Source organism: Spermophilus citellus, assembly GCF_964194105.1.
Source record: "Spermophilus citellus genome assembly, chromosome: 15".
NCBI classification, from domain to species: domain Eukaryota; kingdom Metazoa; phylum Chordata; class Mammalia; order Rodentia; family Sciuridae; genus Spermophilus; species Spermophilus citellus.
Window position 1 is genome coordinate 70,271,947 of NC_138195.1, and position 121,896 is coordinate 70,393,842.

General features: G+C 48.9%; 1 protein-coding gene across 10 annotated transcripts; it reads left to right on the forward strand.

Annotated features, from left to right (window-relative positions):
• Positions 1-41,568: 41,568 nt before the first annotated feature.
• PAX2 (paired box 2) lies at positions 41,569-119,485 on the forward strand (the record flags this gene model as incomplete). 10 transcript variants are annotated; one of them, XM_081268392.1, is made up of 11 exons in its annotated part: positions 41,569-41,626; positions 45,104-45,272; positions 46,018-46,215; positions 72,814-72,899; positions 74,445-74,564; positions 80,178-80,246; positions 99,446-99,621; positions 101,782-101,908; positions 116,543-116,644; positions 118,804-118,890; positions 119,364-119,485. In XM_081268392.1, the coding sequence occupies 11 exons, from the start codon at positions 41,584-41,586 to the stop codon at positions 119,483-119,485; spliced, it is 1,299 nt and encodes a 432-aa protein (XP_081124518.1). The 10 variants fall into 10 exon arrangements, with proteins under 10 accessions (XP_081124518.1, XP_081124519.1, XP_081124520.1 ...); XM_081268386.1 differs by having other exon boundaries at positions 41,584-41,626; positions 119,345-119,421; XM_081268388.1 differs by having other exon boundaries at positions 41,584-41,626; positions 45,107-45,272; positions 119,345-119,421.
• Positions 119,486-121,896: the final 2,411 nt, after the last annotated feature.

Consider the following 121,896-nt stretch of genomic DNA (forward strand, 5'->3'; position numbering starts at 1 on the left):
TGAGCCACATCCCCAGCCCGTCACACACACACTACCACTTCTTATATCCTTCTTTACTCAGCTTTCCAAGATGCATGAACACAAGTGGTTGCATGCAATATTTTTTCAGCATTATTTATTTTTTAAAAATTTGAGACAGGGTCTTCATAAATGGGCCCAGGTTGGCCTGAAACTTGCAATCCTCCTGCCTCAGCGTCCTGAATAACTAAGATTATAGGCATGCACCACCACTCCCAGCTATGGCACTGAATTTTAAGATGGCCCCATGATTTTCACCCCCAGTTATCACACCCATGTTCATGTCATATGGCAAAAGAGAGATGATCTGGAAGGTCAATGTAATAAGAGCCTCCTAAAAGAAGAATTTTCTCTGACTACTGGCAGATGAGGAGTTTAGAGCTATTCAGAGCACAGGAATGGCACACCATTACTACTTTTAAGATAGAGGAGCCATGCCAGGTGCCATGGTTCCCACTTGTAATCTCAACAACTCAGGAGGCTGAGGGAGGAAGATTGCAAATCCAAGGTCAGCCTGGGCAATTTAGCAAGACTTTTGGCAACTTAGCAAGAACCTGTCTCAAAATAAAAAATAAAAAAGCTGAAGATGCTCAGTGATAAGTTACCCCTAGGTTCAATCCCCAGCACCAAAAGAGAAAGAGAGAGAGAGAGAAAAGAATCACATGCAAGAACAGAGAGTAGTTTTTAGGAGCTGTGAGTGACTCCCCCACTGATAGCCAGCAAGGAAGCAGGGACCTTAGTCCACAATAGCAAAACACTGAATTCTGCCAACAACAGGAATAAATGCAGAAGTAGATTATTCCCCAGAGCTTCAGAGTAGATCCCAGACTGGATAATGCCTTGATTTTAACCTTGTGAGACAAAGAAATAAACAGTCATGTCTGCCTAGGCTTCTCACCTATGATAACTATGAAATTAAAAAGTGGGTGTTTTTGTTTTATTGTGCAGTACTGAGTATTGAACCCAAGGGTGCTTTACCATTGATCTATATCTCCAGCCCTTTTATTTTCTGTTTTGATACATGGTGTCTCTAAATTTCCCAGGCTGACCTCAAATTTGCAATCCTCCTGCCTCAGTCTCCCCACTCACTGGGGTTACAGGTGTGTGCCACTGCACCTAGCATGGGTATTGTTTTAAGCTACTAAATTTGTGGTAAATTGTAACAGCAACAATAGAAATACATGTCTTAAATTACGTCTATGCACAATGGCCTTCATATCCATCCCTTTCTTCCCATTTCTTTGCTTACACCTTGGCTCAGACCCCCTACCTCACACCCATTTGAAATATTAGCCACTAAGCCTGTCTTCCCAAACCCATCCATTCTGCTCACTGCCACCATGTTAATTTTCCAAAGATCATATCTGATCACAGACTTCCACTCAAAAAGTTTCCGTGGACGTGTAGCTTGATGGTCATACCCTGGAACCAGAATGCAGAGTGTAAAGACCAGCTTCACCTCTTAGTAGCAGGTGACCCAGAACAAGCTGCTTAACTCACCCACTAATTGGAAGTAACAGTACTAATCTCAATAAGATAGTTGCAAGGATTGAATGAGGTATGTGTGCAAAAAAAAAAAAAAAATTAGTTCTGCATGTCCTAGCACAGGTAAGCATTTCACTCTATGAATGGTGGTTTTGGGTAGGTATATCACTCACTATCAATGGCTCCAGGTGGCTGACTTCAGTTTTCAGCCTGGCCTTATGGACCCTCTCATAGTCTTACCTCACAGTCCCCCATACATATTTTTTGGGGGGTACCCGGGATTGAACTCAGGGGCACTCGACCACTATGCCACATCCCCAGCCCTATTTTGTATTGTTTTAGAGAGAGGGTCTCACTGAGTTGCTTAGCGCCTTGCTTTTGCTGAGGCTGGCTTTGAATCTGCAATCCTCCTGCCTGAGCCTCTGTTACCACTGGGATTATAGGTGGGATTATAGGTGTGTTACACCACTCATACATATCTTTTCAATCTTTTCTCCCTTTCTCTTTTGTTAGTACCATCCTTTTCCTTCCATCTTCATCACCATTCCCCTTGTTCACATTATCACCATCTATTTCCAGTGATCTCCTCAATGAGTCACATAGGTCCAGTCCTATAGACAACAGGGCCTCTAAAAACACAAGTCTAACCATGTCCCATATGCCCTTAAACGCTTCCATGGTTCTCAATGCTTTCAAGATGAAATTTAAAATCCTTCTCACAGTCCCCACAGGCCTGGACAGCCTGGTGAGCCAACAATTCCAGCCCTTTCCCTCATTCTTTACACTCACATCTCATGCCCACCAGGCTTACTCCTGCCCCTGGGCCATCACCCTTGCTGATCCCTCTTCCTGATACATGTCTCTCTTCCTTTCTTGGTTGGTTAGCACCTATTTGTCCTTCTAATTTTAGTCTGAGTAGAGAATCCCCCTGGGAAGCCTTCCCTTACCTCTCTGACTAAGGCCCTCAGAAGATTCAAACAGATTCAATGTAGACATTTCATAGAAGCAATTCACACATCTTCATGAACTTCTTCATCATAAGCTCCACAAGGCGTTGAGCCCTCAGGGCAGAGCATGGTGCCTGACCAGAACTGTGGAAAGAAAGAAAGAAAGAAAGAAAGAAAGAAAGAATGAATGAATGAATGAATGAATGAATGAATGAAATGAGCACAAAGACTCTGCTCTGGCCCATCTGGATCACCTTCCCCACAGATGCTTTCTCATCTCCACACTTTTGCTCACTTGTATCCCTCCACCTATTCTGCACATCTAACCCACCCCAGCAGTCTCTCACAAGAAATCTTCACCAAATATCTGGGCCTACAATGGCTTCTACCTTCACCTCATTTCCTACCCCACCAAAATAATCTAAAAAGTCTAAACTTTTTCTTTCTTATTGTGAAAATAACACAGGCACATTGTAGACATTTTAGATAACACAGACAATGCAAATATCTATGAGAAAAAAATAAGACATTTCAAAATGCAACTATCCAGAAATAATTGCTACATTTATTGTTGAATACATTCTGCCCATTTTTCCATACATAATCATGGAAAAAAAGTTTTAACCTCACAAGAAATGAACGAGGTTCATTTTGTACTCCCCACTTTATGAGAAAAAAAAAAAGGATAAGTTCAATAACTTCTGTAAAATCACAGGACTAGTAAAGAATAGAATCAAGATTATTATCCAAGCCTGCTTCCCCTGGCTCAGCCTCTCTTTGCTCTGTCTAGTTGGCCCACTCCTGCCTCCAGGTCCTTCTCCCTCTCCAACCCCCCTTACTCTGCTTGTATCACTGCTCTCTCTCCCTTTGAACCCAAAGCTGAAACTCCTTCTTAAACATTCCCTTTAGCCCATCAATTTTACTTCAAGGATAGTCACTCTGGAATTCTTTTCAGTAGGAGAAAACTGGTAGCAACCTACATGCACATCAATACTGGTTTAGTGAGAGACCAGGACATCTTCACAACAGAACACTACACTTTAATGAGAAGAACGAGGGAGCTCCTCACAGATTTCTCTGAGATGATCTCCAGAATAGTTTTTTTTTTTAATTTAAAAAGCCCAAGTCATAAAATAATATGTATAGTTTGCTATTCTCTATGAATATAGAATATTCCTATAAAGATATATATACACACATACACAAATGATACCAGTAGTTGCTTCTGGAAAAAGAACATTTGGACTGAAAATGAAGGGTGAAAGGAGCCTTAATTTCATTCATATATAATGTTTATGTTTTGCCATATCCATTCATTAAAAAAAAAAGAGAGAGGCTGGGGGGTAGCTCAGTGGCAGAGCACTTGCCCAGCATGTACAAAGCCCTAGGTTCATCCCCAGCACTGCCAAAATAAAAGGTAAGTCTCTCTCTCTCTCTCTCTCTCTCTCTCTCTCACACACACACACACACACACACACACACACACAGACACAGTGTCCAAGTTTTCTATTTCTCTGACCATCCTTCATGCCCATCTTTATTTCACTTATGTCCTTTGTGAGGACAGGAAACATAAGTTCATCAACCCAGCAGGGCCAGGCACATGATATGGACTCAGAAATTGTATGCTCCAGGCCAGGAGTAGACAGGTCACATCTCTCCTGTCCAGACCATATCCCACAGATTCTAGGGCTGGATGGACACTAGCAGGCTCACCTGGGTCACTCGTGAAAGACAGATGTCACTGGGAAACAGGCTTCTCCCTTTCTATTCTTAGCATCAGTCCCTCAGTCCACCTGAGACATGAGAGCCTGAGATCTTCCCATCATCACATCCACAGCCTCAAAGCAAGCTCCTGCCAGTTCTAGGCCAGTCTAGGCCTTTCCCTCAGGGCAGAACCCCACCCAGGCTATGGCCAGGTCCCAGACCCACTCCCCACCCCCAGCCCTGCCTGAGAACACCGTAGGCCAGCCCAGCCTAGCGGGCCTAGCCCATCAATCCTGCTCCCAGGGGTACAAACCAATTTCTCTTGCTTTCCTGAGCCCGTCTCCCTGGCGGAGCCTGGAGGAACCTTCAATCGCATTAATCCCAGCCTGGCGGCGGTGACGAAGACGAATTTCTCCACCAAAGGATCCATTTGTATCTCTCCCGCACTCACTTGTTTTTTTCTGTGTGGATGTTCAAAATATCATGAAAAAGGCGTTAGCTGGGTAGCTGTGGCGCAGCGAAATAATAGAGTGATCCGGCAATGCGCTCCTGACCTTGCAGGACAGCTAATCCATCCGCACATCTATCTTAATTATTCTCGGTTACAAAAGAGAAACTCCACCATCCATTCATTCCAGGCTGGCAATTCCATTTTCCACCCCCACTCACGCCCCATCCTTTCTCCACCATTCCCCTGGCCAGATAAACCCATTCACCACCACTACAATACTCTCCCCCATCCAGCCCAACACAGGCAGACCTGAGCCCACCTTTGGGCAGTACAGTATGGCCCAGCCCACTCACTTGAGATCTGGAGAAACACCAGGCTCTCTTCTCCAGAACTCCCACCAATGTCAAATGAAGAAGACCAGCTACATACAGAATTTATTCTCAAACGTACTTGCATGCACACATACACACATAAACACACACACACAACTTGACACCTTCCCATAAGCATCCATAGACACAATTTCGTCCAGACTTTAGCATTTTGGCCTCCTCTGTCACAGACATAGTAGACAGGCCCATTTACATTCTCACCCCAGCCTCACTATTTGTACTCTCCTGCCACCCTGGCAGTGACTGAAGATGGGCATTTGACTAAGGGAAAGACCACAGGGGTGTGTTGATCTATCTCCCACTCCCCAAGCCAACCCCCGGCTCCAACTGCATCCTGTCAGGCCTTCTCCTAATGCCATCCAGTGTTAGAAGACAAAGGTTGGAATGTGAGAGAGGAAGAAAGAGAAACAGGTGCAGGAAGTGTGCAGGAAAGTTTAAGCCTAGATCCTAGAAGAAGGAGAAAAAGGAAGAAAGTAAGGGAGGGTGAGTGGGTGGTAAGAAGGTCACTGGGAGAGTGTGCAAAGGTGCCTGTCTGCCCATACATTTCCATCATACCTGATTCACTTTGGGGATGCCTGTGCTAGTCTCGAAAGCCCTTTCTAATTCTACCCCTTAATGTACGACTTTCAGAGCCCTCATTCTAATGATTTTAATGCAATCAGCAAAACTAGGCATGTAATTGTCTTGGCTCTGTTTGGCCATGGAGGCTCCAGGGAACCCTAGCTTCCAGTTCCCATGCCCTTCTCTCCAATCCAGCCCTCTCTTCTCTGCTACCCCTCACTTTAGCCTCAGTCAACAAGTACATAATGAGACTTCTGCAGCTCTTGGGGCTGTGAGTGAAACAGAAGCAAGTGCAGTCCTGTCCTCATAAGACAAGACCGACTGGAGAAAGGACAGGAGGTGGCAATGGTCTGCTGGTCCAGTTTGGCTAGATTATCTGTGTTAGAGAAGGAGGGCTTCCTGGAAGGGCTGGATGTCCCCCTCCCCTCTTCCCAGAAGCAGCAGGCAGCCTGGGCTGGGCCTGCAGGGCGGTGTGCAGGGGAAAGGCCATTTGTCCCGAGACAATGGCAGAAAAGGAGTCTCCAAGCGGCTGTTGAGAGCCAATTTGTAGTGGTGACGGCGGAGCTTGCTCCAAAGGCTGGGAACAGCTGGAGCTCCGGGTGACTGATGGGTGGGCCCAGGAGAGGGGCCATTGGTCTGGCAGACACAAAGGCCCCGATGGTGCGCGGGTGGGGCCCGTCAAAATCATTAAGTGCTGAAGATAGGAACAGGCAGACTTCAGATGGGACCAGTAGGTTGGGGGAAGAGGTCAGGAACTTGCCCCTCCCTCCCGCCGCCCCTCCTCCATCCTCCATTCCTGCTCCGGAAACTCGGCCACCCACACCCCTATTATCATCTGATTTGTATAGACACCCCCTCTCCAACCGCGGGTCCCTCGCCTCACTCCGTAGAGTCCAGCCTCCAGTGACTCAGGGGCCTGGTGAAGCCATCCGGCCCCTCACTGGGGGACTTGCCCACCCTCAAGCATTCAAACTCCTGCGGTGACCTTATCCACTTTTCAGGGGAAAAGGCATACTCAAATCAGGAACATGAAAGGCCTCCCGCACCCAGTTTCCAAAGGGAAGAAACTGAGGCTCAGGGTGCTGATTTCTGCTGCTCCTGGGCGTCTCTTCCCTCTGGTGGGAAATGCTTCTCCCACTTGACCTTCCCCAAGGGATGGGAGCGGGTACTCCAGGAGGTGCCTGCGCCCTCCCCCGCTCCGCGGCACTCCCGGCAGGAGCCGGAAGCAGTGACCCGGCCAGGTGGTGATGATGCGGGCGGCCGCGCTGGTCACTCTTGGCCGCTCCCCGCGCGCAGCCCGACCCCCCTCGCATGGGTCACGGCGCCGGCAAAACTCCCTGACACAGAAACGCCGCGGGGCCTGCGCGTGTCGGGAACAATCCTCCGCCTGATGGGAAGCGACAGCTCCACCCCGCCTCCCTCCGAGACTTCCCTCCCGCGGCTCCTCCCGGCGCCGCGCCCCGCGCCCCGCTGCCGGCCCAGCCGGCCGGGGGCGCCCCAGCAGCGTGTCCCAGCCACCAGGTCGCCCCCCCACCCAGCCCTCCTGCGTGGCGTGGGGAGGGAGAGGAGACCTGGAGGAGCGGCTTCCTGGATGCGTGGCCTGGCAGCTGGGATGAGGAGCAGTGGGGAAGGAGGGGGACCCGGCGGCGAGGCACCCAGCGGGGGCAACTTGGGCGGCCCCAAGGTTCACATAGAAAAAAGACTGGAATGAAATAGAGCAACATGTAGAGGGGGCTTTTTCTGGGTGTGAGTTGACAAGTGGGTTTTCATTTCTTATTTTTGCTTGTCTAGCTCCTGGGCTTTCTTTGTCTTCTGTGTTTGATTGTAATAAATATACCTTGTGTGCTCTCCCTCCACCAAGGCCCCGCCGCCCCTATTTGTAAAAGCCAGGGCCCAAGAGCTGTTGGAAAGAGACCACACACAGGACAATAGGAATTATTCCTCCCGCCTCACTAGCCCTGGCCAGCAAGGAGGCTAGAACACTCTAGAAGGGCCCTGGGAGTTAGACCAGACCAGGGAGTGACCCTCACTGTCAGGGGACCTTGGTCCTCCTCCCACTTCATCTGTAGAGACCAAAGGGGTGTGGGGAGGGGCACTGGCTGTAGAGGAAAGGCCTAGATGTACTAAAGTAGCCTCTCTGCACACACATGGGACATCCTGGGGTCACACTGGCATGCTAGCACAAGTACATACACACACATGCATTCACACATCTATAAATGTATCATGGCCACCCACCCAAGAACACATGAACATTAGCAGCCCTCCTGTCCCTCACAATCCCTGCAAGTATATGATCACATGATCACTGCCTCCTATTCTCATCCTTACTCCAGGCTAGACCTTTCAGCAAGGAAGTACCTTCTTCACCATGAAGACCTGCTTAATCCTTCTTAAGCTTTTGTTCTGCTCACCTAGACCCAGTGTCATCCTCCATGTGGGCTTCACAGGAGGGGACTTGGTATGGAAAGAGCAGGGCCCAAGGAAGAAAATGAGGGATTCTCTCTTCTGCCCTACCAAACCCAAATGAGGGACCTATGTGGAATCCCTGTATACTATGGGCACCTTGAGCAAGGGGGAGCCCTTCCACCAGAGCAATACTGACTGCCCAGCTACTCCACAGAGCTGCTTCTGCCTCCACTCCTGCTAACTGCCATCCATCCTTTGAGGCCCAGATGCTTCAGGAAGCCTCCTTCCTAGTGCTGCCAGCTTACTCATATGTGGATTGTACCCCTCACTCTCCTGACATTCTTTCTGCACCTTCACCATGGACTCTCCATGTTTGAATCCTGTGAGCTCCTACTGAGCAGAGGCAGAGCTCTTCTTGCCTCCCTCCATCTCCACACATCAGCTGACTTCTTGATGAATGAATGAGAAAGTTAAGGGATACTTGTGAATGTGACTGTATCTCTGCTGCTATGGGTGACTGTGTGTGAGTGAAGAGGAGGGGGAGCAGAGGCAGCCAATGTGAAAATGTGAGCAATTTGCTCATTCCTCCCAGCTGCCCTGTGAGGGAGGTGTCCATTTGATAAAGACATGAGCTCTCAGAGAAGCTATGCTATTTCCCTAAAGTCACAAAGCTTGCCAGATTGTTAGACCCTAATGCTGAGGATATTTAATGCTCTGCCTCCCTCATGGCCCAGGACAGTGCAATGGTGAAGGAACTTTCTGGTAAACTTGTTGCTCCACCCCACCTCTTCAGACTGAAAGGTCCTCTGTTCCCCTCTCCTAAGGGACCTAGGTCTATCTTCCTCTTCCCAAGTCCTTTCTTCAGCCCTAATGTTCCTTGCTCCTTTCTCTCTCTCATCATCATCATCATCTCTGCCCAAGATCACTCTCCTCAGTGTTCTTTGACCTCAAACACTTTCCAGGAAGCTAGGATCAGAATCTTGGTTCTACCACTGACTAGCTGATGGCATTGGCCAAATCGCTAATCACAAATCCTCTCTGGCCTGGATTTCCCCAAATGTATGGTGGGATTAGAGTAGGTGATGTCTGAGTTCCCTGCCTTCTCCCAGTCTCAGCAATCTGGGCTCTAATCCTGGTGAGAGGAGGGCAGGAGCAAGCCAGCACCTCACTCAGTCCAGTCTGCCCCCCAGGGGTTCAAGCTCAAAGAGGGCTGGAAAATGCTGTGAATTAATTACCATCAGACCTCCAGCCGCTGTTCATCTCTGTAAACAAACATTTTAATATGCAGTAATTAATTACATCTGCCACACTGATCCTCCTCTCGTTCATCCTTCTTCAGCTTTTCTTCTGCTCACCCTAGACCAACCTCCTCTTCCCGGATGGGGCCTGGAATGGAGACAGGGCCCCTTCTGCCATCTCCCTGGCCTTCTCCCCTACCATCAGATGCAGGTGCTCACATCTGCCTTGCAACTGTGCAGCTTTTTATTGTTTTTTTTGACTTGCTATTGTCCTGTCTTTCTGACAGTCCTTTGTCTCTACTTCTTTCTGCCTAGATTTCCCTCCCAACAAAGTTTGATGTCAGGGACACATCCTGAAGGGAGGGGGAATTGAAGAAGCTAGTGAATCCACCCCAAGTGCCTGAGCACACTCCTCAGAGTCTAGGACCCAGCTAATTTGTAGGGATTATCCAAAAGCTAAGAGTCCAGTTCCGGGAACATTTCCCTCCATTCCCATTCTAAAAGCTCCTGGGTGTCCTTCTGAACCCATCCTTCTTCCTGTCCCAATCCCTTCCTCCACAGAAGCTTAGTGTGGGGAGGGGGAAAAAACAGGAGGAAAACAATTGCCCAGGTGAGCCCATCTGCCTGTGCCACAATTCCTTTTCTCCAAACCCAAGAGCACCACCTTCTGTGCCTCAGCTTTCATACTCTCTAGATGCAGCTGGTTTAGACGGTGGGCATGTAGATGGTGCCCCCAGCTTCTGGAATGGACCGTACCCCTTTTCTGGGGAGATTCACAGTGTGTAGTCTGGATGGGAGTGAGGAAATGACCACATCCCATCGGAGAAGGGAATCCTAGATGAGACCGGGACGAGGGGGACCAAGAGCTCAGGGTTCAGGCGGACCAGAAGGGTCAGAAGATGACTGGTGGCCTAAGGGGTCTGGGCCAGCCTGGCCGCGCAGGGGGAGCCGGGAGCTGGGTGGGCGGGGTAGGGCGGGCTCCACCAGGCGTGGCGCAGGGAACAGAGCAGAATGAAATGCAGATGCAAAACGTGCTCGTAAGAGTTTCCTCTCTCTCCCCATCTGCCAAAGCCGAGATTTTAATCTTTAATCCATGAGCAATCAGCGAGCAGCGGCGAATGGCACATTACAGATGTTTTACTGTCGCTGGCGCTCGCAGCTTCCGCGCTTCGCACAGGCGCGCCGGGCGTCCCCGCCCCTCCCCCATCCCTCTTTTCCTCCCCTCTCCAGATCCCGTTTAACAGTATCCTCTTCACCCGCACGTTCCGGGCCCGCAGTGGAGGTGGGAATGGGAAGCAAGTTCTTTAACCGTTTTCTACAGTAATTGGGACTCGGCTGGTAGGGGCACACGCAGCGGCACTGGCGCGGGTCGGGGTGGTAGGGGGATGTTACTCAGTATTGCTTTAAGGTAACTACCTGGCCAAGTTCAGGTTTAGAGGTGCAAAGACAGGGGCATTGTTCTCCTAATAGGAGAACTCTCCCGCATCCCATACCCTTCCTGAACCCTGAGTCCGGGGCTGCTAGTGGCTTCTGCTATTAGCGCTCCAGATGTTTGGCTGAGCTGGGGCTCTGTTTTCCAGATGTTAGCACCTCTGTTCTCACGTGTGGTACCGCCATCCCCTCTGCACTATAAAGGAGTAGAATGCTGTAGTGGTCAGATCTGGTCGTGGCTAGGAAAATCTGATGGGGTAGAGTCTTAAAGAGCAGCTGATAAAATTCCATTTCAGCTGGGGAATCCCACACTCTTTAAAAAAGGGAGAGGGGGTAAGCCTAGGAAGGAAGAGGAGAAGCCCAGGAATGTAACCCCAGAGCCTTATCAGGCCCTGAGACCAATTTAATCCATTAGCCACTATAGGATCCTGGAAAACCCCAGGGATGTATTCTCCAGCTCAGGAATCCTTAACAGTGATCCCAGTGTGTGAAGATATATTAAGATGATTGTTTGATTAATTTCTGTCACTTCCACCAGTCCATAGTTCCATGAGATTAAGAACTGTGTTTTCACTCATCATTGTGTTCCCTGGTTCTAGTACAGGATTTGGCACATAGTAATGCTCAATAAATACTTGACTGCATGAACTCCTGAGGTCTGCTATAGTCTTGGTTCATATTTTCCTGTGCCACTATCAATGAAGACAGGCCGTTCACCCCAGCACAAAAGCTGCACACCAGTCTCCTTCCATCAAGACTCATGCCTTCATCTTCTCAGGTTAACAGCTGGTTTTCTCCGTACCTTCTTCTAGGTGGGTTTTTACCAATATATAGGACAAGAATGTGTCTGGCACTAATCCAGGGCCCATTGGCCAGTTGCTTTCTCTTCCCACACCCCCGAAATTGGGCCTCCCTGACTTAGCCCTCACTTGTACAACCCTTGTACACAGCCCCTCTCCAGCTGATCTCTTCCCTTGGTATGGCCACAGACACTATAACCCTCTTTAAGTGGTTTCAAGTGTACTCAAGGTCAACCCAGCCCCAAACTGGTTCAAAGCTACATATATTTCACTAACCACGGTCAGTCTCTTCTCAGGGACTCACCACTCCTCATCCCAAATGGCTTCTGCTTTTCTGAGACTAAAAAAAAAAAAAAAAAGGTATGGGTCGGGGAGGATGGAGATTATAAATGCATAAGATAGAGGTAAAAAAGAGAAGACTGGAATGAAAGCCAGGCAGAAGAAAGAAGAGATCCACAATAGAAGCGGGAATGAAGGGAGCCCGAGAGGCAGACGTGGAGACAGAAGTGGGAAAGAGGGAGAAACAGTGATTGGCCGAGGCAGCAGCAGAGAGGGCTAGACAGTGGACACAGGCAGAAACAGGAGTCAGGGGGGGCGTCCGCTGGAGGCTGAAGACTGGGCAAGAGAGGTCGTCGGGGAGGGAGGCCGCCAAGGGGCGACAGTCCGAGACGCGGCGAAGAGCTCGCGGGAAACCAGTGCTGCCCCAGCCGCGGCCGGCCGCCGTCTGTTGGAAGCCGCCCCGGGCCTGGGCCGCAGGGCCCACGGGCGGCCCTGAGCGGCGGCAGCGGCGGTGAGGGAAGTTGGAGCGAGAGGCAGCAGAGCTGCGTGTGTGTTTTTATTATTATTATTTCTGATTAAAGAGGAATTCATCTCGTATCTGCCTCCTGCCAGGGGCCGAGGCGCCGCCATTGGGGTTAACGGTGCGGAAGAATACAAAAAAATTTCATTGAGGAGGATTATAAAAGTTACTAGCTGGAACATTAACAGAAGAGTAACTTGTAAAAAATGCAATATTACAATATTCACAAGGACGGCAGAGCGTGGTAAAGCCATAAAATTCAACATTAAAATCTTCCACAGCCTAGATAACCTAGTTAACAAACATGGTATTGGAACTACTTTTCTGTTGGGGCTGAGGGATACGAGCCGGGGGCTGATCACACCTCAGCGGAAGGAGGGGCGGGGCGGGGCGGCCCTGTGTTAGACCCGCCCTTCCCCTGCCTCAGTGTCCTCCCCAGGAAAATGGGCATAATTCAGACACAGTGTTGGGGAATGCTTGAGGAAGTGCTTCAAAACCTCCGAAAGGGCTAGACCCTAGTGGGGTTATTTTCTTAGGTGAAGTACTGATTAAAGCAGAGAATTCAGCATGGATTTAGACCTGCTGAATAAGATGCATTTCTATATTTGCAGGATGTGTTATAAAATGTATCAAGAAAGGATTTTGTGTGTATATTCAGAGTGGGACATGTGTGCAAGCAGGATGTGCATACTCAGGGTCTTCATATGTATGTGCATTGTACTTGAAAACGTGTGCAAATATGAATTAAATAGGGTATGCAAGGTATCATATTTTCAGGTGAAGGGTACATGTTCACAGATGGACATGTGACAGGTAAGTCTATGGGATATGTGTATTTTCACAGAATTTATGTGTAAAGCAGCATAGGTATTGCTGAATGTACATGTATGTGTGGTATATTCACGTATAGCATATGTATGTAGTTGCAGTGTGTGCCAATAGTATCAAAAGTGCATTATGTTTGCTTTGTGTGCACAGTATTTACTTATACATAGCCTTTCAGAGATAATATGCATCAATGTGTGTGTGTGTGTGTGTGTGTGCGCGCGCGCGCACACGTGCACAGGGCATGTGTACTTGTATATAGTATGAGCATACATGAGCAGAAGAGATATTTGTGGATGTATATATTCAGATATTTTATGTATATTCCTATTTTTGTTGTGCATTTTTGAGCAGAATACATACATAGGATAGACATGTGTATATGTATGAAACACACATAGACATGGTATGAGATACCATAGTATGCAAATTCAGACACAGTATTTGTTTCTCCAAGTACGTGGCAATTAAGAACTCAGACTCAGGAGACATATTTTGTGGGATTTAACTGTGGTTTTGACATGTACTAAGTGCATGACCTTGGGCGAATGGCTTAATCTCTGGCTATTTTAGTTTCTCTATTTGCAAAATGGTGACAGTAATAGTCTTACTTTATAGAATTGTCATTAGGGTTAGTTGGGTTAATACTGTAGTAAGTAGAATAATTGTTGGCCCCCTAAAAATGTCCAGAATCTCAGTCTCCAAAATTTATGAATATATTGCCTTCATGGCCAAAGGGGTTTTGCTGATGTGATTAAGGGTCTTGAGATGATTATCTTGGATTATGTGAATGAACCTAATGTCATCACAAAGATACCTATAGAAGGAAATAGGAGTATCAAAGTCAAAGGAGATGCAAGAACAGAAGGATAGATTGGAGCCAGGAGCCAATGTGGGTAGCTTCTAGAACCTTGGAAAGGCAAGGAAACAAATTCTTCCCTAGAACCTCCAAAAGGAATAAAGCCCTGCTTGACTCCTTTTAAACTTCTGAGCCCAAGAAATGTAAGATAACAAATATGTTGTTATTTCGATTTTGGTAATTTGTAATGACAATAATAAGAAACTAACACACTTGTACCTGGAACAGTGTTAAGTACATTGCTATTATAAGTATTTGTAAAATAAATTCCTTGGAGGTGGTACTTGAGGCCCTAGGGGAGGCCTAGTTAGTCAAGACAGGCGCCAGATTTGTCATCTCCATCTAAGACTGCCTCTGGCCACCCTGGGCACTCCAAAATTTTGGATCCTACCAGAGTCTGTGTTTTCCAACGTAATATATATATATATATATATATATATATATATATATATATATATATATATATACACACACACACATACATACACACACACACACATACTAGGAGGAGAGGGGGTGGAATGTGCCTTCAATATTTGCCTACTTATTCTCCCTTAGTGATGTACTGGGGTAGAGGTTAGTACCAGAGATCTAGGACTCTGGCTAAGGGGATCTGGGGCCAGGTTGAGAATCTTTGGACCTTCTGGTTCATTTTTTCTTTGGCTAGGATTGGCAGGAGGATGAGGTTGTTGTGAGTGAAGGGAAATCTGTGTGAACTTGTGTGGCACCTTGAGAGCCAGTGAATATATACATATCCTTGTGCACAGAAAGCTACATTAAACTTTAACTCATATGCAGTCATGATTTTAGCTGTAGAACTCCAGCCACTAATGAGATTTCTTTTTTTTTTTCTGCAGATTGAGCCCAGGGACTGGGTATGCCAGGCAAGAGCTCTACTACTGAGTTATACCCCTAGCCCTTTTTAATATTTTTATTTTGAGACAGGGTATCACTAAGTGTCTCAGGCTGGCCTCAAACTCGTAATCCTCCTGCCTCAGACTCCTAGTAGCTAGAATTGTAGGTATCGGCCATCATGCCTGGCTACCAATGTGATGAATTCTTGTTCAAAGACCATGGTTCTCCTATTACTTTTTTATTTGTTCTGGGGATTGAACTCAAGGGCATTATACCACAGAGCCACATAACTGGTCCATGTTATTTTTATTTTTATTTTGAGGCAGGGCTTCTCTAAGTTACTGAGGGCCTTTCTAAGTTTCTGAGGCTGGCCTCAAACTTGTGATCCTCTACCTCAGCCTCCCTAGTCACTGGGATTACAGATGTGCACCACTGTGCCTAGCTTACTTCTCTTCTTCTTTAAAGGGTGCCTTCTTCTATCTCCAGCTTGAGGTATTGTATTGTGTTTCCCCTAATGGTTCCTAGATGGGAACAGGAACTTGGAGGTATTGCCATGAAATAATGGAATGACTGGGTTGATTTGTACCACAATAAACTTTCAATTCTTTTTTTTAAATATTTATTTATTTTTGTTTTAGTTTTTGGCGGACACAACATCTTTGTTTGTATGTGGTGCTGAGGATTGAACCCGGGCCGCACGCATGCCAGGCGAGCGCGCTACAGCTTGAGCCACATCCCCAGCCCCAAACTTTCAATTCTTATGATATGTGTACACATGTGTATATGCATGTGTGTGCAATGTGATGTGTAAGCCTCAGTTTCCTTATCCACAAAAGAGGAGTACTAATTCTTTTTTGCCTTCCTTACAGATGTTAAGGGAATCCAAAGAGACTTTTCTTCACATTCACTTGGCATTATTAAAGCCCCAGAATCCTGGAGCCAATATTCACATATATTTGGAGAAAAGAAGTCATTCTTATTTCTCTCAGACATGGGACATGTCTGAGTGCAAGGGTGTAAGGAAGGGAAGGTCACAAGGAATCTGAAGGACCATTGATGGCAGTTAGATATCCATTTCTCCTCATCACAGAAGATGACCCAGGAAACCTGTCTCCAAAGGGCATCTATTCTTGGTTCACACAAATGAATTAGGACAAATATGTGAGTACGTATGTGTACATACACCCACACTAGAGAGATCAGTGTACCTCTTGGCAGACCCTAGAGAGGTATGATAGGGCATTTTAGAAATGAGTTCATAATTGGATACAAAAATAGATTATAGGGCTAGGGCTAGCTTAGTAGTAGAGCTCTTGCCTAGCATGGGTGAGAGCCCTGGGTTTGATCTCCAGCATTGAAAAAAAAAATTACAGAACTTTCTTAATGTATTGAAAGACCACTTTGGGGTTAGAATACCCAAGTAAGGCTCTCAACTCTACCACTCCCTGGGCAGTATAACACTGGGCAGCTTAATTAACCTCTCTGCCCCAGATTCCCCATCGGTAAAATGGGGTAATAATGGTCTCTGGTTCATAAGGCTGTTGTGAGAATTAAATGTTACCTGAAATATTTATCACATTGTGTGCCATTTAACAAGTTCTCAATAATGCTGTCATTGATCACCATGATGTTATGCTCATCATCATTCTTCCCCTCTCTGGGAAGAGGGAGTGAGGAGGGCCAGCCTCTGGGCCAAGACACCTGGTTAGCATGAAGGCTCCACCATTAACCAGTGATATAAGCTTGAACAACAGGGCAACTTTAATACAAATAAGATTCAGATTTCTCATCTCTGTGTTGTAGACAATAACAACCAAAGGACATCCCATGAGGATCAGAATTTGTAAACAGGTAGCCCCAAAGTCAAATCTGATCTTTAGCCAGGTTTGCTCAGCCTGCACTGTAAAGCATGCAGTTAATGTGAAAGTTAAAACACACTCAGTGTATACTGGAGAATAACAGTCATCCTTCTATTCCTGTCCCCTTCCTTGAGGCAACCATTATTTCCTGTTTTGTGTATATCATTCTGGAACCAGTCTATGCAGCACAAATGCTTATGTGCACTCTTTTCTTCTCACATGAATAGTGCCTTACACATTATTCCATGCCTTTTTTTTTTCCACTTAATTTACCTTGGAGCTCTTTCCATGTCTATATGTGAAGAGTCACTTCCCTCAAACTTAAAACTACCTAGAATTCCATTGAATGGTTGTATTTAAGTCATTTAATCAGGCTCCTGATAGTGGACATGTAGATTACCTCTAACCGGCAAACGACTATCCTGGCATGTTCATTATTTGCTCACCTGCCCAGTCATTTTTTATTTGTTTTTGTTTGTTTTGTGGTGCTGGGGATCCAACCCATGGCTTTGTGCATGCAAGGCAAGCACTCTACTAACTGAGTTATATCCTCAGCCCCAGTTTTAATTTTTTTAATTAAAAAAAAGTTTCCAAAGAATTTCAAATAAAAATATCTCTGGCTTTCTTTTAAAAAATTAGACAACTTGGCATTACTGGCTCCCACTTCTGCATGGCAGAAGAGGAGAGGAGGAACCATATCCTTTAAAAAGTCCTTCCTGTATTTCAGGTGGAGCTCAGTGATGGTAAAGAATAAGGCCTTGGGTTCCATTCTCCAGCACTGGAAAAAAAAAAAAAAAAGAAGCTCTCCTCTCTCCAGTTGTCTGAGAACCCCTTCCCTGTTGTCTGCATAACTCTTCCTGCCTTTACAGTCATCTGTGTGTGTGAGCCCCTTCTATGACAACAGAGCATATGCAAATAGTGTCTGGTACAAATAAATACTCAAAAAATGCTATTATTACTCTTTCATGGGCAATCATTCAACTACAGTTTTAGAATGACCCTGTTTTAGGGACTTAGGTTATTGTCTTCACACCTGGATGGGTGGTTGCAATTAGGTTTTTTAGCATAAAAGGGTGAGATTTATTTAAGTGAGAAGAAAAGAAACAAAGTTCCTGTAGAATAAGAGGGGACTGGGTAGGGGTTCCCTGGGTTGCATTCTGGTAGCAGACAGGAACTGGTAGGCCAAACAGGAAGAAGAACCAGTGCTCAGAAGCCCCTCTCTCATGTACATTTCATACATACACATTTCATGGTTCTGAAAGGAGAAATTCCTTCACATATGTCCTGCCCAATTTAACAAAATGAAGACTAACCTGCCTGCTATACCTTTGCTAGCCAATATAGTAGCCATTAGCCACAACTATATTAAATAAATCAATTTAATCAAATAAAGTTTAAATATCAGTTCCCCGGTCACACTTCAAGTATTCAATAGACACATATGGCTAGCGGTCACCATATTGAACAGTACAGATTTAGAAAATTAACACATCCCAGGGAGTTTGTTGGATGCGTTGCTCTGTACTATAACCTTCCTGGAGGCAGGGACTGGCTATCTCTCTTGTCTTGTCTATCACTATAATTTGCATGCCAAGCCCAGAACTGGCACAGAGAAGGCACTCAGTAATGTTTTTTGAACTAACAACTGAGGAATAAATGACTGACTGAATGAATCAATCAATCACCCAGTGGCCCACAGGAGACATAACTACAGGCTCCTCTGCAGCAGCCCACTGAGGCAGTCTTTTGAAGGAAAACTGAGAATGGGGCCCTCAGTATAATGCTGGAGATTGGCTGCTCCCCAGGTAGCCAGAGGATCACTCTCCAGGACTGAGATCTAGAAAGGAAGCAGTCATTCACAATGGCTGTTTGAGTCAGAAACCTGTGTTCTGAATATTCCTGCTGTCCCTCTCTGTGAGGCCTTCCCTCCTTAAAGTCTAAATAAAAGCCATTTTCAAAAGTCCAGTGTTTGTAGGTCTGACCTGGGGAAGCCTCATTATCTCCTGGGCATCAGAACAGAGCAAGTGGACCTCTTCCAAGAGCTGAATAGGAAGCTGAGATCTTGCTAGTTATAGGGAAACTTCAACTCTGAAGTTGTTCCAGGGACTGAAATAGTGCCTGACCTATTCCCATCTGAAGGGTGTGCATATGGAGGAGGTGAGGGAAAGGGACAGGGAGAGAGATGAAGAGGTGCACATGGGGAGGAAGAGAGGGAAGGGAAAGAAATGGAGGGGGAGAAAGGATAAGAAACTGGATAAGTCGACAGGAGAGGTGATGTGTAGATGTGCATGCCTGTGTGTTGGAATTCATGTATCTCTCTACATCTGTGTACTGGGGGACTATATGTATGGTAGGTAGCTGTGCATGTACTGGGGGCTGTGTGAAGTGTGTTGGGAGCTCTGTATATTTGAAGAGGGCTAAGTGAGTACATTTAGGGAGCTGGGGTGTGTGCATTGGGGACTGTGTGTGTACTGGGGTTGTGTGTGGTGTTAATGTAGCATAGGGAGGAAATGTGAATGTATTAGGGGTTGTGTACAGTGGTAGGAGGAGACTGTAATATGGGAGGGCTGAGTATAATGGGGTAGTGTGTGTGATGGGTGTGTGTGTGTGTGATATGTGTACTGAGCTGTAGTGGGTGGTGGCCCTGCTTCATTACCTCAGACTCCTGGATGTGGGCCCTGAGGTCACCCCTCCAATCAGCTGATGAGCCCCATTTTGGAAAACCTCCACAGTCCATGAGGGGATACTCAAGCTGTTCTGTCCCAAATGGCCTTTCTTGTTTCTGGCAAAATAGGAGATGAGATTTGGGGAGAGAGCAAAAGAACCAGAGAAACAAGCAGAGATGGAGTCAGAGACAGGGAAGACCCAAGCAGGCCTTGGAGAGCAGGTGGAGAGAGGGCTGGCTGGGGGTGGGGGAGAGAGAAAGAGACAGAAACACACACAGAGTGGTGTACTGGGGGAAGAGGGGCAGTGGCGAAGCAGAGCTTGAGGATCAAAGGCCAGCGAGGGGCCCCGCGACGTGGGGGAGGGGAGCGCGGCGAGGGCGGGGCTCGGCGGGGGACTTGCTGGGCGGGCGATCGGGCGCTCCGAGCCGCGCGGCTCCCCGGGGAGACGGCAGACACTTTGCGGAGATGTTACTCCGGAGTTGGAGACGATGATAAATATGATAATTTGTATAAAATCTGAATGGGTCTTGTTTTCAGGGAGAATGCCTCGGATGATGAATGGGCCCGGCTCTCAGATAGATGACTGATAAAAAGTGTATTGGATTGTTGAGAGCGATTTTAATTCTCATTCTGTACCTGCAGATGCCGCGGCCGCCGCGCCCGGCCTCCTCCCTCCTGCCCACGGTGCCGGGCGGACGGCGGCCCGGCCGGCCTCGGCGGCTCAGGAGGCTTCTGAAATGACTCTAATTACAGAGTTATTAATTTTAAGAGGAGGGTGAGCGGGGGGGTTATGATTATTAATCGAGCGCCAGTGCTCGGCAGGCGGGGCAGCCCGGGCCGCTGGTGAGCTGCGCTAAGAGCGCGGAGGACGGGCCCGGCCCGAGGGCAACTTCAAGCCCGGCAGGCTCCCTGGCGGCGGTGGCCAGGCCCGCTTTCCACGCGTGCCGGGGGCCGACTGCATCCTGCGCACACCCGGCAGCCCTCACCCCCGCCCGCCGCTGACCCCGACGTCCCACCTTCAGTTCTAGTCCGCTGGGCTTCGGGCTTACAGCCTGGAGGCCAGTGGATCCACGGCCTCGGGCCTACCGGGCCTACCGCAAGGCTCTGCCTGAGGAACCTCCCGGCTCACTTAGGTGTTTAGCAGTGCCCAGGTATCTGAGCCTGTGACTGGTGCAGTGCAGGCTCCTCAAAAGGCATATGATCACGACAGTATTTACCGGGGCTGTATTGCGTGCCAGGCACTGTGCTAGACACTCTTGAAGGCTTTAATTTCCCCCACGCAGAAGAGATGACGCTTCCCACTTTTCAGATGAGGAAACTAAGATTTAGAGAAGCAACTTGCCAGTGGGAGGGGATATACTTACTTCTGGAATGTTAAGCCCACACACCTTCATCCTAAATACACACTTTTCCTTGGCAGAAAGACCTGGGTAGAGGGCAGCAGAAGAGAAATCTCCTACAGCTAATTTACATCTATCCTGTCATCTTCATCCCCAAAATCTTCTCTGAATGATTTGACCTATTGCCTAACATCTTGTACATCTTAGAGGAAGACTGTCAAAAGACTGGGCTGCAAGCTTGGAAGGCACACTCCTAAGAGAAGTGCACAAGTGGTTTTGCCCCATGATACTGGCATGTTAAGAATAATATCTGCTCAGCTACAGCTACGATGACTATTTTAAAGAGCTCAAAAGTCATTTGGAAGAGGCCGTTTTGTATATTTGACTGAGAAATGGCTAAATTCCAGTAATAAATTCCTCCCAAAACATTGGGCTAGCCCTGCCCCCCCCCCAACACATATATTCATTGCTGCTCATTCTGCAGGAAGTCAGGGGTGGTCTCCACAGACCTGGTCATTTCAGAGCTTCTCCAACTTTTGTCTTTTGGCAAAGACCACTTCTGCCTAGGGCAAAAAAAGACTTCTTTGGTCCTTGAGAAAGGAGGCCCCTGTGGGCGGAGTATGTAGCTCAGTTGGTAGAGTGCTTGCCTTGCATGCACAAGGCCATGGGTTCAATCCCTAGCACCACACACACACACACACAAAAAAAAAAAAAAAAAAAGAGAGAGAGAGAGAGAGAGAGAGAGAGAGAAAGGAGGGCTTGTGGGACAGTTCTAAGACATGGTAGCAAATGGGGAGAGCAGCCCTCTGGCCTCAGAGAGGTCAGTTCTTAGGACAGCCACAGCACCTGTTGTGTGGACACATGGAGCCCATAGAAAGGACAGGCTCCTGAGCATGCTTTTCTGTCCTCCTCTGCAGTGCCCAGGGCAGTTTGGCAGTCTCATGAGGGATCAGCATGGGGCAACCCAAGTCAGGTCTGCATGTGGGGTGTCAGAATCAGTCCAGGGATTCTTATCTGTGGCTGGTGTTGAGGATCAAACCCCATGAAAGCCCAATCAGAGGCTGAGCCCAGCTGAAATGGGATGAGAAGGGAATTCTCTTGCATATTGAGGCTGCAAGCCTGGAATCTGGCAGAGCCTGAGGGCACCTCAGAGATGGACAGAGACTGGCTGGGGAAATTTCTCTCCCATCACAAAGAACAGCTCTTGGGGCATGGGCTACAAGCTTCCTGAACAACTGGGTGAGGGCTGGGTGATGCAGCAGCCTGGCAATCCTGTCTGGCCTGACCACAGGAGCCACCTCTGAATTCCCAGATTTAGGGACCCTGGGTAGAGAATAAAAAGAGCAGAGAGGTGGTGAAAGGGGACTAATATGAGGATCTGGAAGAGAGAGGGGAGGAGAGCTCCTGGGTTTCACCAAATGAAAACTCTTAAAGAGGCCTCTGAGCCACAATGAAAATGGTTTCTTTCCTCCTGACTTCCTTTTGAGGACCAGAAATTTCTAGCATAGCATATACTTAAGTGTGTAGATTATGAAGGCAGTATCCAACCACACCAAGTGTGGAGCCTACCTTTACCACCGGCTCACTGTGTGATTGAGGAAGAGTTATTAAAACTCTTTGTGCCTAGATTTCCTCATCTGTAAATGGGATTCATACTAGTAGGTGAAGTACTAAAAAGGAAGTACTAAATATAAAGCAGTCATAAAAACACCTGGCATGCCATGAACCCTTAGGCCTGCTGGTTGTTTGCTATTATCATCACTATCCTTGCCCCAGCAAGTCACAAGGCTTTCTCTCTAGATTGATAACTTCTCCAGAGCATTTCCATATTCCAGCTGTTTATGCCCCTGACACCTTGTGCTTGCACAGGGGACAGCGCCCACCCCTTTCATGAAGTCCATGGCTAGGCCAGGTGCAGTGGCACAGGCCTGTAATCCCAGCTATTTTGGAGGCTGGAGCAGGAACTTCACAAATTCAAGGCCAGACTCTGCAATTTAGCAAGACATTGTCTCAAAACAGAGAGGAAGGAACTGAAGTAAGGACATAGCTCAGTAGCAGAGTGGCCCTGAGTTCTATCCGCAGTACCTTTAAAAAAATTTTTTTAAGTCTATGGCTAGGGTAGAGGTGGATAGGAAATAAACTAACCTGGCCAAACATCTTTGTGCCAGGGATACTAACTTATTTAACCTAACCAATAATCCTTTAAGACAGAAGTTCTTGTTTCTATTTAACCGATGTGAACACTTAGGCACAGTGTGTCCAAGGGATTCACCCAATCCCTTGATATCAATACATCAATAACTACTATGTTTCTGACCTGAGTAGTTCTGAGTCCACTTCAGAACTAAACTGGCTCCATTTTCCTCTGTCGGTGCTGCTTTCTCTGATGTCTTGGGATTAGTGAAAAGTTGTCCTTTTCTATAATGTGTCTTGTTCTATGTGACTGCCTTATAAAGGGTCCATGAGTTGGCAGAAAGGTGTTGCCCCAGACATGATACATGGGTTTTCATTTCCTAGCCACCGCAGGGAAGGGTTTGCAAGGGGATAGGGGTGGAGAGTGCAGCGAAGAGATCAGAGGTGAGAGTAAGTGGAAACCTAAGTGGACCTTAACTCAGCATCTCTTCCCACACATATTAAATCAAATCATCCTGCCTCCATCTCTCACATTTAACCCCTCCTCTCTCAGACTGTCTTGCTTTAAGACCACATCTTTGCTTGAAGAAACCTCTTACCCAGTCTCTGTTGCTCTACCTCCAGAATGTCTGTTGCCACTGTCCATACCTCCAAAATGGCCCTTCCTTTCCTAATTGGATCCCTTTACTCTCCTGATTAAAATCCTGCAATGGCACCTCATGGTACAAAGGGGAAAATTGAAACTCCTTAACAAAAGTTCTCTATCTAAGGTCTTGCATACTCCCCCATCTTTGCTCTTGCCTCACCCCTAATTCCCATGTTAGCTTCATAGAATCCTTTAAATTAAGTTCCCCAACTAGGTGGACTGCTGCCCCCTCTCCATACCCCTCCTTCCTCTCTCTATTTCTTCTTGGTGTGTGTGTGTGGGGGGGGGGCAGCCAGGACTGCCTGGAGATTCAACCACTGAGCTGGATGCCCCTCCTGGCTGGCCTGGAACTTGTAATGCTCCTGCATCAGCCTCCTGAGTAGCTGGGATTACAGGCCTATACCACTACTCCTGGCTCCCGTACCTTTTCTCTTTTGGGTGGGGCTAGGGGTGGGTACCGGGGATTGAACCCAAGGGCACTCAACCACTGAGCCATATGCCCAGCCCTATTTTTTAGAGACAGGGTCTCACTGAGTGCTGGCTTTGAACTCTGGATCCTCCTGCCTCAGCCTCCAGAGCTGCTGGGATTACAGGCATGCGCCATGGCGCCCAGCTCTATAACTTTTCTCTTGATGCTCCTTTTGCCTGCAAAAAAAAAAAAAAAAAAAAAAAAAAAAAAAAAAAAAAAGTCAGTCACTTGTCCCCTGCATTTATGGTTCATTTAGTAATTTTGCAAGTCCCCGTTTCAAGTGCTCCCTGAAATCCCCCAATTGTCTTTCACTATATCTCAGTCACCCTTAGGATTCACATCTTGACACTTCCTAGAATTTCTCTTTGCCACCTGGTAATGTCATTGCAAACAGGGTCAGTGTGGAATTTACCTCTAAAACCACAGTGCTCAGTACAACATAGATCCAGGTTTACCAACTAACTGGTGCCCTGCCTGTCTGAATTGTCCAGTTGAGACTCTGCCTCCCTATTCTCCCCAGCCTAAAAAATTCTGCTTTAGGCATCAGTTGCAGCTCTGCCTCTGGGCATAAGTAGGTATTGACTAAGCCGCCCATCTCTTTCGCGGAAAACTAATTTTCCCACTCCAACTCTGTGGTTGACTCCGACTAGGGAGAGGCAGGAAAAGGGAGGAGGAACAGAGTGGGTTGGACCATATCCACCAAGAAGTAGCAAAGGCTGAAAAATTTGGGGGCGTTCGTCATCCCAAGGACTGCCTGGCCGGTAGGGAATTCCTTCTCTCTTTACTCTTGGTCCCACGCGCTGGTGGAGGCCTTCAGCAACCCCGCTGAGGTCTCAGTCTTCAGTGTGGCGCCCTATGGGAGCCAAAGCAAAGGGGCCCTCAATCTTGAGGCCAGGGGAACCGGCACTCCCACTCGGTCCAGGAGGAGAGCCAAGGGGAGATGCTGCCTAACCCCCCACGCCTGCTTTCCTTCCCCTCCAGCCCGAATTTCCACTCTTCATTCCTCTCCTCCTCCGCACCACTCCGTCCCGTCCCTGCTTCTTTCTCTTTTCCTTTCCTCCTCCTTCCCTTTGGCCTGGACAGTGCTGGACCAGGCCTGAGAGCAGGTGGAATCTGCGCCGCGTCTCTCCGCTGTCGCGCGGAAGCGGCTCAGGAAATGCGCCCTCCGCTGGCGCGGGGTCGCGGTTCTCGCTGCGTTAGTTTTTTTCTCACAGTTGTGGCCCGGTACACCGCCCCGGGCGCTGGAGATGCTCAGGTTAGAACTTCTCCCAGGGCCTGCTGCAGGGGTGGGAGTTCGGCTGCTGGGACGTAGGGGGTCTACAGTGCCGCCGCCCGCCCAACCCCGGACCCCGCCCGCTTCACAGCGGGGCCGAAAGTCCCGGAGCCTTTTATTTACCCGTCCCCTCCGCCCGCCGTGGACCCCGGAATGGCATCCCCCACACAGACACCGCCGCTTCCCCCACAGATGCCCCTTTGCGCCCAGCGCCCCGGAACTTCAACTCGGGAGGGGAGTTCAGTTCTGGGTGGCACCCTGCCTAGAGCCCGAGCGCGCCGCCGGAGCTCCTGCCAGGCCTCGGGGCCTCAGGACACAGTGCGGACCCTGGCCGCCGCGGGGCGCGCTCTCACTGCAGAGCCTGAGCTGGAGTTTTTGTAGTTAAACAAAAGCATTGGCTCTTTGGGTTTTATTTATTTTTCTTTATTCTCTTGCCTCCTCTTCCCTAAATCCCCTCTAACTTCTCTTTCCTCATTTTTCTTTTCGCTTTTCTTTCTCGGTCTTTTCCTGCCTCTTCTCTCTTCCGGTATCTCCCTCTTCTATTTTGGCTTCTTCTCCGCCTCCGGGTCCCTCTCTGTCTTTGGGTCACCCTTCGCGGCCCCTCACTTTCCCTGGGCTAGGTTGCACCATCTTCCTAGCTTCTCCGCCTCTTTCTCACTTGTTCCTTCTCTGGCGACCGCGGTCTGCAGGCTTGAGTCCGGCTCCCCCGCCGCGGTGGTGATTTATTCCCCTCACCCGGCGGAATCAGGTGCTGAGCCGAGCCCGGGAATGAGGGAACAGATTTCTCCCAGGAAAGGTTTTGTGAACTAAACGATGCTAATTACGGGTGAGGGACCCGCCGCCAGAGGAGGGGAGTCGCACGGTGCAGGGCGCGACCCGCTGGAGAAGAGGCCCGGACGGCCGCGGCCCTCCCTGGGCGCCTCCTTGGGCGCCTCCCCTGCGCCTCTCACCCTGGCTTTCGCCCATCCCTGGGAACTTTCCTGTCCGAGTTAACTATTAACCGCTGGCAAGAGGCAATTTTCTTCGGAATTTCAACGATTTCCTTTTCGTGGTGGAGGCAGATTAACATGCAAACGGTGAGACATTCGGCTTGAGTCTGCGCGCAGGCGAGGATGCCTCTGCCCCGCCAAACAGTGTCCTGCGCGACAGTGGAAAACTACAGCCGGCCCCCCACCCCTGCTTGCCCAGGAAGCCGTGACCAAGCCTTTGCCCGGCCAGTGCCCGGAGGAAGGTGGAAAAAGCCGAACGCTCCTGGTCAGGGGCGGAGTTGAATGGGGAGGGGGTGCTTAGCCCATGCAAGCCGGAGACTTCAGGCTTGGGGCCAGTACGGCCACACCGGGAGCACACAGCCAACAGCCTGCGCCAAGCCTCGCACGGAGGGACGCTCGTGAAGCCATAGACAAACTCAAGGAAAAGCCCTCTCTGACCTGTAGAACCCCCAGACTCTCCATTTCCCCTTGCCCACTGCCAGCACCCTGGAGCCCACGCACGCACAGACACCCTGTTCTGAGTGTATTGAATCAGTCTGACCGCTGATTCAAACTTTGTCCAACTTGAGTGGCTGGAAACAAACTCCTTTCCGTTCCTCTCTTGCCAGACCTGCTCTTTCTAAAGCAGAGAGGGAGGAGGTTCTCAGCTTCAAGACCCGGGAGAGGGCTGGAGCCTCCTTTTGCCAGTACATTAGCCCCTCGGGCCCCCCCCCCCCCGCCTCCGCCAGGCCTCCGGACACTGGACGCCTTCTTCGTTCAAAGGCTCTGGTAGTTGGAGCGGCCTCGATGGGGCCCTGGCCTCACCTCTCCGCTGCCCCTCCCGGGCCTTCCCAGGGGCCAGCTGACGTCCCCGATTGTTACGTAGAGGACCCTGCTGGATTTAGAGCGGGGATTCAGGGCTGCCAGTCCCTTGCCAAGCCATCATCTCGGGGCTCTCAGTCTTTCTTAGCTGATTTTTTCCCAGCCTTCTCCCTGGGTTACGTCTCTCCCCACCCGTCACTCTGTCTCTGTCTCTGGCCGGGCTGCCTCAGTCTCTCTGTGTCTCTCAGTCTCTGTCTCTCTTGTTTGTTTCAATGCGCGGACACTGATTGCGCCTTATGAAGTTCTAACTGGTTTTGTGTCAGGAAGATCTTTCTCGCTGCTACCCAGCCTGGCGTGACGGATTAAACATCAACTAGTTAAATAAAAATTAATATCAACTGCCTCCTAACTTCTAATGTCATGTTGTTTATAACTAATGAACTGATTAGGGGATAAACACATCACGGAGACATTCGGCTCTCCTGCCTCAGCTCCGTAGCCACCAATGCCCACTCTCAGGCAGGGCCTGCCTGCTGCCAAGCCAGAGGGAGGAGGGGGCTGGGGGCAGGGCAGGCTGCAGAGGCTGGGAGCTCCCTGGGGCTTGTTCCTCTGCCTCCTCTTTCCCTTTCTTATTCTCCTTTCTCTTTCCCTTCCTCTGTGCATTTCCTTTCCTTGGTCTCTCCTTCCCCCCTTTTTTTCTTCTGATGTCATCTTCCTTCCTTTTCCCTTTGCCCCTCCTTCCCTTCCTTTCTTTCCTGTCCTCTTCTGTCCTTTGCTTCTCTGTGTCGGTCCATCAGACTGTCCCTGATTCTCTCTCCCTCTTTCTTATCTCCCCACCTCTCAGTCTGGGGCTAGAATCCATGCATTTCTGGGTCTCTCTTTTCCTTACTCTACCCATCTCTGCTTCTCTCTTCCCTCTTCTTCCTCCTTATTTGGATTCTCTCCTCCCTGGCCAGTGCAGAGTATAATGTTTACCAGTATCCTAGTAACTGGGCTTCTGTCCTGCTAAAAGCAGGAGGTGTGGCCACTCCCTTGCACCTGGTAGAAAACACACACAACACACACACACACACACACGTACACACACCAGCTACTTAAGGGAGCAGGAAGAGAGCTAGAATAAGTGGGGCTGTGTTTTCTATTCTCTATTCTTTCTGGAAGGGGAATAAGGAAATAAAAATGATTTCTTAAACTTTTGCCTTTCCTCTTGTCCCAGAAGCAACTGATACAAGTTCAAGTGCTAAGTTTAATTTCAGTAAAAGAAAAATTGCTCTGGTGTCTTTCCTCCAGGGGCTTCAGATTTCTCACTAGCCAGCTCCAGCCTGACCTGAGTAGTCTCCTACAGGGCCCTTTTCTTAAAGATACTTAAACCAAATCACAATTGTCATCATGACAACAATAAGGCAGAAAAGTAGGTAATCACAGACCCAGCCCTGGTGATTTTTTTCCCCCTAAGAAGCCACAACGTTTAAACTTGGTTTGCCCTGGACCGCAGGGTCTGACAAGACAATAACAACAGAAAAAGCTTTTAAAACCAATTTAGCACACGTGAAAATGTAATTCTAATGAAAAATCAATAGGCTGGCGGATCATTTTTCCTGGGATTCCTTGGAGAACCTGAGAGAGACTTTCAATCAATGGGGCGGGCAATGAGCAAAAGGGCTCCAGAGACAGTGTGGGACAGGGGTGAGGGCTAGGAGACAAAGAGAAGCACAGCCCGAGGGAGGAGGCTGGAGGGGCTTGAGATATAGGGCTCAACATTGTAGCATCACTTTGTTGGCTTTGGAGAAAGAGTATCAGATCCAAGAGCAAAGAAGTTTCCTTCCTCCTCATAGCCCCTCTGGTATGCGACAGGCTGCTTAGCACAATGGCCTCAGCTGCCTTCCTCTGGGCCCAGGCCCTGGTCCTGGCACTGCCCCAACCCTGGGTCCTGTGTTCAGGTAACTGTGACCAGACAGCTCAGGAGCAAGCAGGAGGCACTAAGCTGAGTGTGTGTGTCCCCAGTTCAAAACACCTGGTTCCCAAATAGGTACCTCCCTATGTGTCAAGTCAAGGACATTGGGTCTCAGTTTCTGTCTCTGTCAAGAGCACCTGATGTTAAGTATGGTCATACTTTACATTTTATGAATCAGGTGCATGCACATTCTCTCCCAAGAAACTTTTGAAAAGGGAAAGGGAAATTATTATCACTATTTTAGAGAAGAAGAAACAAAGGCAAAAAGAGCTGTGCAGAGATGTGCTCAGGTCACATCCCTTGTGTGGGACTGGGTATGGTTCTGAATAGGTGACAATGAGACACTAATTATGTGTGATCCTCTCACGTGTATATAATGGAATGACCACAAGATAATTATATATGTGTGTGCTTAAAGTTTCATTTATTAATGCTATTCTCTTATCCTTGCCCTTGGAAATGTTGTTCAGTTATAACAAAAAGAAAAAAAATAGTTTTGTTTTTATGCACTTGGGTTGGGAAATCACCAATAAAAAAGAGAAAAAAAACACCGAGGTCTAACATTTTAAATTTTAAAACACTGGTAAGATGGGACTGAGAGTGTAGCTCAGTGGTGGAGCACTTGCCTAGCATTCTTGAGGCCCTGGCTTCAATCCCCAGCACTGTTTAAAAACAAAATTGGCCAGATGACAATTGGCCATGATTGGATTTGTCTGAAATGGCAGAAAGTCATGTTCCTGTAGGAAGGATTTTTTAAAACTTAAGTCAAGGAACCATGATACAAGTTTTGCCTTGGAGCTTCCTGTCAGTAGATGCATAATCTTTCTAGAAGAAGCTCAGTTGAAGTTCCAGGAGACAACTAGACAACTTCCAGTTCCTGAGGGAAATGAGCCTGTGAGCTCTGTGAACCTGAGCTCCACCCCTTGCATTAGAACCTGTCTTCTGGGCCAGTATGTGTGTGTGTGTGTGTGTGTGTGTGTGTGTGTGTGTGTGTGTGTAAAGAGAGGAAGAGAGAGACAGAGCTAAAGCCAGCCACAGGCCTCTGTCTGCACATGGGCTTACCCCACATTTTCCTTGACAACCTCTCAGAGTTGACAACCTCTAGGAGTGGGTGGCAGAATAAAGTGGAGCAAATGAATAGGGAGACCATGGAGAGTATAGGTATGGAAACACTAGTGCTCATGAGCGGTGTATGTGTGTGTAAAAAGTAGGAAGGACTACAAGCTGGTTCCTATGAAAAAAAGTGGAGTATGGAAGGTTTGAAGGAGAATTAGACCAAGGTGTAAGAGTTATAAATTTCAGATTGGGAGGGTTTGGTGTAGGGAAAAGGGTTGGACTTTTGATAAGGGATTAAAACATCAGTGTGCTCAGAGTGGGTGTGAGTCCAAGGGCCCCAGACTCTTAGGGTAAGGGATTCCAGAATATTGTAGAAGGGCATGTTCAAGTAGCAGTCTAAATGAGTGTGAGAGGGATGGGACTTTCCTCCCCTTTCCCTGGTCCTCCTCATCTCTTCAGATGCAAGGAAGCCAGTACTTTTTCTTTTCGTTTGATTGTTTTAAAAAATAAGAAGAAAAGTGATTCAGAGTGGGAGAGCTTATGAAGGATTTCGTGAGCAGCTCACAATGAATGTATTGGTGATAGGGACCTCTGGGAACGACTGCATGGCCTGTGAAAGTTGGAGCACTACTGTATCTTGGAGACTGAGCCTGAGACCTTGAAGGCGCGTGACAGGCAGTGGAGCCTGATGGTCCAGAGTAGGATGGGGAGAGTGCCGAGAGTCCTGGGGAAGAGTTACCGCACAAAGTTGGGCAGCGAGGACGCCCCTGCGTTGGAGGCTGTACACTGAAGGGGAGCGTGTGACAGTGAAGAAGAGGGGGTGGGGTGAGAGGGTGTGCAGGCGTCTAGACCCGGGATTCGGTCTTTAGGCGCCTCAGGCAGCAAGGGTGCCTGCGGCTGGCTGGGGGCCTCCGCGCGTGTACGCGCGTGTGCGCGAGGCGGAGAGCCCGGGGCTCCTCTGCTGGCTGCTGTGCCTCGGCGCCGCGGGTTGTGTGAGCGCGGGCGCAAGCGAAGCGCACCGCCGAGGCGGCGGGCAGCCTGGGTTATCTGAGCCGCTCGGTCTTGGGTGGCTGATCCCAGATCTCCGGGCGGCGGCAGCCAAGGCGAGACGCATTGTCCCGCCGCAAAGAAGCCGGGAAGCCAGGCCCAGGCGGCCGGGAGCAGAGTATGGAACAGCACGCGGGTCGGGCAGGTAAGAGCGAGGAGAGACTGGTCAGCGTCTCCGGCAAGGGTGCGGGTAGCATCAGAGGGCTTCTGGCGGCCAAACCAAGAACGCATCCCACTCTTTTTTCTTTCCTGTGCTTGGTACCCAGCTGTACCGTAAGGGCTGGGGACAGAATCCCTTTGGACTCTTCCCACCCCTGGGACTTCCAGGTCCTTCCCTCCCGGTGTCCTCTAAATCTTCTAATGAAAACTTTCCACCCAAAAAACGTTAGTCTTACAACTTCTCATACGTCTTTGGAGTACTTGGTTTTTCCTTCCTCTTGGTTATTTAAGACTTGATCTTTCAACTTTTCTCAGAGCATATATATTTTGCCTAACTTCCTCCAAGTTGAGAGTGTTGGGAAGGCCTTAATTTCTAGTGGGAAGGGAGATGTGAGTGTGGGCCTCTGTGCCTATGCTAGTGGGTAGGAAACACTGAGTGCACATACCTGTGTGCACTTGTAAGAGTCTTGTATATGATTATGAGCACTAGTGTTGATGCTCCTATGGGGTGGGGGGGGAGGGGAGACTCTGCCCTCCAAATCAGGAGGTTCAAGGGAGGCAGAGGGAAAAGATGGCACCCCAGGGGACCCAGATAGGAAGGAGAATCTGAAACTGTCTACTCAAGTGGTGACTGAAGGCTGATTTTTCCCCCCTCCTCCACCCTCAGGCCTGCCAACTCAGCTTTGACTGCCCATTAGGTGTCCTGGTGTAGTGTAGGGGTGGCAAGCCAAGAACCCAAGTTTAGTTGGGGATTGGTGGGAAGGAAGAGGGCTGGGTTGGGTTTCCAGAGTTTTCCAAATACTTCCATAGAGGTCAAAGCCTCACGCCTCACTTTTCCCAAATCTCATTTCTCCCCTCCCCACTCACCCAGCTCAAGTTCCCGTTTTGTTTTGTTTTGTTTTCAGCTGATAACTCATGTCCCCCCCCCCCACCCGCCCCATACCACCCTTGCTCTAGCTTCTTGATTGGGCTGTCCCCATTCTCCTCCCAGTTCTTGCCCTGACCGGAAGAACCTGGGCCTTTAGAAGTGTAAACTGTGGCCTCCTGGGTTTTTAGGGCTGTGGGCAGACCCTCTGCACCAGAGGTTTAAGTAGGGAGATCAATAGCAAACAGTTGTAATGATCTAATTAATTATGGAAAAATTAAAAGCGAGTACAAAATCAATCTCTGATGGTGTTGAAGATGGAATTCAATTGAGAGCCCATCTGTGCACCCCCTCGACCGTATAAATATGCAGCCCAAGGACAGACCTAATGGCTGGGTCTTCCTGGGAACCTCTCTCCCCCTTCCTTCCTTTCCTGTCCAGGGCTTCTCTCTTCTTCTGTCTCTCAGAATATATTTTGCCTTCTGATGCCCTTTTCTCTGTCGGTTTGCTTAGACTCCTGGAACTACCACGTTTCTATTTTCCCTCTAGGCAGGCCTGAGGTGCATGGAGTGGGTTCCCAGTTTCAGCAAGTCTTCCAGCAGTTGTGTGGAGTCCTCCTCCCCAGCTCTCAGGAAGAAGGAGGCAGAGCATGGGGGACATCCTTGTGCAAGTGTCAGGGATACTTTAGAAGAGACCAGGGCGTTTTCTGCATACCTGGGGAACCTGTGCCTATCGGTTCCTGACCGAAGGACAAGCCGGCATACCAGACTCTGGTTCCCTTCCCTCCTTTCCCCAAGCGGGGCTCCCACTTCTGGCAGGCGCAGCTCGACAAGGGCGGGGAGGAGCCGCGGAGCCTGGCCGGAGGCAGGGCGGTGTTGGAGAGGAGGAAATCTCCCTCTGGTCCAGGCGCCCCCACCAGCCTAGCCGCAGAGTCTTTCGCCCTCGCCCCTTCGCTGCCTTCTTTCTCTCTTCACTGCTCCCGCTCCCCTTCCCTGTTCTTTACCAAAGCCGCGTCTGGCCGGGGTACCACTCCCTGGGGGCCCTGTCCCCTGGACTGGCCCTGTGCCCTTTTTGGTCCCTCCCCATGAGTTCAAAATGACAGTGACAGACACGCACTAACCAACCTGCCTGCCGGACACCCAGGCGCAACCGCCGCAGCCGGGTTTGCGAAGGATGCGGGTTTTATTTGGTCTCGCTGAGCCTGTTTCTAAGCAGCGAAAACCATCAGGAAAGGGTGAAGGAAGGGGAAAGGGGAGAGATACAGTAACTAGGTCAATTGTGGTCTTCAGATAGTGTAGTCTGTACCCCCAGAACCATAAAAATAAGACGTTTATTTATGTCCTCCCTTTTTCTCCGCTGATCTGTCCCAGTGGCTCTCTGGTTCCCTGGCTCCCAGTCGCTATTCCTCTGCCTCTCCCTCCTGGGGTTCTGAACCCACTCTATGACTCACGCTGACTTCCCAGGCTTCTTTCTACCCTCGGAGACCCCTCCCTCTCCCTGGTCCCGCTGCCGGGTCCTCAGAGCCTGGGGGAGACACAGCCTGACGCCTCCCGCCCTCTTTTGCCAGGCCTCCTCACCCCGTTATTAATTGCTGTGTTGACCTGCAGGATTGATTGGCGGCCCCGCTGGAAGAGGCTGAGGAGGCCTTGGCCTCCGAGCAGCCTGGGCTGAGGGCAGAGAGAGGAGGGGGAGGTGCTGGATGCGGGGCCTGGCTCCCAGCTCAGCCCCGCCTGGAACACAGCTGTTTGCCTAAACACCCTTGGCCACCCCCCTCATACTATTTATGCACCCTCAACACTTAAACACACACTCACTCCATCCCCTCACCAAAAGATGCACTGCCTCCAAGTAGACACTTAAGAAATTCTCCTTAATTGATTTAGAAATTGCAAGGGTATTCCTCCACTAGTCAGTTTCTTCAACATATTCGTTAGCCGCGGGTCTAGACCCTACCGCAGGTCTAGACGTGGCAGGACAAACTACAGGGCCTGGACCTACTATCCCAGATTTATTTCGCACCTTTTCTTTTCTAGGAACAGTTACAGAGAGTTAAGCGATAATTCTGGATGCAGGTAACCCTTAAAATCTCAAATCAAGGCACTTTTTCTTTTTTTCTTTTCTTTTCTTTCTTTCTTTTTTTTTTTTTTCCCAGAAAGGATCTTGCCCTGTCTCCTGAATGATTCGGTTCAGGCCTTTTGTTTCAAGTGCAGGGAATCTCTGGCCCGCCGGAGGGTGGAGGGCAGAGAGTTGCAGTCGCCTTGGGGCAGGGGTCTAACCCTACAGCGAAGGCCCTCCCCTCCTTATCCTTATCCTCGCCTGCCCAAAGCGTCGCGTGCGAACACACCCACTCGCGCTCACACACGCATGCACACTTACACGGCCCCCACAGCTGCAGCAACACCCCCAGCCCAACCCCAGGCCACAAACGGCTAGCCAAGAACCCCCAGGGCGTCCTGGCTCTAGGCTGGACGTGAGAGAAGGCAGGAATATACAAACCTTGGCGGGTCCCCTGAGAGACCCCCTTTCCTTGGGCCTCTCCCTGTTTCAGCCAGCCCCTCTTGACTCGGTGTCCCCTCTCCCCTTCGCTCCGGTCCTTTGTCTCCAGCCACCTTGCAGCCTGTCCTCGCCTGGGCGGCCCTGCTCTTCGGCCGGCCTCCCTGTCTCGCAGGCGGGTCTCCCCCTGCCTTGCCCGCTCCCGGCTCTGGCACGCGCACCGCCTGCTCCTCGCATCCACACAGCAGCTGGGAGAGGAGGAAGGGAGGGAGCGCGCGCTGCCGATGGATCCGAGACGGTAGATTTGGTGTCTGCTCCCAACTCCGGGGAAACTCAGCCCGGGTGCTCCCGCCCCTCTCCAACTATTCCTCAGCGCTGCCCAGCCGCGCGCCCAGGCCCGCATTTGGCCTTTACTTTCCCTGCGTACGTTCTGTGGCTATTTCGCTTTCCCTGGTTTCCTGACACCCGCAGTTGCGATCCCTTTGCCTTGCACTCCGATCCCTTTTGGCTACCTCTTGATGCTGTCTGTCCCCTCCCTCCGCAGTCCCCACCGTTGCAGTGGCAGTGGCTGATAGCGCTAGGGTCGCCTCGGATCCGCCCTCACTACATCCCTCGACCGACCGCGGCCGAGTCAGGCCGCTGGCTCGGCCCGGTTGAGAGGAGGGTTAATCATTACTTCTCCACCAACACTCAGTCTGGGTCGGACTTTCTCACCCTAGCTCCGGGAGGGGAGGGGACCTGGCTCGTGGGGACTTTGGCTTTGCCCAAAGCAGCCTCTTCCTTCCGGATACAGGTGCCTTCTCCGTTCCCTTAGCGTCCCTGTCCCTTTCACATCCTCTTTCTCCTCCTCCTCTCTCCAGCCGTTATGTCTCCCCCATCAGTCAGGCCTCTCCCCACCATCTCATCTCCGCTGTGGGTTTGGCAAGTTGACTTCAAGTCCCGGGAGGACCAACTCTCTTTGTTTGCAACCAGACCCAACGGGATTTCCGTCAATGGCCCAGCTCCACCCAGAGGTTTTGGAGGACTGGCCGAAGGGGACCTCGCCTCAGGCCGCAATTAACCTGGCTGTTGGGTGTGTGTGTGTGTGTGAGGAATTTAACTGATCCTCCAGCTGCTGGTGGAGGGGGGTTGGAAGTGGGAACCAAGGAGTGGCAAGAAGGATAGAGCAGAGTGATAAACCTGGATGGGGTATAGTCAAAAGGAAAAGAGGGAAGATCCAAAAGAGAAGAACACAGGAAAGGTCTGCAGCAAGAATCCCCAGAAAGCTTTACAGAATTGGAATTCAATGGAAAACACCCCTCTCAGATCCTTCCTTTTCCTTTTTGTGGAAGGCCAAGGATTCAAAAAGCTGTTCCTTAATCTACTATAGAAATGTTTGTTTTTCAAAATGCCTTTTGGTTAGCTCCATAGAGTAGACAAGTATCCCCATTTTACAGGTGAAACAACTGAGGCATAAAGAAGAAAAGGGACTATGCCTGTAGTGGCAGCTGGTCCTTCCTGTAGGCTGTGGAATGAGTGATCCCTTTAGCTGTACAGAGGTCCATGCATGTCTGGGGAGGGAGGACAGGCAGTGTCAGGTCTGAGCCAGGAGGACTAGGATCACTCTGACACATCACACACACACACACACACACACACACACACACACACACACAATCTATCTAGTTCTTTGATGTGAGCCCTCCTCTCCTACCCTCCCTGCTGGCCAGATTTCTCTTGGATTCACTATTTTTCAGCCTCCTTGTCCAGTGACCCTCAGGCGCAGCCACCTGGCTGACCCGTGCCGCTAAGAGGCCTCTTTGGTGGCCAAGTGGCTTGCATTGTCGTTGCCCCTCAAAGGGACTGCGAAGGGTCGGGCGGATCGCAGGGACCTCTAGTGAGGGGAAGCGGGGTTAGAGGGGGAGGGGCTAGGGAGGATAAAAGCCCAGCACGTGCGCGCGGCCTCAACAGGACCAACAGTCCCGGCGGGCGGGGCCAGGCGGGAGTCAGGCCCCCCGGGCTTCACGCGGGGTGCCCAAATATTGGGAACAAAAGCGGGAAAAGAAGAGTAAGAGCAGGAGGGAGGGAGCAAGGGAGAGAGCGAGGAAGCAGAAATTAGGGGGTCTTAGATGAAAAAAAAAAAAGAAGAAAGTAGCTTTAGGGGGAATGTGCTGTGGAGTGTGAAATTGCAGCCCATGGTGCTCCATATTGTACCAGAAGCTCTTCCAAAAAAAAAAAAAAAAAAAAAAAAAACCATCCTCCAACGTGACCAGAGGGCTAGGCAGGGGGAGGGGCGGGGAGAGAATGGGGAGGAGGAGGGAAAGGGCCGGGCGGGAGCTGGTCAGGCCGAGCTGGAGAGGGGGCCGGGGTGCTTGCAGCGGCTGCCTGGGATCTGGCCGCCAAGGGTATGAGCTCGGGCTGCGGCGGGATGCTAAGGGCAAGTGGGCCGAAGGTGCCAGTACCGGAGTTTGTCAGAAGAACTTTTTCTTTTCTTTATTTTCCTTTTTTTTTTTTTTTTTTTTTTTTTTTTGGTAGTTGTGGCGGTGACTTACCAAACTGGGAATAATCCAGGAAAGGAGCTCGGCTGCGGAGCAGCTGCTCTGCTCTACCCTGGTCTCTTCCCTCCTCGGGTTCTGCTTCTCTTCCCTTCGGACTAGTTTTTTCCCCTTTGATTCTAAACAGCTTTTCCCCCCCTGAACTTTAATGCGTTTAATTTGGTCCGCGCTGTGGGGAGCATATCCTGGGGAGATACATTTAATTTCGGAATTTCTAATCCCCTCCCTCAGAGCCCGGGCCTTAGCTCCCGGTGCTGCTCCCCGGGAGGTGGGAGGAGGAAGGCAGGCCAAGCCACGGGGGAGGGGCGCGGCTGGGTTGCTCCCGCTGCAGCCCAAGGCCCCCGCCAAGCCCCCCGCGGCCCAGCAGCCATCCTGAACTGCTTGAGGCCGGGCTCCAGGGCCCCGGGTCAGCGCCCTGCCGGCAGAGGAAGGCAACCGATGCCTCTGCCTTTTCTCGCCCAGGCAGAAAGCTTTGGGCCTGGGAATGGGAAACCAGTAAACGAAAAGAGAAGTGTCCACGAACGGAGCCGGTGCCAGCGGGAACAGCCGAGGGGTCTACACTGGCACTTCACTTCACTGGCACAGTCTACTCAGAAACATGTTTAAGAACTTGGGGCGGGTGAGTCACGCTTGGCTTAGGTACACTAGAGGTGGGATGCATGTCCCGGACCAGCGCCTCTGGGACACCTGCACCCAAGCAGAGCAGGCGAGGCCCTGCCGCAGAACCAGGCTGACCTAGGTTGGCTGAGAGGGAGGAGGCAAGAGTGGGGGCCGCCAGGCGTCAGGCAAGCCTGGCAGGAAAAGGAGCAGAGAAGGCTCAAGGAGCGGAGATCCACAAGGAAGATTTATTGGGCAGATCAGATGCACAGAGGCGGCTAATGAAGCAAATCCCGAGATGGGTATCAGAGCAACTCCCCAAAAGTTTATTTGCCTTTAAATTTCCGCAGGGAGGCGGGCGCCTTGTTTGAAGTGTAAATGCCCCTAGGTTGGGGGGGGTGGAAGGGCCGCTTTGAAAACACCAGAGAGAAAAGGTTCATTTAGAGGCAGACGGGAAAAGCAACCAACCCTGACAGGTCGGAGCCCAAGTTGTGTTTGGGGTTGGGTTGTTTTCTTTCTTTCCCCCTTTCCTCTTCTTCCTTTTTTCTTTTCTTCCTTTTTTCCCCTCTACTAGCCTCTATAGAAGAAGAAAAAGAAGAACAGGAAAGGGGGAGTTAGAGGGAGAGGCCAGTGACTGGAGAGGAATCTGCAGGCCAACCCTTCATCCTGGAGGCCTAGGAGAAAGCAGAGCCTTGGCTAACAGGGCTTCTAAATCACCAGGGATCATTGCTCTTTGCCTTTCTAGCCCAGAAATGGGCTGGAGCTAAGGATGAAGCGGCCAGGGACTGGTCCTGCAATAGGGTGAGTGTCTGGCTAGTGCAGTGCTGAGAAGAGTGTCCAGGAAGCAGGGGAGATACCAAGGCTTTCAGGGGCTATTTGGGACTTGGACTATCATGGAAGGGTCTTCCTTCCTGAGAGGACAGACTCATGAGTACAACTTCCAGCGCACTTTGTGGATTTTCACAAAATATGAAAATTCCTCTCTCCCAGTATATGAAAATGCTTGTTATCTACACCCACACTTTATAGTATATGTAACATTGAGGTATCTATTGGGTTCTAGAAAAATCTGAATCTGTGTGGAAAGGGGGAGTCTACCCATAGTCTTGTTCTTCCAATAGTTCAGACTTCTCAAGACTTAACTCCTGTGATAACCAATATATGGAGACCTGGAGCAAGAGCTCCTTTAGTTCTGAGCCCTTTTCAATAAGGACCCTTCTTCAATCCTCCCCACCTCCAATTCTGGGTTAACTACCTCCCTGAAAAAAGCTCAAGCCTGTACCAGCTAATACCACCTGAGAGTCTCTGCTCCTGGTCTGGGAGCTGTTTGGTTTAGCTGTTTTTCTTTTTCGCTATCTACACGGAGTTAGTGCGTGTTCATGGGGTTCTGAGGCCAAAGGAAACCCGGGAGCGCCATCTGCAGGCTTTGAGAAGAAGAGACTGACCTTCGGGGCTGGACCCTGCGCCTTCAACCTCCGGCCCAAGGGAACCTGCTTCGCCGCCCAAGGGAAGTGGGGGCAGGGGCTGGGGGGGAGCAGATGGAGAGGAATTTTTTTTTTTATCTCCTAGAAGTTACTCCGCAGATGGATTAAGCGAATTGGTCTCAGAACAATCCAGGAGGGAGGGAAAATACCAGGATCCCAGCAGACCCAGGCCTCTAAGGAGTGAGAGTCTCAGAACCTCATGCGGCAGAGCTTGGCCTGAAACCCACCAGAGGAGTAAGGGCGTCCTGAAAACCAGAATTCGAGATGTCCAGCTGGAGTCAGGCTAAGTTGGGCTGAGTCAGGCAGGTGCGGACCCGGATACTATCTGCCGCCCAGGCTTCAGCCAAAGGGACAGGGGCACGAGTCTTTGGCCCTTTCCCCAAGCGCCCGAGGCTGCAGACCGGCCGGAGGAACCTTAAGTCCAGGCGGCGAGAGCGCGGCACAGCGCGGGCTTCGTGGAGCCGCCCTTTCGCAGACCCAGGGAAGCGGGGGGAGGGAGTGAAGGAGGGAGAGAGAGTTAAAACATCAGCTGAAGTGCCAAGATGATTTATGAGACGAGGTAAAATATTTCATAAAGATCTCCCGGATATTCTGTACTTAACCAGTTAGGAGACAAAGGGCTTCTCCTGCCTAGTGCGTGAGAGCGGACCCCAGCGAGCAAGGGAGCGAGTGCTGGCGAAGGCTGCGGAGTCCGGGCCAGCGGCTCCTGTAGAACTGGGGCCAGGGCCGGCGTGCTGCGCCTCCTGCGCTCGCTCGGATCCGCAGAGCTGGCAGCCGGCGGCGCTCCGCCGCGTTAGCAGTCGCCTCTTCTCCCCAGCCGAGGAGAGCGAGCTTTGGTCTCCCGCATCCTCTCCCGCCAGCGAACAGACACTCCGCAGTGTTTCTACCCAATCTCCTCCCGGTTACCGAGGGTCCAGGAGCCAGGTCCCCGGGCTTTCCTATCATCCGTTGGGTCCCACTAAGGCAGGTGGGTTCGGGCCGGAGGTCTCCAGCTCGATTCTAAAGCAAGTGTTCTGTACTGCCCAGACCCGGGTGGGCGAGGGGATGCGGGAGGCAGTGTCCGAAACTGCGTGTGGGACAGGAGAGGACAAACTGCTGGGCACTTTGCCCCAGAATGAGAATGGTGATGGTGCGGGAATGGCAAGGTACCTCAGGAGGGAAAAGGAAAGGGAAGGACCAGAGAAAGAGGAAGGAAGAGTCAGGACGGAACGGAAGGGAACTCAGAGCTGAGGGTAGTGGGGTTAGTGCTAGGGACAAGGACCGACCCGGGCCGCGTGGCTTATGCGGGCATTGGCCGGTGGTGGATGGCAAGGCTGGGCGAATTGGGACTGAAAGCCCGGCTTCTGAGTGCGGCGCGCTCCGCCGTCCTCTGTGGTTACCTGAATATTCATTAGACTGGCCGCTCTTTATCCTTATCTAACGTTTACCTTATCGGCGAGTTTCGTTTCTCAGTGTAGTTTTAATCCTGGGCTCCCATTCCTCCTCCCCCTGGCCCGCTCCCCTCCCTCCCTCTTCCTTCGCCCGCGGTTCCCTCCCTCCCCCCCGTTTCCCCCTCCCCTACCCTCCCCTCGCCGGCACCGGAGTGACAGGCGCGGGGCCCTCCTCGCCGAAGCTCGGGGCTCTGGCGCTGGCGAATCACAGAGTGGTGGAATCTATTGCCTTTGTCTGACAAGTCATCCATCTCCCGGCGCGGGGAGGGGGAGGGGGTCTGGAGGGGGCTTTGCAGCTTTTAGAAAGACACACACCGGGAGCCGAGGCTCCAGTCTCCGGCCGAGTCTTCTCGAAGCCGCAACCCACCTGGGGCCAGCCCCAGCGCTGCCGGCGCCGCTTACCTCCCTCCCTCCCTCCCGGCCCTTCGGCCGCCGCGGCGTGCGCCTGCCTATTCCGGGGGCGGGGGCCCGCTCGCGCGCTCCTCTCCCGCGGGCGCCCGCTCGGACATCCCGGGGATTGCTACTTCTCTGCCAACTTCGCCAACTCGCCGGCACTTGGAGCAGCCCAGCTCCCATCCCGGCGCCCTCGGGCCGCCCCCCGCCCCACGCCCTCTCCGACCAACGCCTCGCGGATGACCGGGTTCCAGGGGAGCTGAGCTAACCGCCTCCCCGGCCCGGCCTCAGACCTGGCAACAGCTGCTGCGCGAGCAATGCGCCCCCGGTGCCCCCTGGCCCGGCCCATTTCCCCGGGGCCACTCTGCTGATCGTCCAGTCCCGCGCCCCGACGGTGGGAAGTTGCGACCACTGCGGTTGCAAGCCCCCGCTGGCCCTGAGGAGTCCCGGCGGGGAGCTCACCGCAGCGGCCCCCGCCCCCGCGCGCCCCACAGCTGCCGGGCGCCCGCTCACCCTCCCTCCTTCACCGTCCCTCCCTTTTCTCCTCAAGTCCTGAAGTTGAGTTTGCGAGGCGACACGGCGGCGGCGGCCGCGCTGCTCCCGCTCCTCTGCCTCCCCATGGATATGCACTGCAAAGCAGACCCCTTCTCCGCGATGCACCGTGAGTACCGGCGCCCGGCTTCTGCTCGGGTTCCAACCCTGTCTAATCCCAGCGCAGCCCGGCCCCCTGCACTCAGGTCCCATCTCGGAGGCCACGCTGGCTTTTCCCGTTCTCTCTTTTCGTTCTACCTCTTTTCCTTTGCCTGGTGTTTCTAACGCCTTTAGCTTCTCTCCCTTCTTCCTTCTGTAACCCACGCTCATTCCTCTGCTTGCCTTCCTACCTTCCCTGGTACTCATCACCTGCCTTTGCTCCTTCCACCTGCTCCTTCTTAGGTCGTGGGACCCACAGCCCTGGGCGGGGGTTCCAGCTCCCTAGTCAGCCTCTTGCCCTAGACTGGAGGACTAATTGACAGGCAGTTTTTAGGGTGTTGTGGTTTTTCTCCCTCTCTGTTTTCTCTCACTCTCTCACCCTCTCTCAGTTTGTCGTCTTCTCCTCCCTCCCTCATCTCTACCTTTCTCAGACTTGGAGTTGTGGGTGTCAGGGAGGAGACTTCTAGCTTGGACAACCTGAGTGTTAGGACAGTTGGTCAGAAGAGAGTGGGGGTGGGGTGCCCCCTTCTGACCCTCCGCTTTCAGCATCTTTTGGCCCTTCCAGCCTAGTCAAAGCTTCTCCTGGGCTGGTTTGAAATATTTTCTTCCTCTCTCTTTCCCATTTCCCTTCCATCTCCTTTCCATTCCTTTCCCTTTGAGTTGAGAATCCAAGGTTGGCAGGACGTGGTCATTGTCTTTCCCTACCTCTGCCCTGGGAGATGTTCTAAAACAAAAAGGGGTTAGAGGAGAAATCGAAGTCAAGAAGAGAGCAAGCAGGGCAGCCTTCCAAGCTGGCCCCTGGGCAGAGTGCAGCTCTGCTCAGTTCTGAAGCCTTCTTGCCTGCCTCCCACTCCCTGTTAAGGACCTTGCAGTCAGTGTCCTGGGTAGGGGGTCAGCAAAGAAGGAAAAATGAGGGGGAAAGAACAAAAGGAAGGCAAATCCCGAAAACTGGGGGAAAATGAAAGAGAAGTCAAAACAAGAGAAAGGAAATCAAAGACAGAAAATTGAAAGGATGATACAGAAAAAAAGAGAAAAGGAGAAAAGAAACAGGAAAAAGAATTGTTTTAATGAAATTTAAATTTATCTAATTCATATTATGTTTTTAGCTTGGAAAACCATGAGATATTTAAGCAGATATTTAAAATAAAAAGATAAATAAGATTCTAAGTAGAAAACCCCTCCCCATCTGTAAATTAAAGATAATTTGCAACTTTTCACGAGAAAACTTTTTAAAACCTGGCTTGCCTCTGTGCTTAAGACAAGAAAGCCAAGAAGAAAGAGCTGTGTTTCTCTGGGCATACATTTAGCTTTGGGGGGAGGATCTTTAAAAACTACTCCTGGGATAAAATATATTCCCCTAAATAATTTCCGAGTACAGGAAACCCAAGCCGAGGGTTTCAGGCAGTTGCTTTTCGCTGGAAGCCGGGCCGGAAAGCCTTGCTCCTTTTCGGGAGTGGAATCAGGTCCTCACGCCGTCTTCACCCAGCCCGCCTGTTTCGAAGCCGGCTGCCACTGCTTTGGCTCTCTTCTCTGGAAGATTGCGCCTGGGCTGCGCACTGAGAGCCACTTTGAAACCCAAAAGGGAGCAAGGACAGCAGAAGGTGGTCGGAAGAAAGGAGAGAGTCGCCGCGCAACCGGCGGGCTGGCTGACTCGCGGGCCAGCAGCTACAGTCCGGGTCGGCACCGCCGGCAGTGGCGCATTCCAGGCCTGACTCAGCGCCAGCCCGGCAGGCCTCCGGTCGACTACCGGCCCGGACTTCTGCCGTGCCCCCTTCCCATCTCCACCCTTTAAATTGGGACTGAGGGGCCAGGCCCGGAGCCCGGGGAGGCTGAATTATTCATCTTTAATCTGCCCGCAGCTGCCGCCTTTTCATGCTGGTAACGCGAGTTCTCCCGGGGCCTAAATTATTGATGGTTGGGGTTTGGAAGGAGGGGAGGGGTGAGGAGTGGGACTAGAGATAGGGAGATACAGGGATGGGGGCAAAATAAGAGGTTCTGGCCTCCCAAGAGCCATCTAATCAGAGGCCTCTTCCCAGGTATTTTACCCGATTTCTTTTGGTTTCCCCAGAAGGGGACGGGAGAAAAAGCGAAGGGGGCACGAGATGCCCCCCCCCCCCCCCCGCTTTTTCCGAACTCGCTTGAAGGTTGCTGGCCCAGTCTGGCCTAAGCTGCTACAAGTCTCTGAGCTTGGATTGCTTGCTAAATGCCGCTGCAGGTTGATCGCTCTGGGTGCAGGATTTCTAGTCTGCGGTAGGCCAGGGAGAATGGGGCACCGGGGCAGAACCCTCAAGTCTGGCACCCGGTGACCACCTTGCCTCTTATATTGGAAACCCAGCTAGTAGGACTGGAAACCCAGAATCCTCCTTTAGGCCAGAAGAGCAAACGCTCTTGTTGCTGGGTTCCCTGGGCTCTCTGGGTGGCTGCCCATATCTAAGAGGTCAGAGGGACTGGTACTGGCTTGGGCTGGCTGTAAAGGGTGCCGGGTGAGTCCTCAGCCGATAGGGCAGCCTGTGTTGTGGGACCTGGGTGAAATGGTTTGCACCCAGCCCGAAGCAGTTAGCGACTGACAGGCAAACCCAAACAGCCTGTGTTCTCGGCTGCAGCGGGGAACCGCCCGGCTCTCAGGCAGCTCTCAGGCCACCGTCTTGTCTTTGACAGCATCAGATCCCCAACCCCTGTCTCTTCCACTCTCCCCTCTTCAGCTGGTTTTCGTTCCACTTTAGACACTAGGGAGATGAGAAGGTCGATTTTTCTCCCAAATATCTAAAGATAGAAAACATAAAGGGAAGAAAAACTCCCGGTCAAAAACAAACCAAACAAAAAGCACAGGGAAAGAGGTAGTGCAATCCCGATTAAAAATAAATACAAAGGAAGAGGTAGAGAGCAAAGGTGTGTGTGTGTGTGTGTGTGTGTGTGTGTGTGTGTGTGTGTGTCCCTCTCTATGCTTGGGGTTCGGCTGAGCAGAGTTAAGCGGACCCGGACCTCCCATCCGCTTCCAAGCCCTCGCGTGCACTGAATCTGCCCCTTGCATGCCGCACAGGCGGGATCCCTCTCCAGCTAGTTCCGTCTTCCCAGGCACTTCATCTCCTCATTGTCCTGTATTTGTTCCCTACTGGCATTAATCCCTTTTACCGTATTTCTCCTTCTTCCCCTCTTTTCTCTCTCCTGACTTTTCCATTCCTTCCCTGACTTTCTCCCTCGCGTCGACCTGGTCTGGGAGTCGCGTTCTGCCCAGCCCTCTGTGCAACGTCTGCGCTTTCGTCTCTAGGGCCCCTGGAGTTCCAACCCCTAATCCTCCGCATTGTGGTCAGTCCCCCCGCCCCTTGAGTTCAGGAATATGCCCCACAGACCTACCTGCTCCTTTCGCAAGTCTGGGGCTGCGGACCCTGACTAATGGCTGGTCCCTGCTGTGTGTGGGGTGTTGTGTTTTTTTCTTGTCTCTCCCCAGCAGGGCACGGGGGTGTGAACCAGCTCGGGGGGGTGTTTGTGAACGGCCGGCCCCTACCCGACGTGGTGAGGCAGCGCATCGTGGAGCTGGCCCACCAGGGTGTGCGGCCTTGTGACATCTCCCGGCAGCTGCGGGTCAGCCACGGCTGTGTCAGCAAAATCCTGGGCAGGTGAGGGCCTGAGCTATCCCTGGAGAAGACCTCCTCCTTCCCTGGCCCTAGGACTTGGTTAAAAGTGGAGGATGCCAAGCAGGAGAGGGAGACCCCCAGCTAGAAGGGATCTAAAGAGCTGTTTCATTTGGAAAGGGAAATCAAGTGGTGGCACAGCCCCAGGAGGAAGAGTGAAGCAGGGTCAAACCCAGTGCCTGCCCTGCTTCAGGACCCTCCTAGGGGAGGCAGCTCCATTTGTGGCTTCAGAAAGGGAGGGACACTTTTCCCAGCCAGTTAATGTGAAAGATGTTGGAGGAATGGGGTGGGGAGCAAAATGGGTCCCCAAGAGGAGAAAAGACAGCATTTGGGAGGTAGGAGGGTCCTGGTTCCCACAGGGCATTGTGCTCAGTAGGAAAGGGCTGGAGGTGGTGCCTCAGCCCTGGCTTTACCTGAGGCCTCTCCTGGCTTGCTCTTCCCAAGAGAAAAGCTGGGCTTTCACTCCCCCGGGTGCTTATTCTGACCAATATGCACCCCGTTCCTGGTGTGGCTGTCTCCTAGGAGAGAGCATTCCTTAGTCCTCTGCCTCTGCAGCATTTCTCACACTAGCCAAGTTTCCTCTGGAAGTCTCGACTCAGCCACAGTGGTCCATTTCCCTCCAAGCTGCTGCCTCAGGTGGGAGAGTGGCTCAGCGGCTTCAGAGCCTGCAGCCCCCCTGCCCCTGCTACCACCCTGCTTCTTGCTGACCCCGCCGGCCTTCCCGGCGCAGGTACTACGAGACTGGCAGCATCAAGCCTGGTGTGATCGGTGGTTCCAAGCCCAAGGTGGCAACGCCCAAAGTGGTGGACAAGATTGCTGAATACAAGCGACAGAACCCGACTATGTTTGCCTGGGAGATCCGAGACCGGCTCCTGGCTGAGGGCATCTGCGACAACGACACAGTGCCCAGCGTCTCTTCCATCAACAGGTGAGCAAGCTCCCTGGTCTGCAGATGGGACTCCAGTTCCCAGTTCTTGCCTTCTGGGGTGTCTCCCTGAACCAGGTCTCTGCTGTCTGTCCAGCCTCCACCCTGTCTTCCAGCTCCCAGCTTGAAGTCCTTTGAGTAGGGAGAGGATTCTTGGGAGACAGAGAGATAGACAAACAGACAGGGTTGTCTCCAGTTCAGAGCTGGGTATTCCCTGCCAGGCTTCTCCTGCCGGCGTCCTGGAAATGAATCCAAGTGTTTGTGGTAATTAAGACTCCAAGATTATGCGCCTCAGGATCTAGAGACAATCACAGCCCATAGCAAAGCCTTTAAAATGACCAGTGTCTATTCATTGCCTTCAAACAGACTTCCCTTTCTAAAGGCATGCACTCTTCCCCAGGGGCAGCCACCAGTCCTGGCTCCCCTGCCCTCTTAGCCAACTCCCACAAAGCTTGCCTCCCAAGAGCCCAGGTTTTGCTAGCAAGCTCTGCACAAATTTCCGGCCTAGAAGTACTGGCATCCAGGTCTGCAGAGCAAATGCCAACCACCAGACAGTTATTGGCAGGATTGAGGATCTGGACAAGGAGTAGAATGCCATGCAGGGAGGGAGAAATCAGACCTTGAGACTGAAGCTTGGGAGATGCCCCAACCACCTAGGGTACATATCTCCAGGATGAAGTCTTTGCACTGATGACACAAGCCAGAGTAAGCTTAATATGCAAGATAGTTAGAACTCTAATTCCCAAACTCCTTCAGTGTGTTCTCTGGGAGAACACATGAGCATGCTGCATGCATATATATCTCAGCCAGTATGTCAGCATGCCTTTCTTGGGTGGCTGCAGAACACACAAGCAGCAGTTGGGCTTAGGAACCCCAGAACAGCTTCACCGTTGTGCAACTGTACAACCTGACAGTTATACATAGAGATCCTGCACAAGTCATTCACCAGTCAGAAGTAAGTTTCAGATAGCCTTGGACCTCCATTTTAAGGTTCTCCCCAAAAGAGAAGAGGGCTAAGAATTCCACACCCCATTATTCTTTGCACTCTTTTAAAGGCTCACTATCAAGACGACTAATAATTCAGATGGTGCCTTTTTCTGAAACTGGCATCACCAATCACAGGGTTTTTATTAAAATATTTTGCAAATGATATGGAATTATCCCAAATCATCCTGAAAACAGCAGGTAGAATTAGCTGGTAGAATGTACCTTGGCTAAAGAAGATCCCCTCTGCCACACTCGTGCTGTAACGTACTGCAAGGCAACCCCAGAAATTATCCCAGTGTGTGCCATCTGTATTAAAATGGTTATTCAGTTATGAACAGGGTAACATAATACTGATCAGCTAATTATACACCCTCCGAAACCCTCCAGCTCCCTGGGTCTGGCTCAGCCAGGTATTGAAAATATGATGGTTTGACATTCAGATACCTTCCAAAGAAGCTGGAGAAAAAGGCTGAGTGGTTTGGGAGAGGAATAAGTCCTTTGCATTTGAAAGTCAGGAGGAGGCTAAGGAAACTGAGGGCTGAGGCAAGAGTGCTGGTTAGGGAAAGAAAGGGGACAAAGCATTTTTTTTCTGAGCCATCGGAGACTGTCTCAGCTGGCTACTGGCCCTGACAGTGAGTTGGAACTGAGGTCTTAGGAGGAGAGCAGCTGGAGCCAAGAGTGACCCAGTAGAGGACCTGCGTTACTGGACTAGGTGGTGACATCTGGGTAATATTTCAGAGAAATGCTGGTTGTCAATGATGAGATTTTCGAGCATTTGGAAGAACCCAAGATGTGTATAATTAAGGTGATTCATTTCCTTGTGTGGCATGGAGGAGTGGAACAACAAAGCAGTTGTGGTGGCAGCCCTATCTAACACAAAAGATGTTTTTGGAAGCTGGCTTATGCACAAGTGTGGGATGTTTCATCCTCAAAAGCCATAGAGTGTAGGCAACAGGTGACCTGAGAATCAAGCTCCGGAGACCTTGAGATACACTCACCAGAAGTGGGGGAAAAAGTAGACAAGCGAGCCATCTGTGAGATGCATGGCCTCACATGACATCTCTGACAGCCTCAGAAACTACCCAGCAAAGGGCCCTATCACCAGAAGGGCATAGAGGCTTCCTTGGGTGCAGAGAAATAGCTAGGTTTTGCTGGAGATGGAGAGGGAAAATGAGGAAGGAATGGGGAAGCCACTGGTAGCACGGTGGCAAGCCCTGGGTATAAAATTAGGCTTCATGGCTTCTTTTGTCAACAAGAAGCAGTCAGGTTGTTCTTGATTTTGCTTTGGGCAGAATTCTCCCACAGTTCATATTTTGGAAAGAATTCTGGGAGCTGCTGGGATACATCTGGGTACCCCATCCTTAGCATCCTTCTGGTATGTGCTCTGCTCTTAAGGAGACAGTTTTTTTTTGAGATGTGCTTCACCCTAACACTTGATAATGATAGGATGTTTCTACTGGTGCTTTTTTTTTTTTAACTTAGCTCTTTCTCAATTCTGAGAATTCTCAGTCTCTGTAGGAAGAACATAGAGATTTTCCTCTGTGCAGAGACTAGTGCATTGGAAAATGGGGAGTTTTAAGTTCAGAGATTTATTGTTGTAGAGTTGTCCACTTGTGTTAGGTCCTTTAAAACAGTTTTGAGTAAGGGTGGCAGGAGCCAGCATTGGCAAGAAAAGAAGTTCACACATGCTCACCCACCTGAGCCAAAGGTTTTTCACCTTCTCCTCCCCAAAACAGATGCTGTCGCCGCACTTGAAATATGCTGTTATGGCTATAAATTAAATTGCTTTTTGTGTTTAAAAATGGTTTTGGCATTCTCTGATCCTGTTGCGATAAAGGCTTAGTGTCCAATCTCCATTCTCCATCAGCAAATCCTCTCGGAATTGCCTTTTTGGGCCAAAGGAGTGTGCCAGGGAGGTCTCTGTACTCCCAGAGACCACTGTCCAAAACCTCAAGTTGACTGGGTCGCTTAACACATGGAATTTATCCAAATCATTCTTAATATTGGGTTACTGATCGCTGACACAGAATTGCCAGCTCTTCAGCTTGTACGCCACTGCTGTGGAGGGCTGGTGTTTATAACCAGGTGACTTTGGATTGAAACCTGGCATGGGAAATTGCCTGGAGCAGGGAGAAATGGAGGGAGATCCTTGCTACTAAAGGGGGGGAAAGTCACTAAGTTACATGGCTGAGCAATTGACTAGGCGGAGAGGATTTCCCTGATTATGTGCCAGAGTGTTCTGGTTTGGCTGTTGCTCTGGGCAGGGAATACAGCTCCTTTGAAAGAATAATATGAACTCCAGATGAAGTCTAGGGTTACTGGAGATCCCCTGAGGGTGCATTCTTGGAGTGAAATGACAATAAGGGCACCACTTTCTAACTTTTTGAGGCTGTCCTACACTTTTTGGGACCAGTGACTCCTCACCCCTACATTTTTTGGAGTGGACCTTTCCAGAGTCTGCTCCTTACTGTCCACCAACCACTGGTGCTCTCCCTTAGCTTTTTTGGTTCAAAATAAGCACATTCCTTCTAGCTGTGGCAACGCTGGCTGCAACAAGGTGACAGCCCCAGCACACGTGTTAAAAAATTCCAGTCTGTCATTCAGGTGTTTTCTGATCCCTCCTAACACCACTGTGTCATTCTCAGGTCTTTATCAAAGGTCTGGCAGTGGGGGGGTGACAGTGGTCTACCAGTTGTCCTTTCAAGTAAGCTGGGAGTTAGTCATTCCAGGACCTGAAATATTGAAGATGACTTCGGGACTAGGGTCTGTTTCTCTTTCTCTGAAACTCACATTCCAAAACATTGCATGTTTGATTCTGGCTTAGCATGGTGGCATTGCCTGCCATATCTCCATATCCTCATAGCTGTTGGTGGTCAGTGCTGTTGGACTCAGGGCAAAAAGCCAGAGTGGATCAATGAGTTAAAAAAAACTTCTGTCCACAGAGGAGTGAGAGAAATAAGGACAGAGAACCTGCTTTTGGGGCACTAGGCTTAGCACACTGGGGCCGCAAGTAACAGTTTATTCTCAGCAGTTTCTAAGAAGCCATGCCCACCCCAGAGGGTGTCTCCAGCTGTTAAGGTCTCCCATCCTTAGAACATGTAAAGCAGGCATGACTATCCATCCTATTCTTTAACTTGAGCTGGAGTTGACTCTTGAAAAGCCCATTTTGTTTCCTCAGTTGTTTTAGCCTGGACTTCTTGGCCAGCATTTGTATTGGTCTGTCTCCCTATTGACTGGCTTGTGGATGTTCAGGCTACAATATCGCCTCTGGTTGAAGGGCAATGACTGGTCGCCTTGAGTTCTATGTCAGCTGGCAACTTTTAAGAAGAGGCACACAGGAAGGGTTATTCCTAACAAAAGCCCCAGGTGGGTTTTGGAGGATGATGCAAAAAAGAAAAGAGAGAAGGAGACCCTAAATAAGTAAATAAATACTGTCCCAACTGTTCCGAGAACTCAATAAAACAATCACATCAAATATGAAGAGGCATAAATCTTGTGTCTGCACAGGTAACCTACTCAATTGCTTTTATTATCGCTCAGGCTGCCTCCATTTATTACCGTCCATGGCCCCAGCAAAGGAGACTGCGTGGAGGGTGGTCTCCAGTGCAATCCTACACCCGGAGAGGCAACAATCAGCCCATACAGCCAGGGATTTTGATGGGAACCCGGGAAGGGCCCATCTGTCTGCATGAAAACCAATCAATAACTCTGTAACCAGAGCCCTTGTCACAGGGAAATGGACAACACAACAGTTCAATAGAAGGGCCACAAGGGGAATTAGCCAAGTGGAGATGGGGCAGGGCAGGAATGGCCCCTACAGAAGGGAAACAGGGGTGCCCAGAGAAGAGAAGATTGGGGAGGCAGTGAGGATGAGGCAAGGGAGAGCAGTAGCCTCATATGCCTATTGACATAAAGTGGGGGCTTATTGTGCAGAGTAGAGTCAGGGTTGGAGAAGCAGCATTGGAAGTTGGGGTGGCGGGAACCTGTTTTGGAGGGCAGTTGGGAAATGGGTATTTTTGGGGGGCACACAGGATAGTGTAATTGTAAATGTGACAGGATATGCTCATGGGCTACATGATAGCTTCTAGACAAAGAGTAGCAATCATAGTAACTGGTGCAGAAGATTAATTACACTTCCCCCAAAGCCTGTATTCTGAAAAGGGGGCTTCTTATAAACCCATGTGGGATGGGGGTCCTGCTCCCTAGTCCTCTTAGCAAGACTAATGAAGGAACACCTTAATCCAGGTGCCTGTTGTCCATTCCCAGCTTCCTAGACCTGCATCTCTAGTTGCATCTCTAGCAGCTTTGCCTCTTGGTGCTCAGGTCTGGCATTACTCCTAACTAGGGCTGCAGTTCTTATATTAAGAGGAAAATGAATATACTAGAAAAAAGTCCTTCTTCACTTCCTGTTCCTTAAAAGAATGCAATAAAGGATACTCACCTGACCTGCCAATTCTCTGGCTCCCTACTTGCTTTCTCACACCTTCTGACCAGCCAAGCCAGTGTCCAGAGCTCAGATTCCTGCAGGGGAGACAGCTGCAGGCACAGCTCACCCACTCTGGGTGCATCTGGAGAAGGCAGAGTGAGAACTGAGATCTGAGGAATGGGAAACAGTGTCTCCCAACCAATCTCCATAGCACAGGAGACATACCAGGTGGGGAAAAGTGACATCACCTAGGATTATCTATCTACCACTGAACCTCTGGGTTGAGGTGTTTTCTCCTGTTGGTCATGTTTTCTGTTGTGGTGCTACCACTGCACAGCTTGAATATATTCATATGGCTTATAGACATAAAGGTTGATGTCTTCTATGTGGGGGTCTTCTGTGTGCCCACCAGTGTCTGCTGTTAGGTGCAGACCTCTGAGGCCAAGAGGAGGAAAGGGAGGAAGGCCCACAGGACATGACCTATAGTCACAGGCAAAGGCCTGGTACCTTGTACTTGGGCCCAATAAGTGATTGGGCTGTGGGCAAAGTAGCAGTAATAAGGCTGAGCTGAGGATGCCTCATTTCAGCAAACTGGGACCAAATTTTTTTAAATTATTTGCATAGAAATACTCTATAGTTCAATTAGCTCCCAATCAGAGGGAATTTGCTGAACCAATGCCATCTCACTTTCTGACATAGAATTGTGTGACCAGCTGTCCATCATTGCTTCAACACTCCAGCCCCAGATCCATTGGCAATGCTAGTTAGGGACCAACCACATCAGCAACCAAGAAGACACTCTTCCAGTACAACTCTTCCTCCCAAGCTATGGTCCAGTGACTCACAAGCCAGGTCTTCCAACAGGAGGCATGGCACTGGGACATAGTCATGGGCAGAGCTCTCCCTAGGGCAGGCCCAGGCCTAGTCTTCAAAGCCTCCCCCAATAATCCGGGTGCCAAGAAATGAGGAAGAGGCTCTGGGTCAGAAATGCATGATTGGACCTGGCTAAGAGGACAGGCAGGGCATGGTGGCAGAGGAAGCTGCTTTGGGGCCTCCTGAGGAGGGCTGGGCACAGAGAGCTGATGAGCATATGGGAAATAAGAGGAAAATGGCCTTGCCTGGAGGAAAAGGAGCAGGCCCCATGTACCAGGGAATTCTCTGGTAAGAAAGGAAGATGTGTAGGAGGCAGATGAGAGTGCTCATAGAGCTAGGATCATCTTATAACTTGTCTTCCAATCACAAAAATAACAGGACCCCTCCCTGTGTTTCTTGAGAGACGACACGATGAAAAGTTTTGTGTTTAAAGAGAGGAGCAGCGCTGAGTCACTGGGCAGCATTCTATTCATTTTATTATCAGGATGTGGGGGAAGGAGGTTAGTGCCCACAAGTCCAGACTGTCAAGACTTTTATTTGCCAAAAGTGGTGAAGGGGCAGCTACTTACAACACAAATGTCTTCCAGATTCTGGCAAGGAGGGTACATGGCTCTGGGAGGATCCATGGCATATGGGAACCTGACCTGTAGGCACTGATATAGGAAAGCTTGAGGCAGGTGCTGGGGATGGAACCCAGGGCCTTGCATACTTTAAGCAAGCTCTCTCCTGCTGAGCTACATCCCCAACCCAGGAAGACTCTTTTGATAACTCTGTGCTAGACATAGGGCTTGATTCATCCTGGCCCTTGATAGGCAGCCTCTGGTCTATGTAACTCAATGCACTGACTGGTCTTTCTGCTTTAGGCCAGAGCAGTAACCTCAGTGCAAGTGCAAGAGGATAGGACATTTTCTGAGCCCCTTAGTCCAGAAGGTCATGGGGAAGGGAGTATGGGAAGGAGAGGAGAAGAGACGTGAATGGGAAGGAAACAGGAGGTGAGGATGTGGACTGCAAGAGTAAGGAGGGAGGTGGGAAGCTGAGAGGTGAAAAAGAGCTGTCTGGGAGCTGCTTTGATCTGGCTGGGGTTCCTTAGGACAGGAGCATGTGGCAGGGTCAGAGAATGCATCCACAGAGCTTGAAAAGGAGGATTGGATCCTGCTCATCTGAGCCAGAGCCCTTGATACCCTACAAGGTCTCTAAGGTGATTGGAGGGAGCAACAGCTCCAGGCAGCTGGTAGTCCAGGCTGATGGGACCTTGAGGAGCAGCTCAGAGGTAATAAAAGAGTAGAGGCCAGGAAAAAGAAAGTAGGAAAGTTTCTGAAAAGAGAGTGTAACAAAAGAAGTGACATTGCGGGGATAAACTTGCAGAGCTGGGAGTGGTGTAGTGCCTTCTCTGAGGGACTCACCAGAGCTCTGGAGGTGGATATTGCCCCCTGCCCCCTTGGCACACTGCACAACACCAACAGTATCCATGGGGCTGCTGCAGTGCAGGCGCTCCAGCCTGGTCCCCAGCAGGCTGACAAGGAAGACTGAGAGAAAGGCCCGGAAGAAGAGGGGGCAGCCTAGCTTCCTGGGGCTTCCACATTAGAGGCCCCTCAAATCAGAGCCTCTGGTAACTTCTCTCTGGACTTTTGCTCTGCCTGCTTTCAGTCCTGCCCCACTCATAGCCATCTCCCTTTGCAGCGGTCAGGAACAGAGGAAGCCAGCCGATATGCTGGGCAGCCCCTGGCAGGAGGCAAGACAGGGCAGCAGGCTGAGAAGGGAAAAGTGGAGTTAAGAAATCAGAGAGGAAGGAGAGGAGAGGACTGGGAGAGAGCGAAGGGGTAAAAAGGAAGAACAAAGAATCCCCAGAGCTCAAGCAAATAGAAGCAAGTGCTGGGGACAGCGCTCCATAATACTGGTGCTCCCTCTTGACCCTGGAGTCTTGGCTGGGCTCTGCTGCCCTGCCCATGTCTGGTAGGTAAATGAAGGAAGCTGAAGAGGCCAGGAGCTTTATGGACAGTACTGGCCTGATGGACCATGGAGATGGTCAGGAAGGAGCCCCTCATTTGGCCCCTTATTCTGCCAGCTCTCATTGTAATTCTAGAGGGTGAGCTCTGGTGTGTGCCTTAGTGTGTTACCCTGAGAGAAGCTGGTGAACATGTGGTGGGGGGCCTCTGTGTAGCTCTGATTTAGAAAATGTATGTGGGCTGGTGGCATCTAGCCAAGCTTGGCTTTTGTGCCCATGTCTAAATGGCCTAGCATTCCAGGGAGCTCCTGGAAGGAGTCAGTCTGGTCAACCCAAGTGATTTACTATTCAGGTTTCCAGTTGATAGGATTATTTGGTCCCCAAACAAGAGTCCCTGCCATCACTTGGAGGGCCTGCTTGTTTGGGTGTTAGCAAATGCAATCCAGAGAGCACAGGGTCAAAAGGACAGTAGACATTCTGATGGGTCAATAGGTAAGGGTCAGGGCAGGTCCACATAGGGTCCTGACACTGTTAGTCTGTGGACACGCACATGCCTGGGGGTGTCCACTGGTGAGCAGCATGTGTTTGCTTCATTGGAGGTGAGAGTGTCAAGATGTGTATGATGGCTGGAGTGGTGAGTGTGTATAATATCCTGCTAGGCAAACTGGTAGCAGTTGTATTATTTTATCTGCTGTGTCACTTCAAAGGGAGACAGTGCTTTGGACAAGGGCTGGGATAGTTATCTCCTTCTAACATCAGCAGAGTGAACACCCCCTTTCCATAGTTCCTTCCCTCTCCTTCCTCTCTTTCCTTCTCTACACTCAGGAGCCAATCTCGGTAGATTCTAATTGAAGAGTGACTGAAGAGTGACGAGAACTTGATAAGATAAGGAAGGCCATCCTTCCTCTAGGGACCAACAGAGGTTTCATGTTCTCTCTCCCCTCTGCTTCTCTAAGGGCAGACAGCCTTCTGACTGACTGTGACTATCTGGCCTCGGGGAGAACCAGAGGGACAGAGGTATACTGAGGTTGGGACTTGGCTTTCTGACCCCAATCACTGTGGTTCTTGGAAGGAAAGCCTAACAGGATCCTGAATAAGGGTTGTGGGAGGTAGAAGAGAAACAGCAGAAGACAGGGAGAGAGAAGTGAGAGCCTGCTTGGAGCGACGACCAGCCACACTATCAGTTTGGGCCACAAAAATAGACTGGGAAGGGGGCAGCATGCACACTCTGAAAGCTTTCACCTAGATTTCAGAACTAAGCACTCAGCTCCCTATAGAGGGGACAACCCCAGTTCAGGGCCAGCTGCTCCTAGAACAGTATTGGCCCTCACTCTCAGCCTCCTGCCTCCCACTCAGCAGATGACATCTGCCTCTTCCTCCACTCTCATTGCCCGTTAACTTGACTGTTAAGAGACAGCTCGGAAGGTCATGCGGACTCCTTAGGAGATGACCTCCCAGGGAAGGTACAAAAAAAGTTGAGAGAAATTCATTTCATGGCTAGTGGCTGCTTAGAAAAGAGGATTCCAGCAGACGAATGTGATAAATGTTAACTGAGCATTAATCGCATTAAAGAGGGCCCTATAAACTTTTCATTTCTAATTAAATTCGTCCAGTGATGCTGCCCAAGCGAGTACTCTGGGCCTTTGTTTATGTGGAAAATTAAAATGCAAATACAATGGGATTTATTTCCAGGAGTGGAGTGATGGGCTGGCCTCTCTGGCTACTGGTCTCCAGGCCTGTCAGGCCAGGTAACTGCTTCTCTGGAGGTATTGTGCCCCTTGTGACAGATTTTTGTGTGAAGAGAGAGACCAGAATCCAAGGTCAAATAGAGTTAGGAAAGGGGAAAAGGTGTAAAAGGAATTAAAGAGAAGGAAAAAGGGCAATAAGTGGCCCAGGATAAAAGGAATCATGGTCCTGTTTTCCCTCCAACTTACACCTATAGAATAAAATCCCAACACCTTGCTTGTGAATAATGTCATTGCAAGCCTTCTCTGAGATGAAGGAGTACATGGGGGAATTTGGAGGAAGTGGCCCTATAAGCTATATGTGGATCCCCTCCTAAGAGGACTCAGTGGTCATCAACAGGATGGGCCCACCACCTGGATTTGTCTCTGGCATTTTGGGGCTGCTGTCTACATCATGGTTTTGCTGGGCTCTTCCTGCCAGTGCCAAGTGGCATTGACACGGAGCAGTGGAGCATAGAGGCACAAACTGAAGAGGACATTGTGCATGCACACTCGCACGCACTCAGCCTTCTTACATGTAGGGAGAGCCAGTTGCTCATGAGAATAAACAAATGTCCCTTGAAAGGAGTCTTTTAGTGCCATAACCCCTTTGATAAAAGCAGTAACCCTAAATGTTATTGAATAGAACAATCTAAAATTCCTATTTGCAAAAACATAAATTAAGTCCAGGGGAGAGAAAACCTGAGTAAGAAAAATCATTTGGCTGTATCAGAGATACTGAAAAATAGCTCTGCTGCTCTATGATTAGGGAAGTTGTAAACAGCATTAAAACACAGAGGAGAAGGAAATGGAGGTAGGAGAAGTGAGAAAAGGCAAAACACTAAATCACAAATAGAGGTACATATACAAAGTCACAAACCAGATTTACGCCAAGCTTTGCAAAATCTACAGCCTAGACTGACAATGCGTAGAGAAACCGAGTACACAGACACACAGGCATTTGGAGAAGAGGCAGTGTGGAGGGTGGATTGGTTGCACCGTGGGCAGGCTGCTTGCTGTGCTGGATGCTGGGATTGATCCATCAGCTTTGCTGTGCAGGGATCTGATTGGTATGGTTCTGTAGACAGCCAAGGATACAGCTGTATGAGGTTTTTAAAGGTCTTTAAGCACATGAGTCTCTTGTGAGCTAGATCCATGTTCTAATGGATCTCCAAGGTAGCAACCCATTCCCACAATGCCATTTGCCTGACTGATTTTTCAAATAGCTGCTACCCCTGTCTTCTTCAGTCTGTTTTATTCTGGGTTATTCTTTTCCTCTTTAGTGTTCACTTACGTGTCTTGGAAATGCATGAGCACTTGCTGACAAACAGGTTAATGACTGTGGCAACTCCCAAACATCTGGATGAAAACCAAAAACTTTAGTCAATCATCTATAAAGGTTGTCCATAGGATGCCAAAGATCTGGCAAATTAGAAACATTCACCTAATTGATTGGATTTCCCAGTTTTTATGCAGGTACAGAAACAACACATTGGGAAACACCTGTTTTCAGAGAAAAATGTTCTAGGAAACTAAGTGTTGTGGTTAGAAAGTATCTTTTTTTTCCCCCCAGTTCTGGGCATGGAATCCTAAGACTCAAGCATGCTATGCAAGAGCTCTACCACTGAGTAACACCCCAGCCTGATTTTATTTTATTTTGAGATTCAGTCTAAGTTTCTGAGGCTGGCCTCAAACTTGCTATCCTTCTGCCTGAGCCTCCTGAATAGCTGGGATTACAGATATGCGCCACTGTGCCCAGCTAGAAAGTATCTTTGCTGCATTTGGGTCTGATTTCTGGTTTGAAAGAAGGCTGGCATTTACTGGTAGTGGAAGAAGTTAGTAGGGGCAGCTGAGAGGAACTTTGCTTCCCCAAATATTTTGGTCAGGAAGATCACTTTGTACAAATAAGCTGAAGCTTATTTGGCATTCATCAGGGGGTCCACTTTGCCATCTTAAGGAGACAATCAGGTTCTTAATAGATTTGATTTTTTATTGATTTATTCTTTCATTTATACATTCAGAAAACCTTTGCTAAGCACCTACTATGTGCTAGGCAATTCATATACAGTTGTGTGGCATAAAGTAAGAAAGGAAGCTGTGGGGAGAACTTTGAATCTAACTTCACTACTCCCTGGCTACATGGTTTTAAGCAATCTCATTTCCTCTCTGGACCTCAGTTTTCTCACTTATATATCATGTAGGTCTCTCATAGGTTGTTATGAGGGTTAAATAAACGAATCTACATAAACCTGCTTAGACTTGCACTTGGCTGATACTAAGGGCTTGATAAATGTTATTCTTACTGCAGTAGTAATTGTTAAGTGTGTATTTCTTTCCTTTTATTAGTTTTTTCTTTTCTTTTCTTTTCTTGGTACCAGGGATAGAACCCACGAGCACTTAACCACTGAGTCACATCCCCAGCCCATTTTATGTTTGTATTTTGAGACAGAGTCTTCTTGCTAAGTTTCTTAGGAACTTGCTAAGTTGCTGAGGCTAACCTTGAACTTATAATCCTCCCAAGTCAGCCTCCCAAGTTGCTAGGATTACAGGCATGTGCTACGGCACCCAGCTAGTGTGTATTTCTTGTTATGTGTCTATATCAGTGTGTGTGTGCATTCTGGTTTGTGTTTGCATAAACACTGAAATCTTTTTTTTTTTTTTTTGGATCCAACCCAGGGCCTCACACCTGCAGGCTAGCACTCCACCGCTGAGCCACAATCCCAGCCCCCAGCTTTGCACTTTTTTTTTTTTAAAGAAAGAGTGAGAGGAGGGAGGGAGAGAGAGAGAGACAGAGACAGAAATAGATAGAGAGAGAGAGAGAGAGAGAAAAGAGAGAGAGAATTTTTTAATATTTATTTTTTTAGTTCTCGGCAGACACAACATCTTTGTTGGTATGTGGTGCTGAGGATCGAACCCGGGCCGCACGCATCCCAGGCGAGTGCGCTACCGCTTGAGCCACATCCCCAGCCCCAACACTGAAATCTTTTAAAAAAGAAAACTTGAAGAACCACAAGGATATTCTATGAATAGTGTTGTATATCACAAAGGCCAGTGAGAATTATGGTATCCTGTGAGCCCAGTAGATTTAAGAAGCAGATCTGTTCTGTGTGCTTTTTAATGGCAGGAAGTGGGGGGGTCTCTTCAGTTCAGTTCTCTGACCATTGAACAGAATTGGGCAGGTAATTGTCCCCTTTGTTCACTTTGTGAGCTCAACCTGTGTGTGTGTATGTGTGTGTGTGTGTGTGTGTGAGTGTGTACTGTGTACAAGTGCACACTCCTCCTCTGGATGAGCCTGCTGTGGCTTGAGGAGTTGAAGGTTGGCATTTTCCCAGCTGCATGGCATTTTCCTGGGTTGTGGTGTTTTGCATTTTGTAGGGTTTTTTTTTTTTTAAAGATAAAATGAAATGGTAGTAGGAAAAAAATCCTCTTGTGATGGGTTTGAACGGTTTCTATGATTCTTAAATGTCACAGACAGGAGGGGAGAGGGAGGTAAACAGGAAGAGTAGGGGATTAGAGGGCGGAAATGGAGATAAGAGAAAGGATGAAAAGGGAGAGGAAGCAGCAAACAAATATTTGATGAATTCAAGCTAAACTGTCAATGAGAGTCTTGCATATCTGGATATTCCCAGGGAGCGTGAGAATTTGATAATCATTGTAGTTATTTTCATTGCTAAGGAGTAAATAATTTTAAGAAAAAAACGTCAAGAGCCAGGTGCACCTGTAATCACCTCAACTTGGGAAGCTGAGGCAAGAGGATTGCAAGTTCAAGGCCTGTCTCGGCAACTTAGTGAGAACCTCAGCAACTTAGCAAGACCGTCTCAAAAACAAGAAGGGCTTCGGTGTAGCTCAATGGTAAAGTGTGCCTGAGTTCAATCCTCAGTACCACCAAAAAAAAAAAAAAAAAAAAGAGTTCAAGAAACAAAATTTAATTTGGACTTAATCTATTTGCTACACCTATTTACTCTGTGTCTGGCAAGAATAAAGATCAAAACAAAGGTTTCCCAAATACACAATGATGTTACTTCCAGCTCCATGGGAAATTCTATAGAATGAGTCTGAGTTCTAGTCTCATTCTTGCCTGAAATTCTCCTTGCTCCTTTGGCTTAGTCAACCAAGTTCAACTTGGGGAACTTCCAAGGATCCTAACAGCTCTAATGGTCATTTGTCTGATGTCTTAATGGTCACTTTATTACCCTTTTATTTGTTGTCAAATTTAATACCTACATTCTACTATTTCTCATTTATACCCATTAACTGGTGAAAGTTCAGATTTTTTTAATTAGAAAGAAAAAATTTTAAATGAGCTAAATTGGAATTGTGAGAGCTCAATCATCCTCAAAGTATATGTTTTATAAGTGTAAAATCTGCATGAGGGCTGCCATCTTCCTTTCAGCCTATTCATCACCAAAGGGCTGGCTGCCACCTCAAGATGGAGATGGGCAATGGTGGCCTCCATCAACCCCTAGCCCAAATAGATCAGAAACCAGAAAGGAGCTGCTTCCTGCTCCCACGCTACCTGACTGCTTTTTTTTTTTTTTTATTGAACTTCTCTGCTTAAAACACACACACACGCGCACACACACACACACACACACACACACACACACACATTCTCTCTTTCTCTCTCTTCTTGATTTGCCTTAGGATCTTATGTACATCAACACACTTGTAAACCTCTTTGTATATGTACATTGGCTAATCTTAGGGCTGATTTACTCAATAAGCCCTAATATTGACCCTCCTCCTCCTCCTCATAGTCATAGCTAACCAGTGATTACTGCAGTAGGAACTGTTCTAACCATGTTGCTTGTATTAATTGATTTAAGCCTCATGAACAACCCCACAGGGCTTTGTGGGATTGTTTACAGATGATGTAACTGGAGAACAGAGAAGTTAATAACTTGCTGGAGGTCACTGGCTGCATAGCAGAACTAGGACTTGAACCCATGCAGTACTCATTTGTCTGCTATGTCACACTTCATATGCACTCAGAATAAATGGAAGTGCAGGCATGGGTAATTTCTTGGAAAGCTCTGTATATTCTGTATAATTTTGCAGTCTTTTTTATTTTTTAGAAGTAGTTGGACACAATACCTTTATTTCATTTATTTATTTTTATGTGGGGCTGAGGTTCAAACCCAGGACCTTACACGTGCTAGACGAGTGCTCTACTGCTGAGCCACAACCCCAGTCCATATTTTTGTAGTCGTAAGTCCCATTCATACTTTTACTTACAAGCTCAGAACAAGGACCCTGTGCCCTATTAGAAGGTCACACCTAGTATGTGTACCTGTAACCTCCCTTTGTGTGCAAGCTGTTGCTAAGCCACATCATCTGGGGATACTAGGAAGGAAGAAGATGCTGCTGGCCATGGCCACAGAATGGAGAGGAATGGGGTTCTTGGAACTAGAATTCATGTTATCCTCATTAGGTCTGAAGAGTTGACTCCCACCCATTCTCCTCTAGCCCCTGCTGGGATTTAGACTTTGAACAGGCATAGGGGTTCACCTAAGGGCTTCGCTCTCCAGTTTAGGCAGACACAGGGAGGGTGGCATCAGGACCTCAGCCTGTGGTAAAGTCAGAACTGTTCAGTGGAGCAGAAGCAGTTTGTTTCAAGAAGAACAGAACTTTATATTTGATCATCAAGAAGAGATTTGTGGCTGGGTGTGGTGGTGCTCACCTGTAATCCCAGAGGCTCAGGAGGCTGAGGCAGGAGGATCGTGAGTTCAAAGCCTCAGCAAAAGTAAGGTGATAAGCAACTCAGTGAGACCCTCTCTCTAAATAAAATACAAAATAGGGCTGGGGATGTGGCTCAGTAGTTGAGTGCCTTTGAGTTCAATCCCCAGTACCCTCCCCCCAAAAGAGATTTTTTTTTTCATCTCTAGAATCTTCCCTTTGGAAAGGAGCAGCACAAATGACCAGGCCTAAGTAAGCTAAAAAAGCCAAAGGATGGGCCCTTTCACCCACAACCACACCAAGAAGGCAATTAGAACAATTACCTAATCATATACCACCACCCAGCTCCAACATCATTACTCAACCCACATCACCAAGGAGACACCCATTAACCTAATCTCTGAGACATACTTTATGAATAAAAAGATGCAGATATGATCAATGAACACAATAATTCAAAACAGAAACACAGACACTGCCACCAAACAATACTCAAATTCCTTCGACTCAGTGTTACACAAAGTACAGTCACCTTGATACAACACCACATAACGAACCTTCCACCACCTGCCAGAATGCGTCAACACAATTCAATACACAGTAACACACAGCACAATTCAAACTCTCAGTCCCACCCCACAGGCACTCTGTACACAAAAGCTAGAGTCAGGTGGCCACCAGAGCAATGGTAAACATTGATCAGACATACACAGAGGGAGAGCCAGCATTGCAACACCCAGCCCCTCTGCACACCCTGCAGAAAATGGTCACAGCCGCAGTCTTCTGAAGCTCGGGAGCAGCCTGCCAGAGAGCAGCAGCACCGTCCTGTCTCTCCAGCAGGTGGATGTGTCTAGACCATCACCTCCAATAAGGCCTCCGGGCTCTCATTGCTAGTAAGAGAGTAAACTGTCCCCTGAGCCTCCTTCCTGAGACAGGACAAATCAGCTCTCTCCTGGTTGAGGTTTAATAAGACTTGGCTGTTACCGAAAATGACAGAGCTCCAGGGATGGAGGGAAAGGTGGGGGTGGGGGTGGCTCGCCAAGCTGGGTGCAGGAATTCCCCTCTGACTCCTGCCTTCTGTGGCCATTCCAGAGCCGAAGCCCTCTTGCTGGGTGTTCACTGAGTATCGATTCAGTCTGCAAGCAATTTTAATATTTCTTCAGGGACTTTCCAGCAACAGCACAAGTCATTAATTCACCCTCCCAAATTGCTTATTCAATAGCAGGAACATGGCTCCTGAATAAAGTCCCAGAATTTATGTGACTTGCACGAGTCAGGAGGTCAAACAACTGTTATGGAGCGAAGTTAAAAATCCAAATAAAATATTGACACTTTTTTGGGGAGGGGGAGGGTTGAAGCCAAGGTATTTAAAATAGGTTTTTGTTGCAGTGCCCCCAGGATAAAGAATGGAAGGAGACTGAAGACAAGTTGGAGTTTATAAAATCAATGGAATTTATTGCACATCTACTTGGCATTTAATAATTCTCTCATTTCCACATCCCCCACCCCACCCCATCCTGGCCATAGACAGAGAGATACACAGGTATACAAATGCACATTTATGCACGTCAATACCGATGCACAGACCAGTATAAAAACACAGTTGTGATGTGAGAATCTCAGATGCCCTGAGAAGAGAGCAGTGATGGGCGTGGAGTCTCACTGTGGCTAACATATTTAACAGAAATAGACACAACTTGGCAGATATTCATGAAGTAGATTTTGATAAATATATCTACTGTTATAAATCTTGGATCAATGCATTAGAGCCAACAGGAATATAAAGATACACTAATCATAGAAATAGTTTCTAAAAGCACAGAAACCAAGAAACACATCTATATGCAGTATTATGCAATCATATTAATGATTCATAAATTATGATTTATTTGTGACAAATGTGATTCTTATTGAATGAACTATGGCACACATAAAGGGCAAGCATATTTAGAATCACAGCCACATACATCCGCTGCTAATTGTCTACAGATACATTTGCTTAGTTGTGCAGATCATGCATGTGAAAAGACTAAAAAAAATGTGCTCAAATAATTAATAAACACAAAAATTATTAACATAGAAATTTCCCAGAGGTCCTATCATTCAGCCTTCAGATACTAAAGACACAGACCTGAATCTAAAGTCTGGCTACCGTGCCATTAAGCATGTGACCTTGGGCAAGTTGCTTAGCCTCTCTGTTGTTGTAAAATAGAGAGCAGGCCTATTTAAGAGAGTTGTGGTTAAACTGGGCATGGTGGTGCACACCTATAATCCCAGTAACTTCAGAGGCTGAGGCAGGAGGATTGCAAGTTCAAAGCTAGCCTTAGTGAGGTCCTAAGCAACTTAGAAAGACTCTATCTCAAAATTAAAAAAATAATAATAATAATAAAAAGAGCTGGGGATATGGATCAGTGGTTAAGTGTCCCTGGTTTCAATCCCTGATACCAAAAAGAGAGGAAGAAAGTTGTACTACTTAAGATTTGAATGAAAAAATACACTGATAGCAATACCTATCAGATAGTGAATATGAATAAAGAATAGTTATTATTTTACTCTTATTATATGCACCTCTTCAGTGAGGCCTACTTTCTCATGAATTCTAGCATCTGTTCCTGATATGGCTGATTTATTCTACCTAGTGGTTAGTAGCACGAGTGCGGGAGAGAGACACCTAGGTTTAAATTCTAGTTCTGGGCTGGGGATGTCAATCCATAGTTGAGCACTTGCCTAGCATGCACAAAACCCTGAGTTTGATCCCCAACACAAATCTGGTTCTGTTATTTAACAGCTGTGTAGTGTTATGCAAATTACCTAACCTCTCTGAGCCTTAGTTTCCATGTCTATAGAACAGAGATAATAATCTCCATAGGTAGTTGTGAAAATTAGTATCATTGTGTTTTGTACAGTGTTTAGCACAGTGCCTGGTACATGGTGAGATTATGTTAACTCACTATATCCCTTAAGATTCTATTATTGTTGTTATTGATATTAATAGCATCCATTTGTTATTCAACAAATAATTATTAAATATTATGTTCAGCTGGGGCCTTGGTGCTAGGTGGGGACATCTGCCCTTGTAGAGCTCAGAGTCCAAGGGAGGATTTAATGTGAGCTGAGTAAGCAGGGCATCAGGACTCAGTTCTGTGTGGAGCCCAAGGGGAAGAGGGAAGTAAGGAGAAATAGATGGGAAAGCTCAGAGGAAGCCAGATTGGGGAATGTTTTGAAGACTAGATTGAGGAATTCTGAATTTATCCTGTAGATAATAAGAAGCAATTGTAGGATTTAGCCACATCACTTTCTTTCAGAGGGAGTCAGAGAGGGGCTGATGGATTGCTTTTTAGTACCTGAGTAACTAGGTGAGAGGTGAAAAGGGTTAGAGGCAGGGAGACCAGGCAGTCACTAGTGGGTCTACACCTACTACTGCCAAGGTAAACACCCCTCCAGGTTTCCTTCTGCTTGCACATGGAGGTGGACTGGCTTGTGGAGAGGGATGGAGAGGACAGATAGGAACAGAATGGGTGCCTGTGCCCAGCAGCAGCCCCCACGCTCCATTATATTGAGGAGTCCTCAAGCCTCCTGAATCTTCCAAGCAGGACCATGGAGTGGACAGCTGGTAGACCCCCGCTTCAGCTAGAAGCCTTGACAGATGAGGGCAGGGCCTGTGGCGAAAAGAGCTAGTCTGGTCACGCTCTGGGCTTGGCATGCACCGCAGACTGGTTTCCAAATGGTTAGTTAAACACATTGCCCCTTAATTTTTAAACCTATGCATATCTTGAAGTTAAATCAATCCATATGCTTACCATTCATCATATAAACCATCACTATTGCCCCCTTGGGCCAGGCCCATGGCCCATCTAGCCTGGTAAATTGTCTCTGGCCTGGGCTCCCAGGGACACGTGGTAGAAGGATTATCGCCCTTAGTGCCAGTCTGAGAAGGCTAAGTTGATGCATAGAATATGCCTGGTATCTAGGAAACCACTGGGAATATATCATTCTGAAATGTACAAAAACTATTTTGAAATGATTTTTACTTTTAACCCATAGCTTAGTTTCCACAGAGGACCTGGTAGCTTCTTGAATTTGGATGACAGCATCAGTCAGAGTCAGGTTTAACAAATGGTAAGAAATGTGTATGGATAGAGTAGGAGTAAGGAACTTTCTTCACTCACTTCCTCCCAACTCTCTCAAGGACCCCCTATAGAACCAGTAGGATGGTTCCCTCACCCCCTGGATTAAGCTTGTCTCAAATATTAGAGTACAGAAATTTGAATTCAGGCTGGGTGGGGTGGCCTGTAATCCCAGAGGCTCCAGAGACTGAGCATGAGGATTGCGAGTTCAAAGCCAGCCTCAGCAATTTAACAAGGCCCTAAGCATCTTAGTGAGATCTGTCTCAAAATAAGAATTTAAAAAAAAAAATGGTCAGATGCAATGGCACACACCTGTAATCCCAGCAGCTTCAGAGGCTGAGATAGGAGGATGGTGAGTTCAAAGCTAGCCTCAGCAATGGTGAGGTGCTAAGCAACTCAGTGAGACTCTGTGTCTAAATGAAATATATAGGGCTGGGGATGTGGCTCTGTGGTCAGGTGCCCCTGGGTTCAACCCCTGGTTTAAAAAATAAAAATGATTGAAAAAAAAATTAAAGAAATTTGAATTCAGGATGTCAGAGGAGGGATCAGAGGTTTGTGTTTTGGTAAGTGTCCTAGGAGACTCTAATTGCAGGTAGTTCAAGTTAATACTTTGAGGACACCCTTCTGCAAGCTTTTTGGTAGAGTTCTCATTTCTTGGAGTTTAATTTTGACTTCTGAGAGCTGATGAAAGTGGCAGAAGGTCTTGACACATTTGGAAGAAATCTTAGCAACCTGTGTATCCCAGCTGAGTCCTGCTACAGCCAGAAAATAAGGAGCCCAAAAGAAACTAAATTTCAGTTTTCAGTTTCTGGGATATAAAAAAGGAATATTCTCGTTCCTTAGAGTTCTCTGAGTAGGGACCATTTTCAGGAGAGGTGAAAACTTCCTGGGTGATCTATGATATCTCCCTTGAGATTCTGTTATGAGAAGTCTCCAGCTGTTTGTGTTGTTGACTTGCCTCAGGGCCAGGCCTGAGATCCACGCCTGATTCAGGCAGCTCTCAAAGACTCCAGTCCTAGCTATTATCAGCATTAGTCAGGCAAAATATCCTTTACTGACGTAAATGTAGTTTAGTTCTCTAGAACGATCCCGCTTATAATGCATACTCAGGCAACTTGAAGTCACTGACGGAAGCCTCACCAGCAGCTTGTCTGGCTCAGTGGACAGTGGGGCCATCTAGTCTAAAACATTTTCTACCTTGGAGTTCCTCTGATTTACCAAATCAGGGAAGATTTTTCCCATACCAGGGTTTAAGTATTTTTTGCAGACTCTAAACCCCAGGACAATTTATGCTGATTCATACATGTATATAACACATGTATGTAGATAGCTGACATTTTACTCCTAAGGCTCTTTGAACAAAAACCAATGATAAGACCAGGCTTGAGACCAACCTGCTGTTTCTCTAGAAAATATTTCCAAAGTTGGGACAGTAGACTGTTCTAAGTACCTGGACAAGACTTCATGGAGACATGGTGGCAGATCCCATGTACACATATTTTCAGCACTGGTTCCATTTTCTACTGAGGAATACTGAGGTTCAGAGGTACCTCTTGCCTTCATTTTTTAGAACATGGGATTAGAAATAGAATCCAGGAGTTTGGATTCTGGGCTTTGGGATTCTTTTTCTGGAAGCAGTATAATTTAGTGGTGAAGGTGTTAGGGTACCTAAATTCAAATCTAATATTTGCTACTTATAAAATGAATGACCTCAGGCAAGTTATAATATGCTGCATCTGAAAAATGGGTTGTTGTGAGGATTTAGAGACCCACTTGTTGGAAGCACTGAGAGCATTGCCTAGCACACAAACACAGTAAGCATGCAGTAGACTGGTTTTATTACTGGAGTCCTGCTGAAGAAGCATCACTCCCAGAAATCTTGACCAACATAGTCCTGGAAATGCTGCCACCTCACTCCCGCTAAGGTGAGCTGTCTGAGGTCGCCTTAATGCTAATAGGACCTCTTCCTGTCTCCACCTCAGGGGAAGTTTTTGCACACCATTTATTATCATATAATATAATGCAATATAATATCATACATAACATAGCATAATATGATGGGTAGGTTAACTTAAACCCTGAGGCAGACTGTGGATGGATGGATAGATGAATAGATACATTTGTACTAAGTATACATACATTATATCATTCTATTGATTTGTAAAAAGTTCCCGGTCTGCCTGGCTGTAATGAGATTTTTGAACTTTGCGTGGCGATCAATGAGAGGAATATTATTGGCCTGGAGAATTGATATACCTGCTCTCAGTGGCTTGTTCTGCTCCCAGGCTGCCCCGGCCCCCCAGGTGTACGATTCCAGCAGACACTTAACCTTTTTTACAGTGTCATCAGGCTAAAAGGAATCTAATAGTGACACAGGACTTGTGCTCAGCACTCTGCCACTATTGCTTTCCTGTCACAAATAATTTATAGCCTTCTATTTCCATCCCTGAGCCTGCACCCCAGCCCTGCCTCCTGCTTTCCCCCAGCTCCCAGGAATCAATAAACTCACAGCCATAGTGGGACTTCAGGGTGCAAGGACTGGACAAATGGACAAAGAGAGGGAAAGTGAGAAAGTGGCAGAGAAAGAGAGGGAAAGAGAGAGAGAGAAGGAAATAGGAAGCAATGAGAGGAAGAGGAAGAGGGGGTAGAAGTAAAAGAGCATTGCGGGGAGGGGGGGGTCTCCATATGCTTTCCTGGAGGTGGAGGAGAGTGTCTCTCCTCATTCATGAGTGTAACAGACTGTTGCTGAAGACTCACTCACGGCTTCCATTCTGACTCACATAGCCCATGCAAATTGTTTTGATCTCCAAGTAGTGGGAGGTGGAGGCCCCTGGGAACCAAAGAGAGAGTGACCTCACCACCTGCACCTGCCTCACCATCCTTTCCTCTAGAGCTCTGCCTCAAACCCCTATCATCTCTTTGGTCCTCTGTGGATCCCTCCTCGTATCCCCAACTGGGGCTTTATCTGGTCCCTACTCTGTCTGAAAGTCTTTCAGTGCAACATCTTTTGGGGTCAACCTGTGGCCTCAGTTGCTGCTATTTCCTGTCTTCACAGTACTCTTCCCCAGGTCTTGTAGCTTGCAGCATTGACCAAACTGGAATATATTGCATGGGAAGGTCTCCTGCCTGTAGCTGGCTCAGCCCCTAAATTGAAAGCAGCCAGGCCTAGGGGTCACCTATAGAAATAATAATACTATTGGGCACTATTGTCATGGCTATCATATACGGAGTCAGCCATCATATTAATCACTTTTCGTAGATTATTCTTATTGTAGTCCCAGAAAGTGCCTAGTAGTATTATCTTATTTTACTGATAAGTGAATAAGAAACAACCGAGTTTTCCAGGCAATAAGTAATAGAGCTGGTATTCCATTTTAGGTAAACTGAGCTCATTGTGCAAATTCCCTTGTTGTACTCCCATCCTTAAGAGTGTGGGAGACTCTGAGTGCCCAGAAGCCCTGCACTAGGCACAAGTCAAAACCCTGGGAAAAGCAAGCCCTCATCTGAAGTGGAAAGGAAACAGCTTCCTATGAAGGAAAGCCTACTAGAAAAGGAAGTGGGGGACCATACCCTGTCTCTCCATGAAAATGGGAAATGACACCTTCTAGCTGTGCCTTTCAGGGTCCTGTCCACATCCTCCAAGGATCCATATCCTGGGACTTGACCTTTCTGGATAAACCTTCCTGGGGCCATTGAGGACATTGGCATGTCTTGATGACTTGTGGAGCCAAGGATGGAAAAGAATTGGAGGAAGAGGAGGAGGCATGGGGAGGATAAATGTCAGGCAGCCACCCTGCTTTACCTCTTGCTTTCAGCCCTAGACCCATTCCTATGAGTTACTGGGTTGTATACAGGATACAGGAGTGCACTGGATGACCTTCAGATTTCCACTATTCTAATTCTTAAATTCCCTGTGATTAGCTCTGGGGACTGGCAAGGGCCTACTGCTTGGGGTCATAGATAGACACCAAGAACATTAGTAACTCACAGCAGGCACCCTGCCTAAGTCCTCTCCCCTGCACCAAGCCGCTGTCAGGGAGTAGTGATTTTCCATCACTTGCTGCCTCAGCTAAATCTGCACCAGTGCCCCAGGGGTCAGAGGCTCTGGGTAACAAAGACAGAAACTCCACAAACCCGTCCAGTTATCTGTTTCACCCCGCCCCAGCCCTGGGACTCCCTTAGTCCAGAGCCTATCTGTTCTCAAGTAGAGCCACCCACAGGATCCGGGAGGCTCTAGACACTTGTGCTGCAATGAATCTGCGGCAGCTTCTCTGAGCTGCTCAGCATCCTTCTAGACTTTTCTTGTTAGATCAGCCTATGCTACTTTCTGATCTTTCCTATTGTGGTTAGGCTCCAAACCTTCTCCTAACTCTCAGCTTTGCTGAGAAATAAAAGCCATGGAAGTTCATTTTTGAAGCTTTTGAGCCCACCTGGAAGAATGCTGTTTCTTGCTTACTCCTCCCTGTGCCCTTCACTCCATCTCTTCCTTGTTCTGCCTTGCCCTCTGTCATGCACAATCTCTCTGGCAACTTCCATCTCCCTCTTCACTTGTTCTTCTTCCTCAGCCCACAAACAGGTATTTCCTACCCTGAAACCCTCTCCTTCCACTTGGTAGCCAGTTCCCTTCTCTGACTTCCACACAGGAGTCTCCTTTCACTGCCTCCCTCTCTTCCTGACCACTCCTCCATTCATTCTACCTGACTCTACTCCAGACACTATGCCGAGACTACTGTTCTCCCCAGGATCACTAATGGTCACCCAAACACCCAAATCCCCATTTTATTCTATTTTGGGTGCTGGGGATAGAACCCAGCACCAAAAATAAAATAAAACCCAGCTACGCAAGTAATTTTCCAGGGAGCTACACCCCCAACCCAAATTACATTCTTCTCCATGGAGGCTGCCTGCAAGGCCCAGGTTCTACCTGTATCCATCCTGAGGCCTCTCCTTCCCCTCAGCACTCCTTTCCCCAACAGACTCCTGAATCCCTTTCTGCCACATCAGCAATGCATGGATGTGTGTGCCTCACATGCTGCATATCTAGGGTAAACATCACCGCTTTCCTCCAAAACCAGTTACCTCCCTGCAGCCTGTTTTTAACAATGACATGGACCACAGAGCTCCCAGTGGCATAGCACTGAGGTTTTAGAGCCATGGTTACCTCCAGTTAGTTGCTAAATTCTGTCCATCCTGTCTTCACAGTTGTCTTGCAAATCCTTGCCTCTCTTTCCTAAGACCAGTTCCTTATCACGTCATGCCCAGATGTCACCTTCCTGGGACTGTTTTTACATGTCATTTCTAGTTTGAGAAATTACTCATGGCTGGAGACCCTCTAAACCTGGCTCCCACACGTTGGAAGGATGACAGAATAGCAAAAGACACAGGTTTGGGAAACTGAATTCGGACTCTGCTCTTGCTGACGGTGGTGTGATCTTAAGTAAGCTATGTAACCCTGGTCAGCTTGGTTTTCAATCTGCAAAATGAGGATCCCAATATTGACTTCAGAGGTTGCTGTGAGACTTAACAGGTACATATAAGTAATATAAATTGTGTAATATTAGCACATAATAGATGTTCAATAAGTGGGAAATAACTATTTTAATCATTGCATCCAAGTTTTCAGCCTTATTTCCTCTTGTCTCTTTTATGTATCCATAAATGGTGTCTGTCAGGTGTAGGTATTAACCCCTGAAGCCTCATGCTCCCCTGGCTCTCCTGCTATACTTCTGCCCTCCTCCAGCTCCTCATACAACACCCTTCCTTCTGCTTGTTGATTCTTCTTAGAATTGTGTTATCTTTCCAGGAAAGAGATTGTAACAATCCTGTAGACCAGACCAGGCCATGGGGATAAGGCCCCTCCTCCTAATGCTAGAAAGTTGGGGAAGGAAGATTTATATTCAAAGAAATCTGAGTAGCCCAAGAGGATCAGGCAGTCAGTGCCAGAGGATGCAGAGCAAGAACAACCCCCTTGTAGGTGAGGGAACTAGGGAAAAAGTGATGAGGTGATGGATTTCATGCATCCACGGGCCTTTCATTTGACCCACAGATGGAGTCCTCAGTCCTGGCCCCTGAGTTGGTCTTTTGCATCATTGAGCCCCAAGTTTTGTAGATCACCAAAAGATAGGCTCATTCCAGCCCCTGATTGTTTGATTTGACCTTTTGCTCCCTGGGGTATGTGGGGAGGGCAACAGTCTTCTCAGCCAGGCTGATAAAGAGGTGATGGAGCCAGTCAGCCAGGTGGAGGCAAGGCTCTGGCTGGTTTGAGAGCAGTGAGTGGGCTCAGGAAGAGGTTGTGCAGGCCTGACATCTGGCAAAGGGACCATGTGGTATCCTTGGAATTCTGGGGTTACCTGTTACCCAGCCATTTCCTGCCTGTTGTCCTTAATTCAGTATATCGATAAAACATGCCACCTCACCTGGGCTCTGGAGGACTATGATATGCTCCCAGAAGGAAAACCAGCTCCAGAATGCTCTCCAGATTCAGGGAGTTCTGGTACTAGAAAGTGAACTTATATGTTGAGGAGGGAAAGGTAGAAAACCCGTCACCTGGCTCTGCCAACCCCCAGAAGGAGAGAAGACTCTGTGCTCTAATCCTTGCTACCAAAAATCAAGATACAATTCAGATGACGCTTGTGGCAGAGCCTCCATCCGGAGCTATAGTAGTGTGACCCACAGAGCTGACAGGAGAGAAAACTCATGCAGTTGGTGAGAGCAGGAGTACAAGGAGCAGACAGACAAGGATGGAGCTGAGGAGCTTGGGAGGGCCCCTCTGCCGGGCTGGACTGGTGCTGGTCAGAGCAAGATGAGCATAGGATTCATAATGCTGTTGTGATGCTGTTGCAGGATCATCCGGACCAAAGTTCAGCAACCTTTCCACCCAACGCCGGATGGGGCAGGGACAGGAGTGACCACCCCTGGCCATACCATTGGTAAGAGGGCTCAGGGAATGGGGGAAGCCTGCCTCCCACCCAGGGAAAGCCAGGAAACAAAGACCAGCCCTGGGAACTGCCCCCTCCAGTGAGGTTCAGGACCTGCCATGTTTCCCAAACCCTCCTCTTCTTCATCTCCTAGAGGCTCAGGGTCTCCTAAATAAGATTAGTTCACTGTACTTGGTCTCTGTTCCCACCTGGTACCCTGCCTCAGTCTGTCTGTGTTCTCCTTTTCCTCCTTTCTCACTCTTACGTCAGCATTTTTCTTCTAGCATTTCTTCTTCCTCTCTTCTTCTCTGTCATCTTTTATTTATGTGACTCTATCTCCCTACCTGTCCCTCTTTCTTTCTTGTCTACGTTCTTATTCCATCTTTGTTTTTGCTTTTAATTTTCAAAATTATCCTTCTCTCTTCTCCTCTTTTTTCCTCTCTCTGAGTTTTCCTTTCTCTCCTCTCCTTTCTTCTTCTGCGTTTAGCTCTGGATCTTTCCCTCTTCCTCACCTTCCCTCCTAATGGCCTCTTTTCTCTTCACCTGTGTCCCTGATCTCTGTCTCTATCTTATCTACTTTGTAGCTCTCTGCCTCTCTCCAGCCTCCTCAGTTCTCTGCCTGTACTTAGGGTCTTTCATAGACATGGCCCAGGCCTGCCAGAACACCTCCTGACACTCTCCTGTCCCCGACACACGTAGACTGACTCCTTTCTGGCCCACGGACAATTTGTGTTCTTGTGGACATAGATGAGGTCTGGGGTTCGAGGACTAGGATATGGTTAAATTTTTCCTGCTGCCTCTTTGGCAGCTGTCCTTGTCTTGACCAGCAGGAAGTAGAAAAGGCTGATCCCAGCCCTCCTAGAGTTGGCAGGAACCCTTGTTTTCCAGACCTGGGTTACAGCCTGTGCTAGGAGGGAGGGTGGGGCTGGGCTGGGCCTGAGCTGGTTACTGTGGAGTGAATGTGCCCACTAGTCTGTGCCTGAGGGGGAACTGAGGAACTTCTCAAGTGATTTTAACACCAGAGTAACTGGGAAAGAGAACTGAGTACTCCTGGGAACCTCAGGACCATCCTGTATCTCCACAGAATCAGAGTGCTCTTAGAAAGCCCCAGGCTGTAAATCACAGTTAGTAAAGACTCTGCCCTGGAGACTAAGGAAAATGAGATGGGGTTTGTCTGGAAGGATTTGCCCAGCTCTGGGGATTGGAGGAGCTGTGCTTTCTGGAGAGCCACAAGGTACCTTGTAGAGAGTCAGCCTTGGTGATTCCTGGGCCTGTACACCATCCATCCATGGTGGAAAGAGTTTGAGGCACCCACTGAAACCCACAGGTCTGCAGAGAAGGCCTGGGTTGACTACTCACCACTAAAGTTGGACAGAAGTAATAACAACCTGAACTGTATGTGTAACGCATTTCCCCCCTTAAACCTCAGAGGAAGAGGGGAATATGGGTTCCTCATCCCTCCTTCTGTCCTCTGCTTCTCTCTGCCCCCAGCCTTGGGGCTTTGGCCTACGATCACGACTGCTATCCTGATGGCATTTCCTCCTTACTCTCGCCCAGTTCCCAGCACGGCCTCCCCTCCTGTTTCCAGCGCCTCCAATGACCCAGTGGGATCCTACTCCATCAATGGGATCCTGGGGATTCCTCGCTCCAATGGTGAGAAGAGGAAACGTGATGAAGGTAGGGAGGAGGGAAGAGGTTTGGCTTCCCCTTCGCATGCTTTGTCCTTGGACTCAGATCTCCGGTTTCTGCCTGGCCTCGCAGCTGCTCTGCTGTGAGATCAGTTTTAGTAGCAAAACCCAGGTCCCCCCACTGCCCTGCTGGCTCCTGGAGAGAGGGAGGGAGGTTACTGGTGGGGCCACCAGCTTAACCATCTGCTCAGCCCCGACTGCCTCACCTTCCGCTGAGACTCACCCCAGCTGTCCCTGTGGGGTTTCAGGAAAGGCATGAGCCATTTACCTAGGGAAGGTTTTGGAGGTTGGGGGAACAGTTGGTCTCTGACCCAAGGATGAAAGGCCAGCCTACTTTATCCTCACTTGATCCCAACCCATAAGAAGGTATGGGGTGATGGCAGGTACAGCTGACCCTGGTGTCCTTTCTCTGTAACACATGGACATTGCCTCATTAAAACCACTTGTGTCACTGGACATGGGACCTTTCTTCTTCTCCATGGGAGAAAACACCACTCAGCTTTCTTGTTTGCCCTTCCCCTCATGTTCTTGGAGCACTCCAGAAATAGCCAGGCTGTCAGGTTGGGAGTTCAAGGGAAGGGGAATAAAGAGAAACAGTGGGGGAAGGAAGGAAGGAAAGAAAGAAAGAAGAAAGGAAGGGAGGGAGGGAGGGACAGAGTGGTAGGGGTGAGCTTGAAATGAAGTGGCAATAGGGTTCCTTTGGTGACCATCTGGTTTTGTTCTGAAGCACAAGGCCAGGGCACAGGACTGACATGTCCAGACAAACAGAGAGCCCAGTGTCTCAGGCCTGCTTCCTGCCCCAATTCTCTCATGGTCCTAGCTGGGGAAGTGGTAACCTCTTGGCTTTGGTAGAAGGCAGTAGTTAAAGGAAACTCCCATGAAATTCTGAGACAGAATCCTCCAAAGATGAGCATAAAGGGTGACCATATATATTCCATTAGCCCAAGAAGTCCCAATTTATGTCTTTGTCTCTTCATCTCGACTCAGCAACACCTCCCTTTCTCTCAAGAATGCACTGTTTGGACAGTTTGTCCTGTGGTTACCCCAAGCATAGACAAGCCCTTGAGCGAGTGAAGAATGGGGAAGAGGGACAAAGCTGATATTCCATGGGCCACAGCCTGGATTTCCTGGGCCCAGGCAGAGGGAAGAAAGCATGTGAGGCCGGGCCTCCAGCAGACGGGATGGAGTGTAGAAGAGGCCTAGGCCTGGCAAGACAGTGATGACCTGGTGCTGGCCTCTTTCCAGAAGCCCTAATGGCCTCGTTTCACAGGGAAACAGCTTGTCTGGCTCTATTTCTCCTTCTTCCAAAATATCCAAACCCATTTGGCTGCCACGGCCTTTGCCACTCACTAAATTTCATTGTGGTTGTTTTGGCGGCAGCCCCTTATGGGCAGTGGGAGGCAGCGTGAAAGGCCCTAAGTCCCAGCTCTCCCTGGGACTTCCCATACTCAGGTCTTAGCCAAGCTCCCTGGCACCCTGAGTGCTTTGGTAGAATCTGCCTCTCAAACTCTAAGCGTTTCTCTTTAGCTACCAACCCCTGTGTTATTCAGAGTATGAGATGTCCAGGGGCCAGGGAGGCACCACTTCTGTCCACCCTACCCCATTACCCCCTTGGCCTGAGGTTGGGGGCATGCATGCCCTTTGTGGACATCCCATGAAGGGAGGCTGGAGTAGGAAGGCACTGGCCTGAGGCTTTAGCCACCCAGGGCTAGGCATGGCAGGCCCAGGACAGAGTGCTGTCCTCTCAGAGCAGTTGCTCACATTCATTGTTCTGAGTTAATTTAATTCAGTGAAACTTCCTGCACATCAGCTGCAAGAAAAGCTTGGTGCAAAGGATCCCCAAGTAAAAGAAGATATGATTCTTGTCCTTAAGGAGCTTATTTTCCAGTGGGGCATATAAACACTGAGTCCAAAGAACAGAAAGGTCCATCAGATATGGTGCATGTTGGAGGTCTGGCCACCTGGGAGCTGGGAGTGGGAAGGAGGTGGGGAGGGAGGTCACTGCCAGGTAGGGCTGCTCTTTGAGGAGAGGCCTTGACCATGGCTGAGGAAGATGTTACATACAATGGCAGCCTGAAATTCTATCTAATAGAGCAAACCTTGTCACCAGCAAATGCAGGGCAGCTTTGGCAGGAATGAACAGGCATGAAGGGAAATGGTGGAAGGTAAGGCTCGGTAGGTGGGTTCAGGTAGCAGGAGAGCAGGCCAAGCCTGAGCTTTGTAAGGAGGGAGGACCTTTCTCCTGAAAGCAGGAGTAGCCACTGAAGGTGTCTGAGCAGGAAGGACAGAAGCACAGCTGGATTTGAGAAACTCCTCTTCCCAGCAATGTGACAGTGATGGTGGCAGGAAGACAGTGAGGAAGCAGTTGAAATCTTCAGGTGAGAGATAATGGGGACCTTGAAGTTTCCTCCTAAACACTTACCTAGCCAGGTGGCAAGAAGGAGCAGAGGCCCTGTCCTTTTTTAGCAGGGGTTCTTTTGTCCTGAATCCCTCTTCTCTTGACCAACCCCAGGCCAGATACAGCTGTCCTTTCCCTGGAGGCCAGGACTGTGAGGGAGGCCAGCTTCTCCTGACCACTGCCCTGCTCTTGATCCATGGGACCCAGGTGGGAAGGGAGAGGAGGGAGAGAAGAGCAAAGGTAGATCTGTGGCAGCCCTCCTCCCCCTCCCCCACTCCTGATGCCTCCAAGCAGCCAGGCCCAGTTTGCATTAGGGAGCAGCTCAGATGATTAAGAATAGGGGAGATAATTATGTGTCAAGATGATGTAGCCCAACTCTGCAGTCAGGCCAAGGTAGCAAAGCAGCTGGCAGGCCGGTCGCAGGAGGCAGCCTCGGGCACAGGCTGCGCAGACACCCAGTATGTCCTTCAGCTCTTGGGCCAATACTGCAGGCGAAAGAGAAACTGACTTGGGGAGCCTGAGGAATGTTGGGATGGGACTGAGGATGCATATCCAGGGACTAGACCCTAGAGGGAATGGAAGGCCGGGCACATTTCCCTCCAGGAGGACCTTGGATGCCCCTTGCCAAACTGGTTCTCCTTCGGCCTCAGGCACTGTGGCATCTCCCTGAAAGTGGCATATCCTGAGGGCAAGCTGGGTACTTCTCTGCCCTCCAGGAAGCTGCTCTGGTTCCTGCCTCTGGGTACAGTGTGGCCTATTCTTCAGCTCTAACAATGTCACGGTGGTGGGCATTAGCGAGGACAATGACTGCAGCATGTGCTGGCATTAGTGGAGACAATCTCAGCAGTAGTTACTGGTGTTCACAGTGATAATACCCAGAGCGTTATTGGCACTGGCACTCAGAATATGGACAGCATTATTAGTATCTGCAGCAATCATATCCGTGGGGATATTAGTAAAGGACCGATCAGCTGTGACTCTGGGGAAAAGCTGATGGTGACTGTGGGCTGCTTGAGACTCCTTGCCATGTCCTGGCCTGTGGGAGTGTGGAAAAACCCAGATTTTCCCTGGAGAAATGTGCCACTTTAGAAGCTGTGACTCTCCTTCAGGAGTCCAGAAACTCCCAGGAGATAGACAGACCAGCGATAGATGAGGAAGTCATGTCATGAAGTCCCCAGAAGACAGGCTATGCTTCAGTCTAAGAAGGAAGAATCATCATTCAGTACCCTGTTAAAATCCTCACTTCTTAACTAAAATTATGGGTGGGTGCATTAGGTCTGGATTCCCTGGAACTTTGAAGGGACATTGATCTTCTGAAGGTTGTAGCTGGAATACAGAGATGAACTTTTCTATCCATAATCAGCCTAAAAAACCACGTATGGGCTGGGACTGTAGCTCAGCAGTAGAGTGTTTACCTAGCAAGCATGAGGCCCTGAGTTCCAACCTCAGCACTGCGGGTGGGGGGGGACGGACCCAAAAACCTGATGCCCTTTGCCTTCTGCTGTGGCCCAGAGCATTGCTGTCCATTGGCAGCCATGTTGAAGCATAGAGCAGTTACATAACTTGTCCAAAAATCCAAATAAAGTCATGGTGAGTCTGTTGATCGGTGTGAGGGAGGTGTGTTGGTGTCATCCTTTGATGTGTGGGTTTGCATTCCATTAATTAGATGCACAATGATTTGTGCAGCTAAGTGGTGCCAAGCTGGTACAGTTGTGCATTTTCAGGCAGGGCAGGTTGTGTGACTACAAATGGCCTAGTCCTGTCACTGCCTTTAATAACTCCCTTCTGATTTGGATGAAGCTGTAACTGAAAGAAGCAGTTTATTTCCTTAGTTAGTTTCCCTCCTATAAGTCCCAAAGAGTGTTGCTCAGGTTAGTCTTGGAACAAAGAAGGGGAATACGTTGTGGAAATGAGCAGCACCTACCCTTGTCTAGGAGCCCTGGATGGAGGCAAGAGAAAGCTGCAAAGATCCACTAGGAAAGATGGTGCAGGGTGGAGGCCAGCATGTAGCCCAGGAGCTTAGCATGGATGGGCAGAGTGCTCAGGGGGGAAGATGTGAGCTCTGGGGCGAGCATAGCTTGGCATGAATTTTAGCATCCCTTACTATCAGTGTGACCTTGGGCAAGTCACTTAACATGCATCACCTCAGTTTTCTCCTCTATAAAATGGACATGGTAACAATTCTTTCTTCACAAGGACTATGGAGAAGATTCCATGAGATCATGGATATAGAGTGTTGCACCAACTCCATATTGGAAGATGGATTGATTTGCATCTGTGAAAGAAAGCCTCGTTATGGGTTTTGATTTCATGGGGAAATGAAGTTGTGTCAGAAAGAAACTGATTTGGACACAGGCTCCATAACCTTGGTGTAGCTTCTTATTACTACGGCAGCCTCTAGCTGATGCTGGATAAGCTAACCTGGATGTGACCAGTGCAGTTGGCCTCACCTGTGTAACTGGGACAACCTTTGTCCATCTCTACCTATTCATTTGCTCTATGGTTACCTGTTGGTGCATATATCATCTTTTAGCCACCACAGGTGTTTTCTATGTATATAAATAAAGACCCCTTTTTCCCCTTAATATGGGGGCATCACTCCCTCTATCCATCTAATATATTTCTGCTCCTACATGCAAATTGATTTATTTACCTTGGAAAAATGTATGCTTGTTTTAGAGACCATATGTAATTTTCCCCACAGTTCATGCAAATATGAGTCTCTGTGTGTGTGTGTTTTACCTCCTCTGAGACGTTTGGGTGTAAGGAGATATGATATGTCACGTGTTGGGAAGGTATTCAGTTTTCTAGGTAGTGTGCATGCTTAGAGAGAGTACCAGTATAACTATGTATGTGTCTACCAGCACCAATGACTGAGGAGAGCTCTAAGCTAGGCCTGAATTAGTTGAGTCTCCATGGTCCTGGGCACAGACTTGCAAATAGAGTTTGGCCCATAGAACCCACTCTACATCTGTTGGCAAATGGATGGGGTGTCTTGAGTTTGCCTCCAGGGATGGCTGGGGCCAACCCTAGGGAGACTGAGGCTGGGAACCCTCACCCGCTCAGGCTGTGTAGGAGTTGCAGCTCAGAACCCTTGCAGCCCTTTGAAGAGGAGTCTGGTCTTCCAGTCTCAGGGAATGGCCCCCAATCTTCTACCTGCCTGACTTTCAAGATCTCTCAGTGTTTGTCTCTTATTTGCTCTAGTCGAGGTATACACTGATCCTGCCCACATTAGAGGAGGTGGAGGTTTGCATCTGGTCTGGACTTTAAGAGGTATGAGGGCCAGAGGGAACATGGTGTGGGGGTCAAGGGAAATAGCTGGGGGTGGTGGTTAGAGAACATTGAGAAAGTGGGTTCCTAAGGGCAGAGAACAGAAAAGAGGCAGCTGTTCAGGCTTCCACTGGGCACCTAAGAGGCTAACAGAGTCTCAGGGCCTGGATCGGCTTCTGCTGTGGGCCACTGAGGGGGTGTAGGACTGAGACCCTGGTGGCCTGGAGGGTCAGGCACTCAGTGCATGGGGGGCAGTTTTTCCAGCCCTTGGAAAAACAAAGAGCAGATCGGGTAGTAAAACAAAAGCAAAGGAGACCTGGAAGCACCTGACAGCCCTAATTCATCACGGCCCAAGTTTTTTCCTGTGTTCCCATTATATTTGTTTGTAAAAGTGGAAATCAATTTTGAAGGTAATTTTCTGGAAAGAATGGAAGGGAGGTGGGAGGGCCGGATAAGGCAGAGATGGTAAAAGGAAAAATTTAGGCCAGGCACAGCCCAGGGGCAGCTCTTGGCAAGGTGAAAGAAAATTGCATATTCAATCTCCATCCATGAATCTCCCTCACTGCTGCCCGCCTCCTGCTTGAAAACAATGAAGGCTTTTTCCCAACACTGGGCAGGGCCTCAGTATCAGCCTCACTTTAACTTCAGGGTCATTAATTCCCTGATTATTGAAGGAGAAGAGAGGGTTGCAGCATTGTCAATTCCAAAGGCACCCCCCATGTGATCAGGCACTGGCTGGGTGGGGTGGGGGGCAGCCAGGGTGAGGTGAGGTGTTGTCTCAGAAGGGGTTGGGGAGAGAGGAAATGGGGGAGCCACCTGGACTGGGGGGGCAGGAAGCCAGGAGGAGGGTGGAAGCAGGCAGTCATTACTGCATACCTCTGTTGTGTTGTTATTGCAAATTAAAAGTAGCATGTTCCACTCCACAGCTATCTTTGGGGAGGGAGGGGCACCAAGGGAGGTGGGGGATCTTATCATTGCTTCTTCAGCAGACCAGCCGTGGTGTCACCGTGTGAGGTGACATTTGAATTTACAATTCCGCTGAGAAAAGCCATTAATTCACAAATTAACATTTCTCCCTCTCCCTCTCTCTTTAACACTCTCTCCCTCTCTCACATGGATGTGCAAGCAATTGAAAAGACAAAGGAAATAGCCTTAAGGAAGAGACTTTACTGCTAGTCTGTCTGTGCTGAGATTGCTCCCCCTGCTTCCAGATAGATAAACCAATTACCTGAGCAGCTCGGCTCCTGGCCGCCCGATCGCCTCCTTTTGTAGGCTGCCTCCATGGCTGGCTTGCGCTCGGTGTATCTCATTAATGGAAACCAGGCATGCCCTGGTCACCAAGCTGTCTTCCCGGCTCTCCCTTGGAGGAGCAGTGGGAGGAGAGTCGGTATCAGAAAAGGCAGGTGAGGAGACCCCAGGGAAGAGGAAAATCTGCCACTGCCCTGCCACCTGGGGGGCCCTGGGTCTTTGGGCGCAGCTTGCTGTGTTGGCCAAGGATGGTGGGGGAAGTGTGCAGGTGAGCCCTGCTTGGTAGGTGAACCTGCTCTGAACTGAGAGGGCAAGGCATGGAGTGGGCATTTAGAAACAGAGGCTACAACACTAACCTAAACTCCTGGTGGCCTTTGGTCCCAGTGCAGGGAGCTGGTGGAACCAGAGAGGGACCTGAGCTCACCCTGAATGAGAAGAGCTTGGGGAAGTTTTGCTGAGTCTGCACTATTTTAGTGGGATGGGATTCAGCTTGAAGGAGCTGAGAGGTTGCTGAGGAGGGCCCAGGAGACATGATGAGGTTGCACTGTATTGGGTAAACAAAATGAGGTTGCACTGATTTCTTAACCTACACCCAGCACTTGGACACGAATATGTCTGTTTACTGCCTAATCACACACACACACACACACACACACACACACACACACACACACACAGCTGATTTCCTTCTTAGAGAACACAGCAGCCCCCCTTTATCCACTAGATATGTTTCAGGAACCACAGTGAGTACTTGAAACCAAGGTTAGTACCCAGTCCTACACATACTTTGTTTTTTCTATATATATATATACACAGGACAAATTTTAATTTATAGATAAGGCTCAATAAGAGATTAACAACAACTAATAATAAAATAGAATAATTGTAGCTATACACTGATACCATGACAGTTAATCTGATAACTGAGACGGCTACTAAGTGACAAACAGGTACAACATAGATATGCCAAACAAAAGGATGATTCACATACCAGGTGGGACAGAGGGGGCTGCTCAATATTTCATCATGCTACTTAGAAAGGCATGCAATTTAAAACTTATGAATTGTGTATTTCTGGAATTTTCCATTTAATAGACTATACTTGACTGCAGGTAACTGAAACTTTGAAAAGTAAAATTTTGGATAAGTGGGGACTAAGGTGCCTTATGAATTACTGTTAGGATTATATGTCTTCACATGTTCTATACTGCCTAGCACATGTCACAGACCCTGCCCCTATGTGACAGGTCCTATGAAAATCCAGAAAGGAAAGCTACACAAAGGGAACCATCTATCTAAACAAGCTCCTGAATTTAACTGCATTAACAAAGCTCAGCCTGTGTTCATTTTCCAACTAATTTTATAAACCTGGCTAACATCTACTCCAGTTCAAGAAAAAGTTAAGGTTCAAAGGTCAACATTCACTAAGACACCAGAAAAAGAACCCACTTATGAACACATTCGTGGTCATGAGTATATCTTTATAGTAACCAGGGAAATTCTACTGGTCATACCTGAGAGGGGAATTTTCCTACCTTAGTCGAATCACATATTCAACTGGGTAATATTGGCCATGAGCCTGTTGAACACACTATGTCACTCTACAGAGGTAGATGTAGAATGCTTTTGGAGGTTATGTTGATGTTCTATTAAGACTTTTACTGAGGACCCTGTATGCAGGTGACTGTATTTTTCTGTGGGTAAGTACCCAGGTTTAGCCATGGCTGTGTGAGACTGACAGGTTCATGAATTTATCTCTAAAACCATGCATTTATACCAGAGATCAATCAAATTATCAGCTACCTTTGTTTCCCAAATAGTTCATACTACTATGGATAAAGAGTAGGTTGTTTGAGGAAGTATTTTGAGGTTTAGTACAAATGAGCATATATTTTTTCATATACTGCCAGAAGTCAGAATAGATAGGTGGACCATCCCTAGGAAAAAATGCACAGATGTGTTGTAGAGGGGGCTACATGTGTCCCTCCACCCCCAGACATTTGGGCAGGTTCAACATGGGTATTACAAATTCCTCAGCAAAGGCCAGGAGGTTCTCCACCCTGCTGCCCTGTTTGCACCCTCTCATGAGCACCCATTGTGTTAGAATCCGTCTTCACCTCTTGGTCATCCCTTGCCAACTGCCTTCCAGCCCTGCAGGTAGGCATCATTCTCCTTTCCCCTCCTGGCAAGGGCACCAAGCGAGAAATCCGCTGCCTCAGCTCTGCCCTTCTCCCCCAGAGCAGGCTGTGCACGCAGGAGGGAGGAGCCAGGCGCAGGGCTGTCCCCCAGGCCCTGCTGCTTGCGGGCTTGCCTCCCAGAGCACCTTCTCCTCTGCAGACCAGTGGGCAGTGAGAAGGGCAGGCAGCTGGCATGAGGACCCCTCGGAAAATGGGTTTGGAGATAATAAAGGGGAAGGGAGACCCCAGGATCATGCCCACCAAAGGAATGGGTCCTGGCAGGCTCCTGAACCACTGAGCCCAGAGAAGGACCCCTTCCCACCCTGCCTTCCTCAGTCCTTCAGGCTCTTTGGGACCCTCTCACTCTGCCTTGTGGGGGTAGAAAGGCCAGGAGGGTTAAGGGAGGGTGGGGTCTGGTGCAGGGGCTGGAAGATAGTCATGAGCCTCAGAGCCTGAGTTGCAGCAGAGCCAGTAATTCAAACCATCCTGACCCTTCGGTGAACCCGAACCTGCTGACCTTGACAGCAGCAGACAAGAGAGGCCTCACAAACCTCAACCTGGCAGAGGCCCTGCCTTCTCTCCCTTCCTTTCTTGAAAGCCTGTGGCCCAGCCTCCAGGTGGCTCCTCATTTGGCCATCCCCAAGAAATGTCAGCATCCCCTCCCTCCCTGAGGCTGCCTGCTTGCTTCAAAGCACCCTTTGTGCTCATCTCCACTGGAGACAGGGTGTAGGCATCTCCTGGGGCCTGTCCAGGACTGCCGTGAGAGTTCTCTTATGAGTGGAGCTCATACCCCTTCTCTGCCCCAGGCTTCGTCTTTTCAAGAGGACTGGCTATAGCACGTAATCTGGGTGCACACAGGGTCGGGGATAGAATGTGATGGAGATGTAGTAGACGGGGAGGGAAGACAAGCTGGAGGAAAGCAGCCTCAGGAATCTGCATTAAAGTAAATGCAGTTTATGAAGTTTATGCCTTCTTCCTCGGGAGAACTAGATTCCTTCCAGTAGCCTCTCCGAGGCTGCCAAACAGCTCCTGAAGCAGAAAGTGTGGGCAGGAGAGCAAGCAAGCCAGTGACAGAGGGAGAGATGCGTGGACACCAGCAAGCACACACACACATACATCACCCTAGGCCACAGTAGCCTGAGAAGCCTGGGATGGGAGAATGCAGATGGTGTGTTTAGGAGGAGTGGCTCCAGGAGCTACTTTCCCCCTTCTTCCCTGCCCACCTGCCATCTCTACCCCCTCAGGCAGTGTGGCCATCAGTATGAGTGCTGGGAAGACTGGTGGTGTAGTAAAGCTAAGCTGGGGGCAGTGTGGACCGCCTGGGGTAGCCAGGTCATGGAAGCTGCTCTGGGTGAGAGATGGTCTGGGTGGTCTTGGGGCAATGGGTACAAGCCCTATGTAGGAAAAGGAATCAGAATATTGTACCATTGAAATCAAGTGTGGTGGCACACACCTGTAATCTCAGCTACTTAGGAGCCTGAGGCAGAAGGATTACAAGTTCAAGGGTAAGCTGGCAGCTTCATAAGACCCTGTCTTGACATAAAATTAAAAGGTCTGGGGATGCAACCCAGTGGTAGAGTCCTTCTCTAGCATGATCCAGGCCCTGGGTTCCAACCCCCAGTACCACAAAAAACAAAACCAGAATGTGGTACTCTTGGATCTTCCAGGAACCTCTCTTTTCTCTTAATACTGACCAAGTGGGTATTATGGCTACTGACCAAGTGGGTATTGTGGCTGCTGAGGACAGCCATTGGAGTTTCTTTTAAAGAGAAATAACTTGAGACCTTTTTCCTTTTTCTGAGAATTCAAAGGAAATAAATGACCAACAGGGCTATAGCATGGGAACTCTCAGAGGGACTTGTAAGCAAGTTGGAGGATCTGCCTTTCCAGACTCTTCTTCCTGTGCATGAGAATATGGGTGTGTGCATGTGTGCACCGGTAATGTGTAAGTGGGGCAGGATCCTTGGCTTTTGAGGAATGGGAATGTGGAAGAGAAAATGACCCAAAGTGAAGTGTGCAGCAAGAGCTTTCTCTCAGGTATGGCACCATCTGTCTCTTGTCCCTGTGGCTTCTGTGAAATGCCTCAACTGGGAACAGACAGTAAGGAGAAGTCTGTCTCCTGCTTCTTCCTGGAGACTTCATGTCTTTCTGTGTTCAGGAGCTGGGACACAGGACTACAGACAGAGAATGAAGGGAAGTGGGAGAGTGAAGGGTGGGCAGAAATTGCTGATTGTGGAGAATGCCCTGGGCAGCCAGGAGATACTAGGCACAGAGGGAGGCAGAAACTGGTGGAGGATAGCCTTGGCCCTTTCTGTCCCCTGCTCTCTCCTCTGCCCTCCCTCCTTCTGCCCTCCCCTCTTCCCTCCACACATCTTTATTGGTTCTGGTAATAGCGTTGATTTGCATGTCAGGCAAAGCCTTGCTACACACACAAAAAGAAAACCCTAGCCGTGGCGGTGTGGCAGTGTCAGCTCTCGCTGTTGTTCGACAGTGTAAAATTAAATTAATAAAGCCCCCAACACAGGAAAACATAACAGGAAATTAATGGCCTTTACTGTCGCTCTGATGCAGTCATTTGCAACCCTGCTTTCCGCACCAAAGACTTCATAAATGCAAGCAGTTTCTCTAAACAAGCATACTTAGGGCGGCCTGGTATGTAATTTTTCGCCTTGCTTGTGTCCTTTGAGCTAACAAAGCCCCCTTCCCTCCTGGCTCCAGAGAGGTTTCTAACTGTTTCTGGCCTGGGCTGGAACTCAGCTTTGAGGGGGGCAGTGCAGGACCAGATAGGAAGCCCCACCCCCTACTTGCCAGCCCAAGGAGGGCAAAAGGAGATCTGGGGACTCTGCAGACTTTCAGTGAGCCCTCCTTGCCCTCCAGCTTTGTGGGCATGCCTGCAGGACTGCACACAGGGTGCTCTCAAGCAGGGAAGTTGATCACCCAGGGACTCCCCTCCCTTTCCTCCCATGAGTCTCTTTTCTCTCTCCCACCACCCCTGGGTTCCCTTCCCATTGCCTCTGGCCTTTGTCTCCTCCTCCTCCATCTCTGCTCTCAGCATCTTCCACTATTCCACACATAGGTCACACACTAGGACTGGCTGTGCCTCAGCAGTGGGTAACCTGGGGGCTTTTGGGGAGAGAGAGAGCTAACTTATTCAAAATGGGGAAAGTAGCTCTGCTGGTAAATTTCCTGGACTCTCCCTCTTCCCTACATGAGGGCCCTAATAGTCATTCAGACCATTCTTCTGTCCTCAAATGCATTTCAGACTGAGAACCTTGGCTTTGGAGTGTAAGTTGGTGGAATGTTAAGAACATGTAGTTTTTCTCTTGGGATCTTTGTGTCAGCGTGGGCCTGAGCACCCACTGCGTTTGACTGTGTGCAGGGATCTCAGGAGCTTCCAGTCTACTGGGGACAGGAAATGGCTAGAATAGACAGCAATAAATGGACTCCAGCCTGGGAGGGGCTAAGATTGGGAGGGACCATCTCCAGGGATAACCTCCTGCATGGAGAGAGACCAGGGGCTGGGCTGAGAGTGGAAATGAGGTACAGTCTCAGATTCTTGAGGGTCATCAGATCTTACCTGCCCCTTACCATGGAACTCTCCTTTCGGGTAGTTCTGCCTAACAGGCACAGCTCCTGCCTGGATATAAAGCGTAAATGGACAGTTGCTATTGTTTGTAGCTTTGCTGTTATACTGAGCCACTGTGGGATTGAGGGAAGAACACAGGGGTTGGAGTCCAGATGGACTCCACTTCCACTTCCTGTTTGCTTTAGTAACTTCAGCTTATTATATAATCTCAAAATATCAATTTCCTCAAGTACATATAGACCATGAAGTTTGCCACTGAAGTGATAGATGGTGGTCAAGATCTCCATTTGACTTCCTCCCTCCATCCTTCTTTTCCTTCCATTCATTCCACTCTATTTACTGACCACTTTGCCAAGTCCTGTGTGGATTTTAGCTTCTCACATGACGTGTTCCTGCCCTTGTGGGAGTTCCTTCACCATCCTAGTTACCCATCTTGGAATTTATTCTTGAAGGTTAAAGTCACTCTTGAAGGAACACTGAACCCTAGAGACAGTTCAACCAATGCCAAGTACAGTGGAACCATTGCCCCTCTCCGTCTGGAGACTCTACATCCATAATGTAGCCTAAGATTACATTCGATTTTTTAGCAGCCGTGTCAGACTCGAGCTCATATTGAGTTCGTGGTCAACTAAAACCTCGAGATCTTTTTCACATCAATTGCTATCAAGCCAGGCCTACCCCATTCTGCCTTGTGCAATTGATTTTTTTTAACCTAAACATAGGGCATTCCATTTATCCCTGTTGAATTTCATCTTGTTGGTTTAGGTTCTTAATTCTACCCGATTAAGGTCATAAGGATGTCTTCTATATCATCACCCAAGTAGTTCCTTTTCTTTTCCTTTAGCTATTTTTCCTTGAAAATAAAGGAAAGTGCATGGCCGACCAGTAGATACCTCCCTCCTGGTTGCAATAAATGAATGCTCTAGGTATTATTGAGCCTACCAATAGCCATTAACCATTTCACTTCTCTTCACCTCGCCCATAAAACTAAGAAGGAGATTCTTTGCAAGATGTTAACAGAATTTCCTTAATCAATCAATAAAAATCAATTTAAGTTGATGAGCAAATGGCCTGCTTTGTAAATCTGTTTACAAAGGTAAATAGAATAGTCTTTGACCTCAAGAAGCTTATAATCTAGGGAAGCAGATGTGTACTTCATTATACCAGCAGAATGTGGTCAATGCTCTGATTAAGGCTTGAGAGACTGTGATAAATGTTGAGAGAAGGGTGAGGGGAAGAAGAGAGAAATAAAAAAAAAAAAAAAACAGTTGCTTCCAATTTGGGGAAAGTCTCAAGGTAGCATTTGATCTTAGCATTGATACCGAGTTAATGTGCCACAACTTAGTGAGTGTGTGCAGGCTCTGGAGTACCAAGTTTTCTTTTTTAGTGCCCACAAATTAGCTGTTTAATAATTTCTTCTAGGGCTGGGGATGTGGCTCAAGCGGTAGCGCGCTCGCCTGGCATGCCTGCGGCCCGGGTTCGATCCTCAGCACCACATACCAACAAAGATGTTGTGTCCACCGAGAACTAAAAAATAAATATTAAAAATTCTCTCTCTCTCCTCTCTCACTCTCTTTAAAAAAATAAAATAAAAAAATAATTTCTTCTAAAAAATATTCAGAGCCTTATACTGAATTTATTGTAGTGTAGTTTGCCTACCCTTACTTTTCCCCATTTCCTGCAAGGCAGGATGGCATTGGGTTTGTCACTGCCTCACTCTTTCATTATCATTTCTTGGCTCAAATATTATCAACAGCAATTTTAGGACCCTATCAGTTCCTCCCAGGGTCCTGACATACAAATGATCTGGGGAAGTTAACTCAATTGGCATGGCTCAGGGTTACCTGCCAGGCCCTCCCACCAGGGCACCAGGACCTTCCTGCTGACTGCCTTTTGAAGATTCAGTCTTTGGTGCAGAAGACAAAGGCAGGTTAGAGATCTAGAAATTCTGCCTCCTCCTTGTCCTCTCTTAGTACTGCCTCTTCCCAAGGACTGAACTTAAACTCATCTTCTTTTCTTGTTCTTTGTCCCATACATAGCAACAAAGGCCCTTTTTTGTTGTCTCATCTTATTCCAAGTTTTTGTCTTCCTGACAGGTGCATGCTACTTTCATGCCATCTTTGGTTTGGTCTCTCCTTTCATCTGTTCTTTTTCGTCTTTTCTTTTTTTTTGGTACCAGGGATTGAATCCAGGGGTGCTTAACTACTGAGCCACATCCACAGCCCCTTTTTAAAATATCTTATTTAGAGACAGGGTCTCACTGAGTTGCCTAGGGCCTCACTAAGTTGCTGAAGCTGGCTTTGAACTTGCAATCCTGCTGCCTCAGCCTCCAAAGCTGCTGGGATTACAGGCATGTGCCACCACACCCAGCTGTTCTGTCTTTTATAAAAGAAAAAAAATACATAGCTTTTGTTTTATCATAAGTGCAATACATATTCATTGTAAAATGTTTGGAAAAAACAATAAAGCTCTAAAAAAAATCAGCCATGATCTCATCACTAAGTGATAACTACTGTTAAAATTTGATACATTTTTCCAGGCTTTTTTTCCTGTGCATATTTAACTTTATTACATATATATCATTATTAATCAAAATTAAAATGGTACTGTATACACAGCCTTATGTCTTGCTATTTTCACTTAACTTTATATAGGAGCATTTTCACATATCATTGCATATTCTTTGAAAACATGATTTTTTAATGGCTGCATAATCTTCCACTGTTCAATGTACATGTCCTTTTAAATTCTAAGCTCATCATATTTTAAAGCTTAGTCGTGTGCAACAATGGTGATTTTCCTTAAATGTCCTTCTCTTTCCTCCCCTCCCCCATTCTTACTCTCTTTACTTTGTCAGGTTGATTGTTTGAGCTTATGAAAGTAGACTTTCATTTTTAGAGCATCCTGTCCTTATGGAGTTATATTCTCTTTTAGACTCTCTTGCTGTGGGGTCCCTTGCCTATTCTTTTCCTCTACATAGAGCAGTTTGCTTTCCTCAGATTGGATTCTGCCAGAGCCCCTTTCCTTGACTACTGTCAACTCTAGACATGGTTGCTTTGCCCCCAGATCCCCACCACTTCCCTTTTATCCATTTTTCTTCCTTGGTCAGAATTAAGTGACCTGAAATAGTGAAGAGGACCTTGGGTTAGGAGTTCTAATTCTAGCAATGCCTAGCTCTGTGACATGGGAACATTATGTACCCTCTCTGAGCCTGCTTTTGTTGTTTCATTTTGTTTTTTTGTTTGTTTGTTTGGTTGGTTGGTTGGTTTAAATTTTAAATCTCTAAGAGGGAATCAGATTAAATTATCTCCATGAAACTTTCCAACTGTAAAATGTGAATGACACAGAATCCAGAGCAGTAGTTTCTCTTCTTTCTTTTTCCTTCTGAAAAGGTAAAACATTGAGAAAGTCAAGTTGTTTTTAGAAATCTATTCAACAAATTGGCCAATGTTTGTGATCACCTATCATGTATCAGGCTCCATGCTGTTTATAAAGATGAAAAATATAGTGTCCTTGCCTTCAAAATTCACAATTTAATGAAGAAACAAGCATTTAAAAAAAATATGGCACATATAGAATTTACTTTTGGCTGTGCCACTTATTTGCTGTAGTAAGTTATTTCTCCTCATGAGCCTTCACTTTCTCAGGCGTGCACTCAGCTGTCGGAAGCTGATTGCCTGGCCTTCCTCTGTCACTCCTTAATTGTGCCTGTGTGACCTTGGGAACGTTCCATAACCTCTGCACTTTCATTTCCGAGATAAGAAGCTTCCTGCTTAAGTTTTTCTTGTGAAAATTAGATGAGTTGATATGTAAAAAATTCTTAGACAAGTGCCTGGTGTGTGGTAAACAATAAATGTTAGTTGCTGTTATTCTAAGAATTAAATCAGTGCTATAATAGGGGTCTGGTACCGTAATAGGAACTGGATTTGCTTTAGTCATTATTGTTATTATTTCCGCAGTAGAGGTTTGGAGAGATGGCTATTGGACACGGAGAAAGGAAAAATTCATATTGCTGAAGGAGGCTCTAGCATCTCTTGTCTATATCTAAGGACACTCAGTCCAGAGAAGCCCACAGGACTTGTCCAAGGTCACATAGCAAGTGAGCAACAAACTAGGATTCACCCCAGGAGATGTTACTCTTAGTCCAGCCTTATGTTAGGTCCCTAATGCAGTTACTGCCCCCAGAGGCAAGTGGTTGCGAATGGGCACAGCAAGCTTGAGGTCAGACAGGCTGCAGCCACCCCCAGCCTCTCACCCTAGCAAGAATTCAGTGAACATTTAGAAGCTGGGCTTGGTGAAGGATAGCAGGTGGTTTGCCAAGGCTAGTGGAATGGGCAGACCTGGTCTTGCCCCAAGCCAAAGATTTGAGCCAGATTTTTGAGGGCTTCTTCACGCCTGCCAAGGTTGGCTTGGGGTTCATGGTCAGGCCAGACTCATAGGTTGTCCAGTTTATCTGGGAGTCAATGGGGGTGTGTCATCTATCTCCTAGGACAAGCGGCATTCCACAACTCTTTCCTCAGCCTGGCCCTCTGGGCCCCCTTTTAGAACGCTGTGGCATCTTAACACCCCTTCCCTCCTCTCTCTCCCCTCACTCCCCCCTCATCCTTCCCCTACCCTGCCCCATCTTCCCTTCATCTTTTTTCCAGTCTCCCTCCCTCTCTCCTCATTCCCTCATGCTCCTTCCCTTCATTTTCCTTCCCTCCTCCATCCTCTCTTCTACCCCCTCCTCTTCCCATTCCATCAATCCCTGTCTGGAAGGCACCCCAGCTCTGGGGAGTAGCCCCATTCCTCAGCGTCCTAAACCTCACTCCCTGTTCCCAATCAGATGGGAGGCCCCGGGTGGCAGCTCAGACCTCGGGGTCCTGCCTGCCTGCTGCTGCTGTGGGGGTGGGGCTGGGGCTGCACAGGCGGGCTGCCCTGAATGACAAGCGGGGATATTGATCGCATTCTGAACTCAGCCCAGCCGATAGAAGGTAATTAATGACTCCATTTGCCTCAGTACCGGGGAGAACAATTGAGTTTGAAACTGCAACAACTGGCAGCTGGGGAGACTGGGGGTCAGCCCTGGGGTGAGCCCCTCTGAGGGGGAAGGTAGTGTGAAGAGGTGCCTAGGTGGAGAGGCCACCGCCCACCCACTGCTTCCACTTCCTCCGTGATTTTTTTTTTCTTCCCAAGCCACTTTTTGAGGTCATTTTCTGCCTGTGGATGAAGATTTACTTTCCCCGAGATTGTATCTTGTCAGCTGCATGATCTTGCGCATATTTTGGACCCTTCCTGAGTGTGTTTCCTCATTTGTAAAATTGAGCGAATGGCATCTTTTTTGTAAGTGCTCTGTGAGTTCTAAGGGTAGTGTGTATGAAGTACCTCAAGCCTGCCTGGACACAGGAAGTGTGCAATAAACGATGGCCACATGGTGAAGACATGGGAGGAAGGCAAATTTGACCAAATAGAGAGCGCTTTGGAGTCAGACATCCTGTATTAGTTATAGGATGTGGGGCAAATCGTTTTGTTTCTCTGAGACTGTTACTTCAACTGAAAAAGTTTTTGTTAAATAATAAGTGCCTCTAAAGTTGAACAGGTTTAATGAATATAGGTGAAAGCCTAGATAGTGTCAGTTTCCCCATAGACTAGTAGATATTTGTATTTGGGCTTAGAAAACTGAAGTTAGTATGTTTTTTGTTTTGTTTTGTTTTGTTTTGTTTTGAGGTACCAGGGATTGAACTCAGGGGCACTCGACCACTGAGCTACATACCAGCCCTATTTTGTATTTTATTTAGAGATAGGGTCTCACTAGGGCCTCCGCTAAGTTGCTGAGGCTGGCTTTGAACTCATGATCCTTCTGCCTCAGCCTCCCAAGCAGCTGGGATTATAGGTATATATGGTTTTTTGGTATACTTTTTAAAAGTTCTTCTCAAATGCCTAATCATACTTCCTGGGATTCAGTGGGCAGGCCCTGCTCATCTCATCCTGATTTTTTAAACATTGAGGGGTCCTCATGCTTTCTGATTAAGGAAATAGCATCATTTCATTCTGTGTATTCCCACCACTCTACCTACCTTTTGGTCAGTGCTTGATCCCTATCTATACCTCTCTCTCTTTCTCTCACTCTCTCTTTCTTGGTACTAGGAATTGAACCTGGGGGCTCTCTACCACTGAGCTACATCCCTGGCTCCTTTTTATTTTTATTTTGAGATAGGGTCTCACTAAATTGCTGATGCTGGCTGACCTTGAACTTGTGATCCTTCTACCCCAGCTCCCAAATCACTGGGATTATAGGTGTGCACCACCATGCCCAACACCATCTATCCCTTCACCTTTGCAGTGATCACTTTGGAAATCCACAGAAGATGTAAATGCACAAGAAATAATACTTATGTCCCTTGTCCTTAGTCTTAGACCAAGACATGGTGTTCAGTGACTACTCTTTTCCCTGAGCTGCTGAGACCTCTCTAGACAACCCCATTTATGATTGGCCAGTGCAAGGGTTCTGGTCTAGAGTGAAAGGTGTGAAGAGGGTTCTGCTCCAGGGCAACCCAGGAACAGATGGGGAGTAACTGAGAAGATCAGATCTTTTTATCAACGTTAAAAGACATTTTCTTTTCTTGGTGCTGGAAATTGAACCCAAGGCTTTTAGTATGCTAAGCACATACTCGTGATTGAACTACACCCCCAGCCCCAAGACATTTTTAATAATGATTCTAGAAGTAGTACATGCTTATTGAACAAAGTCTGGACAACATGGAAAACTTAGACAAGAAGAGAATAAAAATTGCTTATGGAATCAGAGTACTTATCTCATAGGGTTGTTGGAAGGATTAAATGAGCTCTGAAGTCTGGCCATGGCATGTAAGAGGCTCTTGATACTTGTGTGCTGCTAGTGTAGATGGGCAGGGGGCAGAAGAAAGTAACCATAATCACCATGTTGGTGGTAGTTCTTTTAGTCAAGAAGATCTTTGGTCTTATGTTCTTTTTGTTTGCATGAAGTCTGGGGCCCCACTGCTGGGAGCCCCAGCTCTGGATATTGGCTGTGTGGGCAGTGCTGTTGTCCACCAGTTCAGCCCACAGCACCTTTCCTGTGCCAGGCTCCCTAGCAGATATGCCCTCGAGTCAGACATTTACCCTCACCTAATCTGCACCTCAGGTACTCTGAGCCTTAGTTTCCTCATCATAAAAAAGGAATTTTAATTCCTACTTACTTTGAAGAGTGGTTGGGACCAAATAAGATAAGGTCTACGAAGACTGCATTAAATACTAAGTGAATATGAAGTGGTCAGAGAAGAAAATGTGAGCTTTAACTCAGCAGGTTGTTTAATTTAATTAATTTAATGTAATTATATCCTGCCAATGTTCCAAAAAGGATTTGTGGTAGCTCACCCTCCTTGAGTGGGCTCACACTGGTTTGGACAGAGCACCTAGACTGGGCTCCAGTCCCGAGAGTCCTGCTACCCAGTTGTGTGACCTTGGATAAGTGGCCCACCCACCTCACACTCACCTAGCTAGTTTTCCTTACTATAACATGAAGAATTTGAGCCAGATGTCCCCTAATCATCTGGGCAGTCTGTACTCAGCCAGCACACATGCCACAGGTTTCAGCCTCAGTATAGGGAGGTGGCCAGGCAGAGAACTGGGGATGCCATGAGGAAGGCTGTGCCCAGATAAGGCCAGTGGCCCTCAGCCGTGGCTCTGAGTTTGACAGCAGCAGCAGCGGAGCACAGTAATTTAGAAGGCAGGCTCTGGAATCAAACAGATCAGGATTCAAATCCTAGCTATCATTTACTAGCTCCGTGGCCTTAGACAAGCTACTTAACCTCTCTGTGCCTAAGTTTCCTTATCTTTAAAATGGGTATCAGAGTACTTATCTCATAGGGTTGTTGGAAGGATTAAATGAGCTCTGAAGTCTGGCCATGGCATGTAAGAGGCTCTTGATACTTGTGTGCTGCTAGTGTAGATGGGCAGGGGGCAGAAGGAGAGCAGAGCCAAGTCCTCCACGGCTGGAGACATTTATTCCAGCACATGGTCCCTTCCTAGCTCTATGGGGTCTTTCTAAACATATAGCAGCCACATTTTCCGACCGCAACTTGAAAATATGGCCTAAGAGTAGGAAACAGTATCAGAAATAGGAATTGTTCCAGACAGGAACATATGGCCACCTTACTCTAGCCCTCTTGGTGTAGGGAGTAGGGAGTACAAATATAGAGGGCTTCTCAGGGCCCTTTCCTTAAGCAGCCTCTGCCACCCACTTTGGTTGGCAGCTCTGATGCTCCAAGGCTAAGTTCTGCTCCTGAGAGCATAATGTTCTTTGTCCATTGGCTTGAGGCACCATAGGTGGGCCAGATGGTGTTGTTCAGAGTGAGAAGGGCCTCCAGGGGACCTGAGTTGATGCTGTTTGAGGCTAACAGGCAGTGGGATGAGTGCAAAAGAGGAACAAGTCTACCAGGACCTCATGCAGGAACTTCTGCATCCCCAGCCAGGGATGCATGGGACTTGCCTGACAAATGACCGAGTATCCTAGGTGCCACAAGTCGGAAGGCCAGTTCTGAAACCTTCTTCCAGGGTCTGGTTATGAATGCCACCCAGGAAAGTCTCATTCATTCAATCAGTCATTTATTGAAGACCAACCATGTGCCATGTCTGGCACTGGAGCTATAGAAATGCATTAGTGATGATCCCTGCTCGCCAGCAGCTCACAGCCTGGCTCCTCAGCACTGGGGCTGTCAGGTGGGGAATCTTTCGGAGTGGATGTTATCTACTCCCACACATTCTCTCCCTGCCCACTCTGAAACCCAGATCCAGACCTCCATCTGCCTGTGCCTTTATTTTATCCCAACTCTGCCAGAGAGCCCTTCAACATCTGGGCCTAGCACCAGTCTCTTCCTCTCCCTTACTGTCCCTCTGAAAGTGCCACTCTGAGCTCTTTCTCCATCATCCTGGGAAGACCTGCCAGGTGGTCAGCACTGTCAACTGCTTCAGTTTGTTTTCCTTTTCTTTTCTTTCCATCCTTGTTTTCTTTCTTTCCTTATCCTCCCCTGCTCCTGTCTTCTCCTTTTCCTCCTCCAACCTGTACCTCCCAACCCACCCTGTCTAGGCCCCAGGCTGCCCTCTGTAGCTGAACACCAGGCGTCAGCACAAGCAGGGCCAGCTGGTGTCATTCCTGCGCCAAGTGTCCTCACCCAACCAGTGCCTCCTCAGCTTCTGGTGTGGAAGCCTTCTTCCTTCTCCTCTCCCTCCTCCTGCTCTTCCTCTGCTTTGGACCTTCTCCTCCCCAGAGCTTCAACTCCTCGCACCTCTGACCCAGGGCCTCTCCCTCCCTCCCCCCTGCCCTTCCTACCCTCTCCCCTCACCTTACTTCCTTCCTCCCCTCCCTAGCTGAGGGCAGGGCATCACCCCCTCCTCTGGAGAGAGCCCCTGACAGCCTGTGGGACCTGTGGCTGAGTGGGGGGCTGAGTCCCTGTCCCCCACCAGTAGTGCCACTGCCCTCTCCTAGCCCTGGGGCTCACCTCCTTGTCCCCCTTAACTTTCTTTGTGCTCCTTCCCCATTCATCATGACTGCTGCCTTCCCCTTTGGGAGTTTCTAGGCCTCCTCCAGCCTCTGGGCGGATTCTCTGCAGGCTTTCATCAGCCACTTTGTTGTTGTGCTCTCTAGCACCTTCTCGCTACCCACCGCCCCCCACCTTCCTTCTCCTCTTCTTCCTGCCTCCGCCTCCCAGGGCCACCCCTTCCTTCTGCTTCCCCTCCTGCCCTCCCCTTCCCTGCACTGCCGCCTCTGTAACCTGTCTTACCACCAGGGCCTGAGTGCACAAAAAAATAAATAAATAAAAAGGTCAGTGAGTGGAGGGAGCAGCAATAACCCCTAAAACAGTACTATCAGTGGAACATGATTGATCAATTGAATTCCATAGCGGCTGAAAAATGTGGGATTAAGTAGTGTATTATACGCACAATGAGTTGAGGCATGATGTTCATTTCAAGTTCATTTCGCCGGCCTCTGCCACCAGATCAGGCAATCAATAGGGGCAGCAGATATCATATATCACCTCTCTGCGGGCTGGGGAGAGAGCACCATAATCTCTCGCAAATTTAGAGTGACAGATTTGTCAAGATCTGAAGGGCCCCTGAATAAATGAAGGCAAAGAGACTCCTCCAGCCAGTGACCTGAGGACAAAGCTTCAGTTCAGCCCTTTACACACACACACACACACACACACACACACACACACACACAGGCATGGGGTGAGACAAGCTACACTCAGGCATGTACGCAAACCTCACAGAGGCAGGAATTGAGTCCTGCCACACATTTACATAGAAACACCCCCACACATAATGCATAAACAGGCTCACAGACAAATGCTCATTCTACTCCCCAGGACGCAGTTGGTGACACTGCACTCACCAATACACAAAGACCCTCAAAGCCTCCCTTGGCCTTGGCAGCAGGGCTTCCCCAAAAGGTAGGAGGGCTCCAGGAAGAGAGAATTAGACACAATGGAACACGCAAATAGCTACAGTGAGTCAAATTAGGGTGATGCACATTCTGGTGGAAGAAGCAGTCACAGGAGAAATGGGCAACATGAGCTCCCGCTCCCATGGGGTCACATAGGGTTCTTATTCTGTCACTTAAACGCACAGAGAGCCTTATTTATCCAGATGTTTATTATATACAAGTGCACACACAGTGAATACTCACAAGAGGGAAAAATAAATGTTTTCCACACCCCAACTCACACACAGAAATGCCTACACCCTCAAAGACTGAAAACTATTCCAGAACTACACACAGAAAAAGCACAACTACCAGATTTTGTGTCCACAGGGAATATAGGCAGACTATCAAAGCTGCCTCTGCCTGCCTCCGACTTGATCTTGGTCTTGCTTTCTCGTATTTCTCTCCCTCTCTCTTACCCGCCCCGCCCCTCACACACACACACTTTCTTCGCTTTCCCATCTTCTCCAGAGTAGAGTGTGGAGGGAAGATAGGAGATCCCTTTAGGAAAGCAGAGCCCCATGCTCCATCTGGAAGGCCAGCCAGGGAGGATGGCTGCAGGTTGAGGTTAATCAATATGTAATATTTTCTATGGTCTCCCAAATGATACTGTACGGTGTTACTGTATATAATGCAATATTGATTATATCATATCATATAATCACCTATAAACTGATATATATAACAGTCTCCAGAGGAATACCCTGGGGACTACAGCATGGGCTGGCTCCAGGCTCAAGGCTTCTCAGCTGGTCTTGGGCTAAGGAAGCCAAGGAGTGACTGGGGAGTTTCTAGGTCAGGGTTCAGGGAGAGGCATTTGGTCCACATACACTTTAAAAGCTCCAAGAGACCTGGAAGGAAGGGACAGAGGAGGCAGGGATAACAGCGTGGTGATAACACCAGGTAGAGTTTGACACAGAGACAGGACTGACCTGTGGCCCCTAGGGAGCAGACTCCAGTGGGACACCACCAGCCCTTCTTTCATGGAACAGATCTCAGCTCCCTGTGGAAACCCACAGTAAGTACCAGGTGACCCAGGAGCTGGCTCCTGCTGGAGGCCAGAACCAGAATTCTCTAGGGGAAAGTGGCCAGGGCACAGCAGCAAGCACAGGTCTCTGTGGTCTACCCACGTGATTGCTCTGAAGCCCACGTGACTCCTCTTTCCTCCTGCTTGGTCTCCAGCCCTGCCCAACCCAACCTGAGCCAAGTACCTTAGCTTTGCTCTCAGAGCCCCTCCTCCCTCAGGGGGCAGTTAATTACTTCACCCAGTCTCCGCGTTACACTCGGCCTGAGAGATTTGATGATTTTCAACCCTTGGAATCAGTGGAACTGAAATTCATCTTGGAGCCAGGTTCAATTCTCCACAGGCTCAGTAACACGGATCTGAGAGCCAGCTCCTCCCCTACGCTCTCCCAGGCTGGGGAACAGAGGGGGGGCCCAGGAAAACATACCCTGGGAGACAGCCCTCTCTTGCTCCACCTCTACCCAGTCCTTCCTGCCTCTCTTTCTCTTCCCAGCTTCTTTAGGATCTGGCTTCCTTAGCCAGACCTCTGAGGCAGCCCCTTTCAACCTATGAGCTGGAAGTAAGGGGTTCTGGCAGGGATGCAGAGCCCTGAGGGCCAGAGCCAGGTACCCACCCATTTTGTCCCCTCTTCCTGGGCTTCTGCTGGCCTGATGCTAATGCCCTGAGTATCCCTGTGTTTCTCAGATGTGTCTGAGGGCTCGGTCCCCAATGGAGACTCCCAGAGTGGTGTGGACAGTTTGCGGAAGCACTTGCGAGCTGACACCTTCACCCAGCAGCAGCTGGAGGCTTTGGATCGAGTCTTTGAGCGTCCTTCCTACCCTGACGTCTTCCAGGCATCAGAGCACATCAAATCAGAACAGGTGAGGAAGGAGCTTCCTGCTTGCAGAAGTGGATTGGAACTGAGCAGAATAGGGCCTCTCAAGAACTCACACCGTGTGTATGCTGCATAAACGTGCTCACACAAGGACACCAGGATATAGTTAAGAAAAATCATTGTGGTATGCAGTAAATAGAAATGATAAGTTCTGGGTGCAAGGTTACCCAGAAAATCTTCTCCCTTTTTTGCACCTCAGTTTCCCCATCTATGTAGGGGGAAGGGCTTCAATGTATGGTCTATCAGGTCCCTTCCAGCTCTACCATTCTGTGGTCCTGGCCCGGGCACCCAGGAATGCCCTCTTGCCATGTCCTTTGACTGTCTCCTCCAAGGGTCCTACAGAAAGTCTGTGCAAATCTGTGGAGCTCCTCTTTCCCAGGGTCAGGAAGAGAGCCCACCTGTGCCTGGCTCCTGTTTCCAGCCATTCAGTGTGATCCCTGCCCTGACACCTGACACCTCCTACAGAGAGCAGACCAAAACCCAGCGTGGGATGCAACATAAACACATTAGCCAAACACACCACACCGAAATATATTTCTAACTCTTCACATTTTACAGTTGCTTACCCACCACCACTGTCTACTTGCTCCCTTTTCCCCAGAGCCCACAGTCCTTATCCATAACCCCAGCAGCCCCATGAAGCCACGTTTAGCACACACCTCCGCCCACATACCAGTGTATCCCCTAGTGCAATCACCCACACACAAGGCACACAACCATCCCTCCCATACATGGCCTAGGCCAGACTCATGCCTGCAACACAGTATAGCCTGCCATGCTTGCACATGTGCATGCACACACACGTGCATGTACACCCACACACGTGTACATCCACGAAGACTCACAGTCTCCACACAGCACAGTTCTACTCTAAGACTCCAACAGCTCCTAGCTACTTGCCTTTCTCCCCGCCCGTCCTTTCATCCCATAAGCTGTTTGTCTTCATAAAACAAAAATCAAAAGTCTTTTTAAGGTGCCCTGAGCCATAAACCAACAAAGGAGGAGCCGGTCGAGGCGGGCGGCTCAGTGCACCCTCCCTGAGTCGCCGGCTGTATTACAATGAATAACCTTTATTTACTTTCATTAGACTATTAAACACCAGCACAGTCATTTTTCCCCCTGAAACTCGGAGCAGGGCCCATAAAGCAAATCCGAAGCCTAATTGAGTTCATTTTAATTTCTCTCCGATCACAGCGAATTACTCTGGTGATAAATCAGGGGGCAGCTTCACCCCCAGTAGAAGGCCTAATTTGCAGCTAATTACAAAACTGATTTCTACAGGAAGATCAATACGAGAAGGAATTGGAAATGACGAGGCAATCCCGTCCAGCCAGGGAGGGGAGGGGGTCCTCTGGGGGGGCCAGGAAGCGGAAGGGAAAAAAACGGACCCGAAAGAGCAGAAAATCAGTTTTAATTTAACGTAATATTAATCAGAGCAACTTTTCCTGCTTTGTGCAGGCTCCTGGTCTGCCCAGCTCCAGGGTCTGGCTTGGTGGTGGCTGCAATAAAAAGGCAATTACCCGAGTGTTTCGGGCAGGACACCCTTTCAGAGTCAATGACTGGCCCCCTCCCACCCTTCTGTTAGCCATGTGGACTCTCCCCCTCCCCAATTTCATACCCCAGTGCACAGGCAGAGAGCAAGGGGCCTGTGGGGCTGCCTTTGTTTGTTTTTAAAAAAGGGGCGCCCATACCCTATCAGCCAGCCCACCAGTGCCAGGCTGGAGGTCCCACTAGGCCCTTCCCCAACTGCTGCCTCTGCCGTCATGTCAAGGTTCGCCCCTCCTCCCATAGGGTCCCCACCCCAGGAGGATCTGAACACCCCATGCCTCTCAGCAAGGAGATTCCCCATTGCTGTACTTCCCCCGGGGTTTCTTAGGCAGGTGGTGCTAGAGAAGACTAAAGGGCACAGGGAAAACCACCCACAATGGGTAGGTGGCACCTCTGGCTCACCATGTCAGGTCTACCCCACCCTCACAGAACTCCCCATCCCTGCAGTGTCTGCCCCTCCCAATCCCCCCTCCCACCCGGCTATCTCCTTCCACCCCATCTGGGAGGGCTTCCCGTTCCTCCTTCCCATCTGCACACCGAGCCCTTTCTCTGTGTGTGCTCATCAATAGAGAGCTGTCGCTTTTCTCTCTCCTCCCAGGGGAACGAGTACTCCCTCCCAGCCCTGACCCCTGGGCTTGATGAAGTCAAGTCGAGTCTATCTGCATCCACCAACCCCGAGCTGGGCAGCAACGTGTCAGGCACACAGACATATCCTGTGGTGACTGGTAAGGGGGCTTCTGGGAGGGTGGGGGTTACTCAGCCCATGCCATCTGGGGCCCAGTGTGATAAGTGGGCCTCCTGCCATGGCATCTGGAGAGAAAGCCTTCAAAAATCAGGGTGCTTCCTAAACAGATGTGTGCAGATGTGGGGAGAAAACACGGTGGTCAAAGGGTCTGGACTTCAGCCTGGAAAGGTGGAAACTAGGGGCTTACTTCCCATTCTCTCTGCCTGTTTTCCTGTCCTCCCTCTGTCTTTTCTCTTGCCTCCCCAAAGGTGTCCAGACTGAGCCTCTTGTAAGGATTGTGCAGAAAAATGCAGAGGGTAATAGGCCAGGCTGTTGAGAATGGATATCATGGGTGCCCAGTATCCACTCTCTACACTTCTCTGTCCCCAAGGCTCCTAGGGGATCCACTTTCCTCACCCTCCAGGCAGAACAGGTGGCTGTGGCTTTAGGCTTGAGCTACAGAGGAGCACAATTATCACAACCTTTCTCTTGCTTCCTGGAGAAGTCACTGAGACCAAGGCCAAGTAGGGTCACATGCAGGGGGAAGGGCACTCTGACCAGGAGCCCCCATGAATCAGGAGCCACAGAGGCAGTTGGAGTGGTCATGAAGGGGAGGGCCAGCATATGAAGTTCCAGGCTGCAGAGTTATAGGCTACAGAAGATTCTTGGCACTGCAAAGGGTTTCCAGGCCAGGAGACTGCCCAAGTGGGAGAGACACACATTGAGGTGTTATTAAAATTCACCTAATTATTCTGGAGACACTAAAGCCAATGTGCCGTTTGTTCCTTGGGAGACAGAATGATTGAGAAGGGTCTCAGTGGGGATTGGGAGACACTGAGGCGTTACCTGCCGAGTGAGTGGAGGAGGCCTAGGGACCTGGCAGCAGGGATACAGGCAGCCAGCATCACAGCCAATAGCAAAGACAGGGAGCAGGGGTGGCCCTGCTATAGGACAGGGCCTGGTTGTGACTTAGAGCTGATCTGAGCTTGGCTCAGGTTGACATGGGTTTGGAGTAGCCACCCAGCCTCCTGTTATTAGCTTTCCCAGGCCTTACTGAAGGGGTGTCCTGGTACACCTGTGTCCAACCTATAAGAAGTTGCAGTCTTTGGCTATGGGCTCAGTGGCTGAGTTCTGGAAGTGCTGCAGAGGTGACTTTTGGGAGTGATGACCTTAGCTGTGCCAGCTGAGTCAGGACATAGCCTATATTAACTGGCCTTCAGCATGAGCCCTCTGTAGCCCAACTTGGGAGCTCTCTGACCCACTGAATCTTCTGACCCAGGCCAGATCACCTTTTTGGTCAGTGGTCACTTCCCAATGGTGGCCCAGTCCAGGCAATTGGTGAAAGAGTGTGCAAGAAACTTTTCTCCAATCCCAGCACACTTCCCTATGCTCAAGGCAACAGTCTAAAAGGCAGGGACTTCCTAGGAGGGTGAAGATGTGGATCTTCAGGGCAAAGGACACTGGGACTGGTACAGAAAAGTGCCTCCACCTTGAGCAGCCCCCACCGCCTCCCCCCCCCCCATGGCCCTGGAACAGTCCCAGCTCAGCCTGGGAACATCTCCGGCTGATCCATCTGGATCCAAGTGTGAGAAAAGTTCATTTCAGACCCAGCTTGACATTCCCAGGTGGCAAGTTAGCACTAACATCTCAATCTGTATGCGACATTTCAATCAAGCGAGGAGTAACAAAAGCAGAACCATTAACATTCGGAGCTGTTCACCAGTGGTAATGACGGGGAAACTCACTCAGAAACTGGAAATTACCAAAAAGAGAAAAGTGTATGGAAGGATGGGGGAGGGGAGGTGGAGTTGGGGGCAGGGAATGATTTTTTTCACACTTAGGCCAAGATCCAATGTTTGGATTAATAGTGCCATTACCCGAGAAAGGGCTGCAGATTATGCTCATTCTTAAAATGTTTTTGCTGGCAATTAAATGACTGCAGCTATTGATCTTTGTTGATTTTATGTCCTCCTAATTTGCATAATCTATTAAAGATGAATGATTCATGATGTGTTTATTATGGGGACAAACAGAATTTGCTGGAAGTATTGTCAAGGTGAGAAACTGGGCATTGCCCAGGGACTTGGTAGGCCATCTCAGAGCGGCTTTCGGGCAGGACTCTGTGGGGAGCAATGAGCAATAATGCAAGGACACCCAGGAGAGGTGGACTTTAGGTGAGTTCTTCTAGAAAGACGTCATTGGCATCTGTGAGAACTAGGCTCCAAACAGGGCTGGGGTGTGGGAGAGGTTCTTGGTGTATTTGTAGAATTTCCCCTCAAACGTTCTTTAAAAACTTATTTCATAGGAGAATACTAAGGTCTTCAGTGGTGGAAGGGAAAGGGAGGCCCTTTCTGGTAGGCAGGTGATTGTGGGCAGGTAGGTGCTGAGGTAAGGAAGCAGCAAGATCATCCTGTGCCCACAGCCTGGCTTGGATGTGCCAAGGTGTTCAAGGAGCCCTCTTTATCCCCGACAGCACAGCTCTCAGCTCATCTTTCTCCCCGAGCACAGCCAGCAGAGGCCGCAAACCTCTGGGGATGGGTCCTGAGGGAAATGGCCCAGGAAGGCCTTGGCCCAACCTGAAAAGCAGACCTTATTGATATTCCTGCTGCCTCCTGGCACTGGAGGCTGATTTCAAACTTCACCAGCCACTTGATGCAGCTGTTCCACAAGGTCAGGACTGAGAGAAGAGAGGAGCCCGCACTATTGTGTGGAGGGGAGAGTGGGGCCCAGTGGGCCAGGACTGAGCTAATCACATTGCAAGCAAGGGTGGCTGCCAGAGGCTAGGGCTCAGTCCGATAGCCTCCCCCACCCGCTCTTCCATCGTGGAACCAATGCGAGAGACTGATTTTTCAGAGTAGTGTTTGCAAGTTCTGCCGAGATTTTAATTTCACTGCATCACAACTCAGCAAGCTGCCAAGTCAAGCTGGTTATTTAAATTTATCACCCACTCTCCTTTCCGCCGCTGGGCTGCTCTAGCTCGGCGGCATCTCTTCTCTCCAGCCCACTGCTCTAGGCTGCTGGTCTGGAACGGAGCCGAGTCTCTCCTAAGTGATAAGGAAGAAGAGACCTGCTAGATGAGAGAATGGGCCGGGGGCACTCTGGCCCAGGCTTCCTCAAGTTGGCAGCCTGCTGCTGCCTTCCACCACCTTCCTACTCTTGCAAGAGATCCTGCAGGGGACTGCCACTAACCCCTCAGCAGTTCCAGGACCCTTTGGGTCAGGGCCTTTACAGTGAGAACTGTGGCTGCAACTTAAAGTCTCCCATCACTAGTAAAAATGAGAGCCCGTCTTCCGCACGACTTTCTCGCCTTACCCTCACCCTCCCTGGGCCTGGCCAGGGCTGTAGTGATGGAGAGGCTACAGAGAGACCCTGGCAGCAATGTTGATCTGAGAAAAGATGAAAACTAGTTTTAGAATTCCCAAAGTTACTGGAGATGTTTTGGAGCATTTAGACTCCTTTGGCTTGGGGAAGTACAGCTTGGAGGAGAGAGCAGGCTTCCTACTTTGGACCAGTATGAGCCAAGAGGGTGCTAAGGGAAGTCAGTGATTATACAGCACCATGCTCATTCTTTTTTTTTTAATAGTTTTTTTTAGTTGTTGATAGACCTTTATTTTATTTATTTATATGTGGTGCTGAGAATCAAACCCAGGGCCTCACACACACCAGGAAAGTGAGTTACTGCTGAGCCCTAGCCCCAGCCCTCTATGCTCATTCTTGAAGCTGAGGAACACACCTGTCCTGAGCTGCTGCACAGAGTGGGCTTCACTGGCCTCTAGTGGGCATTGCTGCCAAGCATTGGGAGAGCCTTGTATAGTGTAGGTTTCACCTCCCTCATTTTAGTGGCATAGAGGTAATGGAAGAATGAGGTAGATGTCCAGAAGCCATCCACCAAGGCAAGCTAACCTTGGCCAAACATGGCTGGGTAAAACATAACACAAAATATGTTAATACACAGCCAAACCTCACTTTCTAGTGCCAGAAAAGTCAATGCCAGAGCAGTATGTGGGAAACTGCTGGTATCATGCTGGAGCGAGACCCTAATTAGGGGAAGTTGGGTATGTAACACACTTGATGGGAAACATGACCTTGGGCTCAAGAGAAGCAGGAAGCTAGAAACTGAGTATTACTCTGTATAAAGTCAGAGACAGAAGAGAAACAATTCTGTCCAGGAAAGTACAGACCAATGGCCCAGGGAAGCAAGGGATGGAGGGGGTTGGGGGGGGGGGGAGATGTCACCATAAGAAATAAAGACCCCAAGCCTGAGCCTGGATCAGAATCCACATTTATGCAATGAGTGTGTTGCAGGAACCCCAAGCCAAGAACTTATATTAAAATTTTCCAGGATAGTAACCCACTCAGAAATCCCAGCAGGAATGCTGCTGGCAAACCTTTATCGGGCTGAGGATGTGGCTCAAGCGGTAGCGCGCTCGCCTGGCATGCATGCGGTTCAGGTTCGATCCTCAGCACCACATACCAACAAAGATGTTGTGTCCGCCGAGAACTAAAAAAAAAAAAAAAAAAAAACCTTCTTTATCAGGACCTTTTACAATCCAGGGCACAAGGAACTCCCACAAAGAAAAATAATAATCACAATTAAAGATGAGCTCACCATAAAAAATTACACATCCCATGTGAATGCCAACTATCATAAGTGAAAGTTAGCCAAAGCAATACATAGGAGAAATAATACCCCCAAGAACTGGAGATCATAGAATTATCCAAAAGCAACTATAAATTAAGCATGTTTAATATCCTAGAAAGGACCAAAAGGAGGTATAAGTTTTGCCTTTATCACAGAGCCAGGGTCCCTTCCTCACCACTGCCCAACAAGTTGTGTGATAATGGAGATCAAAAAGGACCAAGAATGAAGGCCACACCTATAGCTCATTGTTTTGGGGTCTTGGAGGAACTGAGAGAGTTGAGCCTCAGGCAACTCTGAGAGTAGAGCCTGTGTTCTTTCTTATCCAAGCTCCCAGACTGCTAGTCCTCAACAGAGAATCTTAACTTTCTTTGGGAAAATGTCTGAACATTGAAGAGTTAGGGACAAGGACAGTGTTTTCTTCCCAGGGTGTGGTGATTTTTTTTTGGGGGGGGGGCAGTTTACACCTCCACCATGGCAGGAGGAAGGTGGTTTTGTTCGAGAGTTAGGAAGAAACTTCTCTTAATGCCTAGAGACTGCAACTCTGATGGAAGCTCTAAGGTCCAGGGGGATCTGTGGGTTCTGTGCAGGAGGGAAATGCCCAAGGCAGGGAGAACAGCAGAGGTGCTGGTCTCCTGGAACAGGCAAGTTTAAGCAGAGGTGGGGAGGCGGGTGAGCCAAAGTTCAAAGTTGAGCAGCACCATTGGCCCCCTGTATCCTGGAGGCCAGGGAAAGGGATATGGGCTCAGCTTCAGAGAGAGGGTGTCAACTCTCAGCAGCCCCAGCTCAGACTCCTTGCCCCCATCTGCAATGAGCAGCAAAGTGGCCTTTTAGTAGATAGAGGTGTAGACCCTGGGAAACCTCCTCCTCCTGCTCAGGGAGTCCTGAGGACCTCCAGGAACCGCCTCTTTCCTGTAGTTAACAACCCCCTTCCAATGCAACTGCATTTCCCTCCATAAAACACTTAGCCCTTGGCCAGCCCCTCAGGGGAGGAGAGGGCAATAAAGGCCAAGAAGTGTTTCTGAAGGAGGCTGGGAGTCTCCTAGTCTTGTCTGTCTGCTCAAAGCCCCTGATTAGCTGGAGGAATTTAGGGTACACACATCAGAGTTCCTCTCCAACCTTGAAAGGAGAGGGTGAGGGCAACTTGGGACATGTGGCAAGTCAGAGAGCCCTTACTGCAGAGGCCAAACCAAGATAGAGGGCTTCTCCTCTGCACCCATGGGCCCCAGGTCCTTCATTTAGGCTAAGAATACCCAAAGAGAAGAGGCTGTCTTCCTCCAGACATCCCTGAGGTCTCCAGACACATCCCCAAGGACCTACAGCCCCCAGATCTCACTCTGATTTAATTATAGGGGCATTTCCATAGCAATGAGACATTGACAGATATTGCGGGTGCCCTGGGCCTGCAGCCTAGGGAGTTATTGGATCAGGCCCTTTTCTCTCCTCCTTTATCCAATCCACCTCTAGAGAGAAAGGATGTTGAAAAGAAGAGGCACCAACCCATTCTAGAACTATGGACAGCAGTCAACTTTGAGCAGAATGAAAACTGTACCACCCCTACCTCCAGCTCCCATCCCACCCCACATCCCTGTCTGTGTCTACCAGCCAGCCCAGCAATGACCAACTGCCCTTCCCAGGGTAGAGCAGCATGCAGGCTGATACCTAGAGGAGGAAAGTCACAGGGAGGATGAGGAAGGGATGAAAGGTTTGGGGGCCTTTTAGTAAAGATGCAGTTCTGTGGTCTTCTAAGCCCAAATTTGGCCCATACCCTGGTCCTTTCTTCCACTTCCTCCCTTCATCTCTCCTCCCGCCACCTCATACATGAGACCCTAGAGGCAGAGCACTCCAAATGGACTACTTTTTCCTTCACAGTAGTCTTAATTCATTTAGAGGTCAGGGAGAGAGGCCAGTCTGAATTTGATCAAAATATTTTCGTTCAACAATGCCCACAAAATTTTTTAAAAATTAATAATCTTTAAGTGTCTATAATAGCCAACTCAGGCTAAAAAAGGGTCGTGTCTGAGTACACTGGACACTGCTTTTGTGATTTGCTAGGTGAGAAGGAACTTCTCAGCTGCTATAGATGCTGTTTAGACATGCTTGGGGTGTCCCAAAGAGTCCTGCAAAACGGGGATCCTCCAGCACCAAGACCGTTTACTCCATTATTTGGCATATTCTAAGAAGAAAAGGAAAGTAAAATCCACCACCAACCTAATCTTTTCTGAATTACCAGAAATTCTCAATAGTGGTGTCAGAATGAATGTTACAGGTATAAACTGGGAACAAGGACTCAGAAATGTCTTGGTAGCCTCAAAGCCATCTACGCAAGACCCCCAGAGAGCCAGCCACCCCCAGGTGACAGGAAGACCCCTCCTCCTCCTTCCCCAGGGTTCTCAGAATCCCTTCTTCCCCCACTCTTAGCTGTAGCCTCAGGACAAACGAGCCAGTGCTTTTTTAACCCTGAGCTTTGGAAGGCAGCTCTGCCACTATTGTCACTTCTGAGAGGGCTTTGCGTGCCTTCAGCCTGGAATCCTCCCCTCTTCTCCCTGGTGGTGGCTGGGCTGGCAGGCAGGGAGGGAGGAAATCCTGCAGTGGCTCGAGAGCAGACTAATGCTCCAGCAGCTTAAGTGGCCGTTTTCCTTGGGATTAGGGTTTCACTTACACAGAGCGCCTGAAAAACGCTGCGCTTTCAGAAGGATTAGAGCTGACAATTCAGTGCTCTCAGAGAACAAAATTAAGCCAGAGAGGAACTGGGAGACCTGGAGTATCAGGAGACTGTGCAAACAGGCTTAACCTCTGCCCACCCAGCATGAGGGTCTCTTATGTGCTGAGCCCATCCGTGAGCCTGGGCCCAGATGCCTAGGTACCAGCACCTGCCCAGCTCTACTCTTCATTTGTGACTTGCTGATGGAGCCAGAGAAGGCAGCATCAGGAAGTGAATGGAGGACAGCACTGGAGATTTCTTCTCCCTCCCTGAGCCTAGTTTCCTCTTCTGTAAATCAGGGAGTTGGCCTAGGGGATGGATAGTCAAGTTCCCTTTGAGCCCTTTGAAATCGTCCTTCTTTCCATTGCTCCCTAGTCTTGTCCCAGGATCTTGAGGTCACAGCTCCATCCTTGGTCCAGCTGAGTTAGAAGGAAAAATCTCCCATGAGGCCCTGGACCAGTCACCTCGACAGCTGTGTGCTAAGGGAAACAGGGCTGGGAACAGGATGACTGGTTGTGTCCAGCTGTTTGGTGGTCAAGGATCAGACCTCCGTTAGCCCATGCAGATCCAGGCAGCATCCCCGTCTAGGACACCCCAGGGACTAAAGGTCCAACTGTCAGTGGGCTTCAAGATCAGCCAGAGCAGCCACCCTGAGCTGTGGGCACAGCCCCCTCTGCTGGAACTTCGAGCCTCCTGTTTAATGTGGGACCAAAACAGAGCCAGGGCCAGGGATCTACACTCTGGCAGCTGTGTCCCAGGGGACAATCCTTGGGAGGATTTGGAAATGAGAAATAAAAATAAAAAACATGAAATATGTAAAAACCCTCTCCCTTTCCTCTTAAAGAACTTTTTACAGATTCAAATTGTTACTTTAGTGTATTATATATAACTTGGATTGGTCATAAAGGGCCATAATGATATAGCAAATATAAAGGTAGGGGATATTTAGGCAGTAATTACAAATTTAATAACTGTATTATTGTAAGTATTATAAATGTTTGTGTCAGATGCAGGCACAGATTGCCAACCTTGAAGAAATCTAATGTCTTCATTTTTGCCACCTTATGAGAAGGAGACAAAACTTGAGGATAGGATAGTAAAACAAGAGTTATGTTTTCTGGCCTTAGGGTCCTCCACAGTGTCAAGTGGATAGCTAAAGTGCTCATTTTCAGAGAAAGATGCTGAGGAAACGCATCTCTAAACGCATGGGATATAACTTTTGCTGTATAAATCTGTGTCTAATAAGTCTTGTTGCCAAAGCCATCACGAGCAGCAGTTTCTGCTTCTTGGGCAGCTTTCTCTTTATTATTTCCTCTGTCTTCTGAGTGCTGACATTTGCTAGGACTTGAGATAAGCCTCCCTGCTACTCCACATTTTGCTGTTTTCTTGTTGTTGCTGTTTGTTATTTGCTGGGGATTGAACCCATGTCCTTGTATATGATAGGCAAGTGCTCTACCACTAAGATACATTGCCAGCCCACACTGTGCTGTTTTCTGTATGATCTTGTTTATTGCTATCATTTAAGCAATTGGAATCAGCTTCACCAGAGGTTCTCTTGATTTTTTTTATAAATGATGATTATTAATCTTTGAGTCATGAATACATCTGAACTATCTACCTAGAAAGATATGCATATATAACGTCTATAACATTGTATAAATAGCTTTCTATAGACCCCTGAAATGCATCTATGGGTCATTTTAGGCTATGAGCCCCAATTGAAAGCCCCCACTGTAAAAAATGAAAGAAGCTTAGACATGCAAGAAACAAGCAATGGCAGGATGTTCTCATATAGGAAGGATTAGTTTGGCATGATCCTAGGTTACTTTCCTGGACTAAATACCTAGGTCTACAGTATTTGAGAATATCATTCCAAAATCAGTTCCCAAGTGTACCTACAGTTTGCTTTGTAGTCTAGGTTCTACTGTCTACTAACTGTGAATCTTGGACATATCTCCTCTGGGTTTCAATTTCTCATCTATTAAGTAGGGATTAAAAATAGGTCATCATAGGTTTTATATAAGGATCAAATGAGATAATATAAAATATCAAGGACAGAACTTAGCATATTGTAGGTGCTCAGTGAATGCTGTGGAACCTAGGTACAAGGAAAAGTCTAACTCTGGCCTTGGATTATACTTGACAAAGTAGCAAATTATCTGATAACTAAAAATTTCCAATTTCTTAATAAAGTCTCTCACTTTGCTTTTCTCTGTATTTGTAAGAGAGGCTGCTCTTAGATTCTCCAAAACAGTTGATTTGCTCTGGCCCATTTGCTAAGGAATGTCTGACAAAAGTGCACTGTCTGATTCCGATGTGGTGATTGCTGTAGAAATTGGCTTTAGAATCTTCAGGGACTCTGCAGTTGAACTGAGAAGGCATCCTCATCCAGTACAGTGCATCTAACAGTTTTGAGTACTTTAAAATTCTCAACTACTACTGTTTCTTGAAGAGCCTCTTTGTTTTTTTTTTTTTTCTGAAAACTCTCAAAGGAGATTAATACTATACCCCATGGAGTTTTATTACAGACCTTTCATGTCAGTTATTTATTCTTTGTGTCCCTTTTTTTTCCTGTCTCATCTTAATGACAGCATGATGGTATGAGACTTGCCTGTCAGGTGACTTCTTTTCCTTTTCTTTGGCTCTTTGGGGGATTATCTGGCTGCATGTTGTCATTAAAGGCAGTGTGGCATAGATATGGCTTCAAACTTTGGCTCCACCACTTACTAACTATGTAACTAGAGGAAAGTCATTGTGCCTCTCTGTGCCTCCATTTTCTCACCTTTAAAACAAGGCTGTTAAACTAATCATCTGGAAGGTTCTTGTCTTTAAAAGCTTAGAAAGCAAGCAGCAACATGAAAGCCCCATTCTCTCTTAGTAACATGTGAGTTTTTATCCATTTGTGATTCCTGGTGCTGTTTTCATATTACTGGCATTGTCAGTGAGCAAAGCAAATACTTTACTGCTTCCTGTCTCCTGTTGGATAGCACATATTTTATAACCGTTCCATTCTGCAGTGTAGCCATTTTCTCCTATTTCTCAGTTTTTGTTTGTGTAAAGGAGGTGGCTGTGCTGTCTTATAGAGGGTTTTGGTTTTGTTTGTTTGTTTGTTTGTTTGTTTGTTTGTTTGTGGTACTGGAGATTGAACCCAGGGGCACTCTACCACCAAACTATATCCCCAGCCCTTTTTATTTTTTATTTGGAGACATGGTCTCTCTGAGTTACCCAGGCTGGCCTCAATCTCATGATCCTGCTACCTTGAGGCAATCTCAAGTTTCTGGGATTACCCGTGTGCACCACTGCACCCAGCCCATCTACAGTTTTAGAGTCTGTCTTCACTCCTGTCTGTCCATGATTCTAGTACTGCCTCATTGTAGTACTGCAATACCAGGTGCTCGGTGGATTCCTCCTTGCACAGGTTCCATTACTCACTTATATTCCCTCACTAAAGGAGACTTGCTCAGAGAATGCTGCTGGGCAAATGGTATGATGATCTTAGTAATTTGAAAACTTCCTGCAATATGTGTTTTTCATTATTGACAATGGTGTTCCAGAGGAATATATGGCTCTGGGAGAGTTTGGTCAATTTTTTCCTGCTCTTCAGGTGTCACCTGTGTACTAATGAAGCCATTGAAAGTGCTTTGTATGCAGCGGGCTTGCACTTTTGTTGGCTCAGGGGTCCTGAACAGACACCTCTTTGTAGTGACAATGATGTGACAGAATGGAGCACAGCTGTATGCCAAACGCTAGGAAGCTGGAATGCTTTTTCCATTGTGGGCCTCTTCTCTCACATTTTAAAAACTGCTGCCTGGTACTTCCCAAATTCAGTTTTTTAAAACAGAATTTGGAAATGTGCCTTATAATTAATAGTTTAGTATGTGACTTTCAGCAAGCTAGCTGTGCCACTTTTTCTTTTTTTGGGCGGGGGGCAGTGCTGAAGATTGAACCCAGGGCCTTGTACATGCAAGGCAAGTACTCTACCAACTGAGCTATATCCCAAGCCCATTTTTTTCACTTTTTTTTAAAAAAGAATTTAACCTTTATTTTATGTATTTGTTGTTGTTTATTTGTTTGTATGTGGTGCTGAGGATTGAACCCAGGGCCTCACCCATCCTAGGCAAGTGTTCTACCACTGAGCTATACCCCCAGCCCCTGGCTGTACCACTTTGCAAAAGAGAAAAAGGAATAAACTTTGCAATAGAAGTGCCTCTGGGTTAGTTGGGGACAGCTTTCAAGTCACCCAGCTTTTCTTCTCTCTCCTGAAGCTTGGGAGGAGATTTTCTGACAAAACCTTAGATTTTGAGCAATTCATCTGCAACAGGTTGTGAGAACCATGCAGTTGAAAACCCAGAACTTTGTTTGTTAAGATGAAGCCTTACTCCTTTTACTGGCTGCTTTGTAGACATGCACATCATAGGGACAGGAGGAATTTGTTTCCTATGACTACCTAGCTTCAAAAACTCCACATCTTCCTTAGTTCTCTTCTATTTCAGGCTTTTTGTGACCAGTAAGTTCCATATTATTAATCTCTTTACGAAGTGAATGTTGCTGTCATTGTCCGCTTCAGGTCTACTCACTGAAAGATGGTCAAGAGATATATACTTTTTATTGACAATCAAAGTGAATAAAAGAAAATCCCAAACAAAAGCAAACACAGATTCTTCTACCTCCCTGGGAGTCATAAGTGATCTCTTGTTTGGCAGTTCTGCTCTATTTGTTCTTGAATTTTAAGAAATGTGAGATATCAGTTATATTAGGTAGGGATATAGGAAAAACATTCTATGGCATGATAAAGCTGAATCACAACAGATGAGTCTCTCCCTATAAATCTTTCACCATCCTATAAGGATTCATAAATAATTGTTTAAATTGTCTTTAAAGAAAAAAAGATAAAAACATTACATTTTTCCCAGCTTTACCCCTTTGTAGGAGATTAATATATATGAAAGTTTTAAAACAATCATAACCTTATTAGGAATTGGCTATAAGTGCAATGGAAAGACAGAGAACTAAAAAACAATTATTCATTGAGTATTTACCATGTTCCCAACTATGTAGGAGAGAGCAGAAGACAGGTCCTGCCCTTGGGTTGCGTATGATCTATTTGAAGAAACAAACCAGGATATGCAATAACAGGGATGACACATTTATACAATGTAATGATGTGGTAAACCACGGAGAGAAATGGTTCCTTGATGAGTAGAATGGTAGGAATTTTGTGGCTTGAGCAGGAAGAAGAGGGAAACCATGAATAAGGAAGAAGAAAAGGCGATGGCAAAAGCACAGAGGTTTCACAGCACACAGTGAAAACAGTCCAACTAAAACGGTAGTTTCAGAGTCAAAGCTGAGAGAGTTGGGTGGAGAGAGTTCCTGGGAGGCTCTGACAGTCTGCAGAGGTTCCATTCAAATTGTAGCCTACCGGAATCAATGATGGCTTTTACAGGGGAAGTGGTGTGATGAAAGCAACGTTTCATGAGGGCTGGCCAAGCAGCCACATGTGGGGTGGCTAGGGGGGATAAGAATGTAGAGACAAGGGATACAAGAAAAGGAAAACCATTGGGCAAGCGCAAACCAAAATCAAGTGCTTAGCTGAGTTTTAAAAGTGGTAGAGGAAATGGAAATGGGCAAATGTAACAAACTTGGCTAAGGAAAATCAACCACACCTGGTATCTGACTTCATGTAGAGAGGGCAAGAAGAAGGCTATGTCAACGACCCCAAAGTTGCTGGTCTTCAAAAGGATTTGAATAAGTTCAAGGCCAGCCTGGGAAAATTGCAAGACAATTCTCAAAATAAAAAGAGCTGGGGATGTAGAGCACCCTTGGGTTTAATTCCTAGTATTACAAAAAAAATAAAATAAAAGGATTGGTAGAACTGATTGGGGATAATATGAATCAGCCTTGATTCCTGTTAGATTTGAGGTAACAGTGGGACAGCTAATGAAAATGTTCAGTAGGAAGCTGGAAATTAAAAATCCTGAGCTGTAACTCTGTTCTTAGAGAAGAATGAATCACTCAGTTGTGTCAAGGTAGGGGCAGGAAAACACACACATCAGCAACACAGGAGGTGAGGTCATCTTCAAGAGGACAGTAGCAAAGAAAGATGCTTTGACTCTGCTTTAATATTTCTTTCCCCTGTGATGCCTCACACATGCCAGGCAGATGTTCTACACTGAACTACATTCCCAGCCCCAGAAAGATGCTTTAGAATAGCCATGGGAAGGATGACAACTAAGGCCCAACTGAGGGAAAGAAAGTGAACTGGGAGAAGTACATACCTTGCCTTCCAAGGTCTGGACAGAGGCATGAGGCACTGGATGGTGAGGATAAGGAGAATCTGCAGGGGACAAATGAACCCCAGGAGAGCATAGAGCAATCTGGCATGTGGGAGTATGGGGGAGGGAAGAAGCAAATATTGTCATTAATGATTGGAACACATTAAGTTGCCGTGAGTGCAGTGCTACCTTCATAGCAATGGAGGAGGGAAACCAGTCCATGCAGCTGTGTTCCAGGGGAACCATCTATGGACCAGAGATGTTTCCCTAACATTGACTCACTTTACCTCCACACCAGGACACTGGCAAGGAAAGTCCTGCTTCCCATTTTCCAGGCCCTAGCTAATAGAGGACTCTAGGGAAGAAGTCCAAGAAGCCCAGCAATTGGTAGGGAAGCAGATTTTGCTCATTGGAACTTGATCTGATCCACTTGCACTATTGACTCAAAGCCTTTGATCCAAATTGGGATAATTTTCTCTCATTTAACTGCCATAAACAATAACAGCAAAATAGCTCACTTGCTGGTCCTGGGCCCTCCATACCTGTCAGATCCAGCACCTGCAGCCCCATTTGTAGAAGACAAGGAAGGTCCACCAGCCCCTGTAAGGTTGGTGGTGGGATGTCCTCAAAACCTGAAGGAAAGATGGTGTGTTAGGGAAGGGAGATAGAAGACATTTGGCTACTGGAGAGACCACAACTTAATATCTTGCAGAGAAGGAGGAGTAAAACCAGGTCATCTCCTCCCATCTCCATCTGGGTTTGGAACACAGAGACACAGGCAAAGGCAGACACACAAATGCATAGAGAAAGACACAAAGAGCTACACAGACAGAGGTGTACACATGGCCACTTGTACATACACACACCCATTCAAAGGCACTCCAGTACCTGCACATTCAGGTGCATGTCTGCACAGAGGTCCTTCCTCTCCAGGAGTTCTTCTTCCTGGAGTGCCTGGGTACAAGCAGAGGCAGGCCCCTCTCTTCCAGGCCTCACCCCTTCCCCTTTGTGTTTTTCCAGGTCGTGACATGGCGAGCACCACTCTGCCTGGTTATCCCCCTCACGTGCCCCCCACTGGCCAGGGAAGCTACCCCACCTCCACCCTGGCAGGAATGGTGCCTGGTAGGTGACAATACTGCAGCTGCCTAATCTAGGTGGGGGTAATTAAATTGTGGGTGAGCTGCTGAGTGGTCTATAGTCTGAGACTGGGGGTGAGGTAAGACCCAAGATCCCCTCCCTGCAAATCACTGTTATTCTGTCCCCCCTCTTTCCCTAGAGGGTGCAGTTGGCGCCTCATCCTCCCTCATGAGCAACCCAGGGAGGAAGCTTGCAAAAATTCCCCCTTTGTGCACCCCACTTTATGTCATGGCCCCTCCTCAGCACCCACCCATCTGAGCCTGTGCCCCAGGAGCACTCAGTCTCAGCTTTACCCTCAGTGCCCCAGCCAGCTGACACTGCTTGGAAGAGCCTGTCCTGGTTTCCATGGAAACTTGGAGCCAAGAACCATTTCCAGGGGCATGTCAGTCATTCAGACAAAGCCACCCTGGTCTACACCAAACCACCGGGAAGACCAGTGAGGAGAACCAACCCAAACCAGAGGAAGGAGGGATATAGTCCCTAAGAGGGACAGAGGACAGGAACAAATGACTTTGGCTTTGGAGAGGCAAGCTAAACACCACCACATCTCTTCAAGAACCCAGGCCCTCATTGTTCCAGGGCTGATCCACCCCTTGCCTGAGAGGCATCAGGTTCAGCTATGTGGATCAGGGAGGCAAAGGCTGTGTTTAGGGCCTAAGACTGCAGCTGGAGGTCGTGCTGTTCAGACCCCTCACCCCAGATTGGGAGCAGGGCTTGTAGCCAAAGAGAGTAGAAGTTCCTATCTGCAGAAACACCAAAAAAAAAAAAAAAAAACAACTCTTAAAAGAGAGAAATCCTTACCCAGGCCTGTAATCGACTGCTTCTAGCAACTCTCTTGTATGCCCTATCCCTGCAGTTCAACTCTTGCTGGTAGGGGGAGAGGGAGAGGATAGAAGAGGGTGATTGACCTCAGTTCAGGGGTAGCCCTGGGTAAGCAGAGCTTAGGGTGGGGGTAAGGCAAAGGGAGATTGTTGCTGCAGAGTGTTACAGAATAGACAGGAGTAGCAGTGTGGGTGAAGGTATTCCTGCCCAGATTTTGGAAAGTAGAAGTATTGCTGGGGAAAAGAAAATTTGGGGGGCAAGGTGCTAGCAAAGAGCAGGTGGAGGCTGGAGGAGGTCTTAGAGAGGTGGGGTGAAGAAAGAATGGGGAGATGGGGGTGGGAAATCTGCAGGGAGGTGGGGATGAGGGGAGCCGCAGAGAGCTCATGGTGGCAAGGGGGGAGTCGTTAAACAGAATCTAGTGCTGATGAGGAAATTACACTTGTTTCATTAGCGATGGGGAAGGAGATAGCTCAGTTCCTCTTGGTCACAGTTGAGCTCAGAAGCTCATTATCCTGCTGCACGCATGCTTTCCCTCCTCGTCAATAAACAGGCTTTCCAGTGGCTGCATCCCCCACCCCCACCCCAGCTCCCTCTCAGAGAGGGGCCCCTTCTCCTCTACTTAACCCGCGGTTAGGGATCACTGTAAACAGTCTGGGGTCATCACACAGGAGAAAGGGCGAGGGGGAAACCCGGAGGCCTGGCCTTTCTTCCCTGGAGGGAGGGAGGAAGCTTCCGATGGCTCCCAGCCCACGGGGACCTACGCTCACTGCTCTTGGACCAGTGGGCAGCCCATCTGCTCCTACAGTGTCCTTCCCCTGACGCTTGGCCCATGTATAGAACCTCTATAGGCAAAGGAAGCAAGCGCACGCGGGAACACACGCACACTCACACACACCACCTTGCATTGGCACATGCTGAGATGTCTTTCTTAGGACTTGCTGGGACAAAATGTCCCAGTGGCCTTTCTTCACCACTCTCCTGTACTCTTCTAACCTCTGGGACTATGGCTCCTGGAACCAGAGTGTCCACTTGAAAAGCGCTTAACCCCCAAGTTAGTCGCACGGGCTCTCCCGAGGCCAGAACAAGCCTTTCCTGGATGTCCCGAAGCGCCTGGGCTGGAGAGCTTGGGTACTTCCCGCCTCCCCTAGCCCCACGCGGACTCAGTGGACTGTCCCGCCTCCGACCGGCCTGCACCAGCCATTGCCTTGCCTGCCACACCTGGGGCCCAGAACTGGGGGGAAGGGCAAAAACACCTGCAGGGCTCGTCGGGGGTCCACCCCGGCGTGCGCGAGTCTGACCCCCACTTCCCCGACCTCCCGCAGGGAGCGAGTTCTCCGGCAACCCGTACAGCCACCCCCAATACACCGCCTACAACGAGGCTTGGAGATTCAGCAACCCTGCCTTACTAAGTGAGTACGTCACCTGGCTAGCCGGCGGCTCTGAGCGTTCGCCTGCCCGCCCGCCAGCTCGGCAGTGCCGCTTCGGGACTCGGGTCCCACTCCCCGCAACCCAACCTCCGGGTGCTGGGTTGCCAAGGGGACAGGCTCGTTAGTGCAACACTAAGTCCCTGGGATCCCTCAAGGACGCCAGCGGCTCCTGCATCTTCCCTTCCTCCCCCTCCCTCCCGGGTCACTAGAAGGCTATGCGCCAACGTCGCTCTCCCTGGAGGGTCCGCAGCCTGGCGTCACCTCTCCCGACCGGTGAACGCAGCTTTCCTCATGGCCTTAAAGCCCAGCCATGGTCTCCCAGCCCTGATCCCGCTGGACCCCAGCTCGGGGAAATCTTTGCTTTGCTTTTCTTTCCTTTTTTGTTCTCCTGTTTGTCCTCTCACCCAGCCCATTCTTCTCCTGTGTTAACTTCCAGGTTCCCCTTATTATTATAGTGCCGCCCCCCGGGGCTCCGCCCCTGCCGCTGCTGCCGCTGCCTATGACCGCCACTAGTTACCGCGGGGACCACATCAAGCTTCAGGCCGACAGCTTCGGCCTCCACATCGTCCCGGTCTGACCACCCACCCTGGAGGGAGGGAGGACCAACGCGACGCGATGCCTCTCGGCTACCATTCCAACCCCACCCCAAGATCCCCGCAGCCCTTCAAGTCACCCCGTCGAAGACCGGACAGGACAAGTGGAGCCGCGGGCGGGACCCTCAGGTCCGGGTCCGCCGCCCCCAACCCCGCCCGCCGCCCCTCCCCGCCTGCCTGGACTGTGCGTCGCCTTGAGGAGGGTCGGGCCCAGCTCGCTTGGGTTTCGCCCAGCGGTCTCAGAGCCGGCCTGCCATCCCGCAGGTTCTGGCCCGGCCCGCCGCCGCAGACGCCGGATAAATTTCTGTGACACACAATCAGCGCGGACTGCAGCGCGGCCCAGCCCGGGAGCAGCCTGTCTCAGACGCTTGGTCGCCGGGAGGCTGGGCTGGAGGGGCTGGGCAAAAGAAATAATGAACAAAACGGATTTTCTGCAAAAGAAGGAAAAACCGCCTGCCGAACCCTGGGAGAAAATTCCTTACCCCCTGAGCCAGCCGGACTGCCCCCTGCTTTCTGGGTGTGCTTAGCCCTAGAAGGTGGAAAAGGGGGCGTGAGGGGGCTCTAGGAATGGCGCTTGGGGGCGTCAAGTCTTCCAAGACTGGGATCCAAGGCATGCAGCCCCAGCGGCCTGTGCCAACCAAGCCCGACTCTAGGCTGCGCTTCCTCTACCTGGACTGCCTAGTTCCCCAGGGCGCAGGCATGTCCTGCTACGTGACTCGACTCGGCCCCGCCTTGCCCCTACCTCAGCGTCACTTCCATCTCACATCCTCCCAATTTCCCCTCCTGAGGTTCCTTTGCCCATCCCTCAACGCCCTGAGGTCCCTGGTCCCTAACTTGCCGCCCCGTGGGACGCTCTCCCGACCCGCCGCGGGACCAGTTTCCATCGGCAGCGGGCACTGGTCTTCCCGAGCAGTCTCTTGGTGCCCCCCGACCCCGACACAGACTCCCAATCTGCCGGCGGCAGGAGCCGGTTCTGAGCTGAAGTCCAAGCTGCCGCGGAGTGGAAGTGGGGGCTGCCTACTCCCCACCCCACCCCTAGCCTCCTTTCCCACAAGAACTGAACAGAACCGCAAAAGTCTGCAATTATTTAATATGATCTTTGCAAAAAGGAACAAAACAAAAATACCAACAGGCTGCTGCTTTGTAGAAAGATGGTGTGTGTCGCGTGAAGGCGAACCCCGGTGTATATAACCCCTCCCCCTCCGTCCCGCCCCGTAGAGTTCTTGTCGCCCGCCCTGCCTGTAGATACGCCCCGCTGTCTGTGCTGTGAGAGTCGCCGCTCGCTGGGGGGAGGGGGGACACAGCTACACGCCCACTAAAGCACAGCACGTCCGGGAAGGGGGGCATTTTTATGTTACAAAAAAATTACGAAAGAAAAGAAATCTCTATGCAAAATGACGAACATGGTCCCGTGGACTCCTCTCGCCTGTTTTGTTGGCTATTTCTCTGTAATTCCGTGTTTTCGCTTTCAACCCCAGTGCATCTCTCCCCTCTCTTCACCACCTTCCTCTCTCTGCTTTTCCCCCCTTGTCTCTGTCTCTGTCCGTCCTTGCCTCGCTTGTCTCCGTCTCTGCCCCTCTCTGGGCTCTCTCCCCAGCCCAGCCCCGGCCGTCCTGCCCTCGCAGGCTAGATCAGAGGTGGCAGCCCCAGTCCCCCCCGCTGGCCCCTTGCGGCTGGGCCGGGCCGGACTGGGCCGCCCCGCCCCGCCCTGTAGTGCTCTCTCAGTAGCGGCGATGCGCCCTGCATGTCTCCTCACCCGTGGATCGTGACAACTCGAAATAACAGAAACAAAAGTCAATAAAAGTGAAAATAAATAAATAAATAAAAATCCTTGAACAAATCCGAAAAGGCTTGGAGTCCTCGCCCAGATCTCTCTCCCCTTCGAGCCTTTCTATTTGAAAGGGAAAGCGAGAAAAGAAAATAATTTAAGGGAATTGCCGGCGCCCAGCCAGGCTCCTGTGGCCCGAGAAGGACGGTGAGGGCGCCCAGGTCCCAACTCCGAGGTCCAGCCCATCCCAGTCCTTGTGAGGCTGGCCGGGCAGAAGCTCCCGGGACTTAGGACCAGGCTTAATCTTTGAAAGGTCCCCCGAAGTTCTGGTCTCCTTGGCCACTTTCAATGCGTCGGTTCGTTTTGATTCTTTTTTTTTCTTTTTTCCCCCTTTACTTTCTTTTTTCTTTTTCTTTCTTTTCTCTCTCTCTTTTTTTTTTTGTGCACATGAGAAATAAATAAATAATAATAATAATAATAATAATAATAATAATAATAATAATAAAATTTTGTATGTCATTCCCCATGGCTCCAGGTTTGTCTCTCCCTGTCTCTGGGACCAGCCTCCCCTCGCATAGGTTGATCCCCAATAATCCTCTCAATGATCCCCGCAATTCCTCTCTGTGA